Source organism: Oncorhynchus mykiss, chromosome 13 (assembly GCF_057628025.1).
Source record: "Oncorhynchus mykiss isolate SJ-2025 chromosome 13, ASM5762802v1, whole genome shotgun sequence".
NCBI lineage: Eukaryota > Metazoa > Chordata > Actinopteri > Salmoniformes > Salmonidae > Oncorhynchus > Oncorhynchus mykiss.
In genome coordinates this window covers 49,812,170-49,952,349 of record NC_143034.1, presented here as the reverse complement: position 1 = coordinate 49,952,349, position 140,180 = coordinate 49,812,170, and the positions used below count along the sequence as shown (strand labels likewise).

Below are 140,180 nucleotides of genomic sequence, written 5' to 3'. Positions count from 1 at the left end.
ACTAGTCTCCTTTTGGCGAAATCTGCCGTTTTGAACCCCAAAAAAGGAGATCTACGTGATTCGTGTAGATCCAATGAGAAAAGTTTGGACGGGGCCGGGTGGCTTTGGATGACTACTGGCTGAATGCGAACGAGTGATTTGCGTTTGGAGAAATACTGTCTGTATCCAAGGTTCAGCCAATCGTTCACAAAATGCAGCACTCTACTGAAGAGAGAAAAGACAACTTGCTAGTTACAGCATTAGCGCTCGCTCTGGAAAGCTTACAGCAGCACGTCCCCTGAACGATATCGAAGAGGTAGGAGAGAAGCCTGACCACGGAGATGGGGGTGAGAAGATGAAGCGTACTTCATGAGCTGTAACTGAAAAACAACTGTCATTTGGAAAGTTTGAGGTGAGTGAGAAGTGTTTGCGTTGTTAAGGATCTTGCTAGCTGGATCAAATGATCCGTTCGCTAGCCAGAGAAATGTTGAGCTACATTAGCCAACTTAACTGATCAAATAATTGAGTTTATGGTGTGAAAATTAGCTGGCTAATAAAGTCCAACAGCTAATGTTTGCTAGCTACGGTTAGTAACCTAACCAATTCGCTATAGTATTAACTGGTAACGTTATACTACTCCTTGCCGTTCCTCAAGTTACAACGCGTTAGTTGCTTACTGGACCATGGCAATCTGTGTGAAATGGTTCATTTTCAGAATGAGAGAATTAGGTGAAAATGAGGCGTTGCTTGTTAAACAGTTAAGTGGAGCTGGGCCTGGCTTAAGCTGGATGTCACTACAGAGGTGAAAGGAACACTGCACACTTTCCCTCTTTCTCACTTTTTCAATACAGTGGATGAAAGGAGTATGCCAGGTATACTCTCTGCCTGAAAGAGATCAATTATGCCAACAAAGGGTATCATGCTGTGTTTGCACATTGTAGAACAGATGTCCACAGGCATAAAGTGTACAATGTAATAATGTGCAGTGTAGCCCAAAGATATTGCTTTTGTGTTGAACTTGACAGTAACACGTGTGAGTGAGGGGGGGAGATTTTTTACTCAGTGAACATTTATTTGCACACATGTAGCCTTGTGCACTTGATCAATGTCTACTATAGTGGCCACTATAATAGAGAAAAAATACTGTAGAAGGCCTGTTTGTTTCATTCTATTTCTAATTTAAGATTGTTTCCCAAGTGCAATATTTACAGTTGAAGTCGGAGGTTTACATGCACCTTAGCCAAATACATTTAAACTCAGTTTTTCACAAATCCTGACATTTAATCCTAGTAAAAATTCACTGTCTTAGGTCAGTTCGGATCACCACTTTATTTTAAGAATGTGAAATGTCAGAATAATAGTAGAGAATGATAATTTCAGCTTTTCTTTCATCACATTCCCAGTGGGTCAGAAGTTTACATGCACTCAATTAGTATTTGGTAGCATTGCCTTTAAATTGTTTAACTTGGGTCAAACGTTTCGGGTAGCTTCCCACAATAAGTTGGGTGAATTTTGGCCCATTCCTCCTGACAACTGGTGTAACTGAGTCAGGTTTGTAGGCCTCCTTGCTCGCACACTTTTTCAGTTCTGCCCACAAATTTTCTATAGGATTGAGGTCAGGGCTTTGTGATGACCACTCCAATACCATGACTTTGTTGTCCTTAAGCCATTTTGCCATAACTTTGGAATTATGTTTAGTCATTGTCCGTTTGGAAGACCCAAGCTTTAACTGATGTCTTGAGATGAGTTGCTTCAATACATCCACATAATTTTCCTACCTCATGATGCCATCTATTTTGTGAAGTGCACCAGTCCCTCCTGCAGCAAAGCACCCCCACAACATGATGCTGCCACCCCCGTGCTTCACGGTTGGGAGGTGTTCTTCAGTTTGCAAGCCCCCCCCCCTCCTTTTTTTTCCCTTATAAACATAATGATGGTCATTATGGCCAAACAGTTCTATTTTTGTTTCATCAGACCTGAGGACATTGTCCCCATGTGCAGTTGCAAACCGTTGTCTGGCTTTTTTATGGCGGTTTTGGAGCAGTGGCTTCTTCCTTGCTGAGCAGCCTTTCAGGTTATGTCGATATAGGACTCGTTTTACTGTGGATACAGATACTTTTGTACGTGTTTCCTCCATCTTCACAAGGTCCTTTGCTGTTGTTCTGGGATTGATTTGTACTCTTTGCACCAAAATCCATTCATCTCTAGGAGACAGAACGCATCTCCTTCCTGCGTGGTCCCATGGTGTTTGTACAGATAAACGTGTTACCTTCAGGCATTTGGAAATTGCTCCCAAGGATGAACCAAACTTGTGGAGGTCTACAATTTTTTTTTTCTGAGGTCCTGATTTTGATTTTCACATGTCAAGCAAAGAGGTACTGAGTTTGAAGGTAGGCCTTGAAATACATCCACAGGTACACCTCCAATTGACTCAAATGATGTCAATTAGCCTATTGGAAGCTTCTAAAGCCATGACATCAATTTCTGGAATTTTCCGAGCTGCACAGTCAACTTAGTGTATGTAAACTTCTGACCGACTGGAATTGTGATACAGTGAAATAATCTGTCTGTAAACAATTGTTAGGAAAAATTACTTGTCATGCACAAAGTCGATGTCTTAACCGACTTGCCAAAACTATAGTTTAACAAGACATTTGTGGAGCGTTTTAAAAACGAGTTTTAATGACTCCAACCTAAGTGTGTGTCAAATTCTAACTTCAACTGTAGATGTGTGTGGTCACAAGCAAGTCTAGGCAAATTACATTTGATTGCTTTTTTTACATTTTTTTTGCTGTGAGTTAGGTTCACATTAACCACTTTTTATTTTTGAGGTTGACATATTAATGAAGTCTAAATGATCTTGCTTACCCAAAGCATTTGCATTTACTTGTTTTAAGTTGCCCAGAAAATACATCAGTCATTTGTCTTGTATCAAGATATTCTGACTTGTATCCAGCCTTTGTAGGTTAAAATGAGCACATGATCTGCCAGTGCAGTAAGATGTCTTATTAAGATAAAAAAATATATATATATTTCAAGATAGACGTCTTACCATTTTTCTGGTTTCCTAATCCATTCCTGCAGGGATTGCTGGGAGGAGCAGACAAAGTGGACACGTCTACATTTGAAACTGTGTGGAGCGGTATCAAAGACAAGTACCTGTCAGAGGTCAGCACCACATGAACACTAATGTTCCACAGTCATTTCCGTATCCTAGTAGAATGGTCTGTGTCCTGGAGCCTCAGATGGGGTGTCTAGGCTGGGTTACTGTCGAGCACTTTGTGAGAAATGTGCTTTAAAGGGCTATATAAGTGTGTGATTTGGTTGATGTGACCGTGTAGGTGTCTCAGGGCCAGTCGGAACCCCCTGCCCCAGTGGAGACCCCCCAGGAGGAGGAGTCCAGGGACTTTGTCTCTGACCCTGACTCTGACCACTACCCCGAGGATTACGCTGGAGAGGAGGATGTGGAGGACGACGAGGAAGATGATCACGAGGAGGAGGAGGAGGAGGAAGAGAAGGTAGTTGGAAATCCTCACATTGGAGGGGAATGGCCTGAGCTAGGCTAGTATTGGAGGGCTTGGGTGGTCAGTTGTCCCAGTAATGTAACGCATGTTTGCTTATCAGGTCCCTCCCACCGTGCAGACCCCAGAGAAAAGAGAGGACGATGAGGTGTCCATGCCACCGTACGACACAGAGACCCAGAGCCTTATTGATGGTGCATACAGTCATCCGTTTTACAATCTGGGCTTAGTCCCGCACTATCTTAAACAGGGACACAATTTGTGTTTGTCTGAATATACAAAGTAGGGGGTTCAGATGATATTAAGCGTAAATGTCTGAATTGTGATTTTCCGTGCTGTGGAATTGTATGTCTCATTGGTCTGTCCTTTTGAGGTTGCGCTTCGTTGTCTTTGTTCCTCAGCTGCCCAGAAAGCCAGGGATGATTTTGATGAAGCTGAAAGGGCTCTCCGGGAAGTGGACGATCAAATGAAGTGAGATTGCAACCACAATGCTTAATCTCTGCTGGCTTTGGCAACAACTGTATGTTAGTCCTTGCAACACAAAAACTACTCATGATGATACTCAACATGCAAACACTACACAAGCATACAAGTACAGGTTGTATTATTAGGTTTGAAAACACAAATGAATGTACCCTGTGACTGCAAGTCAATCATTAATCTGTGATCCTGAATGTATTTCAATCTGCAGGAACCTTGAGAAGGAGATTGGTTTTGACTTTGGGCCAAGTGCAGAATTTGCTTACCTCTACAGCCAGTGCTACGAATTATCCACAAGCGAGTACGTATACTTCATCTATCTTTGTAAATACCCATAGTCTGTCTATGCCTTCGTGAGAGAAATGTGAAACCGTTTGAGTCTACCAAAGATGAAATCTTAGACTCTGCCCCTCTTCATCAGGTACATCTACAGGCTGTGTCCATTCAATAGGGTCTCCCAGAAACCTAAGTTTGGGGGTTCGGAGACCAACCTTGGGTAAGAGAACCTCTTCACTTCATTCTACCGGAGCCTTTAACTGTTCAAGTGACTGTGGTCCTTCTAAAACCGTTAAGATTGTTAGTGGTCATTGTCTCTGTCTCTGTCCTCGTTGTAGCTTGTGGGGACAATGGGCTGGTCCTGAAGACAATTTATACTCTGTGATGAAGTATGACCATGGGCAGGGGTGCTGGCAGGGCCCCAATAGGTCCACCACAGTAAGTCTATCTTCTCCAGTCCACTTCCCTCCCAGCCCAATGCTGCACCTTTATGACAGTCTAATATGCTGAGAGCATATGAAGAGTATTAAGTCAAATCATGTTTCATGTGGTGCTGGGGTGCTGTGTGGGGAATTGGCATGATAATTCACACTAAGTGCACAGGTCCCTACTCCTGAGATACTGCTGACCCACAACATATCCTGTGAATATAGTGAAGGGTTAATGTTGTCCCTCTGTGGGTCAGGTGAAGCTGACGTGTGGGAAGGAGACGGTGGTGACGTCTACGTCAGAACCCAGTCGCTGTGAGTACCTCATGGAGTTCACCACCCCCGCCGTGTGCCAGGAGCCAGCCAGCCTGGACGAAGTACTGCACGGACACACAGAGCTGTAGTGCTCCCCACCAACAGGTAGCTAGCTACAAGCCAGGCCCATTGGACTTATAGAGCAGTGGAGCACTTTATAAGTACATGTGGATATCAACTTTTTATAAATACTGTTCATAGGCCTGGCACGGTAATTGTTTAATCATGTACACTACAATTATGGACAGCAACCACTGGGGGGGGGGGGGAAATGACATTCATAATCGTTTTAATACATACATTTTTTTAAACTTCAAGTTGTCTTTCAATCATCACTACTCTGCATGTCTGTCTTGAGCTTGGCTCTCACTAGCTAACTTAGAAACATTGTATCAACTGTTGGCTCCAGCCCACATAGTTGTATTTGTGCAGTGGAGAAGTGTTTAGGTGTTTAGTCAACATTTTGCTGCATTTATCTTCAAATAGATCTGACATAAATGGCATTCAAGTCCACCTAGTTGGATGAGCCAATCTAGATAATGCTTACTTCCCTCATCTGGTTACGTAGCTTAACTCTGGTCGAGTAGCTTAATTTAAAACAGTGCAAATAAGTGTAGGCCGTCATTGTTAATAAGACTTTGTTCTTAACTGACTGCCCTAGTTAAAGGTTGCATTTAAAACATGTAAAATAAATGAAGTGCTAGCTACTGTACACAAAGCAAGGAGGCGCAAGCAGGAAAATGAGGAGACACCAAAACTGAAGATGTTAACGGGACAAAGGAAGGCATGCATTGTGCAAGGAGCCAGTCTTGACTTGGTAGGACATCCTTGCACATGTATTTGATCATTTTTACATAAAAATGATTAAGTTGGTAATTTCACGATGGCAAAAGCAAACATTTTATGAGAAGTAAGGCACTGTGCGACATTTCCAAGCGGTCAAAACCATTTTGTTTCTGAGATTTCTTGCCACGTCTGCTTGAAAATAACAGTCATTTCTCTCTCAGGTTTCTCTTTATGGACTACATGCTAGCCTCACCCTGTTCTGCTCTGCAACAACCAGCTGCTGCACTCAGGCTTCACAAACTGGAAGATGAAGATTCAAAATGGTTGCATGTTCTTTACTCCTACTTGTCTGTTGCTTTAACTTGTTTGTCTACGTTTAATGTTTCAATTAGATAAAAAAAATAGTCATTCCATTAACCAAAAAAAGGAAGTAGAATTTGAATATGCTGAATCATTTTCTCCTGTGTTCTACTTTGCCAATCAACAAAAGTTGTACTATCTAAGCAGGATAGTCAGTATAATTTTAACTATGCTATGTTGGCTCTAATACTACAGTAGATGATTATGCCAATGATGTGCATTATGACGATGGTGGGCAGTTTGTCTTATGCGCATCAATGGTTTTGCATTGTTACCCTCTGGAAATGACAACGCTCAATGTCATCTTGTAAAAACGACATGGGTCACTCAAGATTTGTAACCTTTTATTTTTTTTCTGGCATGTAAAGTACAAATAATTAAACAATTCCATGAAAAAGTCTTCAAGCGTCTTCAGCTGAAATCCCAGTAATAAATATCCTAAACTAAACTGAAAGGTTTATTTTCTTTGTTACATTTTGTCATTGTTCATTTGGTCATGTTTGGAAGTATGAGATTTTGATATCTTCCTACTGACATTGATACATTGATGCCAGTAGATCTGTTTTGATCATTTTCTCCTTTGATTTGTTCTACCATTCCAGGAAAATGTTGTAAGAATGTCACTAAGTTACTCTTGTGTCCCCTCTTCTAAATAAATAGACACAAAATACAGTTGGTCGAGAAACAGAAGAACCACTGACCCCTTTCCTATAGGAGTAACCCCCCCCAACGATGCTTTCCTCCTGGCTGCTGTTGGAACTACTGTACATAGAACTGATGTCATGTTGGAGTTCGGTACTATGGTCCTTCTAATAACTACAGTAGTTCTGTTCATCAGCAGTAGGAGGGAAAGCATGCTGAGTGCACATGGAGCCTCAGGCACTGCCTAAGGTCCAGGCTCCGCCCTGGAGCCTACAATAGGCCACACCCCAGGCCCAGCCCATGTCCTGACTGACACTCCCCAGGGTTCTCAGTGGCTGGAAAAACAAGACTGTGATTAGATTAAATAATCAAAAGGTTTTCATTTAACAAGACAAACAGAACACAGGCAGTAAAGGCATAACATCTAGCACACAGCATGTATGTTTATACACTTCAATTAGTTAAATATAGCAGTGCATTCTTTGACTATGGAGAACATTTCCAAATCGTACTTCTAAAGCTGTTTTTTTTTATCTATTTGTTCCCTTTTTAAGAAAGAAAATGTAACCACAATTTTGGCAAACTTAAAATCTTTTAAACTTGCAAATATAATGAAATAAACCATAAATATACACAAAACATACTTTATACGAGGCAATAATAAATAGTTTTTAAGTTAACAATAAGTTAAAACTACAAGCTTAAAGTCGCCCAAATAATACAAGTTTGTTGGCGCTATCTTGAATTTTCTGTTTAAATTATGTTGCAACAAAAGCTACCACAGACTTTTACAAACACAATTGAACACGTTTTGATTGAAATAAATGTCTAACTAAGTCTAAAATCTGCATACACTAAGAACTGCAACTAATTAAATAATGGAATGAAGAAAGAAAAAATACCCAATCAAAGCAACCAAATAAAATCTTGGACCCATGTGTGTCCCATATGGTAACGTCAACAACACAAATACGCTAAGTTAACATGTGAGTCTTGATATGTAAAAGAAAACAAATTACAGGAAAAATGATATTCTAAAATCGACGTGGGCTAAAACTGATGATATATTAGACAGTATCCCTTTCAAGGTCTTTTCAATTAAATTGCTCTTTTCATTCACCCAATAATAATATGCGGTTAGTTTTAGCTTGCATGTTCAGAGCACTAATCCAGGGCTGGGATTGTGGACATTTTCAGAGCTCTCCATCGGTGCTTGTTTGATTCTCTTTAATGAATCAGTGCATTAACACTTAGATTTCTTTACATTTGATCCTTCCGCCTTTTCCCCACAAACCATTTCAGTGTGATGTTTAATTTCTTTTTCTTTTAAAAAATATATATATCTTTTTGTTCTCAGTCAATATAAAAACAAAGCACATTGCACTTACTGTTCCATAGGAAAGTTTTTTTGTCTTTTTAGATGATTATTTATTGTTGCTCAAACGGTGCAGTACATTTGTCTCCTGCCATTGTCCTTGGCTCTCTACCATATGTAGGTGTGGGAAGAGAAGAGGGTCTCTGTATTGGCTGTGTAAGATGGGACAGTTTGTTGTTGCTCTAGTCTAGGGAGTGGCCTAGGGCCTGTTGTTGGTCTAGGGTGTGGCCTAGGGCCTGTTGTTGGTCTAGGGTGTGGGGAAGCTGGGCTGGAACTCTACCCCATATCACCAGTGGGACGGACTACTTCAACTGCAGCTCAACAACGTGGCCTATTTGCTGTTCTGTTCCCAAAATTCACATCTGGTCTCTTAAAGTGATGCTGTATCAGTCCTACTGTGCTACCTTCTCTTGAGTATGGACACAACTAATTGAATGGGGAAGGGAGGTGTGGAGTTAGATTATGACAGGGTGTTAATGTATGACATTTCATGTTTGTTTTGGTTGTCACACCACCAATATACTACTGGGGCACAGTAAGAAATGGAATGGTCAGAGTTAGACAGAGGCTGAGGGTTCAACTGAAACAGTGCTGTCATACTCTGATTAATTGGATTCCTGTTGTGAGCGGATGGTGTGAGTATTACAGTATTGAGGTTCAAGAGACACTTGTGTGGAACTGTCGTGGTTTTTGCTGAAAGGTGAATTCTTTGTTTACATTGTTGTAGGTTTGTGGTAAGCACCTGTGCAAATGGGCTAAATTATATCTACTCAACAGATATGTTAACCAAAAGATATTAGTCCATTCTGATATAATTTGATATGAACAACAGATATTTCTGCAAGCGCTATGGGGATTTAAAATGATAAGGGATCTTCATGCAATAAATGATAATGGTTTATAGAAGAATTATCAGGGGAGCCGTTAGTAATAGTATAGACTGAATTATTTCTTATTGACACTCATATTCCAAATTCTTTGGCGAAATCTTCATTCAAATAAACCTAATCATCTTTGCATTGAAAGGACGCTTTATTGAGAATCTACTTCAAGCCTTTCTGTTTCGAACCAGCCCAAGGTGTCTGTGAGGACTGACTGTCTTTACTGCAGCCTGATTTAAGTGTCTCCTGTGAAAGCGATAACACTTCACTGTACAATCATTGAAGCAACACTGAATGTACGCAACTTCAGAGAAAGTGATATGTGTTTGTCTAGTTTACACTCAAAGATTGCAGTATTAGTAATGCAGATTTGTCTCTGTAACGTTTGATGCCTAATCATTGAATTGGTTTGTGTTGATGTGTATTTGTTCTATTCCGATGTCTTTGTGTTTGCTATTTCAATAGTTTGTTTATAGGTTGTGGTTGAAAAAGTAAGGTTGTGTGAGAACTTTTCTTCATCGCCCCCTTCCCTCGACCCCCACCTATACACCGCATGCACGCGCTCATCCCTCTCAAAGATCAAAGGGCTTAAAATACAGCCATGCGGTGTCCCAGTTTTTCAGAGTTTTAAGAATCTGTAAAAATTCAGCACAAGGTCTTGTTCATTTTGTATGTATAAAAATAGATTTATCTCTAAAGTAATCCTTTCAAAGAGATGGTTGTCCTCTTTGGCTAACACAGCGTTATTTAGAAAAGCAAAAATGTCTTGAACACACTTTACCTTATTTAATCTATTATATGCAGATGTCTTTATATTGTAATCCTATCACTCCCCATGAAACGTCTCGTCAGATGTTTCTAACAGACAGTCGCCAAGACTATTTTGTTGTTATATTTTCATCAAGGGGTGTCATAAATTATTTCCATGGGTTTGTTGATATTTTTTAAATTCCAGCTAGGTGATAGTGCCGATCAGATGTTGCAAATCAACAAAAAATTATTTTTGAGTTTCCAATGTGAGATGAACAAACTTGTCACTGTTGGTTTCTGCAGGCTTGGTTTCTTCTATTTTGACAGGGCAGGCAGGGTTACAATGAGAGTGAATAGAAACTGATTCTCATGAGCTTCTATAAAGTGTCATATACGGGGTCTGAAGGAAACTGAGGAGTGTTTAGTAAACTGAGGAATAGGCAAGAAGCTGTCTCACCCTCTACGACTCAGTGAGGAGATATCACTGCTCAGAGTCATAACGGAATCTCAACCTAAGTCAAAACTACCGTCCTCTCGATCTGATCTGTGCGTAATGGTGATGTTGAGCCTACTTAGCCAGGCCAATCATTTCCACTGAATTGTAAAAACCTTCTCATTCCCTTGGAGGGGTGTTATATCTAGTTGGGTGTTTTGGTAAAGTGGCTCTGTGATTTTGGTGAAATGACTGCTCTAAACTCACGGTCCCTAGTCTCTCAGAGAATTGTACATGAACACTGTCTCCATGGGAACACTAGCTGGGACAATGTTCTACGTTGTTCACACAGACAGCTCTGCTTGTGGTGGAATCCATCCATTCTACTCTGAATAGAAGAACCAGAGTGAAAAAAATAGATGTCAGTGATGTGTTGTTTCCCCCCTAACAGGGCTGATGTGTGACTGTGTTGTGTTGTGTAGTGAGGGTGTAATTCTGGTGGCCTTCAGGCTGCTTGTCTTTGTGACCAGTATCTGTTCAGTCTGATAACCTAAATCGTATGGGATCTGTCCTTATTAGGGTAGAGAAACTGCCCTAAAGCTAGTCACAACCTACCTAATGTTGAGCCAGGAAACAGTAGTCAAAGTTTCTAGAAAATGCTTACATACTCGGCTATTATAACCACCTTAAATATTGAATATATAGTTATATTTTAATATACGTATATAAGAGAACACTGTTTTTAATTAATTTTCTTTGATCTAAAAAAAATCACTGATTCAAAATGCCCAAGTGTAAAAAAAAAAGTGACTACACTCTCTCCAGCAAGATAATGGGATAGTTCGTGGGGTAAGAGTTTAGGGTTTAAATTGCACATGTTTGTAGTTCATTTTAGATTTTTGATCATTTTGTTTCAGCAGTTTTTGTCATTATTTGCCTGAATTCAATCAAAGCACTCAGCACACATTCTCTGTCACATTCGTTAGACTGTCTCCCTCATCGAGGCCTCTTACCCCCACCCCCAGAGACCAACTACACAACGCACCCCCACTAATTCAATCCAGGCAAACGTAGGGAAGGACTAGCATGTTGTGTAAAGAGAAAAGAAAAACTCTACTAGTGTATTTGTTTGAAACTCTGACTTTGTGTATGTTTGTATGTGTAAATATGTCTAATAGTGTGTGCATGTCTGATAGTGTGTGTATGTATGTGTATAGGGCTGTGTATGGGTGAGTGTGCATCAGAGAGAGAGACTCAGTCCAGGCCCATGTAGAGTGATAGTAACAGGGAGCTCAGTGGCGCTCCCTGCTGGCTGAAGGAGCTGGCGTCAGCTAACAGCTCTCTCTCTCAGGCCTTGTGTTGCTTGCTGGTCTTGAAGGAGACCTGCAGCACGCGGTCTCCCAAGCGGTAGCCGTTGAGACTAGCGATGGCCATGGCTGCCTCGTCATAGTTGGTCATGGTGACGAAGCCGAAGCCCTTACATTTGTTGGTGGTGAAGTCACGAATGACCTTGACGTTTGTGACGGCGCCGAAGGGCCCAAACAGCTGCCACAGGACGCTTTCGTCAGCCTCGGGCGATAGGTTGTAGACGAAGATGCACCAGCCGGCTCCGGTAGGCCCGGTCAGGTTGACTCCCGCCAGGCTGGTCATGCTGTCGATGGTGATGGGGGAGAACCTAGGAAGAAGAGAGGGAGAACTACATTGGGTGTCATTCTGAAGTTCCACACAGCAATCATCTTTCTATATACTGGCCATGTTTCTAGCTATGATATGCGCTGAAGGCTTGGTAGTCGGAGGGGCATGGAGTCTGTCTGGTGACCCAATCGATCTCCATCCCCACTTTTTCTGCAGTGAGTAGATAGATAAATATATGTGTGGGCAGGGCACCACAGTGGTTCCAGACTACCTGCTTCCACACAAAACAGCACACCGCTTCTATGACACACAAACACCCACGCTCTGCATATTTTAGTCATAGTCTCTGCTGACCAAAGCCTCTGCGAAGATTAGACACAGAAATCACAATGTTTAACGGAAATCACAATATTGAACAAAACACAGAAACCTAGAGAGGGATGAAAGCAAATTCGAATCAAATCATAGGAAAATTGGAGCAAACAGAAGAAGACGCAAACTCAATCTGGTATGTCCATGCTGGCGGAATAAAGGGGACATTAAAGCAAAACCGAAACTGATAATGTTAGTTCATAAAGAAATACACACACATCAGATCCATTACGTAATCAAACCAAAAGATTATAAACAAAGCCATGCCAGAATACCCTGCTGTTAGACAACCCTAGACACTGCATATTTAGATGTGTTATACTGTCTGGACTGGTTGTTACATAACTTCTCAGTTTAATGGGCAGTGTGAATAGGGAATTAGGGAACATTTTCATAATCTGTCATTTCAAGGTGAAGGCAGCAGGTGGTATTCCAGTCACTTTGTTTGAGGTTTGTTCTTAGGCATGGATGTTTTTTTTGTATCTTTTTTTATTTTACAAAGTACACCTTTGGCATTTACCTCTTGACTCCGTAGCTGGCGTTTAGTAAATTGTCGAGTCTGCAACGCAAGAGGGAGAAATGAAGGGGGTGGAGAGGTTAGTGGTGAGGTCTGAGAGGAGGAAGGCCTTTTAACATGCTGCTCCTGCTCCTCTGCCAGCTGGCCTCCAGAGGGCGCCCTTCACTGTACTGTAGAGGAGCCGTCTGTCTATCCCAACAGCAACCCATCACAGAGCTCACGTCCTAGCCTTGGCGAACCACAACAACGCACTATGCAAATCAGTTTGTGTGTGTGTGTGTGTGTGTGTGTGTGTGTGTGTGTTGGAGATCTGCATTATCTGATTCATTTAAATGTAATTTCGTCATCTTGTTTAGTAGATATTATGTTATTTGACTGGTTTGGAGCACTTTGCTTTGTTTTCATTTGATTTGTGCTTTGATACATTGGGGGTCTCTTACATTGGTTTTGTGCTGTTATTTGGATCTGGTCCCTTTCCAAATGGAGGGATGAGGCTGCAGTTTAAAAGAAAGTCAAGAAAAAAGAGGGAGAGAAAGAGAGGAAGATAGGATGAGCGAGCGCCGTAGTGCTCGTTCCAGCAGGGCAGGTGTGTCGGGTCAGATGACAGACAGGTCAGAGCAGGGATTGGGTGGTGGTGGGGGCAGTACCTGAAGCGCTGGGTCTGGTGGTGCAGAGGGCCAGTGTAGCGGCGTGCAGCGGTCTGGTACAGCTGGGTGAGCAGGGCCTGGCCCGTCTTCTGGCTGGGGTTGTTGGCGAACTTCACCGTGATGGGTTCGGCTGCGCCCAGGGGCTTCTGGCCATTCAGGCCCTTGATGGCCTCTTCCGCCTCGTTCCGCTTGTCAAACCGGATGAAGCCCACTCCTCGCGATATACCTGCTCCGGGGTCAGAAAGCAAGCTAATGTTAGCACCTGAGGGGTGAGGAGGGGTGAGTCATGACTCTGACTTGGTCCAATGAGATGGGAAAGGTTAGAGTAGGGTTAGAGTTGGTTAGGGGGAGGTAAGTTAGAGTAGGTAAGAATAAGTCCATGGTAGGTCAGGGGTATGTTAGAGTAGAATTAGGGTAGGTCAGGGGTACGTTAGACTAGAGTTAGGGTAGGTCAGGGGCACTTTAGACTAGAGTTAGGGTAGGTCAGGGATACGTTAGACTAGAGTTATGGTAGGTCAGGGGTACGTTAGACTAGAGTTAGGGTAGGTCAGGGGTATGTTAGAGTAGAGTTAGGGTAGGTCAGGGGTACGTTAGAGTAGAGTTAGGGTAGGTCAGGGGTATGTTAGAGTAGAGTTATGGTAGGTCAGGGGTATGTTAGAGTAGAGTTAGGGTAGGTCAGGGGTACGTTAGAGTAGAGTTATGGTAGGTCAGGGGTACGTTAGACTAGAGTTAGGGTAGGTCAGCGGTACGTTAGACTAGAGTTGAGGTATGTTAGAGTAGAGTTAGGGTAGGTCAGGGGTACGTTAGACTAGAGTTAGGGTAGGCCAGGGGTATGTTAGAGTAGAGTTATGGTAGGTCAGGGGTACGTTAGAGTAGAGTTAGGGTAGGTCAGGGGTACGTTAGAGTAGAGTTAGGGTAGGTCAAGGGTATGTTAGACTAGAGTTAGGGTAGGTCAGGGATATGTTAGAGTAGAGTTAGGGTAGGGTATGTCAGGGGTACGTTAGATTAGAGTTAGGGTAGGTCAGGGGTATGTTAGAGTAGAGTTAGGGTAGGTCAGGGGTATGTTAGAGTTAGAGTAGGTCAGGGGTACATTAGATTAGAGTTAGGGTAGGTCAGGGGTACATTAGATTAGAGTTATGTTAGGTCAGGGTTATGTTAGATTAGAGTTATGGTAGGTCAGGGGTACGTTAGATTAGAGTTAGGGTAGGTCAGGGGTACGTTAGATTAGAGTTAGGGTAGGTCAGGGGTATGTTAGACTAGAGTTAGGGTAGGTCAGGGGTATGTTAGAGTAGAGTTAGGGTAGGTCAGGGGTATGTTAGAGTAGAGTTAGAGTAGGACACTGGTATGTCAGATTAGAATTAGGGTAGGTCAGGGGTACGTTAGAGTAGAGTTAGGGTAGGTCAGGGGTATGTTAGATTAGAGTTAGGTTAGGTCAGGGGTAAGTTAGATTAGAGTTAGGGTAGGTCAGGGGTATGTTAGAGTAGAGTTAGGGTAGGTCAGGGATACGTTAGATTAGAGTTAGGGTAGGTCAGGGGTATGTTAGACTAGAGTTAGGGTAGGTCAGGGGTATGTTAGAGTAGAGTTAGGGTAGGTCAGGGGTATGTTAGAGTTAGAGTAGGTCAGGGGTATGTTAGATTAGAGTTAGGGTAGGTCAGGGGTATGTTAGAGTAGAGTTAGGGTAGGTCAGGGGTACGTTAGATTAGAGTTAGGGTAGGTCAGGGGTACGTTAGATTAGAGTTAGGGTAGGTCAGGGGTATGTTAGAGTAGAGTTAGGGTAGGTCAGGGGTACGTTAGATTAGAGTTATGGTAGGTTAGGGGTACATTAGACTAGAGTTATGGTAGGTCAGGGGTAGGTTAGACTAGAGTTAGGGTAGGTCAGGGGTACGTTAGAGTAGAGTTAAAGTAGGTCTGGTGTATGTTAGAGTAGGTCAGGGGTACGTTAGAATAGGCTAATGGTAGGTTAGAGTAGGGGTCAGTTGCGCCAGAAGTGAGTTAAGGCTGTACCTGTAACCTGGTCCACCAGGATGCGGGAGGTGATGATGCGTCCGTACTGGGAGAACAGCTGCTCCATGTCCTTCTGGGTCATGGTCTTAGGCAGACCGCTCACATAGAGGTTGGCATCACGGATAGATGCTGAACTGGGACGGGCGTACGATACCTACAGCACATCAAAGAAACACACATTTTAATACTGATATCAAATCAAAGGTTTCCCATATCTTTACATAAAACCATATAGTCATTTTTTTATTTACCCAGGTAAGTTGAGTGAGAACACATTCTCATTTACAACAACAACCTAGGGGAATAGATGAATGATCCAATTTTAAACTGGGGATGATTAGGTGACATTATGAGGGCCAGATTACCAGGGTTAACACCCCTACTCTTACAATAAGTGCCATGGGATCTTTAAGTGACCACAGAGAGTCAGGACACCCATTTAACATCCCATCCAAAAGACAGCACTTTACACAGGGCATGTCCCTAGTCACTGCCTTGGGGAATTGGGATATTTTTTTTAGACCAGGGGAAAGAGTGCCTCCTACTGGCCCTCCAACACCACTTCAAGCAGCATCTGGTCTCTCATCCAGGGACTGACCAGGACCAACCCTGCTTAGCTTCAGCAAAAAGCCAGCAGTGGGATGCAGGGTGGTATGCTGCTGGCCTTGTAGCCATGCATGAATATTCATTTTACTCGTCTTTTTTGTCAATGTGTGTGACTGTTTTTTGGAACGCTTTGTGACTGATTGTGTCCACCGTTGTGCAAAGTTAACATTAGTATTCTATGGTGAGACTATAGTGTGACTTAGATTGATTATGAAAATGTCTACACATTAATGCGTTGGCGTGTATGAAAGCCAGTGAGAGAGTATGATAGATAGTGAGAGTCAGTGCATTGTTGTGAGTGGTCTGTCTGTTTGTTTCAGATGGAGGGAGAGGGAGCAAGTGTTGCCAGAGATAGGCTGATCTCCCCTCCCTCTCCTGCCTCTTTCCTTTGTTTCCAGCCTCGAGGGAGAACAGCTCCACTGGCAACCAGCAAACAATATAAATAGATCACAAGACAGCATCCCCGACTGTCAACTCACTAAAACATTCACTCCTTATTATATAAACACATACTCGCATATACAAGTACAGTATAACTTGAATGAATGTGTTTTAGATATAAATATGGGACATTTCTAGTGACAGTTAACATTTAGATTGACATGTCCAGACAATATAGAGTATTATCATGCCTCGCACAACACATAGCCAATGGATGTATTTGACCCATTGAGTGTAGAGAGTAAAGTTTTCCTCATTCTAAATGGTGCAGTGAGTGTGCAGGACTCCAGTATTGTGTACAATGCGCGTGGACAGGGTGTGTGATGGAGTGATTGGGGGTGCTAGAGAATGGGAGAGGGGTAGCGGAGGCTTCCCTATAATTAACCCTCTCCCTTTCTCTCCCACAGTACAGATGGTGCCTGCAGCCCATATGGCCCCTAATCCTGCCATTGGCATTCTGCTCCCCAAGCTACTCCCTACCCTTTACTCCTCCTGCCCCCTCCCGCCATCTTACAATGCTTTGGTGGAAATATGACATTTGCTTGGTCATTGTTTTATGGCTGTATAATATTCATTGATTTTCAAAATAGCCCTCCTGATAATATAAATATATATATATATATTTTAACAATTGTAATAACAACATTAACAACAATATCAATAACAACCACAAAATGTATACATTTTCTGTCATTTATATCGGCCCAATTATTTTGATATCATATTACTAACAGTAGTAATAATGTTATTATTGCCCCCTAAATACAATATGTGTATTTGTACAGTAACGTAACTGAAATAAGGATTAACAATATGATTGCCACCTGTCTGTATAACTCCAACAGCCCAACCCAGCTCCTGATGCTGTTGACTCTCTCTGCCCCAGTCTTTCAGAAGTCTGATTTGAACTAAGCCTGCACTTTATCCCAATCTATGATCTACTTTGATCAGGTGGGAGGAGGGGGGCCGGAGGGACGGATGGAGTAGTGTTTAATCTGCCCCCCTCACCTCCTCCCCCTCCCACTCCTTCCCCCCATCCATATTGGGGACAAAGAAGCCCCCTAATTAGGCCAGATTGGAGGCAGATGGGGGAGCCTGAACTGACCCCCGTGCCCCACAGTGAGACTCCCTGATTACATTTCCATCACAATCACCTCTGCATGCTGCTAGCCCCTTGCTTTCTGACCTCCACTCTCCCTCTCTCCACTCTCCCTCTCTCATTTCTTGTTCTGCTCACTTCCTTTGTTCCTGCGACCCCTCCTGTTTTTTCCTCCTTCCCCTCTTGTCACGTCTGCCTCTCTCTGCCTCTCTCGCCACCTCCCTTTCTTTGAGTTGCTCCCTGCCTTTCTCCTGGTCTTCCGCAGCGTATTGAAGCAGTGAAGATGGAGAGTGGCGCAGGTTGAAAAGCAGGAAGGACAGGTGCTCTTACCTTAATTGTTTTGGTCTGCAGTTTGAGACCGTTGAGAGTGTTGATGGCCTTGTCTGCGTCATTGGGATCCACATAGTTTACGAACCCATAGCCCAAACTCTGGCCTAAATCGTTGAAAACAGATATCGATAATGGTCCTTTAGAAACTGCTTTTGCACCAAAATAACTGTACCAACAGGTACATATGCTGTATGTGATTATTTGTTATCCTCCAACTAGAAATAGATTTGGTTTGTCTGTCTATTCATCAACTGTACCTGCTGAAGCATCATGAATACCTGTAATCTTGTCTCGGACCAGTTTGCAGGATTCGATCTCTCCAATGCTACCGAACAGGCTCTTGAATTCCTCCTGGGTCATGTTCTGAGGCAGGTAGTTGACGATTAGGTTGGTCTTGCTGTCGTCTGTGGCACCGTTGGTGCTGATGACTGGCCCGTTAGGCAGGCTGGTTCCGCTCGGACCGTTGGACACCTGGGTTTCCATGGTGCTGATTATCTGCTGAGGAAAAGGAAGAATATAGAACCCTGTGTACAAATAATATACATCTGCAGTAATAACACACAGTAGAGTAATGGTGGGCTGTTGTTAGTAGGCCTTTAATATAGGCCCATTGAATGAATGTCCGCTCTGTCATTGTCAGCTATGGAAGAGGTCAGATATCAGCTGAGGGGGTGGAAGGATGCGAGGCAGGGATAGCAGTAGGCTACACACAGACCCCTCTCTACCCCCCCTCCTGCTCTTTCTCTCTCTCGCTGCCTCTGGCCCTGCAGATGTCACAGTCCTTTTTCCCCGTTTCCTCCTCCCATCCCCCAGCCTCCATCCATCCATCCAGCCACAGAGTCGAACAGCATTACATCATTACAGGGTCCTAAGTATTGGTGGTGGTGGGGCAGGTGGAGCAGTGGGCGTTGGGACGGGGAGGTTGACATGGCAGACAAAAGAGAAAGTGACATTGTCTAATCTGCTCAGGCCTAACGTCTCTGAAGGCTGTCATGTAGCCACATGGAACGTTTCAACCCCAAAAATACATTCTGGCTTTTAGTGTGCTCACTTTCTTTTGTAAGTGCGTGTTTTGTGACTCTGACTCAAACTGTGGATGGAGTGAGTGAGTGTGTATTTGTGCCCACTAGAGGTGTGTTGGTGTCATTGTGTGTTGCTCTGGAGTACACCATGTTGCTTCATTTGACCCACAGGGGATTGTCTTCATGGAACAGCTGTGTGTGCAGGTCAGAAACTAAACTTCCCGCTATCTCTCCTTTTCTCTCCCTCTCTCCCTGCTCCATCTATTCCATTCATCCGCTCCTCCTTTTCACCATTCTGTCTCGAATATAACTTTCTTTTGACAGACTGTGTAAACAAGCTAGTACAAATATGTCCTCCCTGTACTACTGGCCTCCTGGGCTCAACCCAAACTGATACAAATATTTTGGCTCCCTGTTCCATTTCCTGGTATAGTGTACCTGGGAAGAGTGGTTTAAATAAGTACCATTATTCAGGCTGGTATCTGTGAGCCTGGCTGGCATGGTGACTGCAGGTCTCTGACTGGTGGGTGTTATAAGGCGTCTACCGCCAAAGCTCCAGAGGTCTCACAGTGTAGCCTAAGCTTCTAGAATTATTTGAGGAAGATACAATATTACCAGCAGTTTTACTACTGTTTGTCTGTTGTTTTGGTTATAGTCTATGTTCGTCATTTTCCCTTTTGCGTGGCAGGGTTTACTTTTGATGTTTATCCATTCAACTTAATGGAGGAGACTGAGTAGTGTTCCTTTCCCCTGCTATGGACATATTACTCTAAAAGCATTCAATGCTTTGATGATATTCCCCAAGCCCTGGTGTAGCTCTTAGTGTCCCCCATCTTGTTTCCCCCCTCCGTGCTCATGCCCCTCTCTGTCTCTCTCTCTCCTCTGTCTCTGTCTCTCCTCCTTCTAACCTGATTTCTGCCTTGAGCTGTACCTTGAACCATGTTGCCCAGGTAACAGCGGCTTCAAGACTGTTGCTAATGGCTGGCTGACTTTTGGTTGTGTGTGTGTGTGTGTGTGTGTGTGCGCGTGTGCGTGTGTGTGCGTGCGCATGTGCGTGCGTGCGTGGACAGAAAGATAGAGGCAGAGAGAACGAAATAATCCATCTCTGTTGGGCAGATATTGTTTTTCTCCATGTATTAATATTCGATGGCTTTGCGGAAGCGGAGAATATATTTAAGTCAAATTGACATTGACAAGGAGAGAACATCAGAGGGAGAGGAAGCGGGAGATGGAAAGGGAGTGAATTATGACAGCCTAAAAATAAAACACTGCAAACACACATAGCTAAGCAGCACATGAGAGCTGCTGCAAAGTAGACTAGCCATCCATCATACAGTACACATGTTATGGGCTTCTTTGGTCTCGACTAGAGCGGTATGATCTGCTGATCTAGGGACTGCACTGGAACAGAACATGGACAGGGGGTTCTACAATGCCCAGTTAAAAGATCATCCTTCATGCATAATGGGAAAGAACAAATAGTCCACATGGGTATGATAAATAGATTCATAAAATGCATCTATCTAATATGTGTCACCATGTAACACACAAACGTCCGAAACGAATAGAAATATGTATGTTTTCTGAATTTACCACAGAACGGACCAAATAGTACAGCCCTTTGCAGAAAGACACTAAATCCCAGCAAATTTGACTTGTCAACTGAAATAGACCTCAGTGTGGCAGTCCAGGCATCCACAGTGACAAGTTCTAAAGTTATATAATTCCCAGGCTCAGACTGGCCACAGACACACAGAGGGAGAGACTGGCTGACACAAGCAACATCTAACATCACCCTGAGATCTCCATGCCAACAAGCAGGAGGATGACAAAAACAGAATAGAGTGCTTTTAGGATGCTACAAATAGAACAAGTCGTAATTTTCATCAGAACATGTTAGCCTTTACAAAGAAATTAGTGGAAAATATCAACTACATCCATAACAATATCCAAGTACTGATATGGCAAGGATGTAGGCAATAACCCATCAGGTCATAGATAAAGGCCCAACCAGCCCACCTCTGATAGGCTAATTCTGTTAATGAATTCTGTTGCTAATCATGATGAATGACAACAAAGAGAGTAACCACACACAAACGCATTAAACACACAACCCCCAACACTTTCAGATTTCTGCTGTTGGTGGGGCCAGCTCTTCTTCTCCTTGTCCCGGCACTAGATGTGCCTTTCTTTTTCTATTTCTGGGACCTGAGAGATCTCCCTTAATATTTAATGGACTGCATCATCAGCATCGCCTACACATGGACCCAGACTCGCACGCAAACAAGAGCCCAGAGCCCTACCTCCTCTCCTCTCTCTGCCTGCCGAGTGGAGTGAGCACAGCACACAGACCACCTACACTTGACAATGCTCAATTACAAAACACAGCAACATTACATGACCCAAATGTAAATACAGATACGGGCAGCGTCGTCTTCTTCAAATTGTCTTTCTCCTTGTCTATATACATGACTGCTGTTGCTTTCCTACAAATGGAAGATGAAGACCTGTCCTAAGAGGAAAAGCAGCAGTCTGCCACATACAGTATTCAGGCCAGCTTTTGTCATGTCCCGATAAAGGTCAAAGCATATGATGTGATTACCCTTTACGGAAATCACTGTAATTGTATCAGCCAGAAGACTGTGTTCAGATGGAACTGAGATTCTCATGCTAGGCCTCATTGTTCCTAAGTGTACTAATGGGAATTAAGCACAGGTCCATACATTGGAGTCCATACATTGGAGTCAAGACTGCTCTCTACATTCTAAAAAGGGACTTGTCATTAGATTCTTCTGATAATGTCAAATGTGCTTTGCATCGACTCGTTTCATGTTCAGGAACATTCCTAGCATAAAAAAAGAACATTGCTCTGAAGATTGTTATCCGTAAATCAATCCCAAGATAAAATAAATCAGGTTGTGGCAGTAACAAATAAATAGCAAAGAATGGCAGTAGCAAAGAATGGCAGTAGCAAAGAATGGCAGTAGCAAAGAATGGCAGTAGCAAAGAATGGGAGGTCAGGAAGAGGCCTCTGCTGATCTACCTACTGATATGGGGAACTATATTACTGCTACACACACTTCCTGTTAGTGCTACCACTGGTGACAACACTGTCATTCATGGGTGATGCAGTCGCACTGTACTGGGCGAGTCGTGGAAAAAAACCTCTATCTCTGAGTGAGATAATGTAAGAGAGAGAATTAAAAAAGGTTATTTCCTGTTGGCAACAACACCATCAGAAAATAATAGGTTCTGAATATTTCATGTTATTTAGGAGTTGTTGGGTTCTCTTTTTCATCAGTAAAACCCTATTGCAGACACCGTTGTACCACAATACAACCCGCCTAAAATGGTAGTGCATTAGTCTCATTTGAGTAACTTGAACACGAGGAAATACATTTGAAAATCTAATTTCATGGAACCACCAAAGACAGGGGATTCACTAAACTACGGTTTAGCTCAAGAGAAAGGCCTCGATTTTCAATGCTTTTTCCCTCTTTCTCATCCTGGTTTTTAAAATATACATCAATCATTCTTTTGGAAGGCCTGAATCGCAAGTGGATTCTAGGCTGGGGTTGTAAATGGGCCTTCTAAATAACACAGATTACAGGATTATCCTGAACAAAAGGCATTAGCCACACTCTCTACAGCTTAAAGGGATCATGGTGGCAGCTGTAAAACAACAGGACAACACAAGTCACAGCCCAACACTCACAACCTTAGCCTTCATACAGTCAGTAACTAATATTCTGCACTAACACTCATTTTTAATAGATCTATGTATATATCGTTTTCTTTCAGTGTTATATTAGGATGTGATATTTTAAAATAATTCCCCCGTTTGTCAATGCATTTTATGACACAGACATAATCCATGTTGCAAATTCCCTGTGAGTGTGTTTGTGTGTGTAGCTTTCGTTGAAACCAGGGGCGCTATCCAGAGTGCTGAAGTAGGGAGTGGCTTTCAGGCGATTCCGTTTGAGGCCAGAATGCATTGTCCAAAGCATCGAGCCTTTTCTGTGACATTTCAAAATGCTTCATTCGCTTCTTTTCACGCATTTAAAAATGTTTGCATTTATATTACACAACATCGTCTACCCCTTCCCCTTATTTTGTGAAAACAAGACATGTGCGCTCTGTAGGAATTCACAAACCCTAGCGCCTTTTTGCTGAATAAAGGTATTGAAACAACCAAACAAAAGAGCCACCCGTTCCTCCTCTTCTCGCGCGCAGAGACTATGGCAGCTCTATGAATATTAATGTAAACAGTAGCGCTTTGTGTCATGGCCAGGGGCTGCAGGACGCTCCGGGAACAATGAACGCCACAATTGCCAACATCATTTCGCTTCAGTAAGTCAATCATACGCCTAATAATAATAATAATAACAATAATAATGTACAACATATATTTTTAGGACATATTAAGAGGGAAAAATCTAATTCGGCCTACAAAATGATATTCGCTCAGTTTAGTAGATATTTTCTTTGTTGCTGTATTATTTCCACGACCATGGCTGTCAATTACTTCAATTTACGAGGACAGTAGTAGGCTTGGTTATACCATGCATGACTTTCGTGACAACATGGCATTTGAGGTCTCTTATTCTTATGTAGGCCTACGAGTCTATTTCAGTTCCCTATCTTGAAGTAAATCTAGAGTATTTCAAAATAAATCTAAATCTATTTAGGCTAAACCTGATTTTGCCCTCCAGTCATACTCCATTGGTGGATTGATTTTCTAGACGAAATCATTTGACAATACATGTGAATACAGGATACATCTTATATTATAAACTCATAGCGTCAGTTCTATTTAGGCTCGTTTACACTTTGGTGGCCTCTGCTGTCCTTGTCCTTGAATCGCGGAAGTGCCCCGGGAAGGTTATCTGACTCAACTGTTTTATTTGCTTGGCACTGCGGTACAGGCAATGCTCACGGAGGACTGCGGAACATGTGGACAGGAGCTATAGGCCTACGTGCATGACGCTGACTGGGCTCTGGGCCTGCCTGTTAGCCCAGCTCCACGGGCAAACACTGATGAAATAGAAATAGGCTACTATTCAATAAGGACAGCTGAAACATACTGAGGCTATAGGTCTAAGTAATTATCAAGTGGACTATCGATTGAAATAATTGCATTATTATGATCTCAAAGATTTAGGACTTGCAAAATAAGTCTGCTCTTCAGTTTATAAACATGGTTGTGCTCGTGCTGTATTATGTAGGCTACTATATTTTATTTTGGGCCTACACGACCATCGCAGTAGGCTACCAAGTCCGATGGAATGGTCATTCGATAATTTATGTTGGCCTATAATGCGTATAATTTCTAAATGGCCGTATTTGTGTTTTTGGTTGCAACAAATTATTATATCCCTTTGGATATTGTAGCAGCCTATTGTTTAAAATAGAAAATGTGGTTCTACCTGCACCTGTCATTAAAATCTGTAAATTAAGTCGATAGAACATAGGCATAAAGCCTACCTGATAAATATATAGCATTTTATATAAAGCATAAATATAGAGCAAAAAAAGTAGTTATTTAATCACATTTGATATATTTAGCTTGCTCCTTGCACGCCGGATTTACTAAACCATGAGAACAACACAACGGTAAATCATTCCACCTGCTGACAGGAATAAATTGGAGGCAGCGTCATTAAGTCAAGAGGATGTTTGGAGATGAAAGCTTTGAGACCAATAGCCAGCGCGTGCCATCATTACGCGCTCGAGTCCAGCAGAGGCACGCCCAATTCGGCCGTCGGCTATGAGCTAGGCTAATTTAACGCTGCTAAGGCTACATAAACCCTTTAACAGGCGTGATTCAAATGGGCGCTAGTTTTTTTTTAAATAAGTGTTATGATGGATGGGTAAAAATGGGCTCGTAAAAAAAGAAAACGCTAGTCGCCATCCCTCGTTTCGCGGCCTCTGAAATTTCCATCCCATTTACTCCGTTGCATCGCAACAAGAACCCTTAGGAATTTTGACTTGCCTGATTCAATCCAAATCAATGTATCCGTAATCCCCCCTCCCCCTCACTGAGTGACTCGACCCTTTTTCTCTGCCTTGCTCTCGATGGGCCCTCAGCCTCCGAGGCATCATGTTTTGTCTCAGAAATCCGTCTCAAGCATCCATGTGCTGTGCCAGGCAGGGCAGGCGGAGAAAGACATTCCTCCCCCCACTACTCTCTACGCCGCTCAGCAGCAGCAGACGCACGCGGCCTCAGCACCCTCTGCCCCCTACGCCCTTATCGAAAAATGTGTATACAAATAATGCAGCCATGGATTTTGATATAGCCTTGGGCCTATGATAAGCAAATATATCGTCCTCTATAAAATGGCAGAATAAATCATTTTGCTCTCCAGCGTCGAAGATGCAGGCAGGGATGGAGCCTCGCGCAGGCAGCCGTGGCGCATCGCTCAGCATGACATTACTAATTGCCAGCATCGATCGTTAATCTTGTCAAGACAATATCCCATAACCGCGTGAGCAGTAGTATAAGCCTATTTAGGCCACTATAGCTTACAAATATTGTGTGTAATACATGTGTGTTTGTTTATACCAGTATTATAGCTAGCTAGCCTATCAAAGATACCATATTGTATCATATTCAATATGTGTATATATATATACATAGGGCTATATGCATGCATGTATATATGTTTGTGTACAATACAATCAAGTGGAAAACAAAGGGTCTGCGCTCCAGAATGTAGCCTATACAATGCATGCTGTTGCTACAACATCCACCATCCTTGCAAATAGAAGAGAAAAATGAGGCATACATACAGTAACCATTCTTGACATACAATGAGAGTGATCTAGGTCCTTCTTCGTTTCGCAGGTCTTCAAGCCGTAGGTTGAGTCAATACTATGATCTGTGGTCTTTATATTAGCTGGCCTGTGTATTTACTGTGGAGAGGCCCGTGTCCAAATCCAAAAGAAAAAAAAGAAAAAAGGAAAAAAGACAATGTTCACCAGGGGAATCTCAGCCCTTGGAGATTGGTAGGTGTCCTCTGTAGGGTGAAAATGAGGAGAAAGGGGTTTTCTTCAGGATGATGATGAGGGAGAGCTTTCTCTCCGAGTGGCGTGGGCGACAGTTCAGAAAAAAGAGAAGCAGTGATCCCCAGCAGGGTGTGTCCAGGGGAGGGTGTTGTGGTTCGGCTGTGTTCTGTGTGTAATATTCCCAGCTCCTCTTGCAGTCTCCTTCTGTGCCTCTGCTGCAATGTTCTTCTTTTATGCGTCCTTCTGGCTGGCAGAGCGCGCTCCTGATTGGCTAATTGTGCAGGGAGGGTACTACACAGCAGCCATTGCAATGCGCTCCTCTCCCATTATCCCCTTCAGGAGAGATCACCAGAGCCCCCCCACACACACTTTCTCCTCCCATCTCACTGCCCCCCCCCTCCATCCATCCCTCCACTCCCTCCTTCTCTCTGCTTTCTTCCTGCCTCCCCCTCTCCACACACACATGCAGAGCTGAGTGAATAGAGCCTCCACCTGCACTATCAGAACAGATGGGTGCAGCAGAAGACAGTAGCTTTCTCTCTCCGTCTCTCTCTCTTTCCCTACTCTCTCTACATGTCTTTTCTTCATCCCTAATTTTCCCTCGTTTCCCTCGTATTGGACAAAATCAGTGTTTTAGCCTTTGTCCTTAGAAAAAAGGACTGTGTGTGTACATTTGCACAGGGAGTCTACCATTTTAATGCAGCCAATCACAGCACAAACAAACAAAAATGGCAAACCATTAAAATCAGGGCGTAATATGTAGCCAATATCAAAGCAGGAAATCACCAAAGCTGACTAATGGGTTGAATGAGGGACCCCTTCCTATTGGCTGTGTTTTCCTCTACAGTTCCAGTCATGTGCAGGGCAGATGGGGGACTAGTAGTGAGTCAGATGCAAATATTTGGATTTGGCTCCTGAATTGATCTGTGTTTATATTCAATATATACTTCAAACATGAACTGTTATGTTATGAAAATGAAGATAGGTATGTTTTGTATAGAGTATAGACAAAAACAGCCTAGCCATGGCAGTGGTAGTGTTAGACAGTATAGTACTCAATGTTTCTGAAACATCCTTCTTTTGAGGAGTTGTCATCTCTCCATCCATCCATCCATCCCTCCCTCCCTCCCTCCCTCCTTCCTCCACAGCAGTGAGTGTGTGGTGAGTGCAGTGCTGACTGAGACAGACTGTTTGGTATCATCTATAATGCATCCTTTGCCCCAGGACATGATGTGTGACAAATGACCTATTTCTGCACAGATCGCCACAGGGCCTTGACCCTGAGGGTGCGTGTGTGACTGCATTTGTGTGTGGTGTGTGGTGTGTGTGTGTGTGTGTGGGGGGGGGGGGGGGGGTTATATACATAGGGGGTTGTTGTTGTTGAAGGGTTAATTAATATGTATATACCAGGCGGTGTCAGAGGAAGGCCCTAAAAAATGTCAAAGACTCCAGCCACCCTAGCCATAGACTGTTCTCTCTGCTACCGCACGGCAAGCGGTACCGGAGCGCCAAGTCTAGGTCCAAAAGGCTTCTTAACAGCTTCTACCCCCAAGCCATAAAACTCCTGAACAGCTAATCAAATGGCTACCCAGACTATTTACATTGCCTCCCCCCCTCTTTTACGCTGCTGCTACTCCCTGTTTATTATCTATGCATAGTCACCTTAATAACTCTACCTACATGTACATATTACCTTGACTAACCGGTGCCCCTGCACATTGACTCTGTACCGGTACCCCCTGTATATCGCCTCGCTATTGTTATTTTACTGCTGCTGTTTCATTATTTGTTACTTATATTTTAAATTTTTTACTTATCTATTTTTTACTTAACACTTATTTTTCTTAAAACTGCATTGTTGGTTAAGGGCTCGTAAGTAAGCATTTCACTGTAAGTTCTACACCTGTTGTATTCGGCGCATGTGACAAATACAATTTGATTTGATGTGTGATTGTATATGTAAAATTGCTACATGTGTGTTCAGTGTTTGTGTATGATGTTAGAGTGTGTGTGCATGGTGTTGCAAGATGTGACTCTCCCACAACAATGGTGTGTTTTCCTGCCTTCCTCTCCCAGACTGACCTTCATGTGTCCTTAGATGTCGCCGCCTTGAAGAAACGATGGGGGAAGCAGGAGGGGGATGGGATGATTATTGGCATTGACTGTGCAGGTAGCAGGCATTTGCATTTAGTGTGTGGATGCTATTTTTGCCGTGGAGGACAGTCGTGATTCTCATATCAGGATATCTATCCATTTGTATCACTATGTGTGTTTCAATATTCACACATTTGCAGACATAAAATGAACATGCTTGTATAAGAGGCAGACAGTATGGAGTGTGTAGGCGATAAAAGAGGGGACTGTGTGTGGGTGTGTGTGTGTGTGTGTGAGTGAGTGAGTGAGTGATAATGCCTTATGTCGCTACAGTATGTCCCGATGTTTACGATGTGCTTATAGATGTGTAATGTACATTTTCTATGCCTAAATACATTTAGCCTAGAAGTGAATGTAAATGTAATGTAAACAGTGTTGTCAGCAATACTACGTTCCAGTTGTAGGCCATAGTATTTGTGGGTTACAGGTCCTGGCCTGAACACAACAGAACTAGTGTAAAGCTGGCAGCTCTAGGCTGATCTTAGCTGCTCCACTGAGTTGAAATAGATGTTAATTCACCACATAATTGTATCGTAGCTTCCTGCTCCTTTGCCTCTCTCTCCCTCTCTCTCTGTTTGTTCCACTCTCTCCATCTCACCCTCTCTCTCTCTCTTCCTGTACCTCTCTTCCTCTCTCTGTCCTTGTCCTGCAGCTCTCTCCCCCAGACCAGTCAGTTTGTGAATGTGGGCCCTGTCTGATATTTTACATAATTGCCTTACATAAGTAGCCAGCTCAGCTCAGAGCTTGGATGATATTAGCGGAGATGAATATTGCATGAGGAAAGCACTCGTTAAGCGTTAATAAGAGGATAGAGATGGGCCCCGCTGTCAGTCTGTCTTAACCCCGCCCCCACTGTTCACTGTTCTGTCAAGCACTGACTCTATTCAGTCTGTACTGTACTGTACGTGTTTGTGTTTGTGTGTGTGTGTGTGTGTGTGTGTGTGTGTAATCTATGTACTGTATGTGAGTGTCTGCTAGAGAGGCAGATTTTGTCATTAGGTGCTTGTGTGTTGTGTTTTCTGCTTTGTTTGCTGAATAAAAGCGGCTCTTGTGACACAAAGGCGCCCAGGTCTTTTAACTGACTGCAACCCCTGGCATTTGCAGTTCACACTTAGTGTGAATAAACAGGCTTAATTGCGGTCCCTCATTAGAAGGCCCTGGTTGGCAGCAGGGCAGGCTGCAGCTGAATCCTCCCTGTGGGTAGGAGGAGAGGGCACCTCAAGCACCTATTGTACATCTCTATGAATTAAAGGATCAAGCATTGCTTTTAGCCTGAAAACCTTTTGTTGTTCTACTGATTATTTTCTTATTTCTAGGGGCCCTTCTCGCCAGTAGAGGTGATTAGGAATCCTGTTGCATGGGTTGGGATTCTGAAGGAGCCCTCAGGCATTCTATTGTTCTAACTCATATAGCTGTCTTAATGTGCTGATTTGATGTCTGCAGAAACCGTATAGAATGCATATTTGGTGGCACTGGGAGAAATGTATACATTTTGAGCAGATTATTAATATGTATGTAAACTTCACAGATTCTGAAATACAATATTCTTGTGATATATATCAATTTCTCTCTTAGGTGGTGAAAATATAATTACTGTAGTTTTTCTGCATTCGTATGAGATACAATACTATGCAGTCAGTGTATACTAAAATGAGATTGCCATTGACTATACTGTTTATTTCTGCATCAATTTCATAGAAGAACACCTGAAGGCTAGTTCAGCTATTAACTTTTTAGATGGATCATTTCATGGCACTCCTATTAATGGAATCAGTCAGACACTTCTCTTGTCATGTCAGGTATGTCCAATGAGTGAAGCACTCAACAGAATATTCACATTCAAGTGCTGGGCCCCAAATGATATGAGGATTAGAAAAGCCCGTGTTAAGATTCATTGAAAATATGTACTTGTGATTAAACAATTACCATTCTAATTCGGTATCCACATCACACTCCTATCAGCCATAAATGGAATGGCAAGAACATGCACTACAGTGCATCAACACATTAATGATAACTGTTGCTAGTTGCAAATGAGAAAATTATCATAAATAACAACCATTAGAAGTGACAAAGGTGCTGTGCAAAATGCCTACATGAGGATATCAAATGTTTGTTTTTTAATATAAACTGTTGATTTTTTTTGGTGGTTGATAAATGTCAATAGCTTTTAGCGGTGTTCTCCTAACTGAGAAACATCCCAGTTCTTTGTTTTAACAGAATAATGGAATCTGGACTGCGAATGTGTTCGGGTTTCACATGATAATGGCAATGACGTTAATGACAACAACCAGAAGTCTGAATCAATTATTCATTAAGTTCATAATGTGCTCACTTCCTGTACTAGTATTACATCACAATATATCACAATACACATTACCGCTTCATTACATGAAGACTACATTACATCATACTTGAAGGTCACATTGCATTAAGGTTATTTGTTTAATGGCTGACAAGTTATTTCTCTCCCGTTTGATTCAATTATCAACCCTTGGTTGCCTTATGACGCCGTAGTATGTATTAATGGATGCATGTATGAGTCTGTTCTGTGGGTGTTTTGCGCATGCCTGTGTGTGTGTATTTGGGGGATGGGTAGTGATGGAGCAGACAGCCTCAGGTTAATAGTGGTCTCTGTACTGGGGTGAGCTCTGGGCGATGCAGGGTTTCATGGTAACAGGGCTGAGGGGACTACTGCTTTTAGGAATGGATCCACAATTAAATCAGCCCCTCTTTGAAATGACATTTGTTGATAATGGCTATTGGCTTAATTCAACACCCGCATATATTATTTGGCATTTCTCTTGGGCTCTCTCTCTCTCTCTCCCTTTCTTCATCTCTCTCTCTCTAGCTAGTTTTATCCCTCTATCTGTCTCAATGTGTTGTCTCTGGGATATTATTAGAGTAGACTGGCTGGTGGGAGGAAGACTCTGAACTTAGATGCCTCTTGTCATCTTTTTACTTATTGATTATATTCTGCTTTCCAAGCTTCTGGATGAGTGTGTGTGTGTGTGTTTGATTTCAAACCGGAGTGTTAATGTAGTGTATTCTTCTGTGTTAATGTGGGCCATAGGTGCATAACATGTAAGTGCATTATATTTTGTCATGCGTAGGAGTGTATGCAGTCTACATGAATTGTGAATGTGCAAACCCATTATATGTTCAAAAAGTCATAGTGCATTGTGTATTTGTGTGAGTGTGGTTAGAGGAGGTGGGAGTGGGTGGGTGTGAGTGTGGTTAGAGGAGGTGGGAGTGGGTGGGTGTGAGTGTGGTTAGAGGAGGTGGGAGTGGGTGGGTGTGAGTGTGGTTAGAGGAGGTGGGAGTGGGTGGGTGTGTGTGTGGTTAGAGGAGGTGGGAGTGGGTGGGTGTGAGTGTGGTTAGAGGAGGTGGGAGTGGGTGGGTGTGAGTGTGGTTAGAGGAGGTGGGAGTGGGTGGGTGTGAGTGTGGTTAGAGGAGGTGGGAGTGGGTGGGTGTGTGTGTGGTTAGAGGAGGTGGGAGTGGGTGGGTGTGAGTGTGGTTAGAGGAGGTGGGAGTGGGTGGGTGTGAGTGTGGTTAGAGGAGGTGGGAGTGGGTGGGTGTGAGTGTGGTTAGAGGAGGTGGGAGTGGGTGGGTGTGAGTGTGGTTAGAGGAGGTGGGAGTGGGTGGGTGTGAGTGTGGTTAGAGGAGGTGGGAGTGGGTGGGTGTGTGTGTGGTTAGAGGAGGTGGGAGTGGGTGGGTGTGAGTGTGGTTAGAGGAGGTGGGAGTGGGTGGGTGTGTGTGTGGTTAGAGGAGGTGGGAGTGGGTGGGTGTGTGTGTGGTTAGAGGAGGTGGGAGTGGGTGGGTGTGAGTGTGGTTAGAGGAGGTGGGAGTGGGTGGGTGTGAGTGTGGTTAGAGGAGGTGGGAGTGGGTGGGTGTGAGTGTGGTTAGAGGAGGTGGGAGTGGGTGGGTGTGTGTGTGGTTAGAGGAGGTGGGAGTGGGTGGGTGTGAGTGTGGTTAGAGGAGGTGGGAGTGGGTGGGTGTGAGTGTGGTTAGAGGAGGTGGGAGTGGGTGGGTGTGAGTGTGGTTAGAGGAGGTGGGAGTGGGTGGGTGTGAGTGTGGTTAGAGGAGGTGGGAGTGGGTGGGTGTGAGTGTGGTTAGAGGAGGTGGGAGTGGGTGGGTGTGAGTGTGGTTAGAGGAGGTGGGAGTGGGTGGGTGTGAGTGTGGTTAGAGGAGGTGGGAGTGGGTGGGTGTGAGTGTGGTTAGAGGAGGTGGGAGTGGGTGGGTGTGAGTGTGGTTAGAGGAGGTGGGAGTGGGTGGGTGTGAGTGTGGTTAGAGGAGGTGGGAGTGGGTGGGTGTGAGTGTGGTTAGAGGAGGTGGGAGTGGGTGGGTGTGAGTGTGGTTAGAGGAGGTGGGAGTGGGTGGGTGTGAGTGTGGTTAGAGGAGGTGGGAGTGGGTGGGTGTGAGTGTGGTTAGAGGAGGTGGGAGTGGGTGGGTGTGAGTGTGGTTAGAGGAGGTGGGAGTGGGTGGGTGTGAGTGTGGTTAGAGGAGGTGGGAGTGGGTGGGTGTGAGTGTGGTTAGAGGAGGTGGGAGTGGGTGGGTGTGTGTGTGGTTAGAGGAGGTGGGAGTGGGTGGGTGTGAGTGTGGTTAGAGGAGGTGGGAGTGGGTGGGTGTGAGTGTGGTTAGAGGAGGTGGGAGTGGGTGGGTGTGAGTGTGGTTAGAGGAGGTGGGAGTGGGTGGGTGTGAGTGTGGTTAGAGGAGGTGGGAGTGGGTGGGTGTGTGTGTGGTTAGAGGAGGTGGGAGTGGGTGGGTGTGAGTGTGGTTAGAGGAGGTGGGAGTGGGTGGGTGTGAGTGTGGTTAGAGGAGGTGGGAGTGGGTGGGTGTGAGTGTGGTTAGAGGAGGTGGGAGTGGGTGGGTGTGAGTGTGGTTAGAGGAGGTGGGAGTGGGTGGGTGTGAGTGTGGTTAGAGGAGGTGGGAGTGGGTGGGTGTGAGTGTGGTTAGAGGAGGTGGGAGTGGGTGGGTGTGAGTGTGGTTAGAGGAGGTGGGAGTGGGTGGGTGTGAGTGTGGTTAGAGGAGGTGGGAGTGGGTGGGTGTGAGTGTGGTTAGAGGAGGTGGGAGTGGGTGGGTGTGAGTGTGGTTAGAGGAGGTGGGAGTGGGTGGGTGTGAGTGTGGTTAGAGGAGGTGGGAGTGGGTGGGTGTGAGTGTGGTTAGAGGAGGTGGGAGTGGGTGGGTGTGAGTGTGGTTAGAGGAGGTGGGAGTGGGTGGGTGTGAGTGTGGTTAGAGGAGGTGGGAGTGGGTGGGTGTGAGTGTGGTTAGAGGAGGTGGGAGTGGGTGGGTGTGAGTGTGGTTAGAGGAGGTGGGAGTGGGTGGGTGTGAGTGTGGTTAGAGGAGGTGGGAGTGGGTGGGTGTGTGTGTGGTTAGAGGAGGTGGGAGTGGGTGGGTGTGAGTGTGGTTAGAGGAGGTGGGAGTGGGTGGGTGTGAGTGTGGTTAGAGGAGGTGGGAGTGGGTGGGTGTGAGTGTGGTTAGAGGAGGTGGGAGTGGGTGGGTGTGAGTGTGGTTAGAGGAGGTGGGAGTGGGTGGGTGTGAGTGTGGTTAGAGGAGGTGGGAGTGGGTGGGTGTGAGTGTGGTTAGAGGAGGTGGGAGTGGGTGGGTGTGAGTGTGGTTAGAGGAGGTGGGAGTGGGTGGGTGTGAGTGTGGTTAGAGGAGGTGGGAGTGGGTGGGTGTGAGTGTGGTTAGAGGAGGTGGGAGTGGGTGGGTGTGAGTGTGGTTAGAGGAGGTGGGAGTGGGTGGGTGTGAGTGTGGTTAGAGGAGGTGGGAGTGGGTGGGTGTGAGTGTGGTTAGAGGAGGTGGGAGTGGGTGGGTGTGAGTGTGGTTAGAGGAGGTGGGAGTGGGTGGGTGTGAGTGTGGTTAGAGGAGGTGGGAGTGGGTGGGTGTGAGTGTGGTTAGAGGAGGTGGGAGTGGGTGGGTGTGAGTGTGGTTAGAGGAGGTGGGAGTGGGTGGGTGTGAGTGTGGTTAGAGGAGGTGGGAGTGGGTGGGTGTGAGTGTGGTTAGAGGAGGTGGGAGTGGGTGGGTGTGAGTGTGGTTAGAGGAGGTGGGAGTGGGTGGGTGTGAGTGTGGTTAGAGGAGGTGGGAGTGGGTGGGTGTGAGTGTGGTTAGAGGAGGTGGGAGTGGGTGGGTGTGAGTGTGGTTAGAGGAGGTGGGAGTGGGTGGGTGTGAGTGTGGTTAGAGGAGGTGGGAGTGGGTGGGTGTGAGTGTGGTTAGAGGAGGTGGGAGTGGGTGGGTGTGAGTGTGGTTAGAGGAGGTGGGAGTGGGTGGGTGTGAGTGTGGTTAGAGGAGGTGGGAGTGGGTGGGTGTGAGTGTGGTTAGAGGAGGTGGGAGTGGGTGGGTGTGAGTGTGGTTAGAGGAGGTGGGAGTGGGTGGGTGTGAGTGTGGTTAGAGGAGGTGGGAGTGGGTGGGTGTGAGTGTGGTTAGAGGAGGTGGGAGTGGGTGGGTGTGAGTGTGGTTAGAGGAGGTGGGAGTGGGTGGGTGTGTGTGTGGTTAGAGGAGGTGGGAGTGGGTGGGTGTGAGTGTGGTTAGAGGAGGTGGGAGTGGGTGGGTGTGAGTGCGACCACCCTTTCTGGTAAGGAACATGTTTTACTCTAAACCTCGTTAAATATAGATGGTTATTAATCTTTCATCTCGACCCGTCTGCGTTGGTATCCAGGGAGAAAACCTTAAATACACCCAGCTCTTAGACAATCTCTCTCTTTTCTTCTCCCTTTCCCACTCTCTTTTCCTCTGTCTATCTGTCACATACAAACACCATCACTAAGCAGCTAAACTAAATGCAATAACGCAAGAGTGTGGGTGTTTCTTCAGCTCATTGTTATTCATATTGTGTAACAGTTCTGACTCAAAATTCTGTTTTATATGATATTGTACAACAGCTGATGAAACTAACACTTTAAAAGTGTGAAAAAGTAAGTCAATTTTATTTCCTGAAAGTTGCTGGTTGAAAATACAATCTACACAGGACCTTCTAATCAGCAGGTTTGCATGCGGGGAGTTTGGGCTTTCCATGGTGACCTCACCATGTGGTAAATAACAAAGAGAGTTCCAAACCTCTCTGTCAATGACAGCTAGTTTTCAGTTCCCCCTTCCCCACTCAAACTACTCCCAGACGTGCTTGAGAAATAGTATATATATATATATATATATATATATATATATATATATAAAGGGAAATCTATTACAGTAAGGTACTTAATTGTTAACCAGAAATAATTTGATAATGATATAAAAACAACTGCATTAGGCCTTTAAAAAAAGTATAATATCTGAAAACGCTTTTGTTTTCACTGTCTCCAATGTTCTCCCTCCACTGTTTCTAATGGAAGTCTTTGGTCTAAAAAATTATTTCATGAGAGAGAGAAATAGAACTCCAAAATAGACACCACAGTCAGTCTGAGAAGACATACGATCCTGATTCTCGATGTCCGTGCTCCTCAACAGCACCCCACGGTATTCTCTTCCTCCTCTCCATCTTCCACCTTTTCCTTCTCCTCACCCTCTCTCGTCAGTCCCTCTCCATCCCGCTCTCCCACGCCAATCTCTCAGCTCCAGTAATACGAGACTTGAAATCAATAGCACATTAGTCTGTCCGGAACCTCCACTGGAATTAAATATGAATGACTGAGATTGCGGCTCTAGCTACATGCTACTGCGAGAGAGGCATATGGCCCATAGGGGATATGGGGTTTAGCTGAGTTCTCTCCATCAAGACCCATTCTGCTGGCCAGTCCCATAGTGAAATTACTGAGGTATCTGTTGTCTTGTTTGGTTGAGAAGCAGTGTGCAGTGATTTGTTGATGTTGTTGTTGTTTACTAGGATCTCCTTTAGCCCGTCATAGGCTAATCCTCAGTGACATACATGTTTGTACCAATATTGTTTAGGATGGTCATTTGGTGCTCTATACTGAACAAGGGCTTTGGCGTAGTTGGACAGAGTGAACAGTGAAAGGGCACGTCACAAAGAGGCGACGGCTAAGGAAACAAGAAGAATCCGCCAGCCCCGCCCATCCTCCCGTATCAGAGGCAGCAGCACCATTTCAATATGAAAGAGCCCTGTTCAGTTATGAACAGATTGCATCTTACATTTTCAACATTACCTCTGAGTACAATGTGCCCTCCTTTTCATCAAGCTTTCACATCCATTCTGTGCACTCTCCCAGAAACACTCTCCATATATTTCCTTATTGTGTCGAGCACCATTTCAATTCCCTGATTGAATATTGTGAAATTAAATTAGTTCCTTTTGCACAGAATGGCTAGATTTTTGATGATGGAAAAGCCTATTATGTGCGTGTGTAAGGTGCAGCTTGCTGGGTAGATGGATTCACTAGAGGCAGGGTGTGGTTAGGCAGAAGCAGACAGAGTGTCTGCTGGGTATACTGTAGGGGATTGGGGGAGCCGTTGCCCCCAGTAAACTAATGCTCTGTAATCATCTAAAGGTAGATGTTTTTAGGAGGTGTATTTATCCCATCAGAGATGAAGCAGTTGGTTTGTGACAGATGGTGTGATATTGTTCCCCTGTACAGCCCACAAGTTCAACCCCTCCCTCTCTCTCTATGACAGATGTCGGGGGAGGAACACAGCCCTCTTCGCTTTTCTTTACATTGATTTGGGTGCTTGAACCCTTAGGGACTGGGAGGGGGTGGTGATAATGGGGATGGAGGTTTGGTCATTTCTTGCTGGTCAGATAAAATAATCTATAGAGGGTACAGTCGAGGGAATCGTAAACACATTGCATGTATTATACTGTACCACAATCTGCATGTCCTTCACCATGAAACACCCTTCAACAGGGCTGAGTTGTGGTAGGCATTATTGAGCATGGAACTGTGGATATCCACATAAATCTTGGTTAGTGTGACAGCGATGTAAGCAGCCATGCATGTAATGAAGGCAGGGGAAAGTGGAGCTTCTACTGCTGCTGCTCAGGTTGGCGAGTGTGACGCCTCAACCGCAATTTCCCAACACACGTCTGCAACGCCTTCCAACATATACTGAAGGCTATGCTACGGCTCCAGGTAGCTCGACATATCCTGTACCCTCTGTGTGTATACTGAGTACTAGTGCACTGCATTTTGAAATCATTTAGCTAGCATCATGATTTACTTTGTTAAATGGCTCTCTGTCTATTAGCCAAATCTGCAGAGTGGGAGTACTGAAGTGGAGGGATGTGTACTAGCAACTGGGGGATATAGATTTCTGTATTCTACAGTAATTAACCAGATTTTAAAGGATTTCAGCAGTGATTATCCGCCCCCCCCCCCCCCCCCCTCTTAATGGTAGAACAAGTTCCATTAAAGTTCTAACAGCTGTCCGGTGGGGGTGGCAGATGAGGCCTAGTGCTGCACCCCTCCTCTAGCTCCCTGGAGGGTCAGGGGTCAGTCCAGGGGTAGAGGTTAGAGAAAACACTCTCCTGAAGATGCAACGTGTTGATGCCTTTCGAGCCACACAATCAAATAAGCATCTGCCTGCCCCTCAGTGGAGGACAGCAAGAGATACTACTGCACATTAGCTTGAACGTTATTGATTATAGCTATTGTCATGACGGGTAATTCCTTCATCATCAGTGTTCAGCTTGTGAAGGGGATACCAGTATGTCATCCTTGGTAACACTTGACTTATAGTCAACAGGTGTAATGCTTTATTACTTGTTATAGACATATGAGCCTGTCTTATTTTGTATAATTTCTTTGCATTTGTTATTTCTTGCTTGAGTTTCATACATGTAGCCAATCATACAGAATCTCTATATATTGATTAAAACCTCTAATCATCTCTCTTTTTAGCATGTCATTTACACATGTTTGTTTTCCTCCCCCGACATGTGGTTTGCTAAATTGTGAGAGCTTTCATATGCAAAAACACTAGAGGTTTGTTCTTCCTTTTCTCTCCCTCAGCACTTAATATGGTAAAAGCCTTTTTACGACTGCTGAAGTAATGTCTTGGAGCTGGGCCACAGTGAGCAAGTGGTTAATGATTTTAATGGGACCCTCCCCCCCTCCCCCCAGGCCGATAGGGAGAGGTAGAGGGGAGGGGGTGGAGATGGGGCGTGCTCTGGGAATGGGCGCGTGGTGGGCGAGCAGGTGGATGACGGGCAGCTGAGGAGTGGATTCTGGGGGGAAGGGAAGTGACATCCATTTTGAAGGACTCTTGGGGTTGCGAGTAACCCCTGAAAAAAAGCTAAGCCCATCTGGAAGTGAGGTGGGGGCTGTTGTGTGAAAGAGATCCAGTGGGTGGTGTCTGACACGCTCTCTTTTGTTCTTTGGTAATGCAGTAGGGATGGAAGGGGTGGGGGGGCTCTCTCGGCTGTGGGGGAGGGGCAGCGACTCGAACAATAGTGCCGGTCTAGGAATTGAAAGCCTTCGATGAACAGAGGAGGGCTAAGGAGGAGAGAAAAGAAGGAGGCTAGAGAGGTGGGAAGAATAGACCAGGCGTAGGTACTGTCCACTGACAGTATTAATCAGTGCTATACGAACAAACACAATGCAAGGGCACCACAATGTCACTGCCAAACATACAAGCGCTTCATTAAATTGTTGATTATTGTGTATTTGTATAGTATTTGCTAGACATTCTACTGCACTGTTGGAGCTAGTAACATAAACATTTCACTGCACCTTCTAAAACTCCTGCAAGTCTGTGTACGCCAATAAACTTTGATTTGATTGGATACTGACATTTAATTCCCAAATATGACATCAGTGTGATATTTATAGATTTGTCTGGACAGTGTCTCTATGCGTGATGGTAATGATGGCTGCATTGTAGTATGCAAGATGCTTTATATGATATCCATTTAAATGTCCAATTAATCATGTATTCTGACTTACCAATGGGGAAAAGGATCATGATGTTCTACATTGTCTGGTTGTCATGATGGAAGCTCATAGTGGTCTACATTGTCTGGTTGTCATGATGGAAGCTCATAGTGGTCTACATTGTCTGGTTGTCATGACGGAAGCTCATAGTGGTCTACATTGTCTGGTTGTCATGATGGAAGCTCATAGTGGTCTGCATTGTCTGGTTGTCATGATGGAAGCTCATAGTGGTCTACATTGTCTGGTTGTCATGATGGAAGCTCATAGTGGTCTACATTGTCTGGTTGTCACGATGGAAGCTCATAGTGGTCTACATTGTCTGGTTGTCATGATAGAAGCTCATAGTGGTCTACATTGTCTGGTTGTCATGATAGAAGCTCATAGTGGTCTACATTGTCTGGTTGTCATGATGGAAGCTCATAGTGGTCTACATTGTCTGGTTGTCATGATGGAAGCTCATAGTGGTCTGCATTGTCTGGTTGTCATGATGGAAGCTCATAGTGGTCTACATTGTCTGGTTGTCATGATGGAAGCTCATAGTATGGTCTACATTGTCTAGTTGTCATGATGGAAGCTCATAGTGGTCTACATTGTCTGGTTGTCATGATGGAAGCTCATAGTGGTCTACATTGTCTGGTTGTCACGATGGAAGCTCATAGTGGTCTACATTGTCTGGTTGTCATGATAGAAGCTCATAGTGGTCTACATTGTCTGGTTGTCATGATGGAAGCTCATAGTGGTCTACATTGTCTGGTTGTCATGATGGAAGCTCATAGTGGTCTACATTGTCTGGTTGTCATGATGGAAGCTCATAGTGGTCTACATTGTCTGGTTGTCATGATGGAAGCTCAAAGTGGTCTACATTGTCTGGTTGTCACGATGGAAGCTCTTAGTAGTCTACATTGTCTGGTTGTCATGATGGAAGCTCATAGTGGTCTACATTGTCTGGCTCAGTGACTCTTGACCACCTGAGAAAATACATTACAAATACAATACCTAGGCTCTCACAATCTCTAATGCACACGTGTCGCCTTGTAAGGCAACACTCTTCATTCTTCATTCTCAGGACAACCATGGTAGAGAAAGGGCTAGTGTGGGCATTGTAATGGAAGCAGTGGACGTACATAGAGGAGAGAGAAAAAGTGAGATGAATTTGTCTTCATTAACATGGTCTCTGGCCCAGACTCCTGCCTGCTGTTAGCACTGAGCCTGCCTGCTACCCTGCTCTACTCTGAGAGAGACTGGTTCCATGCACACACAAATCCCTTCCTCTGCTACAGCCCCAGCCTCTGTCTGTCACACAAGGTTAATTTATCCACCCCCCCCCCCCCCTCGCCCCAACCCTCTCTCTCGCTCTCTCTGACTCTCTATCTCTCATTTTTCTTAAACCTCCATACACCCCATTATTAATCTGGCATCTTGCAGACAGAGCAGAGTGGGAGCTGAGTACCTGCAGCAGCAGGCAGGCAGGCTGCTTTCCCTGGTGCTGAATTGGTGGACCATGGGGAAGAGGGAGAGTGAGGAGGGTGGGGGTGGGGTTGCAGCAGGCAGCTCTATTTGGTTATACTTTACTGATGGATGAGATGGGGGTGGGGAATGAAGGCAGACAGAGCGGAGGGAGTGGTTTTACAGTAAATTGACAAGTGGTTCCTGTGGAGAAGGGTCGATAAGAGAAGGAGAGAAGGATGGAGAAAGAGAGGGAGAGAGATACATAAAACAATACTTACCTTACTAGCTCTGACTTTGCTGAGAGCTACTTTGAGGAAGCATGTACTTACTACGACTGTGACACGTGGTTGTCCCACCTAGCTATCTTAAGATGAATGCACTAACTGTAAGTCGCTCTGGATAAGAGCTTCTGCTGAATGACTAAAATGTCAAATGTAAATACAATAATGCATTGATTCATTACCCATTTAGTGTTACCTGCTCATTTCAATTTGAGATGAAAGATGGACCAGCTATAAGACATCAGGGACAACCCTGTGGGGACACATTGTGTCCTGAACTTTGGTGTACCTCCTTTTCATCTGCTTCATTGTAAGTAATTGGATTCCATTTGAAAGGAGGCCATCTCCTTTGGGTCTTAAGACCAACGTTTGTTGTCTATATACTGAAAGGCCACAAAGAAAATCAGAAACAGTGCAACATAACACTACAATCAGAGTCTGTCACTACAGTGCTAGCTAGTTCTGTTGAGCACCATGAACCACGAAATCAGAAATCAGAAAGAATCATGAATCCGAAGACCCGCCTTTCTTATAGAAGAGGCTTGGGCCCTACCCTTTTCCCCACAATCATGGTGAACATCTCCCTCTGCTGGTCAACAGTTGGTAAAGCACACTTGCTGAAGGGAGAGGCAGCATTTTGCCTCCTGGCTGACGTGGGAAATGTGATACAGTATATTACATAAATTCCCTCCAAGAGGGGATAATGGAGTAAACATGAAATACTTGAGCATGTTATGAATATGAATGTGAGGTAAACATATGATGCTGCTGTAGAGATACACCTAGAGGAACTAACCGTTTAGGGGATGGGCATATGATCATAATACATATTCATCCCAAATATGAACACACTATCCTTGTGTAGTGTGATTAGTATTCTAAAGCACACAACATGATTGAGGTAGACAAATGCTTTAAAAGGTGTAAATTAGCACACCACAATGTAGCACCGCTGAATTATAGGGCCAGTACACATCCTCTTAGATAGACCTTGTATGCGCATGCCAGACAGAATTAACAGGATTAGATCTACTTAACCAAATGACGAATGAAATGGCCCCCGTTCCTGGTAAAAGGCAGATTATTTTTTTCATCAATTGGATTAGTTGACCGACCGGGTGAGGAAAATAGTAATCAGACCACAGTCATCTGTCTGGTTGACACAGGCCTAGGTCTATTGGCTCAAAAAAGCCTAGCAGTTGAACAGTAGGCTATAAACCTATTTAATCCCTAGCCGGCTAGCCTAGTACTTCACAACCCAACCTTTTTTCTTGATAGCCTACCATCCTCTTCAACCTCCTTGACCTAAAAAATATTGACCTTGTTCAGGTGCCACCTGCCTGCTGTGTTGCACCTGCCTACTTGCATCACAGCAGATTTCCTAATTCACCAATGGTTCCATAGTAACAAAACAATGGCCTACTGCAGATCCATATCCGTATTATAGGCCTGTAATATATGCAGTGTGATTTATGAATTCATGCATTAATTGTAGTGTTTTGCTTTTGTTTTGACAGGTAGCTAGGACTACCAAACTGTCAACAGATGACACACCGGGTGCAAACTACCTGCCCTCCAGGACACCTACACCACCCGATGTCACAGGAAGGCCATAAAGATCATCAAGGACAACAACCACCCGAGCCACTGCCTGTTCACCCCACTATCATCCAGAAGGCGAGGTCAGTACAGGTGCATCAAAGCGGGGACCGAGAGACTGAAAAACAGCTTCTATCTCAAGGCAATCGGACGGTTAAACAGCCACCACAAACATTGAGTGGCTGCTGCCAACATACTGACTCATCTCCAGCCACTTTAATAATGGAAAAATTGATGCAATCACTTTATATAATGTTTACACACCCTACATTACTCATCTCAATGTATATACTGTACGCTATACCATCTACTGCATCTTGCCATCTTGATGTAATTAAATGAATCACTAGCCACTTTAAACAATGCCACTTTATATAATGTTCTCATACCCTACATTACTCATCTCATATGTATATACTGTACACTATACCATCTACTGCGTCTTGCCTATGCCGTTCGGCCATCACTTATTATATATTTTTATGTACATATTCGTATTCATTCCTTTACATTTGTGTGTATAAGGTAGTTGTTGTTGAATTGTTAGGTTATATTACTTGTTAGATATTATTGCACGGTCGGAATTAACATCTGCTAACCAGGTGTATGTGACCAATAAAATGTTAGTTGATTTGACACCTACGGGCTTTTGACGTTGTGTTTTTCACTTGGTATACGTGTTGAACTAAAGTAGGTCTCGCTGTTCAGCAAACTTCCTCAATTTTCACACTGTAATGAAACCCTAACTGTTGAGGATATGGGCCATTCGCGGGCGTGTGACAGCGTTACTGAAACCGGTCAGGTGAGAATTTTGAATGCACTGCGGACGATCCCACACAACCTTGTATTTCTGCTCCCAACCACTAGGAGGACCACTGGGATAGGCACCGTGGCGTGGTGATACGAGGAAGCGAACTCCAGCAGGACAACAACCGTATCGAAGTGCAGGAGTGTGTGAGAGAGAGAGAATAGTTCGAAGACTACACTAAATGGGGACGCGAAATGGCATCTTCAACCAACGAGAGGAGGGCATTTGCTCACAAAATTAATCGGTGAGACTCATAATTTGTATGTACTCAGTAGGACAGCTAGTTCGCGTGACATAACGGACAGACCGGGTAGTGCAGGATTTGAGGGCATCGCTGATCGTGAACCGCGCAGACTGAATAGGAACTGAGACAGACGAAGTCTATTGTTCAGCCTATGGGCTTCGAATGAAATGTGCATTTATCATTCACCCTGCCATTGTTTAGAAAACGATTTTCATACCTTGCGATTGTTACTTTGTTGCACACACACAGAACCAGATCACAGCTATCCTTTTTCTAGTAGGCTGACACTCGAGCCATCAAACATGTTGGCTACTAGTTACCTAAATTACTTTATTTTACATTATCTTGAGGAGACCCAAGTAAAACGGATATAAAACTATAATTAGTAGTTATCTAGTCATACCAGCCGTTGAATTCGCTTTTCCTGTCGACCTGTGGGATAACAAGGCGTGGGTTGGGTTACACTAATATTGGTGCGCTGCAAATGAACTCAGCTTGATCCTCTGTGCTGTCACTCCTAGTTCAAATCATACTGTGTAGAACCCTTCCTGGGGGTAGATCTGTAGATGGAACTGAAACGTCTAGTTCTTATGGAGTTCTGCTACACAATGAAAACAGAAGAAGGCAAGATGGAGTTCCCCTTTCCTATGGGGAAGGAAAGTAGCCGAGGACAGTATCTTTATTATTATCCACAGAGTTAGATCAGACCTACAGCTGTAACATCACCTTGTGTGACGTGATGCATTTCCCAGTTCCACCATTGCTGGAGTTAAGTTCATACTTGTGTTCATCGAAGCCTTCATAGAATCATCTGAGAACCTCCTTCATGTTACGGGTGAGTGGCCCTTGGAGGCTCCTGAGAGCAGACTGGATATTTGATAAGAGATCAGTCTATCAGCATCACAACATGCAGGTGAACATGTCACATCAAAACCAACAGGGAAATCTCAATGACATCTTGGAATGTCAGCAGTCCAGTGCGAAACAGTCAACAACACCACAACAGGCCCATTGTATCTTGTATCTCCTATTAGGACTTTCCAACTGGCCCAACCAGACTTATTATACTCACCATGGTATGTACGCATATTTCTCACTCTCACATGATTATCATATTGAGTTAGCCTAGCTAACGGTGAATGGTGCTGTTCCTTCTGAATGTTGACTGGCAGCCTACTAGTTCGAATTGTAGCAGCTAACCTACTACTAGGCTATAGCCTAACTTAGTAGTAACCGAGTAGAGTGCTGAATTCAACAACTTAGGCCTAATCATTGCTACAGTTTCTCCTCTCTCCCCAACTCTGTTATCATCCAGTCCTTTCTCTCTCTCCCCAGTGGGAGCCAGTCCATTGTATCGGTTCAGGATGCAGGAAAGGGTGTGACGGTGTTCCGTCTATTACCCTTGGAGGCGATAGCTTTTCCTTTATCCTGTTTAAAGTGGGGTTTGGAGAAGGTAGTACATTTTAACGGCAGAACAACACTCACAAACATATTGTTGAGACTGACGCCTCTGTCAAAAGATTGTTGTCGAGTTCCAGCTTGAAGTTCCAGCTTGAAAGGGTTGTGTGATTTGGGGTATCAGAGTTATTTCTGAGAGATGGGGGGGGGGGGGGGGGGGGGTGTAGTATGTCATGGGGATAAATTACATTTGAGGGTCTCCTTTTGAAGCAGAGAGCAGTAGCATTTAATGTGTGGAATGAAGACGTAGTTTGACCACAGCGACCGTGACCAGGGAATTCCGGGAAGCGTTATGTGTGTATCTGTGCATGTCTGTGTGAGATATATAGAAGAGCAGCTGCATGCTGTGTCTCTGAGAGGATTGGGAGCCTAGTTTGACTGTGTCCCCCCTCTCTAAGCCTCCCATTTGCTATTGGTCCATAAAGGCCCAGGCCAGGGGCAGTGAGAGCGTTATGGCTCTCTGCCTGGTTTCTGTGCTAGGCCCACCGCTCCTCTCTTCTCCCACAGATCCGGCTTGACTCCCATTCACAACAGCTGCTGCCATTCAGCACTGCTACTAGTACCAGCTGCTGGGGACTGGGTCGTAGGGAGAGAATGGATAGCATACATGGCTGCTCACATCTGATAAGAAGTCAAAACTGGAAAGCTATTATGAAATCTAAGGCAGGCACATAATTATGTATAAAACACTTCTAGCATTACGTCTGGGTGTAGCCTACATATTCATAATGGTTTCAAGCAGCAATAAGCAAAATGTAATAGGTTTAACTCTGGGTTATCTGCAGCAAGGGTTTTGTTTAGCCTATGTTAATTGGCTTATTTGCATGTGCATGATAATGGTGAGGCAATTAGATTTTTGGCACCTCGCTGGAGAGATTTTAGCTGAGTATCTAGATTATGGAGCATATTTGCATACGAATCTGAGGCTAGCGCTTGCAAGTTTGGGCATCAAATCAGTTCTCAAGTTAACCGTCTTTATCCACTGACAGAATGATTGCTATTCTGGTATTTATTATGTCTAGACTTGTTTCTGTTTGGCTTCCTGAAGATACAGCTGTGAATGGAAAAACTGTTTTCTTCCCCTGTTTGAGCGTAACTGAACTCTACCGTTTCCTGTCTGTCTCTGTCAGGACGGTGGCTGCAGAGGTCAGGAAGCAGGTATCCAGAGAGTATGGCTCCCCTCAGCTGTCCAAGAAACGAGGAGCACACCAACCTGTAAGTAGCTGTGTGTGTGTGTGTGTTTAGGTATATCACCTTGTTTTTGGTCAGCGCCGCAGTGCTCTTACTGAAGTGGAGCCAGTGTCTATGTCTATGTATACGAGCGTGTCAGAACTAGGCGACGTAGGCTTAATCACTCATATTATCCACCTCTCTTCTTTGCTCGCCATCTCGGTGTGGCCTGTAGCTTGTGGTCCTGGTGGAATGTTCAGGTGTATGAATATAATGCTTCTCCGGGGCTGCGTTCAGGACATGAAAACTGTTACATTGAACAGAAACGGTGCTCTACTGAACGACCAGTTGAGGTTCAAAATGCACCGCTGACCTTTTGAAATATGTCACTCATTGCTTCAAGGCACACCCACCGAACGGAGCAAACCTATCTCGGTCTGTTCAAGGAAACGTGTCGTTCAGGGCATACTGTTTCCGCAAACGTTCAAGCGTACTGAACGCACCTCAGGTATTGATTGTTGTGTGTTATTGATTGATTGGTTGTCAGGTGCCGCTGACAGAGGTGGTGGAGCCTGTGGACTATGAGGAGTATGTGAGTAGCCACGCCCCTGGGGCGGAGCCTTGCCCCCTCAGACAGCTGATGGAGTTCCCCCCAGACGACCTGGAGCTCCTCCTGCAGGACAGAGAGTGTACTACACTGGAGCCCCCTCTGCCCGAGGAGGAGTGAGTCACACTAACACGCATATTATGTACAGTACACACAGCAGTGTTTCCCCTAGCATTATGTCCCCTTGCTTAGCTCTGTTTCCACCTGCCTAAAAGAGTTTGGCTTCAAAGGGTTTCAAATGGCAATTTTGAAGACGGGCCTGGCTGTTGCGTTGAAATCCTTTGTGCCCTGCCTAGAAAATAATCTAGAGGGTAAGACTGACACACACGCTCACTCACAGAACTAGGACTTCTTGACACAGCATTATCATGCTACTGGACAGGCAGAACACCCTGTACCTTTCCTATGCCATTGTAATATTTATGTCCTACTATATAATTCATGTGTGTTTTCCACAGCACCTTTGACCCAAGAGTGAGAGATGCCTTGGCTGTCTACACAGATGACTGGTTGATCATTCAGAGGAAGTGAGTGTCCCTCTATCATGTGTCCCATATGCCACCCTCTTTTCCATTCATTTCTCCACATTGATTTACCATTGATTTGGTTGCAATGGTGCCCATGATGTACATTATCTCTGTGATTTTAAAGATGAGGATAATGTATTTTGTCTTGTCTGTAGGTATCAGCGTTATAGTACAACCCACACCCCCCACAACTCTGAGCGCCAGAGGGAGAGGCAGCGAGGGCTGGTTAAGCAGACCTTTGAACTGGACGAGGCTGCGGCCACTGACCGCCAGGATGACCAGGACGATGCTAAGCGGCGGTCAGTCTCTCTGGATGACACGCCCCGGGGTAGCTGGGCCTCCAGTATTTTTGACCTGAAGAACTCGTCGCCGGACGCCCTGCTGCCCTCGGTGCTAGAGCGCACAGCTGCAGAGGACATGGACCGCCGCAACGCTGAGGCCCGCCTGCAGGGGCGCCACTCTGACCTGCTGGGGCTCTTCCCTCCTCCCGACGAGGTCAGTCCCAAATAATAATATTAATGTCATCCATACACTATTCACTTCTGTTCGGCTCAGTTGTCTGTCAGCATGTGTTGCTAAAGGGCTAGCCGACTTTGTATAGAATGATATACCTATAACATAGAAAGTTACGGAAAATATATCAAAACTTAATTATATATTTAAAAAAAAAATATCAAAGTTAATTACATATAGATTATTTTTCAAAAAAATCAGCAAGTTCCACCATAGACATTGAAGCACATCAATGAAATAGCCTTCTCAGCCACGTGACCATCTGTTTGCGTATCTTGCCTCTAGGGCTGGGCGATATGGCCAAAATATAATATTAAGGTATTTGAAAAATGTATGTTTTTAGGGTATTTGATCTTATTTTATGTTTTTGAGTAATAAAAGTTCTACATTTGCTTTGAGTAGTGCGTGACCCTAGGGTGGCAACATATACAGTTCATTCGGAAAGTATTCAGACCCCTTCACTTTTTACACATTTTGTTACGTTACAACCTTATTCTAAAATGGATTTAAAAAATATGTTCCTCATCAATTTACACACAATAACCCATAATGACAAAGTGTATTCAAAATAAAAAAACTAAAATACCTTATTTACATAAGTATTAAGACCCTTTGCTACAAGACTTGAAATTGAGCTCAGGTGCATCCTGTTTCCATTGATCATCCTTGAGATGTTTCTACAACTTGATTGGAGTCCCCATATGGTAAATTCAATTGATTGGACATGATTTGGAAAGGCGCACATCTGTCTATAAGGTCCCACAGTTGACAGTGCCAAGCCATGAGGTCGAAAGAATTGTCCTTAGAGCTTCAAGACAGGATTGTCGAGGTGCGGATCTGGGGAAGGGTACCAAACAATTTCTGCAGCATTTTAGGTCCCCAAGAACACAGTGGCCTTCGTCATTCTTAAATGGAAGAAGTTTGGAACCACCAAGACTTTTCCTAGAGCTGACCACCCGGCCAAACTGAGCAATCGGGGGAGAAGGGCCTTGGTCACAGAGGTGACCAAGAACCTGATGGTCCTTCTGACAGAGCTCCAGAGTTCCACTGTGGAGATCGCAGAATATTCCAGAAGGACAATCATCTCTGCAGCACTTCACCAATCAGGCCTTTGTGGTAGGGTGGCCAGACGGAAGCCACTCCTCAGTAAAAGGCACATGACAGCCCGCTTGGAGTTTGACAAAAGGCACCTACAAGATTCTCAGACCATGATAAACAATATTTTCTGGTCTGATGAAACCAAGATTGAACTCTTTGGCCTGAATGCCAAGCGTCACATCTGGAGGAAACCTGGCACCATCCCTACAGTGAAGCATGGTGGTGGCAGCGTCATGATGTGGGGATGTTTTTCAGCGGTAGGGACTGGGAGACTAGTCAGGAACGAGGAAAATATGAATGGAGCGAAGTACAGAAGGATCCTTGATGAAAACCTGCTCAGGACCTCAGACTGGGTCAAAGGTTCACCTTCCAACAGGACAACGACCCTAAGCACACAGCCAAGACAATGCAGGAGTGGTTTCGGGACAAGTCTTTGAATGTCCTTGAGTGGCCTACCCAGAGCCCGTACTTGAACCTGAGCTAACATCTCTGGAGAGCCCTGAAAATAGCTGTGCAGCAACACTCCCTATCAACTCTGACAGAGCGGATCTGGAGAGAAGAATGGAGACCCTCCCCAAAAACAGGTATGCCAAGCTTGTAGTGTCATACCAAAGAAGACTCGGGCTGTAAAGTTGATTCAACATAGTACTGAGTAAAGGATCTGAATACCTACAGTTGAAGTCAGAGGTTTACATACACCTTAGCCAAATACATTTGAACAAAGTTTTTCAGATTTCTGACATTTAGTCCTAGGAACAATCCACTGTTTTAGGTCAGTTAGGTTCATCACTTAATTTTAAGAATGTGAAGTGTCAGAATAATAGTAGAGAGAATGATTTATTTCAGCTTTTATTTTTCATCACATTCCCAGTGGGTCAGAAGTTTACATGCTACCAAATACTAATTGAGTGTATTGCCTTTAAAAATTGTTTAACTTGGGTCAAACGTTTCGGGTAGCCTTCCACAAGCGTCCCACAATAAGTTGGGTGAATTTTGGCCCATTCTTCCTGACAGAGCTGGTGTGACTGAGTCAGGTTTGTAGGCCTCCTTGCTCGTACATGCTTTTTCAGTTCTGCCCACAAATGTTCTATGGGATTGAGGTTAGGGCTCTGTGATGCCCACTCCAATACCTTGACTTTGTTGTCCTTAAGCCATTTTGCCACAACTTTGAAAGTATGTTTGGGGTCATTGTCCATTTAGAAGACCCATTTGTGACCAAGCTTTAACTTCCTGACTGATGTCTTGTGATGTTGCTTCAATATATCCCTCTAATTTTCCTACCTCATGATGCCATCTATTTTGTGAAGTGCACCAGTCCCTCCTGCAGCAAAGCACCCCCACAACATGATGCTGCCACCCCCGTGCTTCGTGGTTGGGATGGTGTTCTTCGGCTTGCAAGCATCCCCCTTTTTCCTTCAAACATAACAATGGTCATTATGGCCAAACAATTCTATTTTTGTTTCATCAGACCAGAGGACATTTCTCCAAAAAGTATGATCTTTGTCCCCATGTGCAGTTGCAAACTGTAGTCTGGCTTTATTTATGGCAATTTTGGAGCAGTGGCTTCTTCCTTGCTGAGGTAATGCTGAGGCTCAGGTAATGTCGATATAGGACTCGTTTTACTGTGGATATAGATACTTTTATACCTGTTTCCTCCAGCATCTTCACAAGGTCCTTTGCTGTTATTCTGGGATTGATTTGCACTTTTTGCACGAAAGTACGTTCATCTCTAAGAGACAGAACGCATCTCCTTCCTGAGCTGTATGACGGCTGCGTGGTCCCATGGTGTTTATACTTGCATACTATTGTTTGTACAGATGAACATGGCACCTTCAGGCATTTGGAAATTGCTCCCAAGGATGAACCAGACTTGTGGAAGTCTACAACAAAAAGTTTATGAGGTCTGATTGCTTTTGATTTTCCCATAAAGTCAAGCAAAGAGGCACTGAGTTTGAAGGTAGGCCTTGAAATACATCCACAGGTGCACCTCCAATGGACTCAAATTATGTCAATTAGCCTATCAGAAGCTTCTAAAGCCATGACATCATTTTCTGGAATTTTCCAAACTGTTTAAAGGCACAGTCAACTTAGTGTATGTAAACTTCTGACCCACTGGAATTGTGATACAGTAAATTATAAGTGAAATAATCTGTCTGTAAACTATTGTTGGAAAAAGGACTTGTGTCATGCACAAAGTAGATGTCCTAACCGACTTGCCAAAACTATAGTTTGTTAACCAGAAATGTGTGGAGTGGTTGAAAAACGAGTTTTAATAACTTCAACCTAAGTGTATGTAAACTTCTGACTTCAACCTTATGTAAGTGTGATTTTTTATTTATTTAAATAAATTTACAAAAAGTAAAAACATCTGATTTTGATTAGTCATTATGGGGTATTGTGTGTAGATTAATGAGGAATTTAATCAGTTTTAGAACAAGGCTGTAATGTAACAAAATGTGGAAAAGGTCAAGGGGTCTGGATACTTTCCAAATGCACTGTACATTCTAAGTGATTTCAATGGGTCTTTCTCCATTCTGATTGTTTTATACTGTTCTATTCAACTTCAACCCACATTTATTTCCCTCCATTTCTGCGCTTATTTGAGATCATTTCCTCAATACCACGTAGGGCTGCATGATATGGGCAAACAATCTATGCTTTATTTTTCACAAAATGTTGCAATTGCACTTGTGTGAACTTAAAAAATAATAATAATAATGTTTCTATATATATATTTTTAGCTAGCCAAGCCAATTAAGAACATATTTACAATGACGGCCTACCCCGGGCCGTGCCTTAGACCGCTGAGATGCAGTGCCTTAGACCGCTGTGCCACTCGGGAACTGTTGGAATCATGGAAATAGAATGATTATTCTAATTCTGTAGTTAGAATATGATAGTTGGCACTTTGAATACAGTGTTGTTTGAATGAAAATGTCAGGGAGGAGTTATTGTGAGAGCGTAGGAACCAAATTGTTGATAAGTGTTTCCTAGGGGACCCTATAATCTTTGGCTACGTTGAATGTTTTATTTTAGCTACTTCATTTAGTAAACATTCATGCTTCGCTTATTCCTCTTTGATTTAGAAGATACTGTTGCACAAACAACATGCTGATTTCGGTCTACACCATCACTGGTATTACCAGGCTGTATAACTAGTTATGTTTGTTCTGACTCACTACATTTTATTAGCCAGCTAACCAGGGATTAGCTTTAGCAACTAACACAATTTAGGCCCAACTTGCTTAGAAAAGACAAACGAGCTGTTTGCAGATGTAAGAAACACAAACTAACAGTGTAATTCTGGAACACTAGTTCATGTATATTAAGAAGCAAATAGAAAACCACATCGTTGTCATCAACATTGTCATTGTAAGCATTTCGCTACGCCTGCAATAACATCTGCTAAGTATGTGTATGTGATCAATAACATTTTCATTTTATTCCCCCAAATTTTTTTCGCATGTGCTGCGTTGACAATGTAGACCGAACACAAGTGTCTTGTGCTCGAACAACAACAAATGCACTCTATGGGTGACGGGGAGGGGCTAGGTCTGTGTGGAACGCGGCATATCAAATTTAACAAACAAAACATTCAAATACTGTTATAGAAGGTAAAGTAAACGCCCAAACCCGGTCCGTGCGTCAATACCGGTATACCGTTTACCGCCCAGCCCTACTTGTCTCTGTCTCCTTCTCATGCTCTCTCCCTCTTTCGTTATGTCTGTGTACACACTACTGTGGTGTCTGTGTCAACGTTGCCATGGCGTCTGGCTGTGTAAATGCCGCCGTCGTGTTGATGTTCTCACGGCTATGTGTGTTGTCTGACAGGATGAGGCTGTGGAGAGATGTTCTGTCCCAGAGGTCCCTAAAGAACACTGTGGTCAGAGGATCATGGTCAAGTGTCTGTCCCTCAAGTGAGTGTCTGTCCTTATCGTTCCTAAAATGATCCTTGTCGGTCACTCTTTCACTTATACCCTTTTCACACTAATGTAAAGTGCTGAGTCACAGTTCAGGTTAGCACAATAGTAAATACATTGGCATTTTATTAATTTATCAATCATATTTCCTTCTTATCCAAACACACATTGTGCTTTTTGTACCCCCTACAGATTTGAAATAGAAATTGAGCCAATATTTGGGACCCTCGCTCTCTATGATGTCAAGGAAAAGAAAAAGGTACCCATGAGTTTTCTAGAAATGTTTAGACTGTGTACATATACAGCAGGTTTATTTTTGAATTGTCATATTATGCTTATGTCATGCTGAGCTCATGCTTTGACTGATTACATTATTCTAGCTCTCAGTATGCCTCAAAGGTCTTGTGCTTTAAATCTGAGTCAAAACTTAATTAATATCCCTTAACATACATTTCATCTTCTCCCTCTCCCAGATCTCAGAGGACTTCCACTTTGACCTGAACTCAGATCAGATGAAGGGTTTGTTGCGTCTCCACACACCCCACACAGCCATCTCCACCCTGGCTCGCTCAGCCATCTTCTCCATCACCTACCCCTCTGCAGACATCTTCCTGGTCATCAAGGTACTGGGCATAGGGCCACCAGGGGGGGCACATACAGAGAGTCCAAGGAGGCTCTACGTCACATGACAATCTACTGACTCTCTGTAGGACTGTGTCTTGGTCTGGTCACATGTTCAGGAGAAAACCCCTAGTCCATATGAACTTTTTTAAAGATACAAAGTATTTTATCGTCTATCCACCTTCCACAATTTTTTTTAGGTGTGAACTGTTTTACACAGCAAATTATCCACTGTTAAATAAACACTGAGAGAGTTAAATGTATCTTCCAGTGTCAATATGGGTCCACACTTTTAAGTGTGAAATTAACACTTTGCTTAGTGTAAATCCTTATTTGCATATTTCCCAGTGTGCCTTACCTTTCGTGTGAGTTGTAGAGTTACCACCCATGACTGTATTTGTTAGTGACAGAGACATGGCTGTTGCAGTCATTCATTTTCAGTCCTGTAGCCTTCACTAAGTGAGATCCCAAGTGAATATGTTATCATTAAAATGATATTCTTTAAGACAAGACATATTTTATAAGCCTTATTTTGAGGGCCTAGTTTTCCCCTAATACAGTGACCTGCGAGTCAAATATTTATTTTTGGTGCGATATATATATATATTTTTTTACTAAACATACACATACAAACGATAGCGTACAGACGCGCACAAACATCAACAACACTATCTTTGGATGCGACCCAGTCGTTTGTTATAAATGTTCATACTGGCTGGCAACGTTCTTATCCCTTGCTTGCTTTCTAGCTAGCCAACTACGGCTAACTTATAGTCATTTATTGTAGATACATCCATGACAATGTCCTAATGATGCTCAAATTCGCCTGGCATAGAAAATGTGCTCTCTCATCAGGACACTGTTGTTCAGAGGAGCAAGCCAACAACACAGCTATAGTAACACTATCACTTCAAACTGAAGTTGGAAAGACTGCAAATTAGCGGTGTTTCATTTGACCTTTTTTTCAATAGACCTTTTTTTTGTAAATATCCATAAAAATGATGCCAGCTGATTCATGATTTCGACTCACATTGAAACACTGCCTGTCTGTCTCGTCTCGACTTGACTCATTCATTATTATGGGACAGCAGGAGATCTAATTTTAAATATTAAAACAATGTTGCAAATGTCGGAGAGACAGACAGCAAGGTTTATACAAATTAGTCTAAAAGAAATGTGAGATAATGTCTAGATGCTTTTTATAGTGGAGATGAAGTGTATAACTTTCCTGCCTGGGCTGATGAGACAGTGGACTGCACAGTCAGATGGAACAGAGCATAAAGGTATTTCGACGCCACTGACTAAATCTATGACAACTTGTGGAATAGACACCGGCTTGAAATGCAGTTTTAACCAATCAGCATTCAGGATTAGACCCACCCCGTTGTATAATTAAGAAATGACTCTGCCGTTGTACTGTAGAATTAGTGAATTTTGTCTCTTGTATAGTACATTCTATACATTAGTTTCTACTGGATTAAACATTTTCATGAACAGTATTTATTTATGTTCTAACATTACCTCCATCTTGTGCCAATATCAGTTATTTTTAGATAGGCTCTCTGCAAGGTGTTGTATATCTTACCTATCATATTAATATCAGTTTCTGACTCAAATTGGATTCTCTAAAGATTGCTCTGATGTCCAAATGATTTCAAATCGAGACTTTGTGATAATAAACTTTTAAGTTGCATGTATTCGAAAATATCTACACCTGGTCAGACCAAAATTGCTTTTTAATTCTGTAATGGAAATACATTTATTTCTTATTACCAAGTCATTTACGGTTTCTATGCCTTCAGTTTTCTATGTGGACCAATTTGTCAGTGAATTCTGAAAAGCTTTCTTCAAAACAAACAAGTATAGTGTAGAGAATCATTGTACCATCTAAACCGGTGTGAAATATATTTTCTACAACCAAAAATATTGTTTGAAGCTATTGTACAAAACCGAAAGTAAAAAGAGCAAAAACAAAACTTAAGAACAGTCAGCATAGAAATAGTGCACATAGAACAGATCTACTGCTTCTTAGACTTGCTTTCAATGAGAATGACACATCTATGTGAATTAGGTCGGGTTGCCCAAAAATCTACGTATTGCTGCTTTAATGTTCTCAGCTTTATCCTTTTGAAAATTGACACATGAAAGATTCAGGGGATGAGCATGCGCATCTTCAATATGTACCCATTGTTCCTCTTTAGTGCATTTAACTCTGTCGCAAGTAGAAGACTTGTGTGGCGAGTTGATACAATTCCCAAGTCTGGAAGGTTAAAACCCCCCTCAGACTTAGGAAGATGTAAAACGTTCCTTTTTATTCTTTTGAGTTTTATTTGCAAGTCAAATTATGCTGGCTTTCAAAGTGGTGTAATTTCCATTGGAATCCAGCTAGAGTGGAGATATCTAACATTTTGAAATGTTTTCACCCACAACCTGCATTCAGAATGACTGCCATGGTCAGGAGGACCAAGATGTGAGACGACCTAAACCATCTAAACTGGAACAATATTTTCAGTAACGGGCGCAATAAATCCAACTAACAGATTAGATTAGTGTAGCATAAGACTAATTAATCAATCAATTGAAACAAACAATTCCAAAAATCTACCAGCTTCTTCACCTGCATTGCTTGCTGTTTGGGGTTTTAGGCTGGGTTTCTGTACAGCACTTTGAGATATCAGCTGATGTACGAAGGGCTATATAAAATAAATTTGATTGATTGATTGATTGAACACTGGGGCTCTTATGTGACACAGAAAAATCAGTACAAGGTAACACTGGCCAATTTGCTGTGTAAACTGTTTGAGCAGACCATCCCAGACAAATCAGTGGAGTATCCTTCAGCCACCAGAATGATTCATGCCAAGTGGCTTTGCAATACCTTATCATGGCTGCATTATATCACTTATTTACTTTAGATAAAGTTCTGTAAGCTTTGCCACACAGGTGACAGTGAAGTGCAACGACCTATTTGTCTTTTAACTAGTGAATGTGACATGAGTTTTTCTGAAGATGCATCCAATATTTGCAGTTCATATATTGCTTTAGAAATGTGTGTGCCTGCACCATGTGTGCACCATTTGCAAATAATGGTCAGGTCAGCAATGTTCACCGTTACACACGTGTGTGTGTGTGTGTGTGTGTTTCAGCTGGAGAAAGTCCTTCAGCAGGGAGACATAGGGGAATCCTGTGAACCCTACATGGTCATGAAAGAGTCGGACTCATCAAAGGTAACAGTAAGTTCATAGTATCTATCTTCTATTGGTATTTTCTTTGCATGTGTACATGCGTGCATGGGGTCATGCACATGGGACTCTGTCCAGCTGGGTAGCCATCAGCATTTCTCAATTCTGTCTAGTCAGACAACTGCAATATTTGCAATTCCCTATTCTGAAGCTCAATGTCCAACAAACGCTGAAACATTCTATAAATATTACAGTATCACATAGCAAAGGCCTTTTCTCAAGGCCCTTGATAGAGCAAGCTCCCATCTAGTCTTCCAGTCCCCACCAGTCAGTCAGTCTCTCTCTGTTTAGCACAAGGAGAAGCTGGAGAAGCTGCGACTGCAGGCGGAGACGTCGTGTAGCAGGCTGGGGAGGTACAGGATGCCCTTCGCCTGGACGGCCATCCACCTGGTCAACATCGTCAGCAGTGTGGGGGGGCTGGAGCGCTCTGACCCCGACTCTGACTCTGGTAGTTATGACCTCTGACCTCTACCAAACGCCCCCTGGTTTAATCGCAGTTAGGATGTCAAGCACATACACAGATCAGTCCCCCCAGGATTTTGCGACATTCTTTTGTGATTTCTGCGGGGGGGGGGGGGGAATGCTTGATTTTGTGGCAGCTTTTCTGAAATTCTGCGATACATTTTGAGGCGTTTTCTTTTCACGTTCATTTCATATAAAGCAATAAGTCATATGTGCTAAGTTTTAGGATGATTTTAAGTAGAATACATAAGACAAACAATTAAACATCTAAAGTGCTCAATTCTGTTGATTTTCCTGAACAAACAGCTCTGTCATAATCCACTCACACACACCTCTCCTCTCCATCAGGCTTGGGGCTTGCTATCAATACGAGATGCACCTCCCATTCCTACTCATTCTCTCCCTCTCGCTTAAAAAAAAAATGATTCAAAGTTGATCGATCACTTTCAATTTGAGGATCGATATTTCTTGCTATTAACTTGTCTTCAAAATTCTTGAGATTGTGATTTTTTTCTCCTAAAATGGTCTTAAGGGAGATAAAGAACAGAGCACGTAAAAATAGGAGTTGTGGTTGATTATTATTCCTTTTTTTTTTTATCCAGAAAGATGGTGCTTTTGTAAATCCCTATTAAGTTTTGCAGAGAGTTTAAAACGGCAAAGCTGACCAATTGCACTCAGTGCTTTGAGCAGCGCTCTCTATAGACAGACTGGGGTAAAACGCCACTCACCTTGATTCTTTCAGCGCTTGCCACAGTCTTCCCTGCTACCACTTCTGCCGCTACTGTGGGAACTGTTCTGACATTCTCATGTGCTTTGCTGATCCCAAGTGACTGTTGATTGTCGACTTTCTCTAGTTTCCAGAAAGGTTTGGGAATTGTTTCGCACAGTCGTTAGCTGTTATTTTTGTTGGCAAATGAGATTGTTTTCTGTACATTGTACTGCCTGTCAGCCATCAACAATCACCCATCATCTTTGCACGTGAATACGCTGACAGGCCAGGGGAGGAAAACTTTGTTGACGTGTGTTTGGATTGGGCCATTTTCCACGGTAACAGTGCAGTAATTGGTTAAAAAATAAGAAACCGCCTTTGATTGGACCCTTTTTATGCGGGAATTGGTCAAAATTGCGAGCTCTCGCATAATATGCGCTGATTGGTTGATTTTTGCATAGAATTATGCGATCGTAGAATCTTGGAGGGACTGACAGGTTCTCTCTTAATATACACTTGGAAATACATGTTGGAATTCCTTACAGCAGTCACACTCAGACACTTCTTGTTGAATAGTGGATATAACAAAAGTGTCACAATTTCATAATGAGTATGTAATAATTGTTATTTCATCTCTAAACGGATGACTTGTCTTTTTGTCAGAGCGGAAAGGCCATGGAACATGGAACGAGAGAAAGAAGAAAGGGTTTGAGCGGATGAGTGTAGGAGAGGACATGTGTAACTTTGCCACCTTCCGTCCAGCCACTCTCACAGTCACCAACTTCTTCAAACAGGTCAGTCAGACTCACTGTGTGCAATAATAGGGGTTAACATGATTTTTGATTGACAACCTCATTTCTGTACCCCACACATACTATTATCTGTAAGGTCCCTTAGTCACGTAGTGAATTTCAAGCACAGATTCAACCACAAAGCGGAATATCCCGTTCTTAATTACACTTTGGAGGGTGTATCAAAACACTCAGTCATGACAAAGATACAGGCATCCTTCCCAACTGAGTTGCTGGAGAGGAAGGAAACCACTCAGGGTTTTCACCATGAAGGCCAATTGTGATTTTAAAACAGAGTTTAATGGCTTGCGTGCCAAAATCTTGTACTATCCCTTTAAATCTCCTAGAAAATGCAATGCAAGACTTGAAAAAAGTGCTATCTAGCAATTAGCTTGAAGGAAAAGAATAATGGGCAAATATTTCCCAACCAAGATGTGCAAAGCTCTTAGACTTACTCAAAAAGACGCACAGCTGTAATTGCTGCCAAAGGTGTTTCTGACATGTGTTGTCTCAGGGTGAATACTGATTTAATCAAGATATATTTTTCATAAAATCGTATACAAATATAAATTATCTTCTACTTTGACATTGCAGAGTATTTTCTCTATTTTAATCCCACTTTATAACAATAAAATGTGAAGAAATCCATTGGATATGAATACTTGTTATAGTCACTGTAACCTGTCTCAGATGTGTCTGTGTGCTGATATACTATGATCTCTGTATCTGTAGGAGGGGGACAGGCTGAGTGATGAAGACCTCTACAAGTTTCTGGCAGACATGCGCAGACCATCCTCTGTCCTACGCAGACTGAGACCTGTCACAGGTACCTATAGGAGGGGGACAGGCTAATTGATGAAAACCTCTACAAGTTTCTGGATGACATGCACAGCACACACACGCAAATGTTTATATGTAATTACCTGCACAAGTTTCCTATAGGAATAGAGAATATATTTTATGTTCACAGGTGTAACCTTGTTTTTTTCTCTCTTCCTGCTCCTTCTGTCCCTAGCCCAGTTGAAGATAGACATCTCTCCAGCCCCAGACTCTCCTCACTACTGCCTGTCTCCTGAGCTGCTCCATGTCAAGCCCTACCCTGACCTGAGGGTGCGCCCCACCAAGGAGGTGCTGGAGTTCCCTGCCCGCTATGTCTACACCCCTCACACCACCTACAGGTCAGTCTACACTGCTTATATCACCTACAGGTCAGTCTACACCCCTCACACCACCTACAGGTCAGACTATACCGCTTAAATCACTTACAGGTCAGTCTACCTCCCTCACACCACCCACAGGTCAGTCTACACCCCTCACACCACCTACAGGTCAGTCTACACCCCTCACACCACCTACAGGTCAGTCTACAACCCTCACACCACCCACAGGTCAGTCTACACCCCTCACACCACCTACAGGTCAGTCTACACCCCTCACACCACCTACAGGTCAGTCTACACCCCTCACACCACCTACAGGTCAGTCTACACCCCTCACACCACCTACAGGTCAGTCTACACCCCTCACACCACCTACAGGTCAGTCTACACACCTTACACCACCTACAGGTCAGTCTACACACCTCACACCACCTACAGGTCAGTCTACACACCTCACACCACCTACAGGTCAGTCTACACCCCTCACACCACCTACAGGGTCAGTAGACTCTCATACACTGTCATAGATCATACATAGATTTTACATGTCATGTGCTGCATAAACACCACAGATCAGAAATGATATTTGCAGATTTTTATTTGCACACAAAATATACAATATGACAGCAGTAAGCATGAATTAGAATTAAAATAAAGAACATGTACAATAAAAAAAGGGCTTGTGTTGAACACAATTAATTGTATTCGGAAATATAATACAGTGGTATAAATATATCATGTTATTGTAATTCTGTTTATTGGGTGGGAATGTTTGTTCTGTGTGAATTATGGTTGAACGAGTAGACGGTATTTATGCACCAGGGTAAAGTCATGGAGTGTATTAGCTACAGTAGCTGGTGTTAAGATTCAGCGGAACCATCAGGCGATGTGACTAAGGACTGGCTGTCTCCTGGCTTCACTCTGAAATAAAAACAAAGCAAACTTCGTCAAACACGGCGTCCATCACTACACCAATCATGGGCAGATTCTATTTAGCATTTTTCAAACTATGTTCAGCTATTATACACACCAGTTTCTGTAGCTTGGTCAACTGTTGGTTCTGACTCTCAATGCTCTGTTTTTGGAACTGTGTCCATGTTAGCAGGCCCTCCAGAACTCTGGAGTGTTTTAACGCTCTATCCTGAAAACACACACGCACATCTGAATTTATGAATGGAATAGAACAGATTGTGTGTGTTGGCATTGGATTGTTTGGCGTAATCTGTGTGTGATTGAGAAGTGTACCTTACCTTTAATTCCTGTATGCTGTTGGGGGGGTAGTTCTGAAGGTATGTCTCCAGGTTGATCACCTTGGTCCTAAGATCCCCCTCCTCCTGCTCCACCCGGGCCACCTTGCCCTCGGCCTCCTCAGCCTCTGACTGCAGCCCAGCCATCTGGCCCTTGGAAAAGAGCATCTGGCTTTAAATCCTCTCCCTCCCACTGATCTCAGACCAGCTGCTCAAACTGCCTTGGCCTCAACATACACTGGCTGGCCAATGCCATTCTCTGTTCTCAGAACATTAGGATCTATATTGAGTAAACAAAACGAACATGTACATGGCTCTGTGTTTATGTTGAATAGCTAGCCAGATAATTGAGTGCTCAGGTTCATGGCAGTTATTGGCCCATTCAGCCAAATAGCCAATGGTGTCTGTTCAGCTGTTCTCTCTCCCTGTTGGAGCCCAGAGGAATAGAGCTTATCTGACTGACTGGGATTTCAGATTGTTGGCAAAGTAGGGTTATCTCTGTCTGCCCTGTCGCTCTGGAGTGAAATCCACAAATTGATCATCATTTTAAGTGCTTAACCCTCTACCAATTGATGACACTGTCAGAGTTAGTTTGAGGTGTCTGACTGGGTGTGTTTTCTCCAGTAAATAGATACATCTAAAGTACACCTGACAGAGTAGCTAAGGTGCAAGATTGAAATTCTACTGAATAAAAAGCCTCTGCCCACTTAGAGCTATGCACATTTCAGTAATTTAATTGGCAGGTTTCCGTTCACAGTAGATCTTCGTCAGAGCAGGACGAGTATGTTTCCTCACCTGTATCTGTCCTAGCACCTGTCTCATCTGTCTGTCCTTCTCTGCGGCCTGGCCTGCCTCCTGGCCCAGCCTCTCCAGCCTCTCCTCATGTCTCCTCAGCGACCTCTCGATCCGCGCGAACTTGGCATCGGTGCTCTCGTAGACGTGGTGCAGGGTCTCGCTGAACTGCAGCACGCCATACATCAGCACGTTCATGTCATCAATGGGGGCAGCCTGGTTGTTCTTCTGGGCCTTCCGGACGGGGCTGGCTGGGATCCCTGTTAAACACATGGCCATACACAGCAGGCAGAGTAGTGTGGCCCTCATCCTGACCTGAGGACAGAGGCTATATAGAGAGATGATTTATTTATCTCTTCAGAGAGACTATCGACTCGAAATCTTGTGAGAATCGCCCAGTGCCCCTTCTTATGCCTGTTTGTCTTAAAGCTTTGTTAAGGGTGTTGTTGATCCTCAGTTGTCGTTAAAAAGGTACCTTTTCTCAGCTGTATGTCTAAGTGCCTCAGGTCTGTAGTATCTTTTTCATCTCACATCGGATATCAGTAATGATACGACTCTTTTATATTGGGTGTTCAAAATGACTGTGGAACATTAGCTCAGTCATGGTCCAATCAGAGATCAGCTCTGTGGCCTTAGTCAGGCTGACCTTGGCATTCATCCCAACCTCTGGAGTAACTCTGTCAGGCTTCCAGGTGTCAAATACACATGACCTACATTAACATCAACTGAGTCTCTGTTTGTCCTGGTAGATATGGACCAGGGCCTGGTTGCATAAAATATCTCAAGTTTAACTTTAAGTCAGATGCACAAAACATTTTAAAGTGAATTTCTCTCTTAAATGAAGTGAAAAGGTTAATGGTGCCCATGAGGTCCCTTAAGTGCTTCGTTCCGTATGGATCTCAATGTCAACAGAACTTGTGAAGGTGAATGTTTTCCTCTGCTCTGGTTGCAAAAGGAAAACATCAACCAGCTAGCTAGTTACTTAGCTAAACAATGGAAGGTGCACAATCAATGGCTACAAAGCCAGCTGGCTAGTTAGCTACCTACTCTGTAAGTTAGCGTGACGGTTTTAGAAATGAATAGAAACAAGTTGAGAAAAAGGTAACTAAAATAAACTTGTTTAATTATCTTCTGAATCAATTTGTTTCTCCTGTCTTGAATGTATAAGTTTTATTTTGCAATCTCCCAAAAATAAATGCTCTTTGACAAGACCTTCGGTCAGTAATCGGGTCATCTCCATGGTAACCAGATAATGTTTCTGCCATACATGCCTTCAAACTATCCTTAAAGTACCCTTAAGTATGCCCTTACCTATGGGAAATGTTTGAGGGGCTCTATGCAGCGCAATTCAACAATTATCTTAGGTAAGGGAACATTATTCATTAAGGTACATCCTTAAGAGAAACACTTAAGATGTTTTATGCAACCGGGCACTGTATTATATTGGGCTGACCATCAGACCACAACAATATGTCACACTGCTCTGTGTTGTTTGTGAGTGTGTGGATACTAGATAAATGAACAATGTTCTTGCTAAGTAAATTACATTTTGGATTGGAATATACTGGTATGCTCTGAAGTTCTTTCACATGTTTGACTTGGACAGGAGTTGAAGGTCACTCACACCCTGCTCGGTCACACATGCTTCCTCGAAACACATGTTTTCTCTCTCCCAATCCTTCTCACTTTATAGGCCTAATTGTTAAGATTTCTTTTTTGATTTGTTATAAATCTGCAGTAAATCAGCAATGACCTAATACCACCCTCTTATTTAGGCTAGATATTCTGTTTTTGTAGTCACGTGCCGGATAGAATTGATTTGACCATACATGTTCCCTGTGGTCCATGCGTTATTTAGGAGGGAGGATATGTTGGCAGGCAGCCGCAGCGTGTAGGCTAGCTGAGCTGAAACTAGAGTGTAATGACCCCTCTATGCCTTCCGGGTTGTATTATGGAATTCAAATTCACTGCCATTTCTTTCTTCTCTCTCATCTTGTCCTCCTCCTCTCCACTTCCAGGAACCTGCTCTATATCTACCCCCAGAGCCTGAACTTCAGCAGTCGGCAGGGCTCAGTCAGGAACATTGCTGTCAAGGTGCAGTTCATGGCAGGAGAGGATCCCAGTCTGGCCATGCCGGTGAGTGATTGGTGGACTGGTGAAGCAGGCCAATCACAAAACAGGAAACCTCTACAGATTTGTAACACAGTGGTCTCAGAACAATGGTGTCCCCCTCACAAAGAAAAACCTGATGCTGTGAAATATGATGTGCCCCACAAGAGTTGGTCACTCTACAAGAATGTCTAGTGTGTTTAACTGAGTTGGGGGTAGGTAACCCTAGTTCCTGTTTTTTGGAAACAGCCAACCTTTTTGATGGTTATAACAAACTGAAGGAGGGTTTTACTGCAGAATTAACTTCCTGTCTAAAAGCTGTGGTGTTGTTCAGTGCAGTGGATTCTTAATCCGATTGGAGCCTTTAGGACACACCCTAATCTAATCTGGGACCCTGGCAACAATGTCCTAATCCATTGAAGGAGCCCTGTGGAGACTTCTAAACAACTATTGGACATATTCCCAGTCCATAAGATGTAAAACAAACAAAAAAATGTAATATTCAATTAATGATGTTTAGAAACCAGTTAATTATAAATTACTTCATCTGGAAGACTTCCAACTGTAATGCTAAGGAACCTTACATTTAATTTAGTATGACATGTTATTTACATAGCAGTTCTGAGAAGGATTCTGGTAAATTCCTTTATGGACATACAGAGTTACAAAACATTAGGCCATGACAGACTGACCAGGTGAAAGCTTTGATCCCTTATTGATGTCAATTGTGAAATCCACAGTGTAGATGGAGGGGAGGAGACGGGTTAAATATAGATTTTTAGGTTTATAGACAGTAGAGACATGGATTGTGTGTGTGTGTGTGTGTGTGTCACTCAGAGGGTGAATGGGCAAGACAAAATATTTAAGTGCCTTTGAACGGAGTATAGTAGCAGGTGCCAGGCACCTGTTTGAGTGTGTCAAGAACTGCAACGCTGCTGGGTTTTTCACGCTCAACAGTTTCCCTTGTGTATCAAGAATGCTCTGAGGGCAAAGGTGGTGCGCGGGGGGGGGGGGGGGGGGGTTGTGCAAGGGCATAGATCCAATAAACACTGTCTCCTCTCATCATAATAGGTGATCTTTGGGAAATCCAGCTGTGCTGAGTTCTTCACAGAGACTTATTCACCCGTCATCTACCATGACAAGTAAGAGCCCGTTCCCTTCCACACCTTTCCTGTTACACTCATCCTCTCATTCTGTCTCTTTCCTCCTCCCCTTCCCTGTCTCACCTATCTCTCTCTCTCCCCTCAGGTCTCCAGAGTTCTATGAGGAGGTGAAGATGAAGATTCCAGCCAACCTGACGGACAACCACCACCTCCTGTTCACCTTCTACCACATCAGCTGTCAGCCCAAACAGAACACGCCCCTGGAGACCCCTGTGGGATACACCGTGAGTACGCTTCACTGGGACCCAGAGGTTTTTCCACTTACCTGACCAGGGAAAACTATGGACCCAAGTTAGGGTGCCTCCCTACCCATTACATACCTCAGTTACAAGATACTAATATTTAGGCCTTTGAAACACTAGAAGTGTCATCAGTGATTGGCTGTGCTGTGTCTTTTATTTATGAGTGATGTAATAATGTGCATTAAATTGTCTGTCCACAGTGGATTCCTCTGATGCAACATGGCCGCCTACGGACCGGTTCCTTCAGTCTGCCGGTCTCTGTGGAGAAACCACCACCCAGCTACTCCGTCCTCACCCCTGACGTAAGTGTGCGAGCACATGCATGCTCAGTTCTCATGAACTCATGAGTTTGTATGCTTAGTCTGTGTGTGGCTGAGTTTTGATGTAGGTAATGTGTGTGTATTGCAGGTGCAGCTTCCAGGCATGAAGTGGGTGGATAATCACAAGCAGGTGTTCAATGTGGAGGTGACAGCTGCCTCCTCAGTTCACACTCAGGTAACTCTCTTTCTCTCTCTTTCTCTCTCTCACTTCTCTCCTCTCTCTCTCTTTACCTCACTCTAGTCAATGGGATTGTAAATTAAATTAATTACCCCCCCCCCATGTGACTTTGTCTCTTAGGACCCCCACCTGGATAAGTTCTTCACCCTGTGTTATGTCCTGGAGGAGTACTCGTTCCCGTTCCGTCTGAAGGACTGTATCATCAGTGAGGCCAACGTGGAGGGTGAGCTGAAGGCCAGCATGACCGGCCTGCGGGGGGCGCTACTCGACACCTGCGTCCGCTTCCTCCACCAGCTGCTCTCCAAACTCATCCTGCTCATCGTCCACCCGCCCGTCATCGCAGGACAGATCGGTGAGTGGCTTTGCCGACTTTACAGAGGGCGGCCATCTTAGATTGACTCATCCCTCATCGCCCTTTCAAGATCCTCATCTCTCCCACAGAAACACTCCTGGTCAAATATTTCTCCCAGGTCTAGGATACATTTTTAAAATATTTTATGTCTACGCTCGATTGAGCTTGCCTTGTACAATGTAATAAATGGAACAGCCCCAAAAGTGCAAACCCATGTGTGATCTCTGCCTCTTTTTTCCCCATTCCCATCTCTCAGTGAACCTGGGCCGTGCAGCGTTCGAGGCCATGTCCCTGCTGGTCAACCAGATCCATAAGAACCTGGAGGGGAACCAGGACCAGCATGGCAGGAACAACCTTCTGGCCTCCTACATCCACTACTGCTTCCACCTGCCCACTGCCGAGCCTGCCATGCCCCCTACTGGTGAGGAATGGAACAGCAGACAATGAAGATTCACTATATCTCCACACCAGCTGTAATGATGTAGTCCCAATGCTTTCAAGGAAGAGTATTTTAATCTATCCATATCTCTGATGTGCTTGGGTGTGATTCATTTAACCTTGTGGTTGGAGAATTCTCACTCAACTACTAAAATGAGCATAAGTGTGTATTTTGGCATCAGTGTCCTCCTCTTCTCCCTGACCAGGGGGTGCCACCCCGGCCTACGAGCTGCCCATCCAGTACGCCACATTGTCCAGGGCAACGGCCCGCCCCAGCACCCTGCACCTGGCCCGCTCCAAGAGCATCAGTAACTCCAACCCTGACCTGGCCAGCACCCCCACGTCACCTGACGAGGAGGTGCAGAGGATCATCGGCAGCAAGGTCAGTTCTACCTCCAATACAAATCAAATTGTATTGATTTGAGTTCTCGCATTGGCTCCTCTCCTGTAATACAGCTATGTTAGACATGGCCTTTTTCCTGTCTAGGCACTGTAAATACAACCTGTTCTGTCCTCTGTCCTGTCTAGGTACTGTAAATACAACCTGTTCTGTCCTGTCTAGGTACTGTAAATACAACCTGTTCTGTCCTCTGTCCTGTCTAGGTACTGTAAATACAACCTGTTCTGTCCTCTGTCCTGTCTAGGTACTGTAAATACAACCTGTTCTGTCCTGTCTATGTACTGTAAATACAACCTGTTCTGTCCTGTCTAGGTACTGTAAATAAAACCTGTTCTGTCCTGTCTAGGTACTGTAAATACAACCTGTTCTGTCCTGTCTATGTACTGTAAATACAACCTGTTCTGTCCTGTCTATGTACTGTAAATACAACCTGTTCTGTCCTGTCTAGGTACTGTAAATAAAACCTGTTCTGTCCTGTCTAGGTACTGTAAATACAACCTGTTCTGTCCTGTCTATGTACAGTAAATACAACCTGTTCTGTCCTGTCTAGGTACTGTAAATAAAACCTGTTCTGTCCTGTCTAGGTACTGTAAATACAACCTGTTCTGTCCTGTCTAGGTACTGTAAATACAACCTGTCCTGTCTAGGTACTGTAAATACAACCTGTCCTGTCTAGGTACTTTAAATACAACCTGTCCTGTCTAGGTACTGTAAATACAACCTGTCCTGTCCTGTCTAGGTACTTTAAATACAACCTGTCCTGTCTAGGCACTGTAAATACAACCTGTCCTGTCTAGGTACTGTAAATACAACCTGTCCTGTCCTGTCTAGGTACTTTAAATACAACCTGTCCTGTCCTGTCCTGTCTAGGTACTTTAAATACAACCTGTCCTGTCTAGGTACTTTAAATACAACCTGTCCTGTCCTGTCTAGGTACTTTAAATACAACCTGTCCTGTCCTGTCTAGGTACTTTAAATACAACCTGTCCTGTCTAGGCACTGTAAATACAACCTGTCCTGTCTAGGCACTGTAAATACAACCTGTCCTGTCCTGTCTAGGTACTTTAAATACAACCTGTCCTGTCTAGGTACTGTAAATACAACCTGTCCTGTCTAGGTACTTTAAATACAACCTGTCCTGTCCTGTCTAGGTACTTTAAATACAACCTGTCCTGTCTAGGCACTGTAAATACAACCTGTCCTGTCTAGGTACTGTAAATACAACCTGTCCTGTCCTGTCTAGGTACTTTAAATACAACCTGTCCTGTCTAGGTACTTTAAATACAACCTGTCCTGTCCTGTCTAGGTACTTTAAATACAACCTGTCCTGTCCTGTCTAGGTACTTTAAATACAACCTGTCCTGTCCTGTCCTGTCTAGGTACTTTAAATACAACCTGTCCTGTCTAGGTACTTTAAATACAACCTGTCCTGTCCTGTCTAGGTACTTTAAATACAACCTGTCCTGTCCTGTCCTGTCTAGGTACTTTAAATACAACCTGTCCTGTCTAGGTACTTTAAATACAACCTGTCCTGTCCTGTCTAGGTACTTTAAATACAACCTGTCCTGTCCTGTCCTGTCTAGGTACTTTAAATACAACCTGTCCTGTCTAGGTACTTTAAATACAACCTGTCCTGTCCTGTCTAGGTACTTTAAATACAACCTGTCCTGTCCTGTCTAGGTACTTTAAATACAACCTGTCCTGTCTAGGTACTGTAAATACAACCTGTCCTGTCCTGTCTAGGTACTTTAAATACAACCTGTCCTGTCCTGTCCTGTCTAGGTACTTTAAATACAACCTGTCCTGTCTAGGTACTTTAAATACAACCTGTCCTGTCTAGGTACTTTAAATACAACCTGTCCTGTCCTGTCTAGGTACTTTAAATACAACCTGTCCTGTCTAGGCACTGTAAATACAACCTGTCCTGTCTAGGTACTGTAAATACAACCTGTCCTGTCTAGGCACTGTAAATACAACCTGTCCTGTCTAGGCACTGTAAATACAACCTGTCCTGTCTAGGTACTGTAAATACAACCTGTCCTGTCTAGGTACTGTAAATACAACCTGTCCTGTCTAGGCACTGTAAATACAACCTGTTCCGTTTCTCCTCTAGTTGGGGAAGCAAAGGCACTATGTGACAAACTCCTGAATATGTTATCTGTGTGCTTATGATAGTGTTGCTGCCTCTTCCAGTCTAAACGTAGACACTTACTCAAATTGGGGTTAAATGGCATTCTGGCTGTTTAAATGTACGTTGGCCGATGTGTTTCCTGTGAATAAACATACAATCAGACTCCCCTCGTCCTCCTGTAGTGACCCTCCAGTGCCGTATCTTGATATGCATGCCTGTGATTCCTGTCTGTCTCTGTGCCAATGGTTGGTTGATTCCACCACTGTTGTCAATTATGCAATCATGTGATGTGCCTATGTCTGTCTGGCCCTCTGTGTTCTATCCCTTGCCACCCCCCCCCCCGTCTCTCTCTCTCTCGCTCTCTTTCTCATTTGACCCTAGTCTCCACCCCTCCTTCCCACCCTCCCTAACCTTCCTTCGCTCCCTCTCTCCCCCATGCCCTGTGGCTGCCTGTGTGTCGGTGTGGTGGCTGATGTGATATGATGTTCAGGGGATAGACCGCTCCCACTCCTGGGTAAACTCTGCTTATGCCCCCGGGGGCTCCAGAGCTGTGCTACGCCGGAACCCCAACTTCACCTGTGAGCTCAAGCAGGTGCCAACAACCCTCCTTCCCTACCTTCAACTACCTACCTACCCCTCCACCATGGGTGCCAGTTCATTCAGTAACGAGAATTGTTCAGAACGTTGCAGAGAGAAATACAATGACTAGAGCGGACGTGGTTCCCTATTCTACACGAGCCAATGGCGTCTGTTCTACCCGATACATTTCTATCTGAACATTCTGTAGCGCTTTGGCCACCAGAACAAACCCCATGTTCACCCCGTACCCAACAAACACCCTCCTCGCTGCCCTTCCCTCCTCCACTCCTATGTGGCTGCTGCGCTGTGCGTTTGTCTACGGTCCGTTTTGTCAGCTGTCTGTCTGTCTGTCATTGGTCTGTTCCTTTTCGCCCTCCTTGGCTAAGCTCGACTCAGCCTCGTTATTCACAATTATGCTTTTCACTAGGATCACATTTCATCCTACCAACCGCATGGGACATCTGAACCTCAATTGGCACTAACGTCAGTCATATCCAAGCTAGTCAATTGAGTCCAGGAAGTCCTCTAGCCATCCATCACATTTCTTGTATTTTTCATTCATCTTTTTCCACCTTGCTGACTCCTGCTCTTTGTCTTCATCACTGTGTTTCCATCGCTCCGCTACTCTTGTCAGGCAAGTGATCGTGGCTGCAATCGCATGTCTGCCTTTGTGGACAGCGCCACCTTCTGTTCAGCTCCAACAAGACAGATTGCCAAGAAGGTACCGTTGTCATACACTGTCTAAAACACGATATTAACACCCTTGTCCGTCCTCATCCATGCTGTGTTTGTCAGTATGTGTAACACACACACACACACAGGTGCTTATCAGTTCATATTGTAAGTGTGTGTGTCTCTGTGTGTGTGTGAGAGAGCGAGATAAGTAGTTGTTTAATGCATCAGCTTTTGAATGTTGACACAGTCATCAAAGCCAGGTATGAGTAAAGTTTGTTATCGAATAAGCCTACATTATAAGACCTGTTAGTGTTCTACAATATTAGTGTTAACACTGTGTGTTTGTTAGCAGACAGACAGCCCTACCTTTTTATGAGCGATTGTATGGTACTGGTGTTAGCTCAGTATTTTCACACGTTCACATTTTTACCTGGGTATTTCAGCTAGCTTTTCCTGCGTTAGCCACTGTGTTGCTAACCGTGGTGTACTGCGCTCTGCCTGGGTGTTTCTCTCTGATCCTGTTTACTAACTGGTGTAGCTGCTCCATGAGGAGCTGGCACTACAGTGGGTGGTGAGCACCAGCACAGTGAGGGAGGCAGCACTGCAACAGGCCTGGTTCTTCTTCCAGCTCATGGTGCGTATCTGAATGATGAGGATGATGACTGTTGTGTCTTGTATGGCATCGTTCATGAGATCTTGATCTTACTCACTCGTCCTCATCACACAGGCCGTTTGTGGATTTCCGTAAATTAAGAAACAGTTGGTCAAATTTGTCATTCAGAGAAAAGCGTGAAGGAATGTGATGTTTTACATAGCCAGTGTTCATTTGAAGAATTAGATACAATCCGTGACCCCTCTTTTCCTCCTCTCCCAGACAAAGAGTATGTCCCACCACCTGTTCCTGTCCTCCCGGATAGACCTTCCCAGACGCCAGCGCTTCCCAGACCGCTTTGTGGATGACATCGCTGCTCTAGTGGGGGCTATCAGTGCTGATGTAGCAGGGCGATACCACAAGGTACAGTGGCCACAACCCAAGGGCCATTAGAACGTAATTGCAGAGCGTAGGAGTCACGTTTCCCTTTTTTAGGGAATACAAAGTATAACTTCTGTCCTTTTAGCCCTTCCCATATTCTCTAATGACGGACTTTCTCTCCCTCCTTCCCTGTCTCTCTCTCAGGATGTGGAGCTTGTGGAGAGGTTGAACAGCAGTCTGGCCTTCTTCCTGAATGACCTGCTGTCTCTCATGGACCGTGGCTTTGTCTTCAACCTCATCCGCTCCTACTACAAACAGGTACACACACACACACACATACACACACACATACACACACACAGGTCCTGTCATCTGCTCCAACGATAAACACAGACACCCACTCACCCACTCTCAGACAGTGAGTGTCTGGTTCTACTACAAACAGGCACGTACGAACATGAATACAGAAAGTGTCACTATTCTGCCATAATACAAGGCAGTATTTACACCCACTGTCAGTCATCACAAATGACAAACACACATGACATCATTTGCTTTTACTGCAACCCGTCCCTGAATACGTTGTCTTACACATTCCTGAACCATATGTCTCTCTGTGTGTGTCTGTGTCTGTGTGTGTCAGATTGCCAACAAGTTCCACACAGCCCAGAACCCCAGCTCTCTGACTGCTCTGAGAATGGACTTCACCCGCATTGTGTGCAGCCATGAGCACTACGTCACCCTCAACCTACCATGCTCCACCCTCAGCCCCCCCGCTTCGCCCTCCCCCTCCACCTCCTCCACCACCTCCCAGGTAGCTCCATTCATTACTAGGCAACACAGTGATCTTGACCAAGGGCCAACTTTGTCATCTGCGGACATCTGTAGTAATACTCTTGCTAGAAAGTCCTTCCTCTCCCTCCTCTCACCATCCATCCATCTCCCTCCCTCTCTCAGGGTTCAGCGTTCTCCAGTATGCACCAGGACCAGGGTGTGGCCAGTATGTTTGAGCTCTCCGTCCCCTTCAGACAGCAACACTTCCTGTCTGGCCTGCTGCTGACTGAACTATCCCTCATCCTGGAGCCTGATGGGGAGGGGTGAGGAGGCTTCACACACACAAGCTCTCACACACACACACACACACACACACACACAATTAGACGCACACGGCACGTACTGACTCATTCAGTCTTCCCCAGGGTGTTTTTCCTGCATAAGAAGGCCATCAGTGCAGTCCACTCTCTGATGTGCAGTCATGATGCGGACCCTCGCTACACGGACCCCCAGGTGCGAACCCACATCGCCCAGCTCTACCTGCCCCTCATACCCATCGTCATGGACACCCTGCCCCAGCTCCATGACTTCACAGGTGAGAAGGACACTCTGTAGGTCAGGGGTCGGCAGCAGGCTGACCACGTGCCAAAAATGTCCAGTAAGTTTTTGGGGGATTGTAAAAAAATTAAAAATTAAATTTAAAAAAGACTGTCCAATCACCAGGAATGAATTTAGGAAGTCTGTTCCCAAGTATTCCCACAAATAAAAAATAGATATGTCTCAATATAATCAAGGTATGAAATTATTGTTATTCTCAAATACAATCTTTTTTTGGGCTTAGTTGTGGTCAATTTGCAGTGTATAAATTATTATAATTATGTTATGGCCCCCCCAAACATCCGCTCCGACAAAAATCGTCCCGCGGCCTAATCTAGTTGCCTACCCCTGCTGTAGGTTAACCAGCATCATCTTCCTCTTCTCTGACCATGTGGCGTTGTGTTTAAACCCTGATTGGAGGTGGGAGATTGCATGCTAGTTAGTTACTCTCGCTTAGGTTGATAGAATCAGCAGTATGTTTTGTTCCTGTGTTTGTCAGACACTTCTCCCGCCCGGGGCCGCCACGCCCCCGCTATGCAAGACGACGGGGACCCAGACAACGGAACCATCAGTCAGTCTGTCGCCATGGCAATCGCTGGCTCCCCGCTGCCGCATGCCAAAGCCCCCAACTTCACCATGCCCACGGTGGTGAGTAATGAGAAACCATCAGCCCCCCTCTGCTGTGTGGAGCTTACTGCCTCAGGCTTTCATATCTCAGGCATTTTTAGTAACTCCAGTAACCCTGGTAACGATTGAACTTATTTTCCCCCTCCCCTGTTATTGAGATCCTTTGTAGTACACTTCCACACTAAGGTACAGTACCAGCATGGGGCAAATCCACAACACCAGAGGGGGTACAGCATGCCTTCTAATGACAGCCTCCATATTGAACTACCCCTCACTACCTGTAGATGGCTCACTGCTCATGAGCTCCTCTGACACTCTTTCTCATCCACATAGTTTGCAAAGTGACTTAGTTTGCAAAGTGACTTAGTTTGCAAAGTGACGTTGTTTGCAAAGTGACATCAGGGAAAACTCCTAGCCCTAATGTGGGTGTTCATCTCCCTCCCAGGCTGGTCGTCAGTGCAGCTCTCTGTCGGCAGAGTGCAGTAGGACTCTGCTGGTGTCTTTCCTGTGGGTCCTGAAGAACGCAGATGCTGCGCTGCTGGAGAGCTGGGTGTCAGACCTCTCTGTGCTGCAGATCAACAGGCTGCTAGACCTGCTGCACCTCTCGGTGTCCTGCTTCGAGTACAAGGTAGGCACCACTTCTGTCCCCCCTCGCTGATCAGACCTGCTGCACCTCTCGGTGTCCTGCTTCGAGTACAAGGTAGGCACCACTTCTGTCCCCCCTCGCTGATCAGACCTGCTGCACCTCTCGGTGTCCTGCTTCGAGTACAAGGTAGGCACCACTTCTGTCCCCCCTCACTGATCAGACCTGCTGCACCTCTCGGTGTCCTGCTTCGAGTACAAGGTAGGCACCACTTCTGTCCCCCCTCGCTGATCAGACCTGCTGCACCTCTCGGTGTCCTGCTTCGAGTACAAGGTAGGCACCACTTCTGTCCCCCCTCACTGATCAGACCTGCTGCACCTCTCGGTGTCCTGCTTCGAGTACAAGGTAGGCACCACTTCTGTCCCCCCTCACTGATCAGACCTGCTGCACCTCTCGGTGTCCTGCTTCGAGTACAAGGTAGGCACCACTTCTGTCCCCCCTCGCTGATCAGACCTGCTGCACCTCTCGGTGTCCTGCTTCGAGTACAAGGTAGGCACCACTTCTGTCCCCCCTCACTGATCAGACCTGCTGCACCTCTCGGTGTCCTGCTTCGAGTACAAGGTAGGCACCACTTCTGTCCCCCCTCGCTGATCAGACCTGCTGCACCTCTCGGTGTCCTGCTTCGAGTACAAGGTAGGCACCACTTCTGTCCCCCCTCACTGATCAGACCTGCTGCACCTCTCGGTGTCCTGCTTCGAGTACAAGGTAGGCACCACTTCTGTCCCCCCTCACTGATCAGACCGCTGCACCTCTCGTCCTTCACCTGTTACCCCTGTTGGACTCTGACCTGTATACCTCCTATTATAGCCGTTCTGACCGTTCCATCTCTGATTGGTTGTCCCAGGGGAAGAAGGCTCTGGAGCGTATCAACAGCCTGACGTTTAAGAAGTCTCAGGACATGAAGGCTCGTCTAGAGGAGGCCATTCTGGGAACCATCGGAGCCCGACAGGAGATGGTCCGTCGCTGCAGAGGTACCAGCACCGGATGGGCCATCATAGTTTGAGATTTTTCTACATGCAATGTCCCTTTGCAGTTGTTACAAGTGTCCTTATGTTTTGTTTTTGTTCAGAGCGGAGTCCATATGGCAATGAGAATGTCAGATGGCGGAAGAACGTCACTCACTGGAGACAGAACACCGACCGAGTCGACAAGTAGGTCCCCGCCATATGCACAGATTAATGCCGAGGTAGACCAATGAATCGATAGAACTTGTCATCAACGGTCTGTGTTCAGTATTTGTGTAGGCACGTTGTATAGCGAAGTTTGTACGGATTTGTGTGTGTCTGAGGGATTGTAAAACCCTGTTTCGTTGCAGAACTAAGACGGAGACGGAGCAGGAGTCCGTGGTGGATGGAAACCTGGCCACTGAAGCCTCTCTGGTCGTCCTGGACACGCTGGAGATCATAGTGAAGACGGTGTTGGCGTCGGAGCTGAAGGAGAGTGTTTTGGGCGGAGTGTTGAGAGTCCTCCTCCACAGCATGGCAGGGAGTCAGAGTGCCCTCTTCCTGCAGCACTGCTTCACTACACAGAGGGGACTGGTTTTCAAGGTGTGTGTGTTTGCGCCCGTATGTTAGTTACACACACAAGTATTTGTGTGTGTGTGTGTGGATTAAGTGTTGTGTGTGTAGTTCCCAGAGATGCTGTTTGAGGAGGACACAGAGCTGTGTGCTGACCTGTGTCTGCGTCTGCTCCGCCACTGCAGCAGCAGTGTGGGCTCTGTCCGGAGTCAAGCCTCCGCCTCCCTCTACCTGCTGATGAGGCAGAACTTTGAGATCGGCAACGTGAGTCTCACTCATACAGAAGAAGCGTGTCATAGCCTGGAAAGACAAAACTGCATTCACACTCCGTTTAACTGTTATGAAGTGAAACAATAAATGAAAGGAAGCGTGAATTCAGTATGGATTTCCAGGCTAAGATCTTCCCACAATAATACAAATCAAATCCCGTATATTTGTCCTGTGCACAGGATACAGGTGGTGTATGCGTTATAATGAAATGCTTACTTGCAGGTTCACCTGTCAACAATGCAATAAGAATAGAAGTAAAGATGGTTCCAGTTCAGTCTCAACACCATCAACTGACATGTTGTGGAATTCTGTATTGGTCACATCCCTTCTGTAGTCTTGAGTATTGACTCATCCTCTCTCTGGTGTAGAACTTTGCCCGGGTGAAGATGCAGGTCACCATGTCCCTGTCCTCCCTGGTGGGGACATCTCAGAACTTCAATGAGGAGCACCTCCGACGTTCCCTAAAAACCATCCTGACCTACGCAGAGGAGGACCTGGAGCTACGGGACTCCCCGTTCCCAGAACAGGTCCAGGATCTGGTCTTCAATCTGCACATGATTCTGACTGACACAGTCAAGATGAAGGAGCACCAGCAGGACCCTGAGATGCTCATTGATCTCATGTACAGGTATTACACATTCAACAGCTGTCTCATCGGCACAACCATTTTCTCTCAAACACATTCACATCCACAAACTCAGTAAAGAGAAGTCCAAGGGGAAAGGGGGATACCAAGTCAGTACAACTGAATGCCTTCAACTGAAATGTGTCTTCTGCATGTAACCCAACCCCTCTGAATCAGAGAAGTGCGGGGGGGGCTGCCATAATCGACATCCACGTCTTCAGCGCCCGGGTAACAGTGGGTTAACTGCCTTGCTCAGGGGCAGAACGACAGATTTTTACCTTGTCAGCTCGGGGATTCGATCCAGCAACCTTTCGGGTTACTGGCCCAACGCTCTAACCACTAGGCTTCCTGCTGCCCCGGCTTGGATTGCATTAGCTATTTACCGCCCTGATTTTCAGTCTTTCTCCCCCACCCCCCACCCTCAGGATCGCTAAGGGCTACCAGAACTCCCCTGACCTGCGCCTGACGTGGCTGCAGAACATGGCGGGGAAGCACTCGGAGAGAGGGAACCACGCGGAGGCAGCCCACTGCCTGGTGCACAGCGCCGCCCTGGTGGCAGAGTACCTCAACATGCTGGAGGACTGCCGCTACCTGCCCATTGGCTGTGTCACCTTCCAGGTCAGGAGTGTGTGTGTTTTCCTGTCCATTTATAGTATACCTCAAAACCTTAGTCTTTTCCTGACTGTTATGTCCCTTACCTGCTGTAGCACATCTCTTCTAACGTTCTGGAGGAGTCAGCGGTGTCTGATGACATCCTGTCCCCGGAGGAGGAGGGTATCTGTGCGGGGAAGTACTTCAGCGAGGTGGGGCTGGTGGGGCTGCTGGAGCAAGCTGCAACCTCCTTCCACATGGTATTACTCAGATCTTCTTTACATTGAGATGTCCTTAAATACGTGATGAATAACTTTTGAATCTCTCTTTGAGCCACCTAGTAAATAGTCAGAGCTGTATGTTCACATAGAGAAAGCCAGGTTTTTGTAATGTATATATGAATTGTAGGTGAGACTTCTCACTGTCCTCTCACTGTTTCATACTGTATCTCCCCTGCAGGCTTCCATGTACGAGGCCATCAACGAGGTGTATAAGATCCTACTCCCGGTCCACGAGGCCAACAGAGACTTCAAGAAGCTGGCTACTGTCCATGGAAAGTTGCAGGACGCCTTTAACAAAATCTACAACCAGAGTTCTGGATGGGAGGTAAAGTAAATGAAATATGCTGTTTGTTTGCGTAACTTAACGGATATGAAGTTTATTTAAGCAATAAGGCACGCTGCGGTATGGTATATGGTCAATATACCACGGCAAAGGGCTGTTCTTATGCGCGACGCAAAGCGGAGTGCCTGGATACAGCCCTTAGCCGTGGTATATTGGCCATATACCACAAACTCCGAGGTGCCTTATTGCTATTATAATCTGGTTACCAATGTAATTAAAGCAGTAAAAATGCATGTTTTGTCATACCCATGGTATTGGGTCTGATATACCACAGCTGTCAGCCAATCAGCATTCAGGGCTCAAACCACCCAGTTTATAATTGCATTTAAACAATAATATTTGATTTCTCTTCCCTGTGGTTTCCCTGCCTTTCCTGTCTTTTCTGGATGATGTTTCCTAACTGGTGAGTGAAATGTAATAAAACTCTCCCCAACACTTTTTCAAACCACAGTATTGCATTCACACTTTCACACACTTAACCAATACATAGTTGTGTAAAACAGTTGCACAAGATTGACTGGCTCCAACTCTCTGGGGCGTATTTACTGGTTGCTGTGGTAGCATATGTTTTCAATGTTTTAACTGGGGCTCTAAATTAAAAAATGTATTTGGTAGCACTGATGTTCCCGGGGAAGGGTACCAAAAAAGTTCTGCAACATTGAAGGTCCAAAAGAACACAGTGGCTCCATCATTCTTAAGTGGAAGAAGTTTGGAACCACCAAGACTCTTCCTATAGCTGGCCACCCGGCCAAACTGAGCAATTGGGGGAGAAGGACTTTGGTCAGGGAGGTGACCAAGAATCCGAGGGTCACTCTAACAGAGCTCCAGAGTTCCTCTGTGGAGATGGGAGAACCTTCCAGAAGGACAGCCATCTCTGCAACATGCCACTTTATTGAAGAGTGGCCAGATGGAAGCCACTCTTCAGTAAAAGCCACATGACAGCCTGCTTGGAGTTTGTAGAAAGGCACCTAAAGACTCTCAGACCATCAGAAACAAGATTCTCTGGTCTGATGAAGCCAAGATTGAACTCTTTGGCCTGAATGCCAAGCATCACGTTTGGAGGAAACCTGGCACCATTCCTACAGTGAATCATGGTGGTGGCAGTATCACGCCGTGGGGATGTTTTTCAGCTGCTGGGATTGGGAGACTAGTCATGATCGAGGCAAAGATGAAAGAAGCAAAGTACAGAGAGCTCCTTGATGAAAACATGCTCCAGAGCGCTCAGGACCTCAGAATGGGGTGAAGGTTCACTTTCCAACAGGACAACGACCCTAAGCACACAGCCAAGACAACGCAGGAGTGGCTTCGGGACAAGTCTCTGAATGTCCTTGAGTGGCCCAGCCAGAGCCCGGACTTGAACCCAATCGAACATCTCTGGACAGACATGGAAATAACTGTGCAGCGATGCTCCCCATCCAACCTGACAGAGCTTGGGAGGATCTGCAGAGAAGAATGGGAGAAACTCCCCTAATACAGCTGTGTCTATCTTGTAACGTCATACCCAAGAAGTCTCATTATGTGGTATTGTATGTAGATTTGAGGGGGGAAATCTATTTCATCCATTTTAGAATAACGCTGTAATGTAACAAAATGTGGAAAAGGTTAAGGGGTCTGAATACTTTACGAAGGCACCCCCAAATTAAAACTTCAAGTCGCACAGCAAAATATGTTGTCGCATATGGAGCCCTGGTTGTAACATGTCGATTTAGGACTCTGAAAGTAATCTCTGTATTCTGTTTTCCTATTCTTCCCCCTCCCCCCTCTCTGTCTTTCATGCCCATCTCTATAGTGTGTAGAGGATGTTTGGGACCTACTTCCGGGTGGGCTTCTACGGCTGTCGCTTTGGGGACCTGGATGAGCAGGAGTTTGTGTACAAGGAGCCCTCTATCACCAAGCTGGCTGAGATCTCCTACAGACTAGAGGTACGGTCTGAGGAGAATGACGAGGAGGATAAGAAAATAATCATTTATACTACACCCAAACACGTCAGTGATCATTTCTGTAACTCACTGGATCATGTGTTTATAAGCTGATACCAGTCTTTTGAATGTCTCTCTACGTCTTGTTCAGGAGTTCTATGCTGAGCGGTTTGGAGATGATGTGGTGGAGATTATCAAGGACTCCAACCATGTGGACAAGAACAAGCTGGACCCCAATAAGGTATAAGGCCCAAAGTCTCAGAAAGAGAAACGACTGAAGGTTTGGGTTGCGGTTTTCACATGGGGACGTGAGGAATGACCCCGTGGTACTGATCTATGTGTTGTATATCTGCGTGGCTCTCAGGCCTACCTCCAGTGCTAATATATGGGTTGTGTGTCTGTCAGGCCTACCTCCAGATCACCTACGTGGAGCCCTTCTTCGACACGTACGAGCTGAAGGAGAGGATCACCTACTTCGACAAGAACTACAACCTGCGCACCTTCATGTACTGCACCCCCTTCACCTTGGACGGGCGCGCCCACGGGGACCTGCACGAGCAGTACAAACGCAAGTCCATCCTCACCACGTCCCACGCTTTCCCCTACATCAAGACACGCGTCAACGTCATCCACAAAGAGGAGGTGGGTCACTGTGTACATGTAGGACTAGTGTGGAACATGGTGAGCACTGTGTACATGTAGGACTAGTGTGGAACATGGTGAGCACTGTGTACATGTAGGACTAGTGTGAAACATGGTGAGCACTGTGTACATGTAGGACTAGTGTGGAACATGGTGAGCACTGTGTACATGTAGGACTAGTGTGGAACATGGTGAGCACTGTGTACATGTAGGACTAGTGTGAAACATGGTGAGCACTGTGTACATGTAGGACTAGTGTGAAACATGGTGAGCACTGTGTACATGTAGGACTAGTGTGGAACATGGTGAGCACTGTGTACATGTAGGACTAGTGTGAAACATGGTGAGCACTGTGTACATGTAGGACTAGTGTGGAACATGGTGAGCACTGTGTACATGTAGGACTAGTGTGAAACATGGTGAGCACTGTGTACATGTAGGACTAGTGTGGAACATGGTGAGCACTGTGTACATGTAGGACTAGTGTGGAACATGGTGAGCACTGTGTACATGTAGGACTAGTGTGGAACATGGTGAGCACTGTGTACATGTAGGACTAGTGTGGAACATGGTGAGCACTGTGTACATGTAGGACTAGTGTGGAACATGGTGAGCACTGTGTACATGTAGGACTAGTGTGGAACATGGTGAGCACTGTGTACATGTAGGACTAGTGTGAAACATGGTGAGCACTGTGTACATGTAGGACTAGTGTGGAACATGGTGAGCACTGTGTACATGTAGGACTAGTGTGGAACATGGTGAGCACTGTGTACATGTAGGACTAGTGTGAAACATGGTGAGCACTGTGTACATGTAGGACTAGTGTGGAACATGGTGAGCACTGTGTACATGTAGGACTAGTGTGGAACATGGTGAGCACTGTGTACATGTAGGACTAGTGTGGAACATGGTGAGCACTGTGTACATGTAGGACTAGTGTGGAACATGGTGAGCACTGTGTACATGTAGGACTAGTGTGGAACATGGTGAGCACTGTGTACATGTAGGACTAGTGTGAAACATGGTGAGCACTGTGTACATGTAGGACTAGTGTGAAACATGGTGAGCACTGTGAACAGTGTTTTTCCAGGTGCTCATAGAGCTTTACAGTACATAACAGTAGCTTAATCCACTAGCAGTGAGGCAGTGCTCATGATCATGTCACTGTCCCCTCTTCTCTCCAGATCATCCTGGTGCCCATGGAGGTGGCTATAGAGGACATGCAGAAGAAGACCCAGGAGCTGGCCTTCGCTACCCACCAGGAGCCTGCCGACGCCAAGATGCTACAGATGGTGCTGCAGGGCTCTGTGGGCACTACTGTCAACCAGGTACTGTGTGTGTTGTGTAATATCCCTTTGTGTGTTTGACATGTTGGAGTGTGTATGTAACCCTCTCTCTCGCTCTCTCGCTCTTTCGCTCTCCCTCTCTGTCTCTCGTGTGCAGGGCCCTCTGGAGGTTGCCCAGGTCTTTCTCTCTGACATTCCTGATGACCCCAAGCTGTACCGTCATCACAACAAACTACGCCTCTGCTTTAAAGACTTCACTAAGAGGTGATGACACCTTACAAAGCCTGTACATGGACTAGACAGTCTGACATACACACACATACGGTTCAATAACCCAGTGAACAGACTTTGACTCCTTGTGTGTGTGTTCCTTCCTCTCCTGCAGGTGTGAGGATGCCCTGAGGAAGAACAAGACTCTGATTGGTCCAGACCAGAAAGAGTACCACAAGGAAATGGAGAGGAACTACAATAAGCTGAAAGAGTCTCTGGGACCTCTCATCACCCGCAAGATCCCCCAGCTCTACAGGACACTGCCGGCTGCAGGACTTCAGTCTGCTACACAAAGGTTACAAATCAAATCTTATTGGTCACGTGCACATATTTAGCAGATGTTATTGCGGGTGTAGCGAAATGCTTGTGTTCCTAGCTCCAACAGTGCAGTAGGATCTAACAATTCACAACAATACACACAAGTCTAAAAGGCAAAGAATGGAATTAAGAAAATGTAAATATTAGGACGAGCAATGTCTGAGTGGCATTGACTAAAATACAGTAGAATACAGTATATACATATAAGATGAGTAAAACAGTAAGTAAACATTATTAAAGTGACCAGTGATTCCATGTCTATGTACAAGAAACTGGATTCACACACTTATGAATATGCATGGACACACACACTCATAATACACAGACACCGCGCACACACGCACACACACACACACACAACATGAGTGCATCCAGCTCTACAGAGCACTGACATCTACAGCCTACACAATAGTAACTGGACACCGTCTAACACACACACAGATGCAAACACACACGCTGTGAGCTAATCCATTTGAACACCCCACTGCCAGCCTCTGCTTTGAAAAACACAGTAGTAACTCGACACTTCACATACGCGTAGTCACACAAACATGCATCACGCCCCACTGAGTACCATTAGTAGGACCCCTTCATCCGCACACAATGCAGCTGCTGCTTCAATCATCTCAGCAGATCTGTTTTGGAAAGCGTCTGGCACATTGTTGGTTGGTTTCTGACTGGGTGTTTTTGGAGCCAGCTGCGTGTCTTATGTGAGGGCTAGAGGATTTCTAATCACAGCCAGATACAGCACAGACACACCTGCCAGAACACAAAATCACATACACCAAACCAGCAATTAAGAGGCTCCTTCATCCACACATTGCAAAACCCTCATCCAGATAGCAGCATTTTAATCTGTCTTTTCATCTTTTTATGTCTTCACAGAAATTCCTTCAGTAGGTCCAGTCTCCGCCGGGGGGACTGTTGAAGCACAGCAGACCTCGTCAACAGAGAGGAAACCGAGAGGAAACCGAGAGCTTGAGACATACTCTTGATTTCAGCTGGTCTGCCTGTCTCCCCCACCCCTCCACACACCAACAGTCTTTCCTCAACACTCACACCATCCTCCATCTCCCTAGCTTGTTATTCCAACCCCCCCCCCAGTGTCAGGCCATACCACCTCTCTCCCGCCTCACTCACTCGTTTCTTGTCTTCCTCTCCTGCTCTGCTCTACCTCCCCCCATTCTCTCTCTCTCACACTCCCATAAGAAAAGCTCCCTCTGTTTATACTGGAAGTTTATCTGCACTGTAAACATAGTCGTTTGGACCATCTCTCTTTGTCCTGGGCATTTACAGGGACCAGCTTTCAGGAGGAGTCTCTCTGCATTGAGGAGGACCCAGAATGATGCCTCTCCCTCTCTGTTCATCTGCGCTCAGTTTAAATGTAGCTTTTCCTGAACTGGAGAATCCAAAACAGCTCCTAGGCGCTTCCCTAATTGTGTGTTTGTTTTGGGCGACGTTTGAATGTGTGCGCTTGGAAGTTTGTGTTTGAGTGTGTGTCTTGCCCCGACTGCACAGGATATAGGCTTCTTTCCATTTGCTTGTGTGTGTGTCATGTTTGCTGTGGACGGGCCTGGGTGGTTACACTGTGTGGTCTAGCAGGCCTGTTTCGTGGCCTTAGTGAATTTGTGTGTGATTATTTTTTTGGTGGGGGACCAGTTGCTGCCAGACGTAGTCATTAAATGTTCCCAGGGAAGTCGTTCTGTAACCAACGATCCTCATACCAAATAACTGACATTCTTTCACTACTGACTTCTCCCTTTCATACACCCTGTATCAGGACAGGAATTCATTATGAAGAGGTATGACATTTTGATCATTAGAGGCCCGCCTGCTCTAGATCAACATACAATGGACACATTGTAGGTTGGAGAGATGTGGCTTTGGGAAGAGAAGGGAGCCTTACAAATGGACTCTGGTGACACTGTGAAATGTTATTTTTTACTGCACTGACCAAAAACACTGTCGCATCACTGATGTTCACATGGTGAGCACTGCTAGACTGGCAGTGACATTTTCTCTCTCGCTCTCTCGCGCTCGCGCTCTCTCTCTCTCTCTCTCTCTGTGTGTGTGTGTTGACAAACACTCCACATGTTCTGGAATGAATCTTCAACCCTGTGGTTGGTGGAAACGTATAATGTAGGTCTTTTTAACTACTGTATTGGACTGCGTCTCCTTTATTGTATTGCACTATACTGTATTCACACTGCCGCACCTACGTACCAACGTCTGTAACTACTGTATTTCCTCTGTTTATTGTATTTTCACGAGGCTTGTCTAAAACTGCATTTTTTTTACCAGTCAGGAAAATAACAACTTTTTTTATTTATTCACGTTTCTTTTTTTTTTGTACTGCTTTCTATTAAAATGTTCTCTCAATCTTAGTCTGCTTTTATCAGTGCTGATTAATATACAATGTGTTGGGAAAGTATTCAGACCCCTTGACTTTTTCCACCATTTGTTACGCTACAGCCTTATTCTAAAAGAGATCAAATTGTTTTTTCCCTTTTCAACCTACACACAATACCTCATAATGTCAAAGAAAACCTCACCCCAGTCTGAGGTCCTGAGTGCGCTGAAGCAGGTTTTCATCAAGGATCTCTCTATACTTTGCTCCATTCATCTTTCCCTCGATCCTGACTAGTCTCCCAGTCCCTGCCGCTGAAAAACATCCCCATAGCATGATGCTGCCACCACCATGCTTCACCGTAGGGATGGTGCCAGGTTTCCTCCAGATGTGGCACTTGATATTCAGGCTAAAGAGTAAAATATAAAGAGTTTCATCAAACCAGAGCATCTTGTTTCTCATGGTCTGAGAGTCTTTAGGTGCCTTTTGGCAAACTCCAAGCGGGCTGTCGTGTGCCTTTTACTGAGGAGTGGATTCCGTCTGGCCATTCTACCACAGGCCTGATTAGTGGAGTGCTGCAGAGATGGTTCCTTCTGGAAGGTTCCCCCATCTCCACAGAGGAACTCTAGAGCTCTGTTAGAGTGACCAAACCCTTCTCCCCTGATTGCTCAGTTTTGAACTGACATGCACTGTCAACTGTGGGACCTTGTATAGACAGGGGTGTGCCTTTCCAAATCATGTCCAATCAATTGCATTTACCACAGGTGGACTCCAAATTTAAGAAGCATCTCAAGGATGATCAATGGAAACAGGATGCACCTGAGCTCATAGCAAAGGGTCTGAATGTTAATGTAAATAGTGTATTTGTTTTTTATTTTAAATGCATTTCCAAACATTTCTAAACCGGTTTTCACTTTGTCATTATGGGGTATTGTGTGTAGATGAATGAGGAATTTAATTGTATCCATTTTAGAATAAGGCTGTAATGTAACAAGATGTGAAAAAAGTCAAGGGGTCTGAATATTTTCCGAATGCACTGTACTGTATATAACCTTGAGAGGGTTAATCATTCTAGACACATGGTTTTACTACCCTGGGAATATGAGTCCCAGGACTGGATTTAGCCAGCAGGGGAAATGTTTAAACAACTAAATTATTAAACACCTTCGTTTATTAATTGATAGGCTATAGGCCTGTAGTATATTGTGTTAAAAATGCAGATGGGTATCTAATTTTTATGTGTATCGACATATGGCATATTATTGCTTTATTAATTTTTTTAAATGAGAAGAGATGTAACGTTCCATTTCGAGTGGATTATGAATAGGCTATGGATGGGTTATCCTGGAGCAACTGAACGGGTATAGTCATCTGGCTCTCAGGACGCATCTTTGCAGACATGAACCACCCTAATTATTGGCCTGGTGATTCAGAGCGGACCCCTCAGATCTCTATTTGAACCTGATGTCGGAGTATGCGCCCCTTTTCTGTTATTTTTCATCGTGCAATGAATTTACTGTGCCGGTGTGCCTGACATTGTAGCCGTAATGTTTGTCTGCCAAAGTAAACACCCACTCTGGATTTAGTGTGTGTTATTGATATGTAACACGAAATACAATAAAAACACATCCACCCTTTTTAGGCATGAAATGAATCAGTTATAGCTGTGGTGTATCCATTCTCAACAACAGTAACCACATTTACGTCCCTCAATCGACTATTTAGTCTTCTGTAAGACACGGGTAGATTCCAGGGGAGACTAAAGTATGACGTCATGTTACGGGGACCATATTCCCCATGCGCAGTCACCGATACATTTTTTTTAAAGAATGGAAAGAAAGCAATACTGACGGACTTTAGGTCACCCTTGCATTAGGCTATATTTCTATAAGTCACACTGAGCCATTAATACGACGACTCTCTTATTACAACTCTTACATTTTACAATTTTGAACGAATATGCAGAGATGTCTGAGTGTAATGGGACTTCTAGCCTAAGATACTAGTCTAGTCTAAAGACGCTCCTGGCCCTTTAAGAGCGGAGGGAGGGGGTTCCGAACCGCTTGGCTGCGGTGTTTTTGTCTCCATGTCAGTGAGCGCTCCTGGCCCAAGTCGTCTGAACGGATTTATAAGGATAGGTAAGGACAACAGCCTTTTGATAAGATCATACATTCTTAATTCCCAACAGCTTGTATGTTAACATTTGCTCAATTAATAAGTCCAAAATGGTGTCTTGCGTAAGATTTCTTTTGTCCTATCCGTTCCCCGGTTTGTGTCTTACTTCTAGAAGTAACGGGTCTCTTATTGCCCATTCTCTATCTATTTAACTGCGTTATGTTTGTATAAATTGGTGTGCACTTTTCCCTAAATATTACTATAAGTATTAATGGCCTAATGAGTGGTTTTGTTCTCGTGTATAGTAGGTTATGTGGCTGAGTATCATTGGCGATAACGCGCTCCTCGAGGGAGCGCACACAATGCATTGGGCACTGGCGCGTGTGTTATCCCTAAGACGTTTTGTGTTTAGGTCATGTTGGCTGAATTTTATTGACAGCTGAGAGAGCGGTCTCACATTTTCACTGAGGTTATTGTTCAAATTGGAGAGAAGATCTTTAGTTAATATTTGCATTCTGGAACATTTTGGAAACTTGCCAGCCTCACTCTTTTGGCTAAACTTTTTAAAATTAGGAACTTCAACTAAAACGTTTTTCGATCATGTTCTTTCTTCAATCAAAGAAAGTTTTGAAGTTGAATTCCTGAATAATTTAAGATGAATCCCTCATTTAAAGAAAACCCCGTGATTGCCGTTACTCCAGGGAGAGGGTGGGTCCTTCCATTCTTCCACTTTTCATTAGCCTACTTCCAGATGTTCATCACTTTCTCATTGCCACTCTGCCCTTAAATTTGGTCTGGTTTAACCGCCCGTCCGTGACTGGTGGTCAGTTCAGTGAACGGATGTCTGCCTCAAAAGCTATAGTGCATAAGGGAGGGCTGCCTCAACAGAAAGTTGAATTCATTCTATCGGGTTTTCCTCCTCTCTAGAAGAAGCACTATCTGGAAGAACAATTAACGCCTGTAGGCCTAATAGCCTACTAATGATTTTCAAGGTTTATCTATTGGTAATTATTAAACTGTTGAACTTTGGAAAAGATGGTTACAACCCAAGTGTCATTTTGTGGGAATAGGCTACAGTCTAGATAGGTCCATATAATTGTATGGGGTCCTTTTGATCAATCATTGATCACTTGATAGCAGTCTGCTTTCACACAGACTAGGCCTACTTTATAGGTGACCGACACAGGTCTCCATAGGTGTCCTAGAATATAAGGTGCCCAGTTGGAGTTTTCCCATGCTCGTGCCAGCAGCAGCAGGGATGGAATGCGTAGCCTGTCTCACCGACCACATTCCCGATGACAACGTTTGGAACGAGGGGCGCTGTAGTGGAATTCCAAATGGAGGAATGCAAGGTTATAAAGCCCATTTGTAGCGGTGGACCACACGCTGGGCATTCAAATGATTTAGCTAGACTAATGGAATTACGCCATTAACCAGCATGAAGCTTCATGTCTGTGATTGTCTGGATTTATTAGAATTTGCGGACAGGTCGTAGCGGGCCAGACTGTCCCCTTGCTGACACCCCACTGTTCAGCTGAAACCATGGTTACACACATGAGCAATTAATTTAGAGTTTCCTATCACCTTGAATCAGGTAGTGGAATATAATTACAGACGCTCTGTGAGTTAATGCGTGTAGGCCGTCAACGTCATTTTACAGTTCATGTCTTCTTGTGGAGTCTGGAAACTAGTCCTATCACATCAGTCAATGAAAAATTGTTACTGATTCAGTGAGCAGAAAGCCTTCTACTTCTGCACAGAAAGGCATGTTATACTTGAGCCTTACACTACTGCCATAGAAGGTGTATAATAGGCCACAGCTCAAATACACATTTGGACATCATGTATAGTTTTATGCAAATTTCACACAAACATACGTTTCTTGTTTTGGTGGGAAAATGGATCACAGTTTGTGCACCTTTATATTGATAGAATATCAATATTTTTTACTTTAATATGAGAGTAACTTATCACCAAATTCTCCATCAGTATTAATATGTTTTTTTGGTGGAGCCTGTAGGCTATAGTTCCTTGCTTATGACTGCTAATCACTCATTGCTGTGGAGAGGTGCAGATGTATTTAGCTATAGCAGGGGATGATGACAGCTCTGATATTAGAATGGGTCCAGATTGGTGGATTTGGCCGTTGAGGGTTAATACCCCTACTTATTTATTCAGACCTACAGCCAGAGACAAATCCGTTAATGTTTTCAGTCAACATATTCCTTCATGTAGAGTCCAAGGAAGCATGAAATCATCATCTGCTGGACTAATCTCTGGAGTAATCCTTCTTAATACATGAATCGTTCCGAAAGGGAAGATAGATGTTTCTATTCACTGACTCGCAACAACCTACTAATGCCTTGTTGTGTGTTTGTGTATACTTGCCATGTCTATAGGTGTGGTTCAAGTCCTGCTTGTTGTTATCTCATTTACTTCACTCATTGAGTCAGTCTGGAAACAATCAATGAGGATCCCGGTGAACGGGTCACTTAAACACATCATCAGGGCTCCAGTGCTTGACTACTTCCTTCCGTTGCCCCACTGTGCTGCATGTGACCACCACTGACTGACTCCACTGACCTGAGGTTTTAACCCCAAAACTGCTGTGAGTCTGACCAGCTTTCCCCTGCCTGACCGGACTAACAGCTCTGCTCTGGTCTTCGTCTCCGTCTCCCCTGAACCTTCCCCAAATCCTTCCAGAACACTGCCTCTCTGGCCTCCATCAATCCTTATCCCTCTACCTCCCGTTCTGCACAGGAATTCTCCCTCTCTCTCTTTCTCTCACTCTGTCTCTCACTCGCTGTCTCTCCCATTCCTTCCACCTCTCTCTCTAATGCGTACAGTTTTTCTTCTTTTGTTTCTGTTGCAATTCCTCTCCCTGGGCCCCACCCTTAGCTAGGCAATTTCCTTTTGGAGGGGTCAACACAATGACCAATGGCAGCTGTGATGCTGATGTTTATTCTTCTCCTGTTCCAGACAGGAGAGCAGGCAGGCAGGGCTGAGGCCAGGTCAAGCAGTAAGGCCACTCCCTGGCTGTGTGGGCCAGACTATTTCTGCAGCGTGCCGTCTTTCTCTCCAGACCCTACTCCTCCTTAATGTTAAAAACAGTCGTCCTATTTGCTTGCAGTAACAGGGCATAGGCTACATAGCTTGGCTGGGTTAAGGCTTCACTGACATTTTCAACCTCTCCCTGACCCAGTCTGTAATACCTACATGTTTCAAGCAGCCCAACATAGTCCCTGTGCCCAAGAATGCCAAGGTAACCTGTCTAAATGACTATCGCCCAGTAACACTCACATCTGTAGCCATGAAATGCTTTGAAAGGTTCGTCATGGCTCACTTCGACACCATCATCCCAGACACCCTCCAATTCACATACCGCCCCAACAAGTCCACAGATTATCTCTATTGTACTCCACACTGCCCTCTCCCACCTGGGTAAGAGCATGCTGTTCATTGACTACAGCTCTGCATTCAAAACACCATAGTGCCCTCCAAGCTCATCACTAAGCTAAGGACCCCGGGACTTAACACCTCCCTCGGCATTTGGATCCTGGACGGTCTGCCCCCAGGTGGTAAGGACAGGCAACAGCACATCCGCCATGCTGACCCTAAACATAGGGGCCCCTCAGGGGTGTGTGCTTAGTCCCCTCCTGCACTCCCTGTTCAACCAGCCACACAAGTCACAGATTGTTTTCTCTGCTACCGCACGGCAAGTGGTACCAACACACCAAGTCTGGAAACAATCGGACCATGAACAGATTCTACCCCCAAGCCATAAGACTGCTAAATGCTAATAGTTAAGCGAACAGCTACCTAGACTATCTGCATTGACCCTTTTTGCAGTGACTTTTTTTTTACTGCTGCTGCTGCTACTGTTTATTATCTATCCTGTTGCCTAGTCACTTTATTCCTAGTTATATGTATTGGCTCAATTACCTCGTACCACAGCACAATGACTCACTCACACTCCGTGTGTGTATAGTATGGCCAAGTTATCGTTACTCTTTGTGTATGTATTATTACTTTTATTATTATGTGTTATTACTTTGCTACTATTTCACTATTTTTCTCTCGGCATTGTTGGGAAAGGCCCGTAAGTAGGCATTTCACTGTTCGTCAACACCTGTTGTTTACCAAGCATTTGATTAAATCAAATCTGATTTGAAAAAAATTGATGTCTTCACTGTTCCTAGTTCGAACCCACTATTAGTTATTCAGAAGCACATCGCCCAACGTAATTTGTTATACCCTGGTCATATGAGAGCATCTGTCCTCCTCATGCACATGTGAAAGTCTTGTTATTCATGCGAATGAGGCACGGCATTTGCTCTAAAAAGAGTGGTTTACTTGTAAAGTAACCACATGATGATAAATGGCTACCATCCTTGCCACTTCTGAGTAGAGACCATCAATTCATTGGTCATTGGTTATTAATGCATGACCAGTTGGCTAAATTAAGCCATCTGTTAGGATGAGAGTTAGGGTCACATACAGCAGTCCTCAGCAGATGCAGAAAGAGCCAGGAAGGTTTCTCCTCCAGCGAATAATGTAACACCAGCATGATGTATGTATTTGTTGGTTTCCAAAAGAGTTTTCATAATAGTTCCAATTTTCCCATGTATTGTTCGTAAAAATAAAAATACATTTATTATACACATTGGACTGAGGTCAATCATAAGTAGCCTGGGTGTTGACAAAATAACATTCAGCTTCATTTAGGAACTAGAAGTGCTGCCTCTTTGTGTGCTGGGTTTCTATTGTGAGTCACTTTTGATCCTTAAACCAGTAGTGGAATGTTCAAAATAGGATAGTAATCTTACAGGCGTATCAAGTTCAGATGATGAAGAATTATCTTTTCAAACGTAATTCACCCTAGGTCAAGAGTTCCTCTTTATTCCTCTTGAATCCCTGTGATGTCTGCCCTGTTTTGGCAAGAGCAGAGGACACAACATTATGGTGTGGCTGCTGGGAGTTTCAATGACTCATACTGGTGGATTCGAAATCTTTAGAACAGTCATTGGTGTTCTCATTCTAGAAGTTTCCATTTAAAAGTTATTCTCTTCTCCCTCCTTATTTTCTTTCTCTCCCCCACTTCAGCCTCGCCCCTCTTGTTCACCCACACCCCCTCTTTCTTTTCTCCGTCTTTCACTCACATACTGTACCTCCACTCTCCTGCTCTCTCTTTACTTTACTCCCTCATTCTTTCTCCCTCTCCGTCTCATTTTCCCTCTCCTTGTTACTTTTTCTCCTGGGCTTGGAGGAAGTGACTGGGTTGTTTCTGGGTCCTGGGGGAATACAGCGACGGAGCTCCTTTTCCTGTAACCCTTTCTTCATCAGACCTCAGGCAATCCCACAATAAGCTATTTTAATGGCACATCAATGACATATAGTCCTTTATAATAAACAGTGAGAAAGGGTGACCCACGACGTGCCCTCTTCCAGTCTGGGGTCTAGTGTTGAGGGGTTGTGGTGTTGAGTGCCTGTGCATGGTGATACCTTTTGAGTGGGTGTATTACATATATGTCGTCATCTGACTGTTGCTGTTGAAAGGTTACTACTGTCATGGTGGATTTGATACTCACCACTACAATTTCCCAGCGTGTTTAGATGGAAGATGAGAACGGAGTTACTGTATGCCCTCCACATTTTGTTTCTTCAGAGTTTATACCTGAAACAATGAACTGAAATGATTCAGCTGTGTTTGTGGAGCTGTGGGAGTTCCATGGGTTCAAAGGATCCTGGTGTGTGTGTGTGTGTGTATGTGTGTGTGTGTGTGTGTGTGTGTGTGTGTGTGTGTGTGTGTGTGTGTGTGTGTGTGTGTGTGTGTGTGTTTTCAGCTGTGTGATGAAAGGGTGGCGGGTGCAGACGTGGGAGTGTGTGTTAACCTATCTCTTCAGAACTGTTTGACTCTTTCACAAAAACAATAATGTACAAAAGTTTGCAGAGCCTACCTCCTCCCTCATAACACTGGACACGACATACACAATGGTATATACTGTGTATGTTGGTATATACTGTGTATGTTGGTATATACTGTGTATGTTGGTATATACTGTGTATGTTGGTATATACTGTGTATGTTGGTATATACTGGCTATGTAGTTTTTAGTTTAGTTATGACATTTTATAGTCTGTATAAACTAGTTATTACACCATTATTATACTCTATTGTGATATTTACTGATGCCTTCTAGTATGATACAATCACATTTGTATTGATTTGTGATGACTGATAAGAGTAGGAGTCTAAGACATGTACACAGACCTCCCAGACATTGGTTGCTCGTCATCACTGGGCCTGTTTGTATTTCCACTCTCTGACAGTGTCTGGATCCACAACAGGGCCTCAGACAACATCACGTTTGTTTTGAGGCTTATTTTCTTGGCTGTAACAGTCTCTCTCTCTCCCCTATCTCTCTCTCTCTGTCTATCTATCTATGTGTCTCTCTCGCCATCTCTCTGCCTCTCTTTCTCCCTCCCTCTCTTTCTTTTATTTATGTATGTAAATATGGGTTGATCGTGTGTGTGTGTGTGTCTCTCTCTCTCTCTCTCTCTGCTTTTCTCTCGGTCTCTCTCTCTCTCTCTCTCTTTGCCACTCCTAGCTCTATATTAGAACCAGCTGTGGAACTAGGGGCTGAATGAATGGCTCATTGTGATTTGGCTGTCGTTCCTCTATGAGGCTCTGTTTCTCTCACTCTCTCCTTCCCTCCCTCTGTCCCATGACAAAAGTATTCAACAATGGACTGTGTAAGATAAAAGGTCATAATGTGACATTCTGTAAATGGAAATGTCTGACGTCATTTGGCCATGACTCCACAATGAAATGTACTAGTTAAGTCCCAGGCGTCGCAGTGAAAGCCAAGGTATGAGAAAAAGGAAATAACCTCCATTATCACGCTGCTTATCTCCTGGAACTTGCACGTATTTGTGACAGGACCAATCTGAAATCACATGGATTTGCAGATAGCGAATATTGGCTGTATTCCTTGCAAATCACGCGTAAGTTTAGGTGATGTCGTGGAGATGCCTTGGCAAGATCCTGGGGTATTAATATCTGGGCCGGCCCAGACGGCATCCCCCTCAGAGCATGCGCAGACCAGCTGGCTGGTGTGTTTACGGACATATTCAATCAATCCTAATCCCAGTCTGCTGTTCCCACATGCTTCAAGAGGGCCACCATTGTTTCTGTTCCCAAGAAAGCTAAGGTAACTGAGCTAAACGACTACCGTTCTGTCATCATGAAGTGCTTTGAGAGTCTAGTCAAGGATCATATCACCTCCACCCTACCTGACACCCTAGACCCACTCCAATTTGCTTACCTCCCCAATAGGTCCAGACTTTCTGACGGACTGCCCCCAGGTGGTGAGGGAAGGAAACAACATCTCCACACCGCTGATCCTCAACACTGGGGCCCCACAAGGGTGTGTTCTCAGCCCTCTCCTTTACTCCATGTTCACCCATGACTGCGTGGCCATGCACACCTCCAACTCAATCATCAAGTTTTCAGACGGCACTGCAGTGATAGGCTTGATTACCAACAACAACGAGACGACCTACAGGGAGGAGGTGAGGGCCCTCGGAGTGTGGTGTCAGGAAAATAACCTCACGCTCAACGTCAACAAAACAAAGGAGATGATTGTGGACTTCAGGAAACAGCAGAGGGAGCACCCCCCCTATCCACATCGATGGGACAGTAGTGGAGAAGGTGGAAAGTTTTAAGTTCCTCGGCGTACACATCACGGACAAACTAAAATGGTCCATTCACACAGAAAGCGTGGTGAAAGAGGCGCAATAGCGCCTCTTCAACCTCAGGAGGCTGAAGAAATTTGGCTTGTTACCGAAAACACTCACAAACTTTTACAGATGCACAATCGAGAGCATCCTGTCGGGCTGTATCACCGCCTGGTACGGCAACTGCTCCGCCCACAACCGTAAGACTCTCCAGAGGGTTGTGAGGTCTGCCCTCCTACCTGCCCTCCAGGACACCTACACCAGCCGATGTCACAGGAAGGTCAAAAAGAAGAATCATCAAGAACAACAAACACCCGAGCCACTGCCTGTTCACCCCGCTATCATCTAGAAGGCGAGGCCAGTACAGGTGCATCAAAGCTGGGACCGAGAGGCTGAAAAACAGCTTCTATCTCAAGGCAATCAGACTGTTAAACAGCCATCACTAACATTGAGTGGCTGCTGCCAACATACAGACTCAATCTCTAGCCACTTTTATAATTAACATTTGGATGTAATAAATGTATCACTAGTCACTTAAACTATGCCACTTTATATAATGTTTACATACACTACATTACTCATCTCATATGTATACACTGTACTCTATACCATCTACTGCATCTTGCCTATGCCGTTCGGCCATCGCTCATCCATATATTTATATGTACATATTCTTAATCATTCCTTTACACTCGTGTGTATAAGGTAGTTGTTGTGAAATTGTTAGATATTATTGCACAGTCGGAACTAGAAGCACAAGCATTTCGCTACACTCGCATTAACATCTGCTAACCATGTGTATGTGACCAATAAAATGTGATTTGAAGATTTGATTTGGGTGTTCCTGTGAAACCAGAGGGGTGTGTTACATGGCACCGGGTTCAAGAGTGTGAGTCAAGAAGTGCATGAAAACATTGCTCAATGTCATGACAGGGAGGTTCCCAGCCAGCCTTGGTTGATTGGCCATGCAGCAGTCTGTGTTGTTGTGGTTCAGACTCAGACGGATGAGACGTTTTCTCAAGGCACTAGCTGCATGGAGGTCTGCTGTCGCTCTGAAATGAGGTCCATCGACTCGTGAGTTTGATTGGCATTTTGTGGTGAGATGGAAAGGATGTTTTTCATGTGAGGAGCTGTCACTCCGAGGCAGTGGAATGTGTTTCTGGGGTTTGTTTTCTACTGCAGAGCTGGGTGTTTTAGTCTTACAGTAACCAGTCCTTGGTAACCTGCCTAAACAGTGGGTAATCCCTGTTTTGTATGAGAGGCCTGTTTGTAGCCCTCTGGAGAGGCTGGGATGGACCTGTTAGAGTTGTCATGGACTTTTTGAGATTTGATGGCTGGTTAAAGATTCACCGGATACCTCAATGATGTGCTTCATTTGGAACTTGGTTGCATTTATCCCAAGTTTATTTTGTGGGTCTATCTGGTATTTTCTGTTTCCTGATCTCTATCTGAGTAGGATCATGAAATGGATGTTATGATTTCTTAATATAAATGTTAATATCGTTCCATTATTTTTCTCCATGCTGTGCTCAGGTGCTGACCGTGAGAAAGAGGGGAGGGAAGAAAAATAGGAGAGAAGAGAAGCCAGAGTGAGGAGATTGGGGAGGAGGAGAGACCAACCCTGCAGCACTCTGAGCAGCTGGTATGGAGCAGAAAATAAATCCCTCTTTTCCTAATTCATAAACCATTCCCATTCCCAAACTTCTGCAGAATAGCAATCACACAAAAGGCAGCTATTTAAGACGTGGATGGAAAATTCCATGATTTTCTCTGGGTTGTGGGATTCAAGGTATTTCTTACTTTGCTATAAGCACAGCTTACTCCCTGTGGCAATAAAAAAGGAGGTAAGACTGAATAAAGAGAATGTGTTGGACATACAGTCAGGTCCAAAATTATTGGCACCCTTGATAAAGATTAGCAAAACGGACTATAAAATAAATCATACAAATACTGAGACATATTGTATGCTCAAATAAATTGGGAAATGATATTGTTATTATTATTATACTAATATAATTGCTCAGAGAAAGAGATTTTGTTTAATAAGTAAAGCAATTTTCTCTAAAAGATAGGGTTCAAAATGTTTCGCACCCCTGTTTCCAATACCTTTCAAGACCTCAACTTGCGAGGATAACGACACTGAGCCGTTAAAAAATATATATGTTTTTGCTCATCTTTGTCAAGGGTAGCAATAATTCTGGACCTGACTGAAGTACTAGCCCTGAGAGTTTTCTTCCAGAACTAAACCTACTGTATCTTACCTACTAACCATGATGGTCACCCTCCTCTGATCACAAAGATATGTGCATTGTGTAATGTGTGGTAAGAAATGTGGTATGTATGTTTTGATACAGGTGAGGGACACCTGTATCTTTTATTGAGGGACTCTGTGTGATAACAATGTAGCGGTATATTAGCACATTCTGAAACAGCTTCGGTGTATCAATGTTGCAACAAGTCACAACGATTAAAAGTAGCAAAGCAGCAATCACGCAGGCACACTCTGGCATCCAACAGGACATCAGCCGTCTCAGAGACACATCCTATTTTGTGCTTGAAGGATCTGAGTTTTTCTCCCCTTGATTTCGAATCTTAATAGTCAGACTGGGGGACCCTGGAGACGGGCAATGTTAACTTCCGCTGGTCTGGAACGTGGGGAGGAGGGGGGCATCAGTCTGGGGCAACTCATTCCTCCTGGAGGAGGGTAGAGAATGGCTGGAGGAGGAGGAGAGGAGGAGGTTATAGTCTGGGTCTGGGAGTGTATCACTGAAGAATGGTTGGCTGGCTGTGCTGGTGCTGCTGAGGAGGAGCAGGGGGGTACACTGGACTCTAATCACTGCCATCTCAATGGAACACTGTTTACAGCCCAGAGAGAGAGGGAGTAAGGTCACCCACATACATGGTGGAGCACACAGACACGGCAGACACACACTTACGGGTGGACACGCACGTACAAACACATGCACGGACGCTCTCACTCACACACACAAACACCTAACGAGGCACTGTTGTAGAGGCAGATGCAGAAGGTTTGGGGGAGGGGAGGAATTGGAGCACTAGGCAAAGTGTTAAATAGAGAGAGGGGAGAGAGCGGCCCGTAACAGAGTATGTGTTCACTTGACGTGAGTAGGAAAATAAAGGAATATTAAACTAGATTGAGAGTTAGTATGAGAACGAGAACGAGAGAGAGAAGGAGGGTGTGGAGAGGAGAGTTTTGGCCGTCGTCATTGCTGAGGGCCGGGATGTTTGTCACGCTGTGTAGCTGAACTGAACACTCTAATTATATCTCATCAACTGTGCCCCTGTCAACCAGACCTCCGCCTTCCTGTACTCTCTCAATGACACATACGCCACCTTCCTGTTCTTTCTCATAGACACACACAGAGACATCTGACACACTCACATTCCATATTTCAGATACGCTCACATAAGCATTTATACTGTACTCATACCAGGAAATGCACATTAAACAATGCATCTCAGAAGTCATTTGATTTGTTGAAACTACTTTATATATATATTTTTTTTTTTTAAATAACGTTTTAATTTTTATTTAATGGAGAAAAAAAAAATCACCCCTTTTTTCTCCCCGATTTCGTGGTAGTTACAGTCTTGTCTCATCGCTGCAACTCCCGTACGGACGAGGCGAAGGTCGAGAGCCATGCGTCTTCCGAAACACAACCCAACCAAGCCGCACTGCTTCCTGACACAATGCCCATTCAACACGGAAGCCAGGCGCACCAATGTGTCGGAGGAAAGACTGTACACCTGGCGACCGTGTCAGCGTGCACTGCACCCGGCCCGCCACAGGAGTCGCTAGTGCGCGATGAGACAAGGATATCCCTGCCGGCCAAACCCTCCCCTAACCCGGACGACGCTGGACCAATTGTGCCCCGCCCCATGGGCCTCCCGGTCGTGGCCAGCTGCGACAGAGCCTGAACTCGAACCCAGAATCTCTAGTGGCACAGCTAGCACTGCGGTGCAGTGCCTTAGACCACTGCGCCTCTCGGGAGGCCCTTGTTGCAACTACTTTGATACTAACACTACATGTCCTGCCATCATTTTGCGGAGGTCACATTTGATCTTATCAGCGTTTTTTTGATCATATCAAATTGTTTGCCTTCTTTGTTTGTGTGTGTGTGGGGAGGGGGGGGGTTCGTGTGGGCACGTGGTGTGTGCGTATCTGTGCGTGTGTGTGTTTGCGTGGGCGTGCATGTCTGTGTGTGTTGCCATATCAGTGTGAGAAAGACAGAGATAGGGAGAGCTACAGTATAAAGAGAAATTCAGGCTTCAAAAATACCAAGTCAATTTAGTCAATGTTTCCAAGTGCCCTACTTTCCCTGAAACGGGCAAGAGCATAAACAGGCGCTGACGGGAGTCATGAGATTAGAGGGAGGGAGAGGACGAGCGAGGGGAGAGACAGAAATTGAAATGAGCAGAGAGAGACTCCTTTCTTGCTGATGGAACAGAACAGAAAACTGGGCATGAACTAAGTATGCCCCGAGAACAAAATCAATTCAAGTCCAAACTTTTGATGTCTGTTTTACAGATTCAGCTGGTGAGGCTCCAGTGGCTAATGCAAGAGATGTAATGCTGAAAAAGTGAATCCTCAGTTCCCACAAAAGAATGACCTAGAAAGTTAATATTTAGCAGCCGGGGAGACACACGGAATCAGAGACCCCTCATTGTGGGCAGTATGTCATCGCTGGCAGCATGTCACTTTCCTCTTGCCACAAGCAAACATAAACTGCAAAGGGTGTCAGAAGAATAGCTCAGCCATCACTATTAACTTCCAAACAGAAATGTTTGTACACCAATAGCAAGACATCCAGTAGGCGAATAGAAAGAAAGTTCACAACAACATGAAATATGCATTGGTTTTCTCAGTGTCGATCCCAGTGTGCATTTGGTCATTGTTTTGATTGTGTTTAATGTGGTGAATGTACTATCTTGGGTTGAGTGTATGGGAGCAAGAGGAGGGGGAAGGGGGATGAGGGGAGACAGTGGTCAGCTGAAATCTCTTTATCGTCAGCTGACGAATAGAGGGGGAGAGAAAGAATGAAAGAGGAGGGAGGGAGAGATGGAGGGAGATACAGAGAGAGGGAACAGAAAGGGGAAAATAAATGGAAAAAGAGTGGGAGAGAAAGAAAGGGCGAGAGTGTCTGTAAACCCTAAATCGAGAACCTCTGTTAGTGTTCACAAACGATTCCTAATAAGGCTGTAACTGGCAGCCTCCAACCTCTCTCTCCTGGAATAAGCTGCCAGGAAACTTTCCCCTTCTAACTCTTCTCCTCCGCGGAATATTAGAACCAGAAACAAACTGTGTACTATCAAGCAGAAAGATGTACTATTGAGCAGAAAGATGTACTATCAAGCAGTAAGATGAGCTATTGAGCAGAAAGATGTACTATCAAGCAGAAAGATGTACTATCGAGCAGAAAGATGTACTATTGAGCAGAAAGATGTACTATCGAGCAGAAAGATGTTCTATCGAGCAGAAAGATGTTCTATCGAGCAGAAAGATGTACTATCGAGCAGAAAGATGTACTATCGAGCAGAAAGATGTACTATCGAGCAGAAAGATGTACTATCGAGCAGAAAGATGTACTATCGAGCAGAAAGAACATAAGCAGGCAGAAAAGCAGAGAAATGGCTAATTAAGGCTAAATACAGTGCCTTGCGAAAGTATTCGGCCCCCTTGAACTTTGCGACCTTTTGCCACATTTCAGGCTTCAAACATAAAGATATAAAACTGTATTTTTTTGTGAAGAATCAACAACAAGTGGGACACAATCATGAAGTGGAACGACATTTATTGGATATTTCAAACTTTTTTAACAAATCAAAAACAGAAAAATTGGGCGTGCAAAATTATTCAGCCCCTTTACTTTCAGTGCAGCAAACTCTCTCCAGAAGTTCAGTGATGATCTCTGAATGATCCAATGTTGACCTAAATGACTAATGATGATAAATACAATCCACCTGTGTGTAATCAAGTCTCCGTATCAATGCACCTGCACTGTGAGAGTCTCAGAGGTCCGTTAAAAGTGCAGAGAGCATCATGAAGAACAAGGAACACACCAGGCAGGTCCGAGATACTGTTGTGAAGAAGTTTAAAGCCGGATTTGGATACAAAAAGATTTCCCAAGCTTTAAACATCCCAAGGAGCACTGAGCAAGCGATAATATTGAAATGGAAGGAGAATCAGACCACTGCAAATCTACCAAGACCTGGCCGTCCCTCTAAACTTTCAGCTCATACAAGGAGAAGACTGATCAGAGATGCAGCCAAGAGGCCCATGATCACTCTGGATGAACTGCAGAGATCTACAGCTGAGGTGGGAGACTCTGTCCATAGGACAACAATCAGTTGTATATTGCACAAATCTGGCCTTTATGGAAGAGTGGCAAGAAGAAAGACATTTCTTAAAGATATCCATAAAAAGTGTCGGTTAAAGTTTGCCACAAGCCACCTGGGAGACACACCAAACATGTGGAAGAAGTTGCTTTGGTCAGATGAAACCAAAATTGAACTTTTTGGCAACAATGCAAAACGTAATGTTTGGCGTAAAAGCAATACAGCTCATCACTCTGAACACACCATCCCCACTGTCAATCATGGTGGTGGCAGCATCATGGTTTGGGCCTGCTTTTCTTCAGCAGGGACAGGGAAGATGGTTAAAATTGATGGGAAGATGGATGGAGCCAAATATAGGACCATTCTGGAAGAAAACCTGATGGAGTCTGCAAAATACCTGAGACTGGGACGGAGATTTGTCTTCCAACAAGACAATGATCCAAAACATAAAGCAAAATCTACAATGGAATGGTTCAAAAATAAACATATCCAGGTGTTAGAATGGCCAAGTCAAAGTCCAGACCTGAATCCAATCGAGAATCTGTGGAAAGAACTGAAAACTGCTGTTCACAAATGCTCTCCATCCAACCTCACTGAGCTCGAGCTGTTTTGCAAGGAGGAATGGGAAAAAATGTCAGTCTCTCGATGTGCAAAACTGATAGAGACATAACCCAAGCGATTTACAGCTGTAATCGCAGCAAAAGGTGGCGCTACAAAGTATTAACTTAAGGGGGCTGAATAATTTTGCACGCCCAATTTTTCAGTTTTTGATTTGTTAAAAAAGTTTGAAATATCCAATAAACGTTGTTCCACTTCATGATTGTGTCCCACTTGTTGTTGATTCTTCACAAAAAAATACAGTTTTATATCTGTATGTTTGAAGCCTGAAATGTGGCAAAAGGTCGCAAAGTTCAAGGGGGCCGAATACTTTCGCAAGGCACTGTATATTACACACCGAGATTCCTAGGGACATATAACAAGATGTTAGATATAGCCAACCCACCATATGACCATCCTACAGTATGACCAATTAAACTCTCAGGCCATCCCAACAAAGAAGCAGTATATTGACCAATACAAACCCAGCTAATGTTACTCTGCCCTCGTGAGAAAGAGAGACTCTTCAACTACAAGGGTTGTCATTGTGACCCTACACTCTTAGAAACAAGGGTTCCAAAGGGGTTCTTCGGCTATCTACATAGGAGAACCCTTTTCGGTTCCAGGTATAACCCGTTTGGGTTCCATGTAGAACCCTCTGTGGAAAGGGTTCTGCCTGGAATGAAAAGGGTTCTTCTACCTGTAGCCAAAAATGGTTCTTCAACGGGTTTCCCCATGGGGACAACCGATGAACCCTTTAAGGTTGAAGATTTCACCTTTTTTCACTGGCCTTTCCCCTGCTGGTGTATCTATGGTACCCCCCCCCCCCCCCCCCCCCCCCCCACCCCCTTTGTGCACAGTGTCTTGTCAAATACCTTACAGTGGGTTGCTCCATTAGGAGTAGTTATTGTGACTGTGTTGTGGAAGTGTTTGATAGGTTTGTATGACTGTGTCTTTCTCTCCCCCCAGGTGAGGTTTTGTGGGTAAACGTGTGACATCATGGCTCAGGTGCTGCACATGGACCCCAGCTTCCCAGGAGGTATGGTCCTAACTCTACTCTTTCTATTTCTTAACATCATAATACTGAATCATCTCCCACAAACTATCATGTGAGTGCATAATCTATTTCTCATGTAGGGACTGTTTCCCAAACACAGATTAAGACTAAAAAGTCATTTCAATGGTGTTTCTCCATTGGGCATGCTTTTCAGTCCAGGATTTAACTTAATCGGCCTTGGCCTAAAGTGTTTAACATCCAAAATAACTTAGATCAACCTAAGGTCTTTAGATATCTTAAACCGATCAAGGTCTGGCTATAACCTACTACTTTATTTATCAAACTGTTTCTACCTAATTTGTGTAACTACTATTAGAGTATATACCCAAGCACTCAGTATCCCCGAGAGATAATGCTATTTTCTGATGTCTGAGTCCGAGATTAGATGGCAGATTTCCGCTTGTTTTAACTCTATTTCCTGTTCCCTGCAGGGAAGCTTACCCCGTCCGCTCCCCCCTCCCTGCATGGGAAGGAGCAGGAGGCGCCCTACTCTGTGGAGACCCCCTACGGCTACCGTCTGGACCTAGACTTCCTCAAGTATGTCAACGACATTGAGAAGGGCAACACCATCAAGAAGGTGCCCGGTCAGCGCCGGCCCCGCTACGGGTCTCTCCCCCGGGGGTACGGCTACACAGGCTCCTGGTGGACCTCCACAGAGTCCCTGTGCTCCAACACCAGCCAGGACAGTCGCCAATCATCCTTCTCCTACTGCGCCCCAGGCTACCACCCACACAGCTCCCACTCCCAGAGGCCCAGCTTCAGCACGGCCCGGGTGGAGAAGACCCTGCTGGACGCCCGCAGGAAGTTGGAGGAAGAGAAAGAAGGGGCCCCCAGGAGGTTCTCCAGCACACTGGGTAGCATGCACAACAGCATGGCCGGATCCACCACCTCCCTGAGCAGTGCTCACAGCTACAACCGCACCCATGGAGGAGGAACGGGCTCCTTCACCCCCATGAGCTCCGGCATGTCCACGCCTGTGTCGCCCACCCCGGCCCACCTGCAGCATGTGAGAGAGCAGATGGCGGTGGCTCTCAGGAAGATCCGGGAGCTGGAGGAGCAGGTGAAGACCATCCCCGTGCTACAGGTGAAGATCTCTGTGCTGCAGGAGGAGAAGAGGCAGCTAAGCGTCCAGCTGAAGAGCCAGAAGTTTCTGGGACACACCCTTGGCTTTGGCAGAGTGGGCCGGCCCCGAGGGGAGCTCTACATCGACATCCCAGAGGAGGAGGTGAGCTCTGGAGCTGAAGCCACCACCAGGGTTGCAGCAGGGCCTCTGTCCCCCACCACCCCCACCAGTCCTGAGGGCTCCAGGCCGCAGGCAGACTCAGGCTGTGAGATTGAGGACACGGTGATCGTGGGTGGAGCGCGGCCGGCTGGGCAGAGGGAAGTGCGTACCATTGGGGTGGGACCAGAGGAGGCGAGGGGCAGCCAGCAGGTGGATGTGGGCATTGGGGTGAAGGAGCAGGACCTGGGGCTGGTGCCGGAGACAGAGGCCCTGAAGAGCCAGGTGGGTCAGCTGGAGGGCCAGCTGAAGAGGACGATGCAGGAGCTGCAGGCTGCCCAGCAGCAGGTGCAGGCAGCTCAGAGAGAGAGGCAGGCTCTGGCCCCCCAGGCAAACCACTCGGTCAGGGCCACCAGTCTGAGCTGGCAGGAGCAGCAGGGACGCAGCCTGCAAACGGTAGTCAGCTTTACCCAGCAGCCCCATCACCGGGCACAGAGAACTGTGGGAATCCAGGTGTACACGCTGGAGCAACCAGCCACTGTGGTGGGGGTGGGCACGTTGCTCCGAGCAGAGGGGTGCAGCTCCCCCTCCCTCCCTCCAGGTGGTACAGTCCTGGAGGGAACCCACAGAGGACATGCACAGGCCCTGGGCCCAGAGGGTAGGTCTGACTTCAGTGATAAGTTACAAGTGATATCAAATTAAATGAAGTAGGTTTAAATGGGGTGGCAGGTAGTCTAGTGGTTAAGAGCATTGGGCCAGTAACCTAAAGGTCACTGGTTCAAATCCCTGAGCCAACTAGGTGAAAGAGGATGTCGATGTGCAAATGTTTTCTATAACAATGAGTTGTTAGGTTGAAAAACAATGTGTTTTCTTTGATTGTTGATCCCTTCCATCTTTTGTCCTCTTCCTTTCCATTCCTCCAGATGCAGCTGTTGAGCTGCCCATCGCCATCTCCTCCAAACAGGTCCGAGAGGTCCTAAGAAGTGAGCTGTCCACCTCTGTGCCTGTCACTAATCCTGCCATCGCCATTGATACCATTGGTAATCAGATGGCTTTGCTGCATCTGAAGGAAGGAGAGACACCCCAGCACACTGCCATAAACACCGTCCAGTCTCAAGAAGACCCATCAAAGCCAGGTAGCTATGGACCGTACGACTCCTTACCTTAACCCTCCCGCTAACTGTCCCTGACGTAACATAACATTGTGGCAACATTGGGTCTTCTCTCCAGCTGCAGCAGCCTCTCCCCAGACCACCCTGAGGTCCATTATGAAACATAAGGCAGAAGGAGAACCTGGCTCTCCATCCACCAAGAAGAACCTGCAGTTCACTGGAGTCAATGGAGGGTACGTGTGTTATTGATAGTGTGTAACAGTGTATTCATGTTACACTACAGAGATCGTGAGTTGACGTGTGTGATAGATCTGTTCTGTCCTGTAGGTATGAGTCCACCTCCTCAGACGACAGTAGCAGTGAGAGTTCAGAGGAGAGTGATGCCAGTGAATATCATGAGACCACAGAGAAACTCCCAGAAGCACCAAAGTCTGCAGCGGGACAGCACCAGCAAGCAGCAGCAGTCCCAGTCTCCTCCACAAGGCTAGAGCATGCCACCCCGCTCCCAACCACCACCGTCCAACCACCAGCCTGTCAACCTGCCTCTGAGCAGAGCACCAGCCAATCAGCAACCATAAGTATAGGACTGCAGCATGTATCCACCTTATCACCAACCTTGAACACTGCCGTGCAGCAATGTGCCTCTGACTCTACCCCCACTGAGACTACCTACCCATCTCCAGCCAATGACTGTGTCCGTCAGGGGAGTATTGTCCAATCATCGGTCCCAGACCCTATCCCTCAGGAGTGTACCTCCATAAATACTAGCACTGAACTCACTACACCTGAGCAGTGCACCATCCAATCAGCAGCTACCTGTTCTGCACCCCCCAAGCCACCCAGATGCCAACCAGAAGCCACTAACCCGGAAGTAAAGCAGGGTGTCACCCAATCAAATACCACTGATGTCACCGTTCAGCTAGATGCAATCAAATCACAAACTACTGACCTCGCCCCTCAGCATTGGGCTACCCAATCGTCAGCTACTGAACAAAGCACCCAGCAGAGGATAGTCCAATCATCAGCCTCGACACCAGCACCTGGAAACACCCCAAGTGCTGCTGGAGCAGCCAATCAAGAAACCAGGTAAATCAGCATAACCATTTTGAAACTATAATCAGTAGATGTGTCATTCCATCAATGATTTCAAGTGCAGTATGATATTGTGTATGTATGTGTTTGAATTTGCTGTGCTTTCTTTCATCTCTGTCAGACTGGAGTTCAGTGAGAGCCTGATGGCATCTCTCCATGCCCTGCAGAAAGCCCTGGGTGAACCAAATGCTTTCAGTCAGCAAGCAGCAGTATGCAATTCTCTTTTACTCTGCCCACCATGCCAGTTTAGATGACTTCATCTGTGACTTGTCATTTCATATAGTCACTTTCTACAAGATTGTGTTCATGTAACCGGATTTGAACTCAGGTCTCCTGCACTTTACAATACTGGGTTATCCCATTAAGCTAAAGCAGTCAGGCCTACATTCATCTGTGTATCATAAACAGTGTGAGTTACTTTGACCAGTCCTGTCTGGTTGTTAGTCTGAGACCGGTCTCTGTGATTTCCCTCCCCAGAGGACAGCCTACACCACGGTGCTCCAGGAGTGGCTTCGTGTGTCCTGTCACAAGGCAGCTGACACTGCCATGGTCAGGGCCTATATGGATACCTTCTCCTCCGTCTCCCCACAGCTGCTGAAGTTTGTGGTCAATATGGCTGACGGCAACGGCAACACGGCCCTGCACTACACCGTCTCCCACTCCAACTTCCCTGTGGTCAAGCTGCTGCTGGACACTGGTGAGTGACTGGGGGGGATGTGTGTGTTTACAGACAAGAGAATAGTGGTTTACTTTTATGGTGGATGAGTAAGTGTTTGGTTTGTTCGTACAGTACATGGATCAGCACTGTATGAATGTGTATATCTAACACAGACTTGTGGTCTGCCATAGATACAATGGACTGTATGTATAACCTTCATGTACTGCATGACTGTTAGTGGAATGGCTTAGGGATATAATTCCCATAATAAACGTGTCCTGGTCGCTCTCTCCCTGTCAGGCCTGTGCAACGCTGACAAGCAGAACAAGGCCGGGTACACAGCCATCATGCTGACAGCTCTGGCTGCCTTCCACTCTGACAGTGACCTTCACACTGTCCTGCAGCTGCTGCGCACAGGGGATGTGAACGCCAAAGCCAGCCAGGTACACTATGCCCCCTGCTGGACAGCAGGCCTCCCTGCACACAGCCAAGCTCAGGCAGACCAATGACGTTCCTCCCAAGCCCCTGACAAAATGGCTATTTCAGCTACTTCAGTTAGATGGCTCCTTTGCATGTATGTTGCTGATAGCTCCACATTGTATCTATGTTCTGATGGAATTAAAATTCTCAATTTGTTATGTTGGGCCAGGACATGTATTTTCTTGCCTCCGATGGTTTTGTAATTTTGTGTAAGAAAAGCTGACTGTTGGTGTTAGGCCAGCTCTTATAACTACTGCCTGGAGTTTTCCCAGGTCAGAAGGTCACACGGTCAGGAGACTGGTAAAACCTGTGGCCTTCCTAACGGGTAACTGTTGTATGTTGTTAGGCGGGTCAGACGGCGTTGATGCTGGCAGTGAGTCACGGGCGAGGGGACATGGTACGGGCGCTGCTCTCCTGCGGGGCACAGGTCAACATCCGCGACGACGACGGCTCCACGGCGCTCATGTGTGCCTGCGAGCACGGCCACGTCGACATCGTGCGTCAGCTGCTGTCTGTGCCAGGCTGTGATGTCACCCTCACTGATAACGTGAGTCAACAAACCTTCTCCCAAACTTCTAGGATTTTACATTTTACTAGTTGCTTTCCCACCCCGTTTTCCCTACTCTCTGTCTAACAGCATCTGTGAGTCTCCCATGTCAATACAGTGTCTTTGACTGTTTGTTTTCTATTTTCTCTTCTCTCTGTCTCTCTATCTTGCTCTCGGCGGTGCAGCTGTGTGCACCAGCTCCCAACCCTGTCTCTCATCCTTCCCTCCGCCTGACCTACTTTGTCTTGCCTTTCTCACCCTCTCTCTCTTTGGCAACCCAACCTATGGTTCTCTCTCTCTCTCCACTAGGATGGCAGTTCAGCCCTGTCCATAGCCCTGGAGGCCAGTCAGAATGACATCGCTGTGCTTCTCTACGCTCACCTCAACTTCGCCAAGCCTCCTTCCCCTGTAAGTGTTGTCAAACAGAGAATGTACGATAACATTTGAACAAAAACAAACACACAACACTTGTGGGTGCATCAGGTGATGATTTATAAATATTGTTTTACCCTCAAGGTATCACCAAAGTCTCCTCTTTTGGGATCCTCTCCCCCCTCTGGTGAAACAAAGTGACCACACTGTGAGATACCTTTTGGAGAATTTAGCAGCTCCGCTCCAGCCAGCTCCTCAACCATTCCACCACAAGTGTTGATATCTGTGTATATATATATATATATGTGTGTATATGTGTGTGTGTGTGTCAGTCTGTCTGTGTGTATTTGTGTGTGGGAGAGTGATTGTAATGGTCTTTTTCCTCTTCTCTCTGTCTGTTCTCTCTGTATGTACTGTTTGTGCACGTCGGCATGAAACCCAGCACTTAACACGATCCTAACACATCTTTCCTTTCAACGGAAAAGGAATTCATCGTGATGCTTTACTCACATGTAGTTCTATACGCACAAGAGTCTGTTTTTTTGTTACAGTGTTGGTTGAAATCAATCTCCGATAATATTCACATGACAGAATAAGCCGTTCCCATTGTAACAGCTCAACACACAAACTCAACTCAGCAATAATCCCACTTACATTCATTTTGTGTTTTTTTATTGCCGCTAGATAAGCAAGATTGTATTACTTTACCGTAGTTCATTATTGTAGCTTATTTTTTGTTCATATGCATTTGTTACTTATTACTGTACAAGCAATATATGTCATTCTATATACCATTGATAATCGATCAGTCGCAAGGACACAGTAGGAATATGTTGACTCGTCACAATCATTTATGAAATGCCGAAAGTCACCCATATCACTGTGAAATTATTAATTCACCCATATCATTCTAAAATGACAAAATCACCCATTTCATTCTAAAATACACATATCTCTCTGAAGTGTCCTTTATCAATTGTATCAGTCGGCTCATTGGTGCTAAAACAATTCTGATACAGGACTCCAGTTTAATTCAGCACAATAGATCGAGATTTCTACACACCCTTTATTTACCCTAGAGTATTTTTGATAGTGTCTTTTTATTCAATTCAAATTTCACATAGGTAACGGTATGGATCTCCAACACTGTTAAACAGATGACAAACTTTGCACACAGCATTGCTACTTTAGATGTCAGACACCTAGCTGTGACGAGGCCTACAGCACCCTTATCAGGATACTGTTGTTTTAAATGATGGTCTTACTGGCTAACTTCCAACCACATTTTAGTCGTTGTAACAGTTAACCATTTCTTCCGAATTTTTATCCAAAGATCTTCCCCTCATAACAAACTCTTTTGTTACACTGTATGTTGTGGTGATCCGTCTGAGTGTAAATAGAATAATATGTGTTGACCAGACAGATAATTCCCGACAAAAGATTTGGTAGCAGCAACATTATCGTTGAGGTCAATAACAGTTGTAATGTTCATGAGAAGGCAACTAGAAATGGTAGCTACTCTAACTCTCCAATAAAGGTACTACATTTCTGAAATGAAAGATTGTTTATTTTCTTGAATAAAAGGTTTTATGAGTGGTTTTACTGAGGGAAGGAGTGACGTGGGGTGTTTGGGTACTGACTAGGGTGTGTAAGGTGGTAGGCAAGGTTCAAAATCCTGTTCAGTGGGCACCCTTTTTGGATTGGTTGGTAACTAGAAAGTGATAGAATGGACTATGGATCTAATGAAGAATTTGCATTGTAATATAGGTATACCAAAATTATAATAATATTTGACATTATTCTACAGTAGTAGTGATGCATAAAATTATAATTTAAAAAGGATTGAAGTCCAGAATACAAAAATACACTGAGAATACCAAACATTAGGGACACATTCCTAATGTGGAGTTGCCTCACCCTCTGAATGGCACACATACACAGTCCATGTCTCAATTGTCTCAAGGCCTAAAAATCCTTCTTTAACCTGTCTCCTCCCCTTCATCTACACTGACTGAAGTGGTTTTACAAGTGACCTCAGTAAGGGATCATAGCTTTCAGCAGGATTCACCTGGTCAGTCTGTCATCCAAAGAGCAGGTGTTCTTAATATTTTGTATGCTCATTGGTGTCTCAATTTGGATTGATATTTTTACGTTAACCCCCCCCCCCCCCCCCCCCCCCCCCCTTTAATATAGGATTTCCTGAGCAATCGGATTTTATAACGTTTTATATTTGTTTTACTTTCTTTTTTATACATTTCTATTTGTATTACTTGTTCACAACTATAGGTTTACCTACTCGCACATTTGTTTTAGTTTTTTGCCTTCTGTAAAACGCTCAGTTTGTATTTTTCCCCATTTGGTTTTATGGGTTTTTGGATGAAAATAATAAATCAGCTTTCATCGTAAATCGTCTCTGTGTGTGTTTCTAGTAACAGTATAAACTGGACCAATCTCTCTGATTAGGCTAAGGCCTTTTTTCATCTTCAATACATGGATGGATGATACTGTAATTATAATAAATTCCAAGACAATGTTCCTCTGCCCTTACGTAGGCTATTAGACTAATCCGTTAAACTAATAATCATAATAATACAAGTAGGCTATTAGCCTACTCTGTAGTGGGTATTGAACAGGACCTGGCACGCAATTAATGTTTGGCAAGGTGTTTGAATAGAGCATTTCTCGAGCCAGCTGTAGCCTAATTGTGGATGATTTGACCAACAGAGCGCGCTGTTGCATTTAGTGTAGTCGTAGATTTCTTGGGCCCGCTGCGCACGCTGTCATGTCTGCAGCAGACCAGCAGAGGACACTTGTAGATTGAATTTGTGTTGGAGACCAAAATATTGTTTCCCCAATTTCCGTCAAAAACAACAAAAACAAAACCATCAAAAAAAGCAGACTTCCACTTTGGCAAATAACCAAAATCCACTGCGCAACGCAATGCTTAGGCTGCCTATAAACCCCTTTTCAAAATCAAATCGCCTGCTGCCAATGCCATCAACATTATAAACACTTGAATCTGGTCTATTAATCATTACCTCGTGCATTAAAAATGTTCCATTACGATTTCCAATGGTATGCCTATTGTATGTGAGACATAGGCCTATTGTAAACTAAAGTTGTAAGTTGTTAACATGTTGATTTAGCTATGTCATCGAAGAATATAGATTTTGCCTCAGAAAAAATCAATCATGTTTTACATTTTGACACAGTTGACCCCGTTGTTTGATTGATTTACTGGTCTATTGATATGTCGATTTTAAAGAGTTATGTGAAATTACGAAATGTACCTTCATTGTGATACAAAAATGTTAAATAAATAAGTGAAACAGTATGGCATTGATGAAATTTAGATTGTATTGTCAATGAATGCCCCATGTATGGCCCTTGGTACGAACAGGATGACAATCAGCATGACTTTCTTACAAAAAGGTAAAATGTTCAGAATGTGCCTATGTATGCTTTAAAAGGCAATTGACGTCAAACAATGAAAGTGACTCTGATGTCGTAGGGCATACTATCCCGGAAATATTATCTGAATCGAAGTACATACGTGCAATGCCAGTGCCACGCTAACTGAGCGACTAGGGTGGAACCAGAACAGTGTAATAAACCTGACGCATGTTTCTTTGAGATAAGCAGAGACAGAGATAGATGACCTTATCAATGTGCACCCCACCTCTTGTTAGAGCACCAACTCATCCAAAAATGAGCTCATTGCTAGACAAGTTGAAATTCACATTCAATTCCTTTGTCATTGTGTGTTCGTTTTATATTATACACGTTACCAGTCAAAAGTTTGGACACACCTACTCATTCAAGGGTTTTTCTTTATTTTTAATATTTTCAACATTGTAGAATACTAGTGAAGACATTAAAACTATGAAATAACAGATATGGAATCATGTAGTAACCAAAAAAGTGTTAAACAAATACACATTTACTTTACATTTGAGATTCTTCAAAGTAGCCACCCTTGGCCTTGATGACAGCTTTGCACACTCTTGGCATTCTCTCAACCAGCTTCATGTGGTAGTCACCCAGAATGCATTTCAATTAACAAGTGTGCCTTGTTAAAAGGGAATTTGTGGAATTCCTTTCTTACTTAATGTGTTCGAGCCAATCAGTTGTGTTGTGACAAGGTAGGGGTGATATACAAAAGATAGCCCTATTTGGTAAAAGACCAAGTCCAAATTAAGGAAAGAAAAGCTCAAACAAGCAAAGAGAAACGACAGTCCATCATTACTTTAAGACATGAAGGTCAGTCAATGTGGAAAATTTCAAGAACTTTGAAAGTTTCTGAAAGTGCAGTCACAAAAACCATCAAGAGCTATGATGAAACTGACTCTCATGAGGACTGCCACAGGAAAGGAAGACCCAGAGTTACCTTTGCTGTAGAAAATAAGTTCATTAGAATTACCAGCCTCAGAAATTGCAGCCCAAAAAAATGCTTCACAGAGTTCAAGTAACAGACACATCTCAACATTAACTGTTCAGAGGGGACGTGCGTGAATCAGGCCTTCATGGTCAAATTGCTGCAAAGAAACCACTACTAAAGGACATCAAAAAGAATAAGAGACTTGCTTGCTCCGAGAAGCATGAGCAATGGACATTAGACTGGTGGAAATCTGTCCTTTGGTCTGATGAGTCTTTGTGAGATGCAGACTAGGTGAACGGATTACCTCTGCATGTGTGGTTCCCACCATGAAGCATGGAGGAGGAGGTGTGGGGTTGCTTTGCTGCTGACACTGTGATTTATTTTGAAATTCAAGGCACACTTAGCCAGCATGGCTACCACAGCATTCTGCAGCAATCGCCATCCCATATGGTTTTGGCTTAGTGGGACTATCATTTGTTTTTCAACAGGACAATGACCCAACACACCTCCAGGCTGTGTAAGGGCTATTTTACCAAGGAGGAGAGTGATGGTGTGCTGCATCAGATGACCTGGCCTCCACCAAATTGAGATGGATTGGGATGAGTTGGACCGCAGAGTGAAGGAAAAGCAGCCAACAAGTGCTTAGCATGTATGGGAACTCCTTCAAGACTGTTAGAAAAGCATTCCAGGTGAAGCTGGTTGAGTGAATGCGGTAGTGGTTAGAGTGGCGAGCCAGAAACCGAAAGGTTGCTGGATCGAATCCCTGATTTGTCATTCTGCCCCTGAACAAGGCAGTTAACCCACTGTTCCCCGGTAGGCCGTCATTGTAAATAATAATTAGTTCTTAACTTACTTTCCTAGTTAAATAAAGGTTACATACAAATGCCAAGCGTGTGCAAAGCTGTCAAGGGTGGCTACTTTGAAGAATCTCAAATATCAAATATATTTTGATTTGTTTAACACTTTTTTGGTTACTACATGATTCAATATGTGTTATTTCATAGTTGTGATATCTTCACTATTATTCTACAATGTAGAAAATAGTAAAAATATAGAAAAACCCTTGAATGAGTAGGTGTGTCCAAACTTTGCCTGATACTGTATATGCAAATTGCACCTACCTGAGGCAGGTACAAGTTAACCTGGGCATCATGATAGACTACCTTAATTTTCCTACGGTACTGTATTAGAAAACAAGGACTGTTTTGATATAATTACTATAATAACACAATACTGATCAATATATTGGTTATTCCGTTGATAAGAATTTGTTGCTGCATGTGATATTTTACCAAATCTCTCTCTCGTGACCCCAGCGTCAAAGATAGGTTTCTCAATCTCACTTAGGCCAACGGCATAAGAGTTAAAGTAGGCTTGGCTACATTTTGTAATGGTTCCTATTTTACTGCAAATTATGGTGGAAAATAAGTATTTGGTCACCTACAAACAAGCAAGATTTCTGGCTCTCACAGACCTGTAACTTCTTCTTTAAGAGGCCATCTGTCCTCCACTCGTTACCTGTATTAATGGCACCTGTTTGAACTTGTTATCGGTATAAAAGACACCTGTCCACAACCTCAAACAGTCACACTCCTAACTCCACTATGACCAAGACCAAAGAGCTGTCAAAGGACACCAGAAACAAAATTGTAGACATGCACCAGGCTGGGAAGACTGAATCTGCAATAGGTAAGCAGCTTGGTTTGAAGAAATCAACTGTGGGAGCAATTATTAAGAAGTGGAAGACATACAAGACCACTGATAATCTCCCTCGATTTGGGGCTTCACGCAAGATCTCACCCCGTGGGGTCAAAATGATCACAAGAACGGTGAGCAAAAATCCCAGAACCACACGGGGGACCTAGTGAATGACCAGCAGAGATTTTGAGTGAAAACCTCCTTCCATCAGGAAGGGCATTGAATATGAAACGTGGCTGGGTCTTTCAGCATGACAATGATCCCAAACACACCGCCCGAGCAACGAAGGAGTGGCTTCGTAAGAAGCATTTCAATGTCCTGGAGTGGCCTAGCCAGTCTCCAGATCTCAACCCCATAGAAAATCTTTGGAGGGAGTTGAAAGTCCGTGTTGCCCAGCAACAGCCCCCAAACATCATTGCTCTAGAGGAGATCTGCATGGAGGAATGGGCCAAAATACCAGCAACAGTGTGTGAAAACCTTGTGAAGACTTACAGAAAACGTTTGACCTCTGTCATTGCCAACAAAGGGTATATAACAAAGTATTGAGATAAACTTTTGTTATTGACCAAATACTTATTTTCCACCATAATTTGCAAATAAATCCATTAAAAATCCTACAATGTGATTTTCTGGATTTTTTTTTCTCATTTCGTCTGTCATAGTTGAAGTGTACCTATGATGAAAATTACAGGCCTCTCTCATCTTTTTAAGTGGGAGAACTTGCACAATTTGTGGCTGACTAAATACTTTTTTGCCCCACTGTGTGTGTGTGTATTTCACTATAGAACATGTCTTTAGTAGTACTCTCTGCCTAGCGCAGAGACGACCACGGTCAGGAACTTCTGCCAGGCCGCTTGGACGTCTGGCATGAAGGCGAGCCCCATCTGGCAGGCCAGAACAATGGTGAGGCAGTCGCCCAGCAGTTGGGAAAAGGAAACGATTGTAACGTTAGTCATTTATTTGCAACAGCAGTATTCTCTTGGATGTAAATCAATGAGGAAAAATGTATTGTTAATTTGTTTTAGGCACGTCCATTAGTACTCATATTTACAGCTTAAATTGTGACACAGGCTTTGACCCTACTGACTATGCGTCCAGCTCTGAATTTTTGTGGTCTGCTGCTTTTCAATGGGAGTTAACCCTTTTTCATTCAATCGCCATATCTCCAGGAGCCAGGGGTCTTCAAAATGTTCTCGCCCAGGGACCATGTGCCAGGTTAACCGGCGGCCCAAGGACCCCCACAGTAAGTTAGCGGGGGAAAAATCCACATCTTGTCTTATTATCAGGTGAATGATACACTATACTGTATATGCAAAAGTACACTATGTGGACACTCCTTCAAATTAGTGGGTTCAGTTATTTCAGCCACACGCGTTGCTGACAGGTGTTTGAAATCAAGCACACCGCCATGCAATCTCCATATTCAAACATTGGCAGTAGAATGGCCTTACTGAAGAACTCAGTGACTTTCAAAGTGGCACAGTCATAGGATGCCACCTTTTCAACAGGTCAGTTTGTCAAATTTCTGCTCTGCTAAAGCTGCCCTGGTCAACTGTAAGTGCTGTTTATTGTGAAGTGGAAAAGTCTAGGAGCAACAATGGCTCAGCCACGAAGTGGTAGGCCACACAAGTTCACAGAACGGGACTACCGAGTGCTGAAGAGCATAAAAGAGAGCATAAAAAATTGTCTGTCCTTGGTTTGCAACACTCAATCTGGAATTCCAAACTGCCTCTGGAAGCAATGTCAGCACAATAACTATTCGTCAGGAGTTTCATGAAATGGGTTTCCATGGCCGAGCAGCCGCATACAAGTCTAAGATCACCATGCACAATGCCAAGCTTCGGCTGGAGTGGTGTAAAGTTTGCAGACTCTGGAGCAGCGGAAACACGTTCTCTGGAGTGATGAATCACGCTTCACCATCTGGCAGTCCGTCAGACTAATTTGGTTTGGCAGATGCCAGGAGAACACTACCTGTCCCAATGCATAAACTGTCAAGTTTGGCGAAGGAGGAATAATGGTCTGGGGCTGTTTTTCATGGTTTGGGCTAGGCCCCTTAGTTCCAGTGAAGGGAAATCCTAGCGCTACAACATACAATGTCCTTCTAAACAATTATGTGCTTCCAACATTGGGGAAACAGTTTGGGAAGGCCCTTATCTGTTTCAGTATGATATTGTCCCCATGCACAAAGTGAGGTCCACACAGAAATTATTTATCGAGATTGGTGTGGAAGAACTTGGCTGGCCTGCACAGAGCCTTGACCTCAACCCTATTGAACACCTATGGGATTAATTGAAATGCCGACTGCAAGCCAGGCCTTATAGCCCAAATCAGTGCCCGACCTCACTAATGCTCTTGTGTCTGAATGGAAGCAAGTCCCCACAGCAATGTTCCTACTTCTAGTGGAAAGCCTTCCCAGAAGAGTGGAGGCTGTTATAGCAGCAAAGGGGGAACCAACTCCATATTAATGCCCATGATTTGGGAATGAGGTGGAAGAGGAAGTGTAAACTCCAAACACATTTTCACTAAAAGCAGCTGTTTAGCTCGATAAACAAAGGATGGCAAAAATGGATGTCCAAGTCAAGAAAGATTAACAGCAGCCAGCAGCACTTGCAGCACGAGCCTATTAGCGGGTCCTTTTCCAAAGCATAGGTCAGATAGACCAGTGAGTGTTGTTTGGCTCAATATTCGGAGTTGAGAAATAAAGTTGACATCGTTAAAAAGAAGATATGCTCATCTTTCCTACTGTCGGTATGTCATTCAAAATTAGTTTATTCTGTTTTTGCCAGCGATATTCATAACATTCAAAATAAAGTAATGAGAAGAAATCTTCTAAAAGAAAGAAGAAAATAACGTCTGAATAACCCTGCCATGCGCCCATGACTTATTTTATCTATACTTGGCTGTGTGCCATGAGTTGTAAACAACTAAGATGACGCGCTATGATAAGAGATAACCAACGGGTCTCTTTTGGAGGTGGTTTCTGGGCAGCAGCGTTGTGCTTGGGCAGACAAGACAATACATAAAAAGAGCCCCGAAACGGTAAACTCTATTGAGTTGATTGGCAGCAAGTCAAGAAGTTGAAGCAACAATGAGTCTCTCCGCTAAGGACAAGGCAATTGTCAAGGCCTTTTTTGGCAAGGTTGCCGGCAGGGCAGAGGATGTTGGCAACGAGGCACTTTCCAGGTAGTTACAATTATTTAATTATGTACTACAAGTAATTGATCACTACAATTATTTAAGACCTTTTAATAACTTGTGAATGGTTGAAAATTCCTTACCATACACGTGCGAAAAAATGGTACTCGCGCGTAAATGGAACTCTCTTTTTCCAATTCATATCAAGTTAAAAGAGTGGGGTCGTATAGTACAACGAGAAACATGCCACGCATAACTAATTTCAACCTCCCAGGACGCTGGTGGTGTACCCCCAGACCAAGACATATTTCTCCCATTGGAAGGACCTGAGCCCCGGCTCTGCCCCTGTCAGGAAGCACGGTGGGACAGTCATGGGAGGCGTCCTGGGTGCCATTGAGAAGATTGACGACCTTAGTGCTGGTCTTCTTACCCTCAGCGAGTTGCACGCCTTCATGTTGAGAGTGGATCCTGCCAACTTCAAGGTTAGTAAATAGTTTTAAAAAATGTACTTGTTTTCTTTCTCACTAGTAGCTTTTTCCATTAGTAACCGTTGAAGTTTGAATACTGTAATAGCTTAATGTATGGATTTCAATCTTCAGAAACATACTCGTGAAATATGCTTCTAATATTGTTTCTGCTCTCCCTTCACATCCCCAGATCTTCAACCACAACATGCTGGTGACGCTGGCCATGATGTTCCCTGACGACTTCACCCCTGAGGTGCACGTGGCCACGGACAAGTTTCTGGCCCAGTTGGCCCTGGCTCTGTCTGAGAAGTACCGTTAGGCAATGAGCCAGATTTCCACTTGACAATCTTTGTAGGGTGCCAATTTAAATGAAAAGATGCAATAAATGAATCCTACGATCGAATCTGAAACGTTGTTGTCCTTGGTGATTAATCGTAGGCTATATGTTTTTTTATATTTAGCTACTTATTTATTTAATTGATAGACCTAGATTATTGATTGTGAAATAATTACACAAATATATCCACTATCCACAAAGTTGAAACTTCCACTACTCCACTGTGGGTCCACAATGCCATTAATAGTAATAGCAATTATTATAGTGATAGGTAACCACCACCTTCATTATCGTTATTGTGATCATTATTATCATTATTAGGCTACCATTATTACATCACAATCATTATGACTGTACGTTTGTTTATGTGTAACTCTGTGTTGTTGTTTTTGTCGCACTGCTTTGCTTTTCTTTATCTTGGCCAGGTCGTTGTAAATGGCCTACCTGGTTAAATAAAGGTGAAATAAATTACATGACCTTACATCCTTATATGATATAAGTCATTACTGTTTGTCTTCTGGGTGCCTACATTACCAGTATTTAGACCAGGTTATTATTTCATTAAATAATCAATAAGCCAGAAGCACTGGTCTAATAATCAATAAGCCAGAAGCACTGGTCTAATAATCAATAAGCCAGAAGCACTGGTCTAATAATCAATAAGCCAGAAGCACTGGTCTAATAATCAATAAGCCAGAAGCACTGGTCTTGGATTAGATTTCTCACCCAAACTTTACATGAGAATGGCCCAGCTCTTATAGAGATAACTATAATAGGTCATTTATAGATAGATATAGGTTAGTTTGCACCATTTAAAATTATACAACAATCATTATTTAAATAATTGCTCAAACTTGCACTTGCTTGAAAAAAACATAGGCACACACATCTTGATATCGTACTTGTCATATTATTCAATAAAATACAATAATAAATACATGTATTGTGAATGAAAACATGCTTTATCATCATAACATTTAGATTAATGGAAGGAAAATAAATGATTACAAAAATAAATGTATAATAATAGATGTTTTATTAGGCCTAAATGAAATAAAATAAAAGGCAGGCAACATATTTTCTTTATAGGCTTTTGGCAGAACTTTTTTCTTAATTTGACTTTCTGAAAACAAAAGTATGAATTATTTGTCTATACATCGGCAGTCACAGGACATTAAACTGTCCACATTTCCACCAACGCCACTTAAATAATTTCAAATATGAATTGGTAATAAATAATGATGGTCATTAATGAATGAACATAAAAGGCACATGAGAACTATCGTCCCTGTCTTGGTGATTTGTTCCTTTCGGTCGTTGTAATTTACAGTGGGCTATGAATGGGCTGGCGTGGTACTGCAATGAATTTCTACAAAACATTGTTAACCCAGCCCACTCAAAACAGCTAAACCAATAGTTAGCTTTTGGTGTGGAGACAAAACGCGTATATAAGCTGTCCCTTCAGTAGCATGGACAGTACATATCATATTGAGTGATACCTACCCAAACGTCAATATGGTTCAGTGGACAGACTTCGAGCGCCAAACAATCCAGAGCATCTTCGGGAAGATGGACTACGATGACGTGGGCCCGGCGGCTCTTTCCAGGTCTTTGCTCTTTTTCATACCTCCTTGAAAATAGGCCTACATTTACATTGAACCTCGTGCATATTATATGATTAATGTAGTCACTCATAATTCCATTATTCACTTACAGGTGTCTGATCGTGTACCCCTGGACCCAGAGGTATTTTGGTAACTTCGGAAACCTCTCCAACGCCGCTGCCATCCAGGGAAACCCCAAGGTCGCCGCTCACGGAAAGACTGTCCTGCAAGGACTGGTCCTAGCTGTCAAGAACATGGATAACATCAAGGCCACCTTCACAGAGCTGAGCGTGCTGCACTCCGAGAAACTGCGCGTGGATCCCGACAACTTCCGGGTAAAGTTAAATGTTCTACTTCACACAGGGTACTTGCCTATCTAATAAAATAGTGTGGTAGAATGCGTTTTCTTACATGTCCATTTGCTCATTTCTTTTGCAGCTGCTGGCTGACTGCCTTACTATTGTCGTTGCTGCGAGAATGGGTGCTGCCTTCACCCCTGACGTCCAGGGTGCTTTCCAGAAGTTCCTAGCCATCGTGGTGTGCTCCCTGTGCAGACAGTACCACTAGAGCGTTCGTTGCCTGCGTCAACATAAACAGAGCAGCATCCGACGCCCTTCATTGCATGTCTCAAAACAGATGTGTCGATTCTGAAGGAAAAATAAAGTGCTAAATCGAAAACATATTTGTCATCGCTTTCATTATGTATTCGTATGTCAACACGTATGGCCTACATTAACATGTATTTTAAACAAATGAAAGGTCCACGTCAATAGGACTAGATATAGATTTTTTTTTTGTGGTTTACATAAGTCTATAAATTGTGCAGCTTATTTCAACAGGTACGCCTCCAAAGCACCCAATTTTCTGTCCAACCTAAAGCATAAATATTGTCCTAAAATACATTTCACACATATAAACTGTGACAACATACATGAGGGCTAAATTCCATAAATAGCGTTAGAATGACAAACCCAATAAATGTGTAGGCTACAGCAGCCTAGAGGTAGGTAAATGTATGTTTCTTCCCTGTCCTCTCTGTAGGCTACATGTGTGAACTGGGGAGGCCGGTTGAAGGCATGAGAAGTTAAGAGCTTCAGAACGTATATAAAATAAAATCTAAATTAACTGTGTCTGCATTGATGTTCATAAAACTCCATCCGACCTGCTATTGCGCATTGGAACCCAGAACGATATGTGAACACTTGGTCACAGCAACGCCGAGGACACCCAAACCAGAGTGGCCACTACAAAGCCCAGGAGCCGGACCCTCCCTGCAAGTTGCCGTAGCCCTGCTTAAGATATTTAGCCTGTATTGGCTATCGGTTTAGACGCAGGGCATAGGGTGGCGCACAATTTGCCCAGCGTCGTCCGGGTTAGGTGAGGGTTTGGCCGGGGTAGGCCGTCACTGTAAAATAATAATTTGTTATTAACTGACTTGCCTAGTTAAATAAAGGTTAAATGTTCTAGCTTAGTAGGCTATCTCGTGGTTGGGAAAATTAAATGTATATTGGGCCAAGTTGGAAGTAATAATGCATTTAGATTATAGTTTATTGAGATGCATAAATACACCACACCAAAAGCATGATTGTATGGATGTTTTAAAACGAATTTCCTGCAATTCTACATAGTAATGATTTATGATCACCATTTGATCACTTGATTCATTGATTAAATCTTTGCAAATAAATGATATGAATTGATTATTTACCCCTACAGTGGGGCAAAAAAGTATTTAGTCAGCCACCAATTGTGTAAGTTCTCCCACTTAAAAAGATGAGAGAGGCCTGTAATTTTCATCATAGGTACACTTCAACTATAACAGACAAAATAAGAAAAAAAATCCAGAAAATCTCATTGTAGGATTTTTAATGGCTTTATTTGCAAATTATGGTGGAAAATAAGTATTTGGTCACCTACAAACAAGCAAGATTTTTGGCTCTCACAGACCTGTAACTTCTTCTTTAAGAGGCTCCTCTGTCCTCCACTCGTTACCTGTATTAATGGCACCTGTTTGAACTTGTTATCAGTATAAAAGACACCTGTCCACAACCTCAAACAGTCACACTCCAAACTCCACTATGGCCAAGACCAAAGAGCTGTCAAAGGACACCAGAAACAAAATTGTAGACATGCACCAGGCTGGGAAGACTGAATCTGCAATAGGTAAGCAGCTTGGTTTGAAGAAATCAACTGTGGGAGCAATTATTAGGAAATGGAAGACATACAAGACCACTGATAATCTCCCTCAATCTGGGGCTCCACGCAAGATCTCACCCCGTGGGGTCAAAATGATCACAAGAACGGTGAGCAAAAATCCCAGAACCACACGGGGGACCTAGTGAATGACCAGCAGAGAGCTGGGACCAAAGTAGCAAAGCCTACCATCAGTAACACACTACGCCGCCAGGGACTCAAATCCTGCAATGCCAGACGTGTCCCCCTGCTTAAGCCAGTACATGTCCAGGCCCGTCTGAAGTTTGTTAGAGAGCATTTGGATGATCCAGAAGAAGATTGGGAGAATGTCATATGGTCAAATGAAACCAAAATATAACTTTTTGGTAAAAACTCAACTCATTGTGTTTGGAGGACAAAGAATGCTGAGTTGCATCCAAAGAACACCATACCTACTGTGAAGCATGGGGGTGGAAACATCATGCTTTGGGGCTGTTTTTCTGCAAAGGGACCAGGACGGCTGATCCATGTAAAGGAAAGAATGAATGGGGCCATGTATCGTGAGATTTTGAGTGAAAACCTCCTTCCATCAGGAAGGGCATTGAAGATGAAACGTGGCTGGATCTTTCAGCATGACAATGATCCCAAACACACCGCCCGGGCAGCGAAGAAGTGGCTTTGTAAGAAGCATTTCAAGGTCCTGGAGTGGCCTAGCCAGTCTGCAGATCTCAACCCCATAGAAAATCTTTGGAGGGAGTTGAAAGTCCATGTTGCCCAGCAACAGCCCAAAAACACCACTGCTCTAGAGGAGATCTGCATGGAGGAATGGGCCAAAATAACAGCAACAGTGTGTGAAAACCTTGTGAAGACTTACAGAAAACGTTTGACCTCTGTCATTGCCAACAAAGGGTATATTTTATTTTATTTTTATTTTACCAGGCAAGTCAGTTAAGAACAAATTCTTATTTTCAATGACAGCCTGGGAACAGTGGGTGTTCAGGGGCAGAACGACAGATTTGTACCTTGTCAGCTCGGGGGTTTGAACTCGCAACCTTCCGGTTACTAGTCCAACGCTCTAACCACTAGGCTACCCTGATATAAACTTTTGTTATTGACCAAATACTTATTTTCCACCATAATTTGCAAATAAATTCATTAAAAATCCTACAATGTGATTTTCTGGATTTTTTTTCTCATTTTGTCTGTCATAATTGAAGTGTACCTATGATGAAAATTACAGTCCTCTCTCATCTTTTTAAGTGGGAGAACTTGCACAATTTGTGGCTGACTAAATACTTTTTTGCCCCACTGTATGTTATATTTTATTCTGTAATAGGGTATATTGTAACCATGTGTTCAAGCTAATCAAATCCAAAGTTTATTTTGCGCTGTCATTTTGGAACCATGAAGGGCACTCCAATCGTTTATAATAACACTCCTCAAGATCTGTCGCCTATGACTAATAGTCTTTACTCATCACTTATTATTATTATTACTAATAGAATATCATTACTTCTCACAATGGTGCTCCTTTAGTAAAGTTAGATCAAAGCTGAATCAATGTCTCGTAAGATCACATAACGATTACTTTTCAGTTTACATAACAGAACCGAATATAATAGCATAGCATAATAGGCCGATAGGCTAATGTTACTGTTGCACCAAAAACACCTCATCATCTCTAATAAGATTTTAGAATGTTTTGTAAAAAAAAAAAAAAAAATGTAAGTATCGTGCGCCAAAACTCAACAGGATAGATGCTTAGATTGAAACAAAATACAAGAAAGGCTAATAGTCTGTTAACACCATCTGCTCTGAACAGTCATTCGACAAGATCGAAATGCGTAGACTATTCCCATGAAACTGATAGAGATCTATCAAGTTATTTGAATGCAGATGCAGTTTCGCCGGTAAAACATGAATAACTCTCATCCACGATTGACAGTGATGATGGCCTATTTTGAAATGAGGTATGCCTAACTTGGTGTTTGAGGGTATTACAAATATAAAATGTTCTTGAGACAACATGTGTGGGCAAAAGCAGACGTTGCAATTGGAATACGCATGTTATAACAGGGCTCTCCAAACCTGTTCCTTTGTGCCATGTTTAATTGATGCATAATGCCAAGCCTGGCTGTTTTCGCCACACAATTAATTACATTGCAAAATCCGCTTTCCCTTTAAATAAAAACGATAAAGATAAACAGTTGTTGATGACGGTATTTTTATTCCATGATTCATATCATACAACACGTGCACATTTATGATCAACACAGAAAACCCGAGAGGATTTATCTTCTCGCCTTTTAACGATACTTCTCGGAAAGGGCCAGGGCCAACTTGGCGAGGAACTTGTCCACAGACACGTGTACCTCAGGGGTAAAGTCAGCAGGGAACATCATGGCTAGCACCACCAGAATGTTGTGGTTGATGATCTGTAGATGTAGCGGGAATAGAGTTATTATTATCAAGCCATTAGGCATAGTCCATATGCGAAAGATAGTGTTTCTGAAGATTCAATTGGAACCTTCACAAAATACAAACATAGAGCTCAAATTTGGACACGGTCGCCACTCTGATATATTGAGAAAGGGTGAATCGTTTTATTGATTCAGTAAGTTATTTAGTCACCTTGAAGTTGGCGGGATCCACACGCAGGGTGAAGGCGTGCAGCTCGCTGAGGGTCAGAAGACCACCGGTCAGGTCGTCGATCTTGGTCACGGCATCCAGGACGCCTCCCATGACGGTCAGACCGTGCTTCTTGACGGGAGCAGAGCCGGGGCTCAGGTCCGTCCAGTGGGAGAAGTAGGTCTTGGTCTGGGGGTACACCACCAGGGTCCTGGAAATAAAAACATGTGATCATGTATTATGATTTAACGTGGTAAATGCACCGCATAACTCTGTTACAAAACAATCCGTTCAATGTATAATGATGTCGTTACCTAGAGAGAGCCTCATTTCCGATATCCTCTGCTTTGCCAGCCACCTTTCCAAAAAAGGCTGTCACGATCTGTTTGTCCTTGGCTGTGAGACTCATTCTAGCGGTTTCTATGACGGAAGATACTACTGGTGCCATAAGACTGGACACTGGGAGTATTTATATGGTCTGTAAAGATCTCTTTGGCTTAGCTCCACCTTCAACTGGAAGTCATTGGATGTACACAATGTAGACTTTGGTGATAACCATTAGTATATTGATAACCAACAATATGTGTAAGTGTTATGACGATAGTGCTGAAAAACGCAAGAATCATGCTTCAAATTGTTATGAATCTAAAGGCTACATTATGCATGATGCAACAATGTATTTTATACTTCTTATAATATAATGAATACGGTCAGCTGGACGTTTTATGCACATGGAATGGTCTTTGGAATTTGTCTGATTAATATTTTTGGGCTATTTAGGCGTTCATTTGTTTTATTGACTCATTCATTGATTAATTCGTTGATGTAATAATTAATTAATTAATTGGATAATTAATTAATTAATTCAGTAAATATGCCTTCTACAATGACCAAAGTCATTATAGACGGTATTTCTCATTAATCTCACCCTGTTTTGTCAAGGGTGGTACCAAACAAATGATGAGGGACATCTCGTTGGCAACGGTTGAGTACCAAGATTGCTGTCTTATCTCTGCAACAGTGACACCGCACGCCTTCCGGTGAGGTGTGTTGAAGGTTGATTGATATACGTTTTCTCAGTAGGTCAATAGTTATGGATAGGCCAGGTCTATTGTTCAAGTCACATGCTGCTGAACCTCTATAATCCTTACCACGTCGTGCGATGTCACTCAGATTTCCCTAAAAATAGGTAAATGCATATGTGTGTCCTTTGCATGAGAGTATATCCTGCATAGGCTTTGTTCACCAATATCTATCCTGATGTCGTAGTAGCAGCTTATAGAGAGCATGTCACCGTGTGTCAGGTGCGTGGATAAAATCGGAGTAATACGTTTTGTCAAGAAGAATATTGATTGTTTGGGTAAGCTAATACACCCTGCATGATACATGTATAAGTGAAGTATATCTCACTTGCTTTTCAAAAAGTGGCGCTGGTGAAACTACTGTGAAGGCTACTCTAACCTTGGTACCTCCACTTCTCTCGACCAGAGAGATAAGAGGAAAGGTGAGCCAATGATTTTTATGTTCACATTATTTTTGTATCCTTTTTATGTCCTATCCCATAGCATAACGCGATTAGCCTATTTCGTCACCAATTAAAACTAGTAAAATAGCCTATATCTGCATTTTTATTGAAAACATTATACGCCTACTTACAGGGTTTGCATGGATCCAGCACCATGCCGAATGATTAAACTACACACTTCCTAACGTGTTGTAACGATGTGTTATAATAAGGTTGAAGTCCTCTTGAGTCGTCTTGTTTAAATAGTGCCGTTGCGTAATTCAGGTGCTTTTCCGAACATTAAGCACGTTGCTCTTCAAACCCATTTGGAATGCCAACGTTCAGCTACAGTACCAGTAAAAAGTTTGGACACACCAACTCATTCCAGGGTTTTTCTTTATTTTTTACGTTGTTATAAGGGCACAATGCGAGACCCAGATACAGACACAGGAGGCAGATGGTTAGAGTCTTTGTAGTTTATTTATATCCAAAAGGAGTAGGCAAGAGAATGGTCGTGGACAAGCAAAAGGTCAAAACCAGATTCTGAGTCCAAGAGGTACAAAGTTGCAGACAGGCTCGATGTCAGGGCAAGCAGAGGGTCAGGTGGGTACGGAGTCCAGAAAAAAAGCAGGCAAAGGTTAAAACCAGGAAGACTAGAAAAAGATAATAGAAAACAGGAGCATGGGGGGAAAACATGCTGGTTGGCTTGAAAACATACAAGATGAACTGGCACAGAGAGACAGGAAACACAGGGATAAATACACTGGTGGAAATAAGCAACACCTGGAGGGGGTGGAGACAATAACAATGACAGGTGGAACAGATCAGGGCGTGACAGTTGTAGAATAATAGTGAAGACATCAAAACTATGAAATAACAAATGGAATCATGTAGGAACCCAAAAAGTGTTAAACAAATCAACAGACATCTCAACTTTTCAGAAGACATTGCGTGAATCAGAGCTTCATGGTTGAATTGCTGCAAAGAAACCACTACTAAAGGAGACCAATAGGAAGAAGAGACATGATTGGGCCAAGAAACACGAGCAATAGACATTAGACTGTGGAAACCTGTCCTTTGGTCTGATGAGTCAAAATTTGAGATTTTTGGTTCCTACCGCCATGTCTTTGTGAGACGCAGAGTAGGTTCCCACCGTGAAGCATGGAGGAGGAGGTGTGATGGTGTGGGGGTGCTTGGCTGATGACACTGTCAGTGATTTATTTAGAATTCAAGGCACGCCTAACCAGCATGGCAACTACAACATTCTGCAGCGATACTCCATCCCATCTGTTTTGCGTTTAGTGGGACTACCATTTGTTTTTCAACAAATATCTCAAATATCAAATATATTTTGATTTGGTTAACACTTTTTTGGTTACTACATGATTCAATATGTGTTATTTCATAGTTGTGATGTCTTCACTATTATTCTACAATGTAGAAAATAGTGAAAATATAGAAAAACCCTTGAATGAGTTGGTGTGTCCAAACTTTTGCCTGATACTGTATATGCAAATTGCACCTACCTGAGGCAGGTAACAATTAACTTGGGCGACATGATAGACTACCTTAATTTTCCTATGGTAGTGTATTAGAAAACAAGGACTGTTTTGATATAATTACTATAATAACACAATACTGATCAATATATTGATTATTCCGTTGATAAGAATTTGTTGCTGCATGCGATATTTTACCAAATCTCTCTCTCGTGACCCCAGCGTCAAAGATAGGTGTATGGGCTATTTGACCAAGAAGGAGAGTGATGGAGTGCTGCATCAGATGACTTGGCATCCACAATCCCCCGACCTCAACCCAATTGAGATGGTTTGGGATGAGTTGGATCGCAGAGTGAAGGAAAAGCAGCCAACAAGTGCTCAGCAAATGTGGGAACTCCTTCAAGACTGTTGGAAAAGCATTCCAGGTGAAGCTGGTTGAGAGAATGCCAAGTGTTGAAACCTGTCATCAAGGCAAACAGTGGCACTTTGAATAATATCAAATCTCAAATATATTTTGATTTGTTTAATACTTTTTTGTTACTACATGATTCCATGTGTGTTAATTCATAGTTTTGATGTAGAAAATAATTGTAAAAAGTAAAACCCTTGAATGAGTAGGTGTGTCCAAACTTTTGACTGATACTGTATATGCAAATTCCGCCTACCTGAGGCAAGAAAAAGTTAACCTGGGCAACATATTTTCTGATAGACTACCTTACTTTTCCTACGTTAGTGTATTAGAAAACAAGGATTGTTTTGATATAATTACTATAATAACATAATACTGATGAATATAATGATTATTCCGTTGATCAGAGCTCGTTGCTGCTTGTGATATTTTACCAAATATACTCTCTCTCTCACTTAGGCCAACGGCATTAGAGTTAAACTAGGCTTGGCTACATTTTGTAATAACCCCTATTTTACTGCCCATCAAACAGAATAAAGTGAAGAGCATGGATATGTGCTTAACAATATATTGTATTATTCATACAAACTGTCTTCTATAATAGAACATGTCTTTAATAGTACTGTCTGCCCAGCGCAGAGACGACCACGGTCAGGAACTTCTGCCAGGCCGCTTGGACGTCCGGCATGAAGCCGCGCCCCATCTGGGAGGCCAAAACAATGGTGAGGCAGTCGCCCAGCAGTTGGGAAAAGTAAACGATTGTAACGTTAGTCATTTATTTGCAACAGCAGTATTCTCTTGGATGTAAATCAATGAGGAAAAACGTATTGTTAATTTGTTTTAGGCACGTCCATTGGTACTCATATTTACACGTCTTTTCAACTCCAAAATCTTACCCTGAAGTTGTCGGGATCCACATGAAGTCTCTCTGAGTGCAGAACGCTCAGCTCGACGTAGGTGTTATTGACGTCATCCATATTCTGCACAGCTCACACGAGGCCGTTCTGCACGGTGATGCCATGGTTGACAACTTTTTTATTGCCCATGATAGCCACTGCGCTGTTTAAGTCTCCAAAGGTTCCAAAGTACCTCTGAGTCCATGGATATACAATAAGACACATGGAAAATACAAATTACATTATAACAGACATAATATAAACTAATCAATTTAATTAAATGAATTGCGAACACATATAAGACAAGACTAGAAAGGTAAAATGATAAATTATCAATATATTTTATCTCCTTGCAATATTATAAGCCGACCATCTCAAAGCAAGGGGTCCGAACACTTTGACCTTGATTTTGCCCCAGGTCTCTATGATGAGCTTCCGCTCTTCAACAGTCCAGGCTTTTTCATTTATATTGAATCCCTCCGACCCAGTGAGCGAATCAAACTTGGAGGACTCGTGCCAAAAACGACATCAAAGGTCCGCAAAACGTTCATGGTAATCTATCATTCCTTGCCAGCCAGCTGGTCTTATCGACCAACACCATATCATCATAGTTCTGCCGACATTTCCAAACGGCAACTGAGGTCGACTTATGGAAAAGTTTCACACCGGCAATTATGTGGCTGTTTTATTAGTACCTTATAAAAGCACCATCAAGTCGTAAACTGTAGTTAACAGTAGTTTTATATTATTCAGTGCTAGCTTCGTGAATTACTATAACAACGATTGGAAATTACCACCAGTCACTGCAAAATGTGGTAGGCAACAAGAATGTGGTAGAAAGAAAGAAGTTGACTTTCTTGAAAGGGACCGAGCTAAAGGGCTGTTTATCAGTGAAGTATAGGCTCACGTTTTATCTTGCCGTTCTGAATGAGTTGCACCCTCTGCGTAAAAGCTCAAATTGGTTGCCTTGCTCTGATAAGCCATTAGAAACACCCTTTTCTTGGCAACAACCATCTACTTACCTTGAATGTATTGGGCAACATGGTATTAACTGATAAGTAAATCCTTTTTTTGATATGAATTAATTGCGGGGTCAGGATTATAAATCAATTTATTCACTTTAGTCAATCAATCTAAATCAGTCTCGCTCATATTAAATAATACAACATTATTATTCCAATTTATAACCCAGTGTTCACGATAATTACGCGTCAAATAAATAAGACATATACCACACGTAACCTCTGTCATACGTTGGCCCCATAAGCTTGTCCCCCAATATGGCCAAATAAATAACTACACCATCAGTAAAAAAATAAATAAAAAAAAGACAAAAAAATAATAAATTATTTATTTGACTAATTATACTTAATACGTCGCAAAGTATATTTTAAATTGAATTAGGTTCTCTCCATTCATGTAATTTTACGCAAAAGCCATTCTATAGATAGTCACTAAAGAAATACGTTTATTGACTTATCTTGATGTAAGTCATTCAAGATCTGCAATGTCATGAGCCTCCTTTCCTCATCTCCACAACCTATGTATTACTTTATTTATGACCTAACGACGAGGTCAGTCGTTTTCATAATTTTTCAAGGTGAGGACAGTATAATATTTGTTTTACATTTCAATCGGCTACGTTTTACAGTATAATAGAAAACATAGGCTAAAAAAAACTACATTAAAATGCATACGAACTAATTTCAATTTATTTCCTCTTGTAGATCCTGACCCACAACATATTGGTGGTGCTGGCTATTTTGTTCCCCGCTGACTTCACCCCAGAGGTTTATATGTCCGTGGACAAGTTCCTGGCCGCACTGGCCCTGGCTCTGGCCGAAAAGTACAGATAAACTATGGGGCATCATCAGACCAGACATATGGCAGCATGTGCTCAATGCTCTGTCTTGTTCTAAATTATGAATAAATGTTCAAACGCACATAACCACGTTATCTGGTCTTTACCTTGCTTTTTAGTCGTGTACTTTGCTTTTTAGTCGTGCTGTAGCGTCTGGACTTGATATGATGAAATACGTAGCTTTTTTTTAAAGGCTGAAATAACAATTTCTCAAAATCTTGACGAAATGCTAAAAAGTATTCATAAAGAAAACGGAGAAAATGCAAAACATTGCCGCATGTCCATATGAGCAGTCATCTAAGAAGTTTGCAGTAAAGGTTTTGTAGGTAGTCTAAACATATAAAAGTGGTAACGAGGAACTCAACGTACAAATACCGGCAGTAGCCGATAGAATAATCAAATAGCCCTCTTCGAACTTGCTATTGAAAAACAAGATGGAACAAACAATTTGACACAAATAAATCAGTCAAATGTTAATTTGTCACATACACGTGTTTAGCAGATGTTATTTTGGGTGTAGCGAAATGCTTGTAAACAACATCGAAGAAGGATTTGATAGACTACCAACATATTATTTGTAAATATTATGAATAGATTATAAGCAGATAGTATCTATAATACTAAAACGTAAAACATAGCCTAATGATTTTGATTGGCTGATCATGCTACATTTGTAACGTAATATTACTTCGTTTTTTATTAACCAATGTGATTCAGTTTCCATAAAATGTCAACAGTAAAATGTCGAATTTGACACTATTTAAAATGAAATACACAGTATATCTTGTTTAATTTCTTAGCAATATTGGTTGATTAATTCATTGATTCGTCGGTCTATTATTAATGAGAAGTTAGCAGTAAAAGATTAAAAAGTAAAAAGAAAAAATTCGAGAAGGGGAACAAAGTTTAAATAGTAGCCTATAGATCAATCAAACGGCTCGCGTAGAACTTGCTATTGATAAACAAGATTGAACAAACTATTTGACATAGGACCACATAAACAAAAACTATTTGACATACAAAAATAATATCTATTAGATAATTAGGTTAATTCGGCTAATTAAGGACTATATATATATATTATTAATGGATTTATATTATTTCTTAATTACATTTCCTATACACTTAACATTTCCTATACACATAAAAACGTATATAACGTGTAAAACATAACCTAGTGGTTTTGCTGATCATGCTATAATTGTAACATATTGTTAATGCATTTTTATAAACAAATGTGGTTAAGTTTTCATAAAATGTGAAAAGTTACATGTTGCATTTATACATGATGTAAAATGAAATACACAGACAGTATATCTTGTTGAATTTCTTAACATTATTGGTTGATTAATTCATTGATTTAATCATATTTTATGAATAACTTTAATAGATTCCTGTCTGAACACGTTTTTGTAAGGTTATGATGGTCCCACAGCTGGCCATGACAGGAGGTGCCTCTGATAAATGTAATTTGTATTTTATAGGGTTCTATTGACCAATTGATGTTTTATTATTCATGCATGAAAATGTATGTCATTTTCGTCTGGTTAAACTCTCGACCATTCAACAATTCCTTGCCACACTAATGTAACGGATGTGAAACGGCTAGCTTAGTTAGCGTGGGCGCTAAATAGCGTTTCAATCAGTGACGTCACTTGCTCTGAGACCTTGAAGTAGTAGTTCCCCTTGCTCTGCAAGGGCCGCGGCTTTTGTGGAGCGATGGGTAACGATGCTTCGAGGGTGACTGTTGATGTGTGCAGAAGGTCCCTAGTTCGCGCCCGGGTATGGGCGAGGGGACGGTCTAAAAATATACTGTTACACTAAGACATCAACCAAACATTGAATAACAGATCTGTTCTGAAAAGTTATGTTGAACCTTTATGAATGACGATTGTGTGTAATTAAACAGGAATTTATCACTGCAGCTCTGCGCTTATTTGACTCAATGTCTCAATGCTGCATCTCTGGATGACTTCATTATATGGGTCGCTCATGCACAGTAATGTAACATGTCAGTTTATTAATTGCCAAACATTGTTTGTTGTTATTTGCTAAATATTTGTATATATTGCACATTATCCATATGTGGTTAACAAGGTTTTTGCGATATTCACACCCACAGCCAATCATATTACCATATTAGGCCTATTCATCTGCTACATGTGCCACCATATGGCTGTTCAGGCATGAAAAAAAAAGGCAGATAAAAATATTAATTCGCTGATTTTATTTGCTTTAGTAGAAGGAACAACATGTGCCTCTAAACAAATGATCAGCGCTTGTTGGTTCTCTGATGGTCGTCCGTCTCTGAGTGGAGGGGTTCTAGTGGTACTGTTTGCTCTAGTGGTACTGTTTGCTCTAGTGGTACTGTTTGCCCAGGGAGCTCACCACGACCGCCAGGAACTTCTGGAAAGCACCCTGGACGTCAGCGGTGAAGGCAGCACCCATTCTCGCAGCAACGACAATAGTAAGGCAGTCAGCCAGCAGCTGCAAAAGAAAGGAGCAAATGGACATGTAAGAAAACGCATTCTACCACACTATTTTAATAGATAGGCAAGTACCCTGTGTGAAGTAGAACATTTCACTTTACCCGGAAGTTGTCGGGATCCACGCGCAGTTTCTCGGAGTGCAGCACGCTCAGCTCTGCGTAGGTGGCCTTGATGTCATCCATGTTCTTGACAGCCCGGTCCAGTCCGTGCAGGACTGTCTTTCCGTGAGCGGCGACCATTGGGTTTCCCTGGATAGCAGCGGCGTTGTACAGGTTTCCGAAGTTACCAAAATACCTCTGGGTCCAGGGGTACACGACCAGACACCTGTAGAAATAATAAACAGTCAAGAATTGCAGAAACGTGATATCTGCATACACACATATCTTATGGAAATCAATGTGTCATTTGGAGAGGTCAATTACGCGTTAATTACACGCATGTCTTCGTCTTGAAAATCATAATAACAAGCGCATACTAACACAATAACAATATAATAACATGACTATTTCCAATAATTTGTAGACCACAGTTTTAAACGCACTACCTGGAAAGAGCCGCGGGGCCTACGTCATCGTAGTCCATCTTCTCGAAGACGCTCTGAATGGTGGCGCGCTCAAAGTCTGTCCACTGAACCATGTTGCTGGCTGTTGAAGTTTCTTTCACAGAGTCTAACGAATCATATACACTTGGTCTTAGTTTGAGCAGCGTTTTTAAAAGGATCGGGACGCTCCTCCCTAGAGACAGCTATGGGTGGGGTCAGGGTAGTGGGCTGTATAAGCCAAGAATCACATTTTACTGAGATAATAATGTGAAGTTTTACTGTTGGCCATATATGTTTAAAAGCAATTTGACAATTGTTACACATTGTTACACTGTCCTAAAATCCATTATGAAATCATTCATTTAAGTATTAGGTTACATAACAATTGTTACATTAACATGATTAGAAATATTAACAAAAATAAGCCCAAAATAGTGGGGAAATATACAATTCTCAACACACGCAAATACATGTGTAATATGCCTATTGCACATTAATTACACTTGGTGGGGATTTAATTACTTTGTCTGAGAAACATTTTTCAACTCTCTCTGTGTATGTCTATAGTCAGATAATAGTAAGATATAAATAACTACGATATTAATATATTACTAAGATATATTAAATAGCCTACAAATAGCCTATATTACATAATTTTTATCCTTGTAATACATTTCTAAACAAATTAATTGATATTTCACCTCTATGTTCATTCTGCGCTAGTAAGGTCGAACCCATTTAATATTTATTTTATAGTTGCACTATTCCAATCTATTTTGGGGTGATGCACCTCTACTGTCAACTTTTCCATATTTCTGAATACAGGCTTCTATTTCTTACTTATGATACAGGCAATTTAGCTATTGACAATACAACTAGACTTTTCTCTTTAATGGGTAAATACCATAAAGCCAGAGTGAGAAATAAATATATAAACGAATATTGAAATATTTTGTATTGAAATAAAATATTGAAATGACTGACTCCCTTGTGAAAACTAGAAGCATTACAAAAAAACTCAACACATCTCTAATACTAAATAACTTCGTAGACTTCAATGACTGTGATAATAATTTATTCTTTCATGTTTTTTATCCATCTCTACCCTGTGTGTTTTATGTTTGATATTGTGTGCTGCTCAGAAGGTGCTAACAATGTCTTTGTAAGTCTTGTATGGAGGATTGTACCAACTTGTGTTTTTGTCCAGTAAAATAAGCAAATAAATGAAATCACCTGTGAGGGATTGTGCCTATTGAACATTAACAAAAGGCATGTTGTATCTTGTTTATCTTGGAGGTGGGTCTGCATTGGGTGGGGCTCGTGGCTAATATAAAAAGCCTTCGTTTGTAAGAGCTCATCACTGAACCTCTTCTACTCCAGCATCGTCTTTAACTACAACCATGAGTCTCACCGCTAAGGACAAGAAAATGGTCAAGGCCTTCTGGGCTAAGGTGTCCGGCAAGGCTGAGGACATCGGCTGTGATGCTCTGTCTAGGTAATGGCTGTCGTGCTGCTAATCTTTCATCTGTTTTTGATGTAAAAATGTATACTGTTTTTGGTGTTAGCTTTCCATCTTTCTCGACATGTATTTTTCTTCCGGTGCAGGATGCTGGTTGTGTACCCCCAGACCAAGACCTACTTCTCCCACTGGAAGGACCTGAGCCCCGGCTCTGCCCCAGTCAGGAAGCACGGTGGGACCATCATGGGAGGCATCAGTTTAGCCGTGGCCAGCATCGACGACATCAGCGCAGGTCTCCTCTCCCTCAGCGAGCTGCATGCCTTCCAGCTGCGTATCGATCCTGCCAACTTCAAGGTCAGGACAGTCACAGCATTATTTATAATCATTTGTATATCGTTGACACAAAATCCAAATATATTGTTAAAATGCATTTAAAATATATCGGGTACTCTTTACAGTAAAATGGACAACATATATTATTAAATAAAATAGCCTGTTAAAACATGTAGCGTAATAATTTCCATTCCTTTCGTCCTGTAGATCCTGTCCCACAACATCTTGGTGGTGCTGGCTGTCTTGTTCCCCAATGATTTCAACCCCGAGGCTCATGTGGCCATGGACAAGTTCCTGGCCGCGGTGGGCCGGGCTCTGTCTGAGAAGTACCGATAAAATGTGGACAGAAGGCATCAGACCAGACGGATTGCAGCATTGATCAGCATTGTGCTCAGCTCTGTCTAAAATATAATTAAACGTTCAAACGTGCAAAATTACGTTTTTTGGTCTTTACTTTGGTTTTTAATGAGTTGTGTTGTAGAGCACATGACCTGATATGATTAAATATGTTGCTTTTTGCAAGTCTGAAAGACATCGGAACGCAAAAAGGTATTCATAATGAAAATGGAGAAGATATGCAAAACATTTCAACTAAAAGCGGTCCTCAGAGAACTTAGCAGTAAAAGTTTAAAAAGTGAAAAAACTAAATCAGAGAAGGGGAACAAAGTTTAAATAGTAGCCTATAGATCAATCAAATGGCTCGCTTAGAACTTGCTATTGATAAACAAGATTGAACAAACTATTTGACATAGGACCACATAAACAAAATTGAAAAAACTATTTGATATAACAAAATAATATATATTACATAATTAGGCTACATATATATATATATTATGAATGGATTGATAGTATTTATTAATACAATTTCCTAAACTCAAAGTTGGCAAGGACAGGAGCTTCATCTGATAAATGTATTTTGTATTTTATAGAGTACTTTTGTCTAATCTAATTTATTGTTATTAATAAAAAAAATGTATCTCATGTTGATCTGGTTAAAGTTAGAATCCTTGAAACAATAACAAAGCAGTCATTGTCTGTTTTGGTAAAAAGATGTGACCATTCTCAAAATCATAGACAGAGCTATGGATGCAGGGACTGACTATCCATGATATCAAAAATTATAGTTTTAACCATGTTTTGAGTCTATACAGTGTCTGTTTACATTTAATTTGTTTGCAAACAGAGTAAAAGAGTAAAACAAACTTAGGCCTATATGTTGGGTTCTGATGAGATACGACAGCTGAACTGAGCTCATGAGGCATTTACAAGTTCAATTCTTTAAGAATCAATGGGTATATATTATTAATTCCCAAAATCGATGTAGCAACTAGGGAGTCTAGGTTTAAACTCTCGATCACTCAACAATTTCTTGCAACACTAATACATGAACCTGACATTGAATACCAGATCTGTTATGAAAAGTTATCTTGAACGTTTATGAATTAGATGATTGTGTGTTTAAACAGGGATTAATCATTGCAGTCCTAGGTTGTATTTATTAGTTGCATTGGTTAGTTTATGCACAGCTAATGTAAAATGTCAGTGTGGTTAATTGGAAAATATTTGAGTTATTTGCTAAATATTTGTATATATTGCACATGATAAATGTCTGATTATCAAGGTGGCAATAGTCACACTTAGTTCATAATGCATTAGTCTACCATATGTGCCACCATATTGATGTTCATGCAAGAAAAATAAAGCACAGATAGAAAATGAAAGGAGCAAATGGAAATGTAAGAAAACGCATTCTACCACACTATTTTAATAGATAGGCAAGTACCCTGTGTGAAGTAGAACATTTCACTTTACCCGGAAGTTGTCGGGATCCACGCGCAGTTTCTCGGAGTGCAGCACGCTCAGCTCTGCGTAGGTGGCCTTGATGTCATCCATGTTCTTGACAGCCCGGTCCAGTCCGTGCAGGACGGTCTTTCCGTGAGCGGCGACCATTGGGTTTCCCTGGATGGCAGCGGCGTTGTACAGGTTTCCGAAGTTACCAAAATACCTCTGGGTCCAGGGGTACACGACCAGACATCTGTAGAAATCATAAACGTGATATATGCATACACTGATATATATATGTGATATATGCATACACTCAACGTACAGAAATACATTATTTTGTCGTTTGGAGATGTCCATTACGCGTAAATTACGCGCAAATGTCAAATAATAACCCGTCTTGAAAACCGTTAACAATAATTTGTAGGCAACCGTGTTTAAGACACCATAACGCTGACATCAAATAGGGTATAAAAGGTAGCCTACCTGGAAAGAGCCGCGGGGCCTACATCATCGTAGTTCATCTTTGAGAAGATGCTTTGGATTGTGGCGCGCTCAAAGTCTGTCCACCCAACCATGTTGCTGGCTATGAGGTTGCTTTGACAGTGTTCTTAATTGAGGTTAAGGAATCCTGTGCACTTAGACTTTGTTTGAGCAGCGTTTTTAAAGTACACTCCTCACTAAAGACAGCGACGAGTTGGGTCATGTTAGTAGGCTGTAAAGCCAAGCGTCACAGATTTTACTGAGATAATATAATGTGAATGGAAAGGTTTACATTTGACCAAATGATTGGCACCCATTTTTCTTACTTACTTATTGTTATAGTCTGCGCATGTGACAAATACAATTTGCACAAAATACTGTATAAAATAAATAATAAAAAATACTGAGTGACATTGTATGCTAAAGAAAAATGGGACAATTATACTATTTTAAAGGCCTACTAACATTCAAAATTCATCAGGCACTCGCACATCTGAGCTATCTCTAGTTCACGAAGGCCTTGAGGCCGAGACGTAAAGCTTAATACAGAGCAGTGATAGTAGAGCAGTATACAGGTTTCTTATTTTTTTTCCTCATCTTATAGGCCTACTAATATAATTGCTCAGAGAAAGAGTACACAAGTAATAAAACATATACAAATTTAGGGCTCAAAATGATTGGCATCCCTGTTTTCAGTACCCCAGCACCCTCCCCATCCGAGGATAGCGACAATTAGCCTTTTTCTCAAATGTTTAATGAGATTGGAAAACACATTGGGATGGATCTTAGACCATTCCTCCATATAGAATATTTCCAGATCATTTGACATCCTTCATCTGCTCTTATGGACTGGACTGCCCTCTTTAATTCAAACCAGATGTTTTCAATGGGGTTCAAGTCCCGAGACTGATATTGATTTGTTTTGTTTTTGGGCCAATTTACCATTTCTTTGTGGATTTTGATGTGTGCTTGGGGTTATTGTCTTGCTTTAAGATCCACTTGTGGCCAAATGTCAACCTCTTGGCAGAGGCAACCAGGTTTTTGGCTAAAATGTCTTAGTACTTGGTAAAGTTCATTGTGCCGATGACTTTAACAAGGGACCCAAGTACCACACTCACTTGAATACGATTTAACTCATAGCAAGATAACGTTATAGACCTCAAACTGGCAAGGAGGATTTGGAGTTAGGCATATTCTCTTCCTTTATTGATTGTGCCTATTGGGCCTGTAGGGTGTAGGCCTGTGGATATTTAAGAACACTCTAATTTCAATAAAGGACGATTAAAGGCTACTAAAGTAAGTTCGTGGGCAAGTGCAAACTGACAATAATGATCCTCAATAGCCAATACGACACGTTTCATGTTTCTCATAGGCCCAATAAGTTCTATATTAGTAGAGTTGTAATATGGTCAGAAATGTGTACAATACAGCCACGCATCAAGGAGAAATGAGGTCTTCCTATTACAAATCTAATAGCGCCCTCTGCTGTTACTATCTGGAACTTTGTGGCGCTTTCTTTTTATTGGAAGCAGTTCTTGGATAATTTCCCCCCTCAATCAAATCTCCAGCAGAGGGCACTCTCACACTTTCATGTAAAAGATACCTAAGCATATCATGGAGTTATCAAAGAGGTACACACATAGATATAGATAGAGGACTCTTCTTCATATCTGTGCTAGTTTAGCGTCTGTGACAGCAGCGCCATTGAGGCTACAGCGCATAGGAATCCCCACCCAGTTGACGACTTTGACTAGGCCTACTTTAAAATGGCAGAAGCATGGTGGAAGCCCTCAATGGCGCTGCCCATACTTAAACGTCCTTTTGGCAACTAGAGGCCTCTATCCTTATCTATGGGCACACCAGAAAACGTACAGTATGAGATCTCACGTTCATGTCGTGGAGCTTCCGTAGGCCGGATATGGAACAGAGGATCAAGCCAAACCAGTGTGGTCCATGGAGGTACTGCGGGGTCCGCAGACATATCACCAAATCAGTACAACAGATTAAACTAATTTTGGCCAAGGGATCCGTGGAATAGGTTTTAGAGTGTGTAATACAATACAAACAATAGAATACAATGTAATATTATTAATATACAGTGTTTGTTCTTAAAGGGAAACTACATAATTATGAGTGACGAGAGGGTGTGTCAGACATAATTATGGGCTATAGCTGAATTTATTTCATTTTTGCACCTGGGAGAGTTCAACCAATGATGTCATTGGTTGTTTGAGCCTGCTGTCTGATCTAAAAATGAATGGAGTCATGTTCTGTAGCAATTATTGAGTACTTGGTGTTTAGGCGTTTGCTGATCACGCAATCCCTCTCTCTATGGTTGTCCTTGTTCAATAGAGCCTTCGGACTTGTCTCAAAGATGTTCATATGCACAAGTTGCAATCAAGCGAAGGATCAATTCATCACACAGGCTACCAGCAGCATGGTTACCTAGACTATTGAACAAAAACATTTTCTACATTGTAGGATAATAGTGAAAAAAATCTAAACTACGAAATAACACATATGGTATCATGTAGTAACCAAAAAGGTGTTAAACAAATCAAAATATATTTGATATTTGATATTCTTCAAAGTAGCCACCCTTTGCCTTGATGACACCTTTGCACACTCTTGGCATTCTCTCAACCAGCTTCACCTGGAATGCTTTTGCAACAGTCTTGAAGGGGTTCCCACATATGCTGAGCACTCGTTAACTGCTTTACCTTCACTCTGCGGTTCGACTCATCCCAAACATCTCACTTTAGTTGAGGTCGGGTAATTGTGGAGGCCGATGGTGTGTAGCCTTTCTTTTGTTAAAAATGTGTGGCATTAAACAGGTGGGACTCTACCCCACCTGCCCTGAATTACGGGTCACTACTGCATAGGGTTCTGAGGTAAATAATGTTAAAGTTATAAAAACTAAGAAAGGATATTCAGTGTCTCATTACAACATATTTCGTAATGAGATGT

The 140,180-nt window shown here is 43.7% G+C and overlaps 11 protein-coding genes across 55 annotated transcripts in view; 6 read left to right on the top strand and 5 right to left on the bottom strand.

Moving 5' to 3' along the window:
* Window positions 1-6,593, top strand: part of LOC110486362 (glucosidase 2 subunit beta) — a 9,202-nt gene extending 2,609 nt beyond the window's left edge. For all 3 annotated transcript variants that reach the window (XM_021557889.3, XM_021557890.3, XM_090196435.1), the window contains exons 10-18: window positions 3,064-3,147; window positions 3,321-3,497; window positions 3,604-3,694; window positions 3,902-3,971; window positions 4,192-4,281; window positions 4,402-4,476; window positions 4,595-4,694; window positions 4,942-5,104; window positions 6,007-6,593. In XM_021557889.3, coding sequence (XP_021413564.3) covers window positions 3,064-3,147; window positions 3,321-3,497; window positions 3,604-3,694; window positions 3,902-3,971; window positions 4,192-4,281; window positions 4,402-4,476; window positions 4,595-4,694; window positions 4,942-5,088 — 834 coding nt within the window. In that variant the 3' untranslated portion in view covers window positions 5,089-5,104; window positions 6,007-6,593. The remainder of the gene's footprint in view (window positions 1-3,063; window positions 3,148-3,320; window positions 3,498-3,603; window positions 3,695-3,901; window positions 3,972-4,191; window positions 4,282-4,401; window positions 4,477-4,594; window positions 4,695-4,941; window positions 5,105-6,006) is intronic.
* LOC100136169 (ELAV-like protein 3) lies at window positions 6,476-26,251 on the bottom strand. Of its 37 annotated transcripts, none has more exons than XM_090196442.1 (8): window positions 25,689-26,251; window positions 18,156-18,372; window positions 17,878-17,981; window positions 15,402-15,555; window positions 13,398-13,626; window positions 13,191-13,244; window positions 12,754-12,792; window positions 6,476-11,901 (listed from the first exon to the last, which is right to left on the bottom strand). In XM_090196442.1, the coding sequence occupies exons 1-8, from the start codon at window positions 25,704-25,706 to the stop codon at window positions 11,574-11,576; spliced, it is 1,143 nt and encodes a 380-aa protein (XP_090052568.1). In that variant the 5' UTR covers window positions 25,707-26,251; the 3' UTR covers window positions 6,476-11,573. The 37 variants fall into 37 exon arrangements, with proteins under 37 accessions (XP_090052568.1, XP_090052565.1, XP_036796967.1 ...); XM_090196439.1 differs by having other exon boundaries at window positions 6,476-11,922; window positions 25,689-26,161; XM_036941072.2 differs by having other exon boundaries at window positions 6,476-11,922; window positions 18,135-18,372; window positions 25,689-26,139.
* Window positions 26,252-42,938: 16,687 nt separating this feature from the next.
* LOC110486360 (dedicator of cytokinesis protein 7) lies at window positions 42,939-84,229 on the top strand. Of its 6 annotated transcripts, none has more exons than XM_090196429.1 (46): window positions 42,939-43,262; window positions 45,851-45,935; window positions 46,438-46,613; window positions 46,956-47,024; window positions 47,180-47,519; window positions 52,467-52,552; window positions 52,748-52,814; window positions 53,029-53,178; window positions 56,323-56,403; window positions 56,710-56,866; window positions 58,253-58,383; window positions 59,113-59,206; window positions 59,396-59,558; window positions 63,598-63,715; window positions 64,760-64,830; window positions 64,937-65,075; window positions 65,294-65,395; window positions 65,502-65,588; window positions 65,712-65,943; window positions 66,200-66,364; window positions 66,588-66,763; window positions 69,403-69,504; window positions 70,126-70,212; window positions 70,705-70,800; window positions 71,041-71,181; window positions 71,344-71,457; window positions 71,783-71,953; window positions 72,097-72,236; window positions 72,339-72,508; window positions 73,010-73,158; window positions 73,583-73,765; window positions 74,625-74,751; window positions 74,850-74,931; window positions 75,096-75,327; window positions 75,409-75,561; window positions 75,936-76,195; window positions 76,618-76,810; window positions 76,900-77,043; window positions 77,243-77,389; window positions 79,204-79,329; window positions 79,478-79,567; window positions 79,732-79,968; window positions 81,156-81,299; window positions 81,415-81,521; window positions 81,643-81,822; window positions 82,731-84,229. In XM_090196429.1, exons 1-46 carry the CDS (start codon window positions 43,213-43,215, stop codon window positions 82,771-82,773), a joined length of 6,357 nt encoding a protein of 2,118 aa, XP_090052555.1. In that variant the 5' UTR covers window positions 42,939-43,212; the 3' UTR covers window positions 82,774-84,229. The 6 variants fall into 6 exon arrangements, with proteins under 6 accessions (XP_090052555.1, XP_090052554.1, XP_090052559.1 ...); XM_090196428.1 differs by having other exon boundaries at window positions 56,323-56,409; XM_090196433.1 differs by lacking the exon at window positions 69,403-69,504.
* Window positions 60,121-63,630, bottom strand: LOC110486361 (uncharacterized). Its single transcript, XM_021557888.3, has 4 exons — window positions 61,583-63,630; window positions 60,791-60,940; window positions 60,571-60,681; window positions 60,121-60,461 (listed from the first exon to the last, which is right to left on the bottom strand). The coding sequence occupies exons 1-4, from the start codon at window positions 61,886-61,888 to the stop codon at window positions 60,420-60,422; spliced, it is 609 nt and encodes a 202-aa protein (XP_021413563.1). The 5' UTR covers window positions 61,889-63,630; the 3' UTR covers window positions 60,121-60,419.
* Window positions 84,230-86,016: 1,787 nt separating the features above from the next.
* LOC110486359 (KN motif and ankyrin repeat domain-containing protein 2) lies at window positions 86,017-109,942 on the top strand. Of its 2 annotated transcripts, none has more exons than XM_021557885.3 (13): window positions 86,017-86,330; window positions 95,578-95,686; window positions 101,968-102,037; window positions 102,487-103,932; window positions 104,198-104,410; window positions 104,505-104,619; window positions 104,714-105,472; window positions 105,600-105,687; window positions 105,956-106,175; window positions 106,437-106,579; window positions 106,963-107,163; window positions 107,473-107,571; window positions 107,680-109,942. In XM_021557885.3, exons 3-13 carry the CDS (start codon window positions 101,998-102,000, stop codon window positions 107,734-107,736), a joined length of 3,381 nt encoding a protein of 1,126 aa, XP_021413560.3. In that variant the 5' UTR covers window positions 86,017-86,330; window positions 95,578-95,686; window positions 101,968-101,997; the 3' UTR covers window positions 107,737-109,942. The 2 variants fall into 2 exon arrangements, with proteins under 2 accessions (XP_021413560.3, XP_090052560.1); XM_090196434.1 differs by lacking the exon at window positions 86,017-86,330 and adding an exon at window positions 94,945-95,118.
* A 6,733-nt stretch (window positions 109,943-116,675) lies between these two features.
* On the top strand, window positions 116,676-117,620 carry LOC100135790 (embryonic alpha-type globin). Its single transcript, NM_001124186.2, is given in 3 exon segments — window positions 116,676-116,794; window positions 117,021-117,228; window positions 117,404-117,620. Coding segments are annotated over 3 exon segments (432 nt in total). The 5' UTR covers window positions 116,676-116,699; the 3' UTR covers window positions 117,533-117,620.
* Window positions 117,621-118,905: 1,285 nt separating this feature from the next.
* On the top strand, window positions 118,906-119,832 carry LOC110486356 (hemoglobin subunit beta). The gene is made up of 3 exons (XM_021557879.3): window positions 118,906-119,157; window positions 119,267-119,489; window positions 119,593-119,832. Exons 1-3 carry the CDS (start codon window positions 119,066-119,068, stop codon window positions 119,719-119,721), a joined length of 444 nt encoding a protein of 147 aa, XP_021413554.1. The 5' UTR covers window positions 118,906-119,065; the 3' UTR covers window positions 119,722-119,832.
* Window positions 119,833-123,533: 3,701 nt separating this feature from the next.
* On the bottom strand, window positions 123,534-124,417 carry LOC110486355 (hemoglobin embryonic subunit alpha). The gene is made up of 3 exons (XM_021557878.3): window positions 124,269-124,417; window positions 123,958-124,165; window positions 123,534-123,761 (listed from the first exon to the last, which is right to left on the bottom strand). The coding sequence occupies exons 1-3, from the start codon at window positions 124,400-124,402 to the stop codon at window positions 123,633-123,635; spliced, it is 471 nt and encodes a 156-aa protein (XP_021413553.2). The 5' UTR covers window positions 124,403-124,417; the 3' UTR covers window positions 123,534-123,632.
* Window positions 124,418-132,335: 7,918 nt separating this feature from the next.
* Window positions 132,336-133,300, bottom strand: LOC118936300 (hemoglobin subunit beta-like). Its single transcript, XM_036941060.2, has 3 exons — window positions 133,157-133,300; window positions 132,714-132,936; window positions 132,336-132,610 (listed from the first exon to the last, which is right to left on the bottom strand). The coding sequence occupies exons 1-3, from the start codon at window positions 133,246-133,248 to the stop codon at window positions 132,482-132,484; spliced, it is 444 nt and encodes a 147-aa protein (XP_036796955.1). The 5' UTR covers window positions 133,249-133,300; the 3' UTR covers window positions 132,336-132,481.
* Window positions 133,301-134,513: 1,213 nt separating this feature from the next.
* On the top strand, window positions 134,514-135,379 carry LOC110486358 (hemoglobin embryonic subunit alpha-like). The gene is made up of 3 exons (XM_021557883.3): window positions 134,514-134,648; window positions 134,759-134,966; window positions 135,153-135,379. Exons 1-3 carry the CDS (start codon window positions 134,554-134,556, stop codon window positions 135,279-135,281), a joined length of 432 nt encoding a protein of 143 aa, XP_021413558.1. The 5' UTR covers window positions 134,514-134,553; the 3' UTR covers window positions 135,282-135,379.
* A 1,269-nt stretch (window positions 135,380-136,648) lies between these two features.
* Window positions 136,649-137,367, bottom strand: LOC118936354 (hemoglobin subunit beta-like). The gene is made up of 2 exons (XM_036941061.2): window positions 137,217-137,367; window positions 136,649-136,983 (listed from the first exon to the last, which is right to left on the bottom strand). Exons 1-2 carry the CDS (start codon window positions 137,306-137,308, stop codon window positions 136,752-136,754), a joined length of 324 nt encoding a protein of 107 aa, XP_036796956.2. The 5' UTR covers window positions 137,309-137,367; the 3' UTR covers window positions 136,649-136,751.
* Between the last annotated feature and the right edge of the window lie 2,813 nt (window positions 137,368-140,180).

What these genes read in the sequence shown, in the direction of transcription:
- LOC110486359 (XM_021557885.3), top strand. Translation starts at nt 101,998, where the DNA reads ATGGCTCAGGTGCTGCACATGGACCCCAGCTTCCCAGGAG. An exon ending in GGACCCCAGCTTCCCAGGAG is followed by an intron (nt 102,038 to 102,486) that starts GTATGGTCCTAA and finishes TGTTCCCTGCAG; the next exon opens with GGAAGCTTACCCCGTCCGCT. An exon ending in CTTTCAGTCAGCAAGCAGCA is followed by an intron (nt 105,688 to 105,955) that starts GTATGCAATTCT and finishes TTCCCTCCCCAG; the next exon opens with AGGACAGCCTACACCACGGT.
- LOC100136169 (XM_036941071.2), bottom strand. An exon ending in TATTCATGATGCTTCAGCAG is followed by an intron (nt 17,982 to 18,134) that starts GTACAGTTGATG and finishes TCAACGATTTAG; the next exon opens with GCCAGAGTTTGGGCTATGGG. An exon ending in AATAACAGCACAAAACCAAT is followed by an intron (nt 12,793 to 13,190) that starts GTAAGAGACCCC and finishes CTTGCGTTGCAG; the next exon opens with ACTCGACAATTTACTAAACG.
- LOC110486361 (XM_021557888.3), bottom strand. Translation starts at nt 61,888, where the DNA reads ATGAGGGCCACACTACTCTGCCTGCTGTGTATGGCCATGTGTTTAACA. An exon ending in AGGTGCTAGGACAGATACAG is followed by an intron (nt 60,941 to 61,582) that starts GTGAGGAAACAT and finishes CTCTTTTCCAAG; the next exon opens with GGCCAGATGGCTGGGCTGCA. An exon ending in TGACCAAGCTACAGAAACTG is followed by an intron (nt 60,462 to 60,570) that starts GTGTGTATAATA and finishes TTTTTATTTCAG; the next exon opens with AGTGAAGCCAGGAGACAGCC.
- LOC110486356 (XM_021557879.3), top strand. Translation starts at nt 119,066, where the DNA reads ATGGTTCAGTGGACAGACTTCGAGCGCCAAACAATCCAGAGCATCTTC. An exon ending in GGCCCGGCGGCTCTTTCCAG is followed by an intron (nt 119,158 to 119,266) that starts GTCTTTGCTCTT and finishes ATTCACTTACAG; the next exon opens with GTGTCTGATCGTGTACCCCT. An exon ending in TGGATCCCGACAACTTCCGG is followed by an intron (nt 119,490 to 119,592) that starts GTAAAGTTAAAT and finishes TTTCTTTTGCAG; the next exon opens with CTGCTGGCTGACTGCCTTAC.
- LOC118936354 (XM_036941061.2), bottom strand. Translation starts at nt 137,308, where the DNA reads ATGGTTGGGTGGACAGACTTTGAGCGCGCCACAATCCAAAGCATCTTC. An exon ending in GGCCCCGCGGCTCTTTCCAG is followed by an intron (nt 136,984 to 137,216) that starts GTAGGCTACCTT and finishes TGATTTCTACAG; the next exon opens with ATGTCTGGTCGTGTACCCCT.
- LOC118936300 (XM_036941060.2), bottom strand. Translation starts at nt 133,248, where the DNA reads ATGGTTCAGTGGACAGACTTTGAGCGCGCCACCATTCAGAGCGTCTTC. An exon ending in GGCCCCGCGGCTCTTTCCAG is followed by an intron (nt 132,937 to 133,156) that starts GTAGTGCGTTTA and finishes TTATTTCTACAG; the next exon opens with GTGTCTGGTCGTGTACCCCT. An exon ending in TGGATCCCGACAACTTCCGG is followed by an intron (nt 132,611 to 132,713) that starts GTAAAGTGAAAT and finishes TTTCTTTTGCAG; the next exon opens with CTGCTGGCTGACTGCCTTAC.
- LOC110486355 (XM_021557878.3), bottom strand. Translation starts at nt 124,402, where the DNA reads ATGGCACCAGTAGTATCTTCCGTCATAGAAACCGCTAGAATGAGTCTC. An exon ending in GGAAATGAGGCTCTCTCTAG is followed by an intron (nt 124,166 to 124,268) that starts GTAACGACATCA and finishes TTTTATTTCCAG; the next exon opens with GACCCTGGTGGTGTACCCCC. An exon ending in TGGATCCCGCCAACTTCAAG is followed by an intron (nt 123,762 to 123,957) that starts GTGACTAAATAA and finishes CTACATCTACAG; the next exon opens with ATCATCAACCACAACATTCT.
- LOC110486358 (XM_021557883.3), top strand. Translation starts at nt 134,554, where the DNA reads ATGAGTCTCACCGCTAAGGACAAGAAAATGGTCAAGGCCTTCTGGGCT. An exon ending in GGCTGTGATGCTCTGTCTAG is followed by an intron (nt 134,649 to 134,758) that starts GTAATGGCTGTC and finishes CTTCCGGTGCAG; the next exon opens with GATGCTGGTTGTGTACCCCC. An exon ending in TCGATCCTGCCAACTTCAAG is followed by an intron (nt 134,967 to 135,152) that starts GTCAGGACAGTC and finishes TTCGTCCTGTAG; the next exon opens with ATCCTGTCCCACAACATCTT.
- LOC110486360 (XM_090196428.1), top strand. Translation starts at nt 43,213, where the DNA reads ATGGCATCTTCAACCAACGAGAGGAGGGCATTTGCTCACAAAATTAAT. An exon ending in AACGAGGAGCACACCAACCT is followed by an intron (nt 45,936 to 46,437) that starts GTAAGTAGCTGT and finishes ATTGGTTGTCAG; the next exon opens with GTGCCGCTGACAGAGGTGGT. An exon ending in ACGTCATCCACAAAGAGGAG is followed by an intron (nt 79,969 to 81,155) that starts GTGGGTCACTGT and finishes TCTTCTCTCCAG; the next exon opens with ATCATCCTGGTGCCCATGGA.